This window comes from Anopheles maculipalpis, chromosome 3RL (genome assembly GCF_943734695.1).
Source record: "Anopheles maculipalpis chromosome 3RL, idAnoMacuDA_375_x, whole genome shotgun sequence".
Taxonomy (NCBI): Eukaryota; Metazoa; Arthropoda; class Insecta; order Diptera; family Culicidae; genus Anopheles; species Anopheles maculipalpis.
Window position 1 is genome coordinate 84,559,545 of NC_064872.1, and position 139,249 is coordinate 84,698,793.

Genomic DNA, 139,249 nt, shown 5'->3' on the forward strand with positions numbered 1-139,249 from the left:
AATTAAACTTTTTTTCTGTTCATTGATTGAAACAGTTTGTTTTCATTACTTCAGCTTACTTTTGTCAAATTATATCCATGTAGAAAAAAAAACTTTTAATAAAATCTATTACATTTATTTGCCTTCTTGCAGTGTGATTTGGAATCGTCTCGAAAGCGATTTCTCCAAGAGGCAAACCAATAAAAGTGCCAAACGGTAACGATTTATGGTCCACAGGCTAAGTCTTCCGGGTGTTTGTAGGTTCTTTCGTCGACACCTTTGTTCAAAATAACCATACCGGTCATTGACAGCGTGGCCCATTATGAAGCGGTGAATGTGTCCTTGGTCTGTAGTGTAAGCAGTCAAGGGTGGGATTATGGATAATTTATTTGATTTTCTACCGTGTATTGGGTGTTAGTCTAGGCACAGGGTGTTGGCAAGTATCAGCAATAAAAAAAACGACCAAAATAAACTATTGCAAATAAACATAAATAAATACAGTTGTCTTGAAACGGGTGGCCCATTAGAGGCGTTTTGATGTAATTTTTATTGTCTCACTCTGGGAGAAAAGCGGTATGAACTATTAAAAAAAACTTTGTAAAAGTAAAAGTAAAATAATTTGTGCATTTTGAACATCTGCATAGAAAAAGAGTATTTGTTTTGTATGGCGCCTAAAGTTAGGCATTCATGCAACTCGTTTAAGACAGTCATACGTTTGAAAAACGAAAATAAATCACAATGTATACAAAAACGTATTTTTCGAACCAAAAAAAAAAAATATAAATGTGTTCACATTGACTCTAGCCAAAATATTATAAAAACAATTCACGATTTCCCATTTCATTAACACAGTAGAAAAACTATTGACAAACACTGACGAATCTTACCGAAAAACGACATGAAAAAGTTGTGAGACATAAGGTTCAGTTCACCGCATCAGAAAGTTTTCTAGTTCGCTTGAAGTTCCGTGCCTTTTTTCTGAAATAAAAAGCAAAATATTTATGTTTTTTGACAATTTACTCGAAAAAAAAGAAACTGAAACTGTCTGAGATTTTTCGAAAAACTTTTTGCCATTCAACGTTTGATGCTACCGCAGTTTTCCGACCTAATGCAACGATGATGACGATGAACACATCCGCCCGAGAATTATGCCTGCACTCTGTTGAGCATTGGAGCAACATTCTTCATAACGTTCTACTGGGATTTACCATTTTCACTTTGACTTTTCGAGTTATAACCTCCAGCCACAGTTTTTCTACTCTATCTATTTGAACTCTTTCCGAAACATTCTTATTCATCGATGCGCACACACTACTGCTCCCTTATTCGCTACGAACGAGTGGCGTAAAGCTTGTCTCTCTCCCTCCCCCTCTGCTGCAGGTGGCGGAATTAAAAGCAGCTGTGACCGCTGCGGATCCGCTTTGCACCATAAGCAGTAAGTCTGCAACAGCGACCACTTTCCATCGAAGGGAGCACATGCTCGACTGGGGGCAAAAACTTTGTCAGCAAGTAAGAAGCGACATTCGATCGACATTTGCAAAAGATCGGATAGTCAGCTTGCGGCACGGAATGGTAGTTTTGAAACATTCGCATCCCAATGTGCCCACGGGACGGACGGGCTTAAACTTTCCAACTGGCACAACTTATGCTGTCGTGTTTGTTGGTGAATCGCTACTGGAAGGTTGTCTTGTTGCTTCGGGAAAGTATGTGTTTCTTGTTTGATTCACAACACAACTTACGGCACCATCTACATCAGCTACAAATGACGAATGCTTCAAGAGAAATGGCTACACACTGCAATGCCGAACACGAACTGTTGCTAGTAAAGTTTGTTCGCAAGAAACGCAATTCATCTCGCTGCTAAATAACGTTCACCAGTAATAGCGGTGGAGTTTGATGCAGACGATTTTTGCGGTCCATCTCGATGCACATAAATCGAAAGAAGCATGCGAGTTCTTTCGACTCGTTTACTGCAACACAGCGTGTGTGTGGCAAACTATGTTTTCTAATAGCATTATTTGTGCAAAATGTCGTCCCGTACTAAAGCTCTTTCAACGAACATCCCATTAAAAGTGGTACGCAGGAGCTCTCAACCTATTTTTTTGCGACCTAGCATGAGATCTCCAGATTTGAGAAGAGAAGAAAAGCCTTCGCGGAAGTTGCATTCAGATGTTAAACTTTAACGCTTTGCTGGTGAAATGTACCAGTACTTTTTCAACACCGGAAGCAGAGTTGCTAGTATACCACGCTTGGCTTACCGTTTGACAGGTGAAAAATGGTTTCTGTCACTGTGGAAGCGAGCGAAAAACAAGCGCGGGAAAAGTGACACGCGTGTGACATTAACGATGCAAAGGTGTGAAATGGAGTGGTTCTTGGAAAACCGGAGAGAAACAGAGCTGGTTTAAAGTTGATAATCGTTGGAAAAAAACTTTTTTTGATTTTTGAAAGTGTCATTTAAATGTTTAATAAAGTAATCTTTAATATGTATATTTTGTTGCTAAAAAAAGGGGTTCAAAAAAGATTAATGATAAATATTTCAAAGGTCAGTGCACGCTCTGTCGACGTGTGAACCACCCATTTCTCTAGCGATTCCCGGTGCAACTGGGATTTTTTCTTTATCGCCCAATAAATCTCTTGTCCGACCTTGGCCTTTCCATGGAATAATTGCTCCAATGCCACGCGCACAATATTGATAGTGGGCAATTAATTAGCCCGTCCGTACGCTTTGCTCACCGACTGGATTCACCCCGGAAGGCAACAGGCGCTTACAGGCGAAGGCGAATCTATAAATTTTCGGTAAAATTCCATCATTCGTAATCAAGCAATCGGTGCAAGGATACTCAAAGGAAGGTTTTTATTTATTTTTCCGATGAAAAATCTTCACCACATTTCCCACGCACCATTCTGCAAAAAGATGGGAAGAAAGTAGAACCGTTTCTAGGTACAGCAAGGTTTCACGATGGTCGCAAAAGCATTGCAGCAAAGAAATTGGCCCCATTTTTCATCCGACCAAAAAGGAGGCCAAATTAAACTGCCATTTATCATCATCTGTCGCTCGAACTGCCGGCATGCCCTTTCCCCCTTGGATCTTGAGGCACCTTCGAGTGTGAATGGAGCAAACAACAATCGGTGCAAAAATTAGCAGCTGCATTTCTACGGAAAGAGTAAACGTTTACAGGCTCGAGTTCCCAGATACCAGAGCTCGGCATGGGAAAAAGAAGCTGTCGAAGCTGTGGCGTTTTTATGTCTTTCTTTTTTTTTGCTTCTTCACATTTTTCGCGTGTGTTAATAGCACGGTCCTCGAAGGAAATCGAGAGCGAGCGAGGGTGTTAATGTTGATTTTTGTGCCATTTTTTTGGCCAGCTTGATCTGTATGTTATTGTTTCTATCTTTGTTTATTCTCCATTTCCATTGTACCGACCCAAGGAGGAGGACAAGCAATTGTTTACGAGCGATTTTTCATTTGTTTTTCGTGTTGTTTGGTTTAGTAAATTCGGTAAAACACATCACCGTTTGCGTGTTTGCCCTGATGTGCGCGAAAAACCAAAACCCGTCACACAACGAAGCAGAAGGTTTTATCTCTTGCATTAAAATCTTCCGACAAGGATCGCAAGCGCAAGTTTGGGGCCATTTTCACGGCCCGCTAACCCCGGGAAGGAAAACCTCAACTGTCACATTTTGTTGCTACAATGCTCAGAACAATACGTTTTTTGCTTGTGTAAATTAGCCCATGGTTTAGCTTGTCTCGCTTGCACCAGCTTTATCTTCAGTCTTCACTCTGTCTGCATTTCTACAGCACACAAGAGACGATAAAACATTCTTCATTGTGTACCGTGAGCAGAAGAGGACACGGCTAAGGATACAAACGGGCTTTGCTCGAAATTAAAACTTCATGGGTTTTGCATGGGGTGCAGCATTGGGTTCGGATGAGGGCAACCATGTTGCTGTGGTGTACCGGTTGCAATGCACGAAGGTTGGAATGTGTGGTGAGCAGGATGGGTTTGACCTTCCCCAAACCCAGCAGCAAAAACCCAACCCGAAACACGTGGGAGTTTCCGGTGAAAGCAGTATAAGCAGATGAAATACGAACCGCGTGTGTGTGCGCGTGGTTTTTTTTTTTGGGGATGCTGGGAGGCAATCTGAGGGAGGTTTTGAGATTGGAGCAGATTGTCCGGTGGTCGAATGTTTTGGCTGTATTTTGGCTAGCGCAAACAGGGACGTCTGATAGATACATGGTTGGTTTTGGCTTGCATATCACGAATTGTTTGGCAGAAAAGCTTGTTACTTGTTGTTTCGGGGTTTTCCGACGTAAAGAATAGCTTTGTTGTGCGTGGTAACGAATAATTCTGGTGTGTTATTATGAAGCTATTAGAGAATTTAATTGTTTAACGAAAAATTTAAAAAGCTAATTGATTTATCAAGAAGACTCTTCTAGATAAAGAAAAGTTAAATTAAAGGTATCAAAAATATCACGCCGTGCTGTTGATATTTTTTGTCATTGTGAAACATTCATTTTAATTTTATGTTTAGCTCATTAACTGCAAACTTCGCTTATTATTTCTTCGATGGCTTCACAATATTCATTTTTGTTTACGATATTTGGATTTGGGACTTATCTGCTCTCGTTGTATCAATTTAATCTTGTTTTGCTAGTCACCTTCTACTATGGATTTTTTTTTGTAGAATTGATGTTTGTAATCCTCTGTAATTTAATTTATGAATTGTTTAATGCCTTTTGCTCAGTGAATACTTGAATTTGACGAGGTTTAATATAGTGTCCCTGTCAGATATTTTGTTCTCCAGATTTTTATTTCTTTCACAAGAGTTTTTTAAAAATATTTTTCATCATTCATATGAGACATTTAATCCTCCATTTATTGAATTACAATTCCATTACAAACGAAAGTTTAACAGCCAGCTCGTACTGCTAACAATTCCTTCAAAAAAGGATTAAAAAGTTTCGCGCATACTTCAAAAAATACGGGCGCAAATCAAACTGGGCGCAACAATATTGCTACGGTGCACGTGGTAATTCCAACGCGAAGGTAATACCGTACCATGCAAAACCATTATCCATTTGTTTATTTCGTGGTTTTTACACCAATGTTTATCCACCCGCGTTACACGTACGGTCGTCTGTTGTCGTATGTTTCCTTCATTTTTTGTTGTTGTTTAGTAGACACCCGTCCTCGTGAAACTGAGCGCAACGAACGCACCATTTCCACGAAACAGAGGTCCATCATCCGATCCGGTCTGGTTCGTTGTATGATGGATTGTTTGTGATGTGCTGTTATTGCTTTTCCACCCGGAGGGATAAATATTCTTTCCTATGGGGCCAATTGAATGTGGCGGTGGAGCAGAGGGAGCTGCATGCAGAATGTTGCCGTCGGTGGTAAACTGGTTAAAAAACAAAACAACTGCCAAACGGTCAGGGCGGATGGAATGCGGCAAACAAGATGTGTATGCACATGCCTTCGATGTACGCGAGAGATTGTATAATTATCCTCAACAACAACCTGTCATGTTTTGAACCACCGCCGGGGTCTTTGGTGAAATGTTTTTTTACAGTACGAGCATCATCATCATTCTTGTACGATTGATGTACTGGAGGAAAAGTTATGATGGGTTGTGATGGTTCATTTTTTACTGTTAAGTATTTAAAAGGTTTTTTCGTTCCCTTCTCAGCAGGATATTTTTGTAGTTATTTTATTTTTGTCCATCATTATCTGGGCAAAAACACCTGATTCAAAGTTAATATCCTTTTCCTTTAGGTGTTCATTCACAACCTGAATTTTCTCGCACACGAACGATAAATTACTAATAGCTGCTGATGCTTTATTTTCCCCTTTTCCAGTTTTCCACCTGCACCGAAGTGAAATTGTTCTACAAATCTGGCCGACAATTTCTTAGCCGTGATGTCTCCCAGTGCGTACAACAGCTCTATCCACTCTTCTGCGACAGCTTTCCCAGCTAACGTACAAAGGTTATGGTGACGGACAGTGTTTGTGAAGCTACAAACAATTCAACGCACAAGAGAAAGGCAAGAAACTGAAGAAAAAAGCATTCCCCGTCTGTTGTGTCAGGTGTCAACCGGGCGAAAAAAAAAAATGGTCCGCCGGTCGGATTCCACGCGCGCTTGAGCTGCACAAGGAAAATTAATAGCATTATTTACCCATCGTCCCCGGAGGACGAAGCAGCAACACTGGTTTTAAAGCTTATGAAATTGTTAAGTAACGGGTAAGGGTAAGGATTCGTGATGGCGCATCATGGAAACGCGGCAGGTTAGTCGGAAAGGAAGGTGAATTTTCCAGTGCGAACAAGAAAGGTGAAAAGCTAAATAAGAAACACATCACCCCGTCAATGGTGCTCTAGGGCTAATCGATCGACAGGACGCGCCTGGACGACGGTGAAACAAGTACGGCACGGTGCAAAAACTGTTGTGACGGAACGGGCAAAGATTGTTCACGTTTCTGCACAATCAATACCCGGTCACGATGCTGACGGAATATTTAGGTTTTCTTGCAAATCTTTGCTCGCTCAATCGCCGTCTGGTGTACGGTGACGGTGGTCTGGTAGAGATATGAAAGTGTGTTCGTTTCGCGTATAAGCGTGATCAACTGTGTGGCCGGTGATTGAAATTTTAAATTATTCCTTTTTTTTATTTCCATTAATTTTCTGCTCTTCTTTCTCCAAAAGTAATCGCACGAATCCTGTCGTGAACGAATCCTGTGGTTGAAAATGTGAGTTTGGCAAGATGTGTGAGTGAGCAGGTGAGATCGTACCAACTGAGCGAGCGAAGTGTAAAGTGAATGGGAAGTGAGTTGAAGTGAGTGAAGATAGCTGTGTAGAATAGGAGTAAATAAACTGTGATTCGCTCTACCAAGGTAGGCTGTGCGGGAATTCGTTCAAGTGTGCGAAAAAGCATAAAATAAAAATGCAAACAGGAAGCTAGCTCAAGCAAAGTAAAGAATTTATACAACGAAAACAAAACGACAGCCGACCAGCGTTTGCTGCTGTGTTAGCTTCTTGCCTAGTGCAACGGGACGACGAAAAGCCTTCGCAGAACAACCGGAAGAAAGCAGTGTGGTCTTGTGAGTTTTCCCTGCTGGGAGATTCTTTCGCACCGTTACCCAATTCCACAGCACCTTCCGCATCTTCTCGGTTCGGTTTGGCCGCACCAGTACCTTACCAATGCTGCTGCGCCAGCAACGGACGCCATCGTACAGAGGAGAAACCTGATAGGGCGTCGTCGGACACTAAGATGCTCGCGCTTGCCGCTTTGCTAGCCGTACACGCAGGACTCGCTGGTAAGTAACAGCCTCGAGACATTGGGGATGAGAGTATGACCTTTAGCCAAGCGAAATGAGGGTACGGCACCCGTAACTGTTTGGTGTCGTTGTCGTCGATATAAAGGCGTTTGTCGTAAAGACGCTCTGCGTCTCGATACTCTGCGGGGTGCAATCACGCTGATAGATGGCAAACGGAACGGACATATGTAATGCGGTGCGGTATGGAACAAAAGAAAACAAAACACCCCCCCGGTTCCAATCCTTGTAGACACACAGCACTGGCAGTAAATGTGTAAATCGAGGCAAACAATGTTCATACGCATGGTAAAACAAAGCGTTGGCATCTTGTAAAAGCTTTTGCTTGTCCTCTCACGTTGCTTGTGCTACTGGCTCGGTAGGGCACAGCTTCTGCTGTGTCCACAGGATGTGTGTATGTGTTCGTATGTCCTGCAATGAGGACGACAGTGACCGCTTGGACTGCTTTGGGTTTCCCATCAATCTTCAGCAGCCATTAATTAGACACAGGCCGAGTGACAGTCGGGTGGGCAAAACTGTCCACATAGCTTCCATGATTGCGGGGCAAGAAGGTTTTGACCGTTGGGGGATGCTGGCTGTTTGTGATTGAAAACATCGTTCCACGAAGGAACGAATGAATCACACAGACAGAGGACACCCAATCGGACGCTTTTCACAGCAGTCCGAACCAAACTATGCCGGATAAAGCGGAAAAGGACATTTGATGGCTTTATGCCGACCGAATACGCCAAACCAAGCTCCCGGGACACTGAACCAGCCGAGGACCCTTATCAAAATCAGCCCTTTTTTTTGACAGATCAACCCGAAAAGAAGTGAGGCAAAGAAACGGCAAACCCATAAAACAAGTACTTTCCAGTATGTCGTGCTGTTAGGAGGTAGATTTAAGCGTTGCCAGGCATGGGCTTCAAATGTCACAATAATGACGGGTTTGTCAATGTCATGGTGTATAAATAGTGTATTGTGGTAATATTGCTAAGTGCTGCCGAAAGTAGAACACAACGACCGACCCTAATAGTGCGTGTGTGTATGTGGCTTTTGTTTGCTTAATCATCGGTCCACCCTCACCGGAAGGGGTTAGCTTTTGGATTACTGGTTGGGGATAACAATGCTTTTCATCACGTTGGAAAAGTGAGGTCTTGCGGAAGAGTGCTCTCCGTTTGAATAGCGTATCGGATTGTTAAATCTTTAAGCAGACGTGAAGTGTAGGAGAGAGGATTCGGCTGTAGTAGGTGCAGCCTGTCGGCATTGTCGATAATGGAGTTAATAGAAAGGATAGTGTAAACATTTATAATTTTATTACCACAAAACAATTAACATTAAAAATGTATGTTAATAGTGGTTTGTTGAAGATACACGATAAACAAATATGGTACAATCGTGTGGATAAAAGGTGTGAAACCTATACTGGTCATAAGTTCACTGGTCTGCTGCACTAGTTCACGATACCGTCTACGGGTGAGTCCTTTATTTGACTAATGCATCGACTTCATTACTCCATTGCTGTCGATGAGCGCGAGTGTTGGATCGAGTCCCCGTCTCAGGGGCGTTCCGGTGACCGAATTTCACGCGGCAGGATCGGTGATCAAATCCCTTCCGGATCGTTCCCCGGCAATGAGGATAGACTATCCAATTACGTGGTATCAGTAAGTCCAGTAAGCCATTAATTGGCCGGCAAGACCTACGATCAGGCTCTCAGAGGTGTGAAGCTGAGGCAAACTTTGACCTAAGAATTAGGAAAAATTTAGGACCGGTAACCTTCTTGTAATGGTTGTAATATCCTTAAGTTTTCCTGATTTTTAACAGAAATTCCAATACCTGTGAATGGGTTTACTTTCATATTTTTAGTTTAATTTTCCATAATGGCTTCAATAGCTTATACTGCCCGTTCTCTCTCCTTCCTTAAATTAAAAACAATATCCTATTTCTTTCAAAACTTTCCCTTTTCTGCAACAAAAGCCTCCGTTACATGCGTTCCTTTTGACATCGGTCTGAGTTGATCCTGCAACCCTTAGGTTAAAAGATTTTTGCTCCCCCAATTCTTCGGTTAAATCAGGCTACATCTACAACAGCAATCCGTATCACAGCATCCCAGATTCCGTGCTTTATCGATGCACAACGAGAAACTTGACATCATACTTTGACCGTGCTCGTCGTGTCATTTGTGCTGTTGGAAGGCGGGCTGAATGTGTTTGGTTGAAATTAATTATGCATTCCTGCAAAATGCTGCTTTTCTTCGAACCTTACCCTGCGTGCCTGGCCATGTTGGGATGGTTGCGAAAATTTCGAGCTTCCCGGCCCGATACATCCTTCGCTTCCTGTGTCACTCGTTCAACGGTAGCTCGGGAACCATGAATTCGTAGAAAAAACTCAACTTCTATATGGGCTGCCGTGAGCATAATTTCCAACACATCGTTGGCCTGGCCTGGCGACCGAGCATTGTGACCGAGTAAAGGGGGAAAAGAAACGGATCAAGGTCGAAGGCGTGCTTAAATTGCAAACTGCAAATGCATACACTAACGGTGTATGTAAAATGAACCTCCGAGATGTTGGAGGGTTCGGCCATCCGTTATGATGTTGGGATTTCTCCCTTCTTCACCTACAGACGCGAGCGTGTGGATGTGTTTTCCCTCTGCCCCGGGAGCTGAAGACAAAAGTTTTCCCATTATGCATTAATTTCTAAGCGCAACGTCTCCGGCGACCATTTTGTCGCTGTCTGGCGCAGCTTGGCGGGTCTGCTACGTGGAGGGTTCGGTTTGTTTGTTGAGATGGGATGGATGCAGGAGCACATACGTTGGCCATACCGCGCTTACCACGGGCTTGTCTCGTTCGTTAATCGACGAGTGGATGATTCGAGCGCTCTCTTTATTTGCACGGCTGAAGGTCGCTTGCGTGTGGTTTGACAACCGAGTAAGGGATGTGCTCGCGAACGTACAGCAACAGGACGACATTCGCCCATATTCAATTAATTACCGCCCGGTACGATGGCGTACCAACCGATGCGACATGATACAGCAGGCGAACAGGCACTCCGTGCACTTGCACTTATGAATTATGGCCGCGTGGTTGTACGAGCGTTAGTGGAGCAATATTTATTTGCAAAATTTATGAACACATCATCCGCAGTTTATCTTGCGAAGGGTTGGGAGCGAGTGGAAGGGAAGGAAGTAAGAAATTACAACATTCGCAAATGGATGGCCCGATGGCAGGATGGTAAGATAAGAGAGGCAGCGTTCCGGTTGCGCTCACCAGACCGGTGCGAATCATGGTTAGGTTGTTTGGTACATCTTAGTGTCTTCGTTGAGCTAGCTTGGGTTGAGTTTTGTACAAAGACGATGCAATGAATGTAAAGTTTTTGGGAGCAGACATTTTCTCGAGCTGATAGAAATGAATCGGTTTCGGAGCGTTTGAATGCAAATGAATGGTAGTGTGTTTTGTAAATTAATTATAACTTAGCAGAAAAGCTACCGATCTTAGCGTTTCATACATCTGACTGTTAGTTTTCATTACAGCTTTGTTGTTGGCAATAAAGTTGGATGTTAAGTCAACGAACAACCGATGCGAGAACCGTTTGTTTGGGAGATAAAAGCTTATTATTTTTCAAACGAATTTAATATCAGATTTTTAATATATTAGAACAACCACAATATCTTTTCTTTTTCAAGTTTATTTAATATCTAAAAAAAACCAGATTGATTGGTAAGTTATTTTTAAGGTCGTCACTGAACAAACAAAAAATGTAGTAATATGTGTGAACCATATTAGTTTTTTCTCTCAAAGCTTTAAAGGAGTAATGGGCTTTACACTTTAAACATCATTAACAAAACGCACACACACACACATGAAACTAAGTAAGATTCGACCGTGTCCTCCATAATGCGAACCTTCATTGGAATGGCCGTCAGAGGTGACAGTTCAATTCCCTGCACAATTAAGGACTAATCATCACCGACCCGTTGAACTACAACGCCCCTAGGCAGCAGACGGCAAATGTATATTGGATTCGTTAGTCTCATCGCCAGTGTTCGCCGACAGCTGGGAAAATTCAATTCATCCTTATCGAGTTCCGGTGTTGTGTGGCGTAAAACCCGCTGGAGTGTTTTGTGACCAGTGTGCAACGGTTTGCTGGAATGGTGGAAAGCTATTTTCAGCATCAATTATGTTTCAATAATTGGTGGAAAATTCTCACCAGCCAGTGCGCGCGTAATGGAAGCAGAGGGAGTGGTCGGCGAGCCTTTTCCCGAGTTCGCTACCATTCGAGCCCCTTTCGAGCTTGGTTTGAGGAATGGGGTCGCGAATGAGTATGCAAATCATGCTTCTCTCGCACGATGGAATAGTCAGACATCATGTGTGTGGGCTGGTTGCGACAGGCTAGTAATACGGTACCATTCCGCAAAGAACGTGCACGAAAGTCCCTCCGGTGGGAAAGCTGCTGATAGTGACGGAATTCATAACGTTTTCACAAGCCATCATCGAGATTTCTGCGACCATTTTCGCAGCTTCGCTTGCAGTAAAACCAGGGTAAGCTCAGTCAGCAGGAGTATAGATCCTGGTGGAATAGTGGAAAAAGCCTGTAAAGTAAGGTTGCGAAAAAGGTTCGCCGGCCCTGAGGCATGATTTTGAAGTGAAAAGCATTTCCTTTAGGTAATATAACTGTGGAAAGTTACTGAGTTGGAAACAAAAAAACTAGTAAGAAAAGTAAGCCTGTAACATCTTCCAGACCAGAGCTCCGGTGGCCAAAAGATCGATGGAAGAGCCTTCTCGATGAAAGAAAGCTCCTTCTACTTGTCGTTTCGTATACTTTTTTACTTGCCACACTCGCACACAGAGGGGAGAGGCTTTCAGTTTTTGTGATGAGAAGTTTTGTATACCTTTTCTTGTTAAGTTCCTTGTGCGAGTGTGTGCGACAATGTACATGCAATATCCATTTTCATTACACATGAACACACATGGATGGAAGGGAAAGAAACGAAAATTAACTACTCAACGTGCCTGTTGTGTCACCGAAATGAAAGGAAAACTTTAAGAGCTTTGGCGTGAGTGGTCGTTTTATGCCATTTGAGGAATAAAAGAAAACATGCATTAAAATGTTTAAATATTCAAAGCGGTTGATGCTCGAGAAAGACCAAGAGTGTTGAATACAATTACTTTACTAAAAAAATTTCTCTTTTGAGAATTTGAAACACAATTTTTCCCGAGAAATCGATCTGGTATTTTCATTTCCCTTTTTCCATGAAAGCTTCAAACAAAATTACAATTTTCTAGCTTTTATTTCTCTAAACGTTTCTTTCGATGGTCTAATTGGCAAAGATAAATGGTGATTCGAAATCAACTCAATCAGGCATCCTTCTTTCAGTCTGATTGCTCACCTGCTTTCCTTTAGCTTAAATGTTTTCCTGCTACCAGAGCACACCTGCACAATCAATGAAAACAAACACGATAAAACAAATCCTGTAACCTGCTTTCATTGACATTTCTTCCACCAGGGTTTCACTGCCAGATCATTGCCTCAAGAGCTGAAGTGTTTCCGACCTCGAAGGGGAGCATACAGGAAACTGTGTCATTTCATGAAAATTTAATTATCAAACCGTTGATTTATCTCTCGCAAGCTGTCTAGCTGTAAGAGGTGTGGTGAAACGCACTGAAGCAGCAGCTTGGGCACCAAACGTTGTCGCTTTGTTTCACCAAATACAGCCAATAAAACATCATTTAGGCCATTGGTTTGGCGTTTCCATTTGTCGACAAAAGGGCAAAAAAGCACGGTCACGAACCGAACAACCGAGGCAAGGATTCGGTTATTGGTAAAGTGTCTAGTCATGTAATGAATGGGAAGGCGATTATTGCATTAAAGGGCAAGGACCAGTTAGGCAAAGGGTTGCCGTGTAAAGAACGCAGTCAAAGAGCAAATTAGATACTTATTTTCTTTAGATACTCTTGATGACATTTTGGCGAAAAAAAGGCAATTTAGATTTGATTTTTTTTACTTCTAAATATTACAAAGAGATAATCACACTGGTTTACTAATTCAGCAAATAATAAATGCAAATTTCGTATTATCTTCCTCACTTATGTTAAACTTTCAGCCCTTCAACTCAGCCTCGCTTACAGTTGAAGGGAATTTGCAATTTCGACCAAACCTTTAAGCACAATCTCCCGCTTCTCTCGCTAGACGCCTTCCAGTGAAAAGTACAAAACGAAGTCGAAAAGCTTTCGACATAAATTACTCAACAAATCAGAACCTTTCGTTCAGCGAAGCAATGTTTTGCACTAAAGTAAGCAAAACGAAAACCCTCTACAAGCGTTAATGACAGCTCAAGTGACAGTGGTGCTCATTTTCGACTTCGTTTTACATTTACAAATCTACCCTTTTTTTGCAAGTGGCTGGTAGGAAAACAACAAAATTGGGTCAACGTGAGCAATTCCAAGGCTTATGGAATGGGGAAGAAATTCGTTGCAGAAAGTTCTACAAAACCCTGTCTAGTCTGACACCAGTCTTCGAGCTGGGGGAGGATGTTTCTTCAAGAAATTAATCTGACAACTTAGACATCCTTCAGGAATACGGCGTTTTTCTTCTTCATTCACGAAAGCGGTAATCTGGAAGGAAAAGAAAACAAACAACACAAAAGACCAAAAATAATAAACCAAGCATTAGATGGAGACAGAAAATGCTGCGAAACTGACACTTTTGTAATGCCGAATTTAGTGCTAAATCCGGCCAAGCACCAATCCGATCAAAAGGTTGTAGATTTTTTTCTTCTTTTGCTGCAAGCACAAAGCAAAGCAAGGAATGCGAATGAACGGAAATGCCCCCGAGCAGGCTTACCCGAGCAGGGTGTTTCGGGAAAGGAAGGACTAAATTAAGACACCAGCACGGTACGGTGGAACGGTGCTGAAATCGATGAGCAGCCACTCGAACGTGTCACCAATTAGACATTCCGGGTGCGTTCGGGCAAGGAGCTTACGGTCGCGTGTCGTTTTGCTTGCCTGCAATCCGGAAGCTTTGTCGAGCGTGTGCTTCTGCCCGTCATCTAATAAGGGCTGAAGGAGGCTGATTAATTATTTTATTTTATCACTCCACCAGACCGTATCACACCACCAGTCCCCATCGATTATGGTATAATTAGGATAATTGATGCGATTTTGATGCTTTACGGTTGTTCTTTGCTTTGTGGATTGTTCCACTCTCTGTTTTTTGGTGTTGTTCCGTATCGTCTTACATGTTGATGGTGTCGAAGAAGACATGTGATGAGCGAGTTACTGTGTTGTCTTGTGCTTTCCAGTCACGTTCACATTCAAGATGGGAAGATCCATGTCGCGCTCTCTACCACCGATCTTTATTATTGATTGGAAAGATGGAGTGAATGTTTTATTTCCTGGAGTGATGTGATGCTTATGGGCGGATGGCACGATAAAGTTGGATGGAATCGATGATGATGATGTAGTTGCATGATCCAGTCCCTGTTGATATAAAAGTGATTAAAACCTGTCCACAATGTGCTTCTCGCGTGTAATGGCTGAAGCATCCGGAGTGGATGTAAAACAAATTTAATTAAGTAGTTAATGTATGGAGCGAAATATTCCAGCTACTAAAGCAAGCAGCAAACAAGCCGTAGCAAACTTCATCTCCCAGTGAAACGTAATCCAATCATTTGCAGTCGAACGAACACTATATTCGACATTCTAATCATTTCCGTTCCGGGCATGTGGATGCGCCCGATATGTGTGTACACATCATGTACTTCACTGCAGAACTGCAGAATGATTAAGCAAACCAGGGGCCGGAAAGTTTGACAGCTAGCTGCTCGTCCATCGAGTTCTCCCTCCGGTGGCTATGGAAATGAGGCAGCATTCGTGCTATGCGCGAGTTTTAGAAGGAAGGATGTACATTAGCTCCCGGTTGAGTAGGAAGAATTCGAGCCGTGGTACGATAGCAGTTTCCCGGAACTGGCATTCTCGCTCGGCGCTCGTCACGGGTGAGGAGATTAATTTTTGATCCAACAGCATCAAAATACGTTCATAAATCTTTTATTACGCTGTCAAAATTAATACTTCTCGGAACGCTTCAAGGCGCGGTTTAGTGCGGAAGGATCTGCTTACTAGCTTCTGCTCGGTTTGCTAGTAAAGGAAGTGAAGCAGTTTCGTGTTTAGTGTTTTCTGTTTTGTTTAATGTGAAGTTCACTGTGAGCTGTGGGTTTCTAATTGAAGCTGTTCAGTTATCCATTATCATCTATCATCGGTGAAGCTTTGTTATTTTATTTCCTGGGGCATGACGTTAATTGCAAAAAAAAACCTTGCGTGATTTTAGCTCATCGTTCTCAATGCCAAAAATAGAATCATTTCTATTCGAGATCTATTTGATTTGTACATTTAACTTAAAAGCAAACCAATGCTAAACATCACGAGACGAAATCTACCCCCATAAAACTAATAATCCTAAATACACGTCATGCTAAACTCCATCAAAACCAGCCTCCGACAAACTGGCTACGGTCGAGCTGGTCGAGCCCGGCGATGGTTGTCGAACCGATGAAAGTTCGTGGAAAAAATAACTCAATAGTCCCCGGCCCGTACAAATGTTTTGCACCAAATAAAGGCAAACAACTGGTTGGCACAAAATCTAAAATGATTGATGTAAAGCACACAGCTTCCACAACTGCCTGCCACACTCTCGATGCACTGCCAGCAGTTCCTTTCCAGCGATACAGCATTGGCGCTGTTTTGCGAATTTGTGAAAAAAAATCTTACCAGCAGAAACCGCACTTTAACACCAATCGTACGTCCATCATCATCAACATCAATCGCAGCCATTATTTGCGTAATAAGGGGACTGAGGGAGAGAAAAAGAACAACTTGACTTGATTTTATTGATAATCGGTTAGATTTGATTTTGGTTGTCGGCTGCAAGTTTTGTTGGGAACGTAAAAGAACGAACAACAGTTTTCGTTTTACGAGGCAAAACAATTGATTTAGGATAATGTGCGTTTAAAAAATGATCTATTTTATCTTTAGAGAATCCCGCTGAAGGTAAGAAGTTAAATTTAGGTGAGCTTACTTCAACCGAATATTGTATGTAAATTGTTCTTCTTAAAGTACTCTCCCATTGTTGGTGGAGGTGAAACTTGAAAGGTGGCGGCTGGTGGTAGAAATTGTAGCCTTTACTTTGAAGGTTACTTCCCATCTGATAAGGCGAATGTGTTTTATGGTTACAAGAATGGCTACGAGCCGCTTCGCCGCTTTTCTTTCGTATCTCGTGCCAGCTCTTCTTGGGTTGAATGTTTTCGAGACATTTTCTACGAAAAGCGAGATTAGCATAACAAGATTGCTATTGCGGAACGGCACACAACTCCTCTGCCCGTGCAGGGAAATGTTCTTGCTCTCGTAAGGTTCTGTAAAGAGATAGCAAGCGAGCCAGAGGAACTTAGACCTACCCCTAAGTTACACGTTAAGCCTTGTTGGTCTTTTTCGCATTCACAATTTACTACGTTATCATCGTTTTTTTAGCCTCCCCAGAAGATAGCAGACACCTATCGGTCTATCTTCGCTTAAAGTACCAGATTTATGCGTTTCGATTATGGACCCAAGAGTTTGGCATTTCGGGCCTATCACAGGGCATATTTACTGGGTAGTTTAATTGCCCTCCTACATCACCTTTGAGCAAAATCTCCGCCCTCAATAAACGAGCTTTAATTAAAGCTTTACACCCACGATCGTCGAGACTTGCCAAGCTCCCAAGACGCTTTTAATGCTCGGCTCGGCTCAATGGTTTTCTCAAAACCACAGCCAAACCAACCGATACCATGTCATTAGGCCATTAGTTTTAACGTTTACGTGCGTGCGCCAGTTTTACGGCGCTAACAGTGCTATGATTCGTCCTGCAGCGCAGCACTAAGATTAATGTTCGACCAATATAAGCGCGTTCGCATTCGCACCGTGATCAGGTTGAAGGCGTTGTAAAATTGGATGGTGTGCTTGAAAGTGAGCTGGTTGTAAAATCAGGCCGTAGCCAAAATGTTACGATAGTGGTAATGCTACTGGCAATGTGCGAGGATAAATGTTAAGGATTTGTTGCGCTATAGTTTGTTGCGGAGGTTGATTTTTGAAAGTGACATAGAAGATTTGCTTGAGATGAACTTAGTTTAAAATTAGTCCTAGTGGACTTTTAGTCAGCGCTGTCCTGTCCCACTCTTATTTCATGACCAGAGATTCTTTGTTGTTCTTTATAACAAATAAAATTCATCTAAGCATAATCTGCTAGAAGTCTATGTAATGTGAGTACTAAGACTCGGATATCTTTAAGCCAAAAAGAAGAATTTCGTTACTACTCGCCAATATAATTTATAAGTGAAGTTTGTGAGTATAAAGGCTATCAATATCTGTTTGTTTCCTTCCTTTTAATGAGCTTCAAAACTCGCCAAAGAGTAAGAGTTTTAATATTGTCATTTATTTATTATAAATGTCACCGACAGGATAAGCGATATTTTCCATTTGTGCTTTAAGCTGAATACTACCCACTATTAATCAATCATTTATGATCCTGATATAAGAAGGTCATATGTGTGTATGTGAAGCTGATTAACACATCGATGTTTCACATTACGATGTTTGCCTTCCTGGCAGTTCCTTCCCCATGACGTCAAGCAATTCCCTTCCGCCACGAACCCCACCATACAGCGCGGTTTCACTGTACGCTGCATTTTTAATTAACGCTTGCCAACGTCCAACCATCATCACACGAGCTACATACTTATTAACGGGCCTCTCTTTGTCCATCTCTCTATTTTCGCAGGTTCAATACCTACCGCGCCGGAAAACATTACCGTCACCTTCCTAACGCCAACGTCGGTACGAGTCTCATGGCAAACCTCGATGGATCCGCACACGATGCCAGTGGACAAATACGATGTCACGTACAAACCGACCGACGCCAGGTAATCAGCAGATGAGTTGTCGCGTGTTGCTGAATGTGTTTTCGTTTCGTATTGGTCGTTGTAGACTGTTCGATGGTTCGTTTTGTTTGATCATGTCCGCTTGTTTCCATGCGTTCGACAGCTTTCCCTAGGTTCCTTTTGCGAAACCGCATGCACACAGGACACTATTGTGTGGGTTGCCACCTCACTCGGGCAATAGTGTCGCGGTACGTTCAGGAAAATGTCTATGTATGCTGCTTTCGTGCACTTGCGTCTCGCTTGCGGTATATTGTTTTGTTTTACATTTACTCACCTGCATTGACGAACCATGCATTGGGATTTAGAGTTTTTGAGTTATGATCGTGTTCATGGCTTGTTAATTTCGCTTTATTTGTAGTTCGTAGGTTTGCGTTGAATTTATTCATTTCTTCAAACCATTCGATCATAAATTGTTGTGATACCTTGAATGTGTGTGCTTTTGTGACATTATCGATCTCATTTTCAAAATTCGTTCATCAAACCTGCACGAAAGGTTTTTGATGCAATTTAAATTCAGTACCTAAATATATTCCAAGTACAATAGAAATAAATGTTCCCAACGATGGTATAATTTTTACCAGTTCAAATTTATCACAAAAAATCACATTCGAGGATAATCATTCTACTATCAATTAGAAATTTTTTTTCTATAATTCTTATCTTATTTAAATTGTAGTATTAACCAACATTCCTTGCAGGAAATCAGAAGTAATTTGTGGGGTGTTAAGAATTAATTGAACCATACGTTCATTGAGAAACAAAATGGCAAAATTTTATTCTTTGTTTTTTTTTTTACTTTACAGCTTTATTTCCATTTTTTCCCTCTACTGTTTCCTTTAAAAAGAAAGTGCAACGGTTTTATAATTTTTCCTTTATTTACTCTTTCGAAATCGTTGTTGCTTTGTTTTGGACAGGTTGTTTTTACATTAGCCTTTCTTTAAGGCAGAATGATTAAACCTCAACCGAATATTGTTTCCGTACAATCTTCATCTCCATCGCTCCGAGGATTCTGTTTCTTTGATGTTTGTTGCTGTGGCTGGCATTTCTGTTAACTCAAAAACAGTCAAACCTTTTTTTTTGTATTTTCTTTAGGAGTTCTCATGCACGGCTGAAGCCTTCCCTAGCCTTGGCTAGTCTTTCTGCCCTTGGCGCAAACCCTGTACGCCCACCAGTACCGGCACAACCTTTTCTGCCGCGTGGAACACATTTTTGCCAATCTTTTCCTGCAACGAGAGCAATGAAAATCAAGTGTACAATCTCCGCTGGTTGGAAAAACAAATGTCGAGTGAGTGGACTTTCACATTGGTCGGTTGGAAACCGATGACCAAACCAGCCGTTGCTTACCAATTTTTTGCCAAACTTTTTCAAACGACCCGCCTCGGTTTGTCCACCGAACAGTAGCAGGGTCGCCAGCAGGACGATGATAAACAACTTTGATAGATTCATTTTCGGGCTAGTTCAAACGATATTTGTTGTTTTCGCGGCTATCGGTAAGGCTCTCGCAGGCGGCTGTACACAGCTGTCAAGCGTTCCCTCGAGATGAAATCACTGTTGCTTGCGTTTGAAACACTTCGTACCGTTGAATGGTGTTTCGATGGAAACAGTGGCCGCTTTTATGGTGCGCCGTACGGCAGAAGGTTTGCTTTCTCCTTTGAACAGCGACTAGTCAGTTCATTTTGCCCGGATGTCCGGCGGGGATCTGCCATTGACTCGATGAGCTTAACCGATAACCGTTCCGGTGAAATGGTTCACGAACGCAATACACTTACTGGCCGTATTGAGCCGATGGGCACAGCAATAAGATCAGGGTACGATAAGTGTACGCAGTGAGCCGGTGCATGCCTCTAATCGATTTATGATACTCGCAGCTGGTGAGGGTTTTTTGTTCCATTTATCTGTGATTGCGATGGAGCTTATCATAGGTTGATTGTGTTGTTAGAGGACGTTTTTCGTTCTTTATCGCTTGTGAAGTGTGATTCGTCGAAGAAAGAACAATTAAAATCTGAGCGACGCGATTGACTGATTTCATTGAAAAAGTGATTGGAGAAGCTACGAAATCATCTTTCGAAGAGTAAGGATGCATTTTTTGTGCTGTACTTTTACTCGATGTTGCGCTCTACATATTTTTGTAGCCTAATAAAAGCTAGGGCCCTAAAAAATAGTTGATAGGAAGATTCATTTCTTATTTGGCTCTACAATATCAGGCTTCCCTTGACTTGATTATATTCGTAGCTGCATACGCAGCACAGCTAACGGAGAGGCGATTAGTAGAAAACAGGGGTCAGTATCGCATCGGCAGCAGGGCCGGATCAACACCAGATTTATTGGTGTTGATCCGGCTCCGGAGATTGTTTTCAAGTCAATTCAATGGGATGTCATACTGTGTTCCAAGGCTAAAAATTAGAGATCTGCTCTTTGTTGAGAGTGCATTTGATTCAAGATGTAAGGAGTTTAGTTTTTATTCTAAATGTACAAGCTCAGTGAATCGTCCATAAGAATTGTCCTCGGCAGAAGCCATTAAAACAAATTAAATTATTTGATCTGATAGTTTACATGTTTGGTAACACAATCAAATATAATTTGTTCATCTGCGTCAAGTATCAGATTGCACAATGTTTAACCAAACTTCACACACCGCCATACAGATTCAACGAGTGTAAATAAATACAAGCTTTTCAAATGATGGCTCCAACATATGACGCAGGTGTGGCGCAGACACACCTCATCAAAAGGATTCATCCTTCCAACGCATGCTGTTTACAACCGACAGCGAGCGGTTTGTTTGTGGCTGTCGATGGTTCCATCATAACAGATCTTCTACGTATGCGGCAGAATTTTACTTGTACGCCGTTGCTGTTTGTGGGTTACACTGTCATGGGTTAAATTATGCGGCACATAAATTATGTACGTTTCCTACTGTTTAGCGTACCGTTATGGTTGGGACAGTCGGTGCTGATGTCTGAACTCATCGAGATGAGAAGGCTTAAAAGCAAAAATAAACTTAAAATGACACGTGCCAAATGTAATAATTAAATGAAAACATGCCTTTGCGAATTTAAACGGCTCAAAGTATCATATCACCTTCGCTATCAATACAATCCATCCATCTTTTGATATTAGCGTCTATAGAACATTTTTCAAAACTGTAGCTTGAGCTGCTAAAAATTATGCCTTACGATGCAGAGTAACGTTCGAAAGTAAAGCAAAACATTGCCTTCATTTTTATCCCTTTCAATTCTATAATTGCCACGGTAAAATCATCCACGAACCAAATTCACTCGTTCACTGCGCTCATAAATGCTAATTATTATTGCGCTGCGCTCAGCTCACGCGCACCGAATGACCGCTCAGGGCACAGAAGTAGTAGAAGGTGCAACATTGCAATAACTTACAAAAAGCCAATGTAACGATAAATGACGACCACTCCACTAGTGATAAGAACTTTTTTATTCAAATCAACAGCATACCGCAGCACGCGCTTAGCACTCTAACCTCTTCACTTGTTCCCGTGAGTTTTCGGTTGAAACTGTTTATCGGCGAGCATCGCGTAAGCTCAGTCTCACGGGTAGTAAGCGCGTCCGGGTGAGGAGTGTCCTTAATTATAAAATCTCATTTCTATGCTCCGTTTTCTGCATTATGCACTCGGGTGACCTATTTGCAGTGGGGCTAATATTTTTTCTCCCATTATTGTTAGTGTTTACCATCTTCTTGTTCGGTGTTTTTTTGCGCTTTGTTTTAGTGAAGAGCATTCTTTTAAGTACGTTGCTTTACTTTTCATTCCATTTTCCAGTTTTTCTTCATCAACGCATTACATTCAAGAAAAGTGGCTGTAAGCCCATTAGATGTTAATCTTCTTTGAAGAAAGATTTCTTCATTTCGTATGCAATTTTCACCGTATTTTCAAGGTTGATTTTTAATGCTTTTGATTTCTTTTTTTGCATACAAAAAGAAGCATGATAAGGGATACATAAGAAAGCTACGTATGCGAAGGCCGATCCATATTTGCATATTTTGCTCTCACTGTTTTAAATTCAACGCGTACAACCGAATCGATCGGGCATTGGTTTTGAGCTACGCTTCGAAAAAGGGCGCCAAACATGCTGAATCAATTTGGTGTTGGGATGAATTTTACATCATGAAACAAATCGTTCGTACGCTAGCACCTTTTGTTTTGTGAACGTAAAATGCCTCGTAAACGCGTATAGACTAAGGGTCTTTGTTCGGGCATTTTACGCTAACTTTTACGAGCGCTACGTCAACTGAAATTGGAGCAACGAGCAAAAGCTCCCTGGTCGGTTGTAAATATTTGACATGCTCTCCCTTGAAGGAGTGGATAGAAACATACGTGGTGTGATCATGAAAGTTATTTTTATTTGGCACGCGTGTGGAAATGATCATACACAATCGAATGGTGATCAGATTTAGAGTAAATTTTACCACAAGTGTAGAATAACTAGCTTTCAAATTGTTTCGTGGTTCTTAAATATTTCAATGCGACTAATATTTCAAAACTGTGTAGCTGTCCATCACCCTTGTACCGAGAATTCTCTGTCGACCAAACACGAACAGAGTTCATGCCAGCGCTGACACATTAATAGTTTACAACAATTATGCAAATAGACGACATCAGACAACACCATGCTTTGGTGATTGGGCGGAAGGCGGGAACTTGACCAGAAACATGACCTTAATTGTACTTTGTAAAACAGGTTGATTTGTGAACAGATGGTAAAACATGCTCGATTGGGGTAGTGAACGGAACGGCCGGCCAGGCTTAGCAAATAGTGTCATTAAAAATCAATTAACATCCTGATTAAGTTTTCACATTTTCCTCTGTCCGTGCACTGGACTGGTAACGATCCCAACTTTACATTGCAGTTCTTCGTTCTACTATGAGAGAACTGTGAGAGAGACAGAAAAGAGAAGCTAAACTTTTGACGAGAGCAATGAACTAAGCAAAATGTTATAACCAAGCAAGTCTTTTTTTCTGTGTGCAAAGTACACAAATGGCGCTGAGCGGTGTGTAACATATGTGGCAGCATGGCAATGACATGCAAAAGCGCAAATATTGAACCAACGTTTGTCGGACATTTGAATTATTAATACAGCTGTGGACAGTTAAACCTAGTATCGAGCAGTGAATAAATGTGTTTGTAGCTTTTGCTGATGCAGATGCAAGGCAGAGTTGCTGTATGTTATACTTCTATACAAGGATTCACAAATTTTACTTATTTTTTCAAGGAAAGTGTGGACACGAAAAACTCAAAACTAGGCAGATGTTTAAGATCCAAAATTCTGCAAAAAATATTTTGCAAAATGGTGACCAATCGTTCCTTACACTTGCTTTGCATTATGTTCCAAATCTGATAAAAAGCGTAAAAAATTAACATTCTCTCAAAGTAGGTAAACAAAGCCCACTGTTCGATTGAAAACAACCAATTCCCCGGAAACAACCACACGGCGCTCTGATTCAATCAGTTCTCCAACCGTAACAAAACATCCTCGATCACAGCTTGTGGTCACATCATGATCGTTGCATATTCGCACGGTTGCAAAATCTAATAATCATAAATTGATAACAAAAAATAGTTTCATTGCACTGTACCGATGGAAGTGTTTTGCCAACATGCATGTGCACTGCATTTGCCCCAAAATGGCACGTTCCCTAGACGGTGATGTCTTCATGTGTACACCATTGCTCGAAATTTGTACGTGTTCATGACCAATTTTTTTTTCACTCTCTTTTCTCAAAATCTCTTCTTCACACAAACAGCTCGATGCAATTGCCGACTGCAGGGGACATCGTATTGGTGGTAATTGAATTTTGTTTTACCGTTGGGATCAAATTGCCATCGAGCAGTACGTCCCCGATGCACACAGGTGCATCAGCGCGATACGCAGTTGGTCCAAAAGTGCATGCAATTTTTTATGTTTTAGTGGCAGAGAGTGAGAAGTTGCACCGATCGATTGGGTAAATAGAGGAATGTTTCAGATGTGGTTAACATGGGACAGTTTGAATCAATGTTGGTTTATGGAATTTTTCCTGAAAAAAAAAGAAATTTTGAAGATTGATTGAACAGCTTCATACGATCGTGTGAAATATCAAGAATTGTAACATACTATATGTTTACTTTTATCGCTAGTTGAACGATAAGAAAAAGTAGTGAAATTGGTCAAGTGTACTGTATCAAATGAACCTAACATAGAAGTATTTAACCCATAAATTTTCCTTCATGCCATTAAAAATGAAGAAAAGCACAACATTGTTCCTGCCAAATTTGATCAAACGTTACTTCAATGGAAATTTATGTCTACCCCGTCACCCTTGAGGCCATTATCCTTCTCAGAATTTATAACATCTTTACCAAGAAGCAGATACCAAATATAAAATTGCTTCAAACGTTCCCACACAACGACCTACAACTACCGTACGCGAAGCAGATTCCTTACAAAACATTCGTGCTATTCAATTGCAGCGAGTGAAACTATTTCCCTGTCCGATTTTCTATTTAAAAGGCGTAGCAATTCGATTTCTTCTCGGCTTCACGCCTATACCAAGATGGCTGCCAGTCGCGAAGCAGTTGAGCATCCCGGTCGCAGCATATTCTAAGAATTTCTTGTAACATGCTAATGAAAATTCCGCGAATGGTACGACCGTACCACCATCTTCGCATCTTCATCCTCATTCGGTCGTCGAGAAGGATCCCCAGTCTCATTTCAGGTAATCAACGACATTCCAGTGTTCTGAATCGTTTCGGAAAATTGCTCCTGTCTTGGGTGAGGGCACATCAGCCCACAGGAGTGGAGCAGCAAGGATCGCTTCCACCATGGGTACAAACGGGTGATGGTTGAAATTAAATTACGGTTATTTGTGTGCTTTGTTTCTTGGTATGGATGATTTCATCATTGGCCTTGCTGAGTGTGGGTGTGCATTTGCTGTTATAATCCATCGGGATAGCAAGACGGCAAGAGTGTTGTGCTGAACGTTGATTTTGTTGATTGTGGGCTTTTTAAGGATTAAGAATGGTGGTGGTGGTGTACGTCACACATACGAATCTCAAGCTGTGTCCTGGGTACTTAAATTGATGGCCGGTTTTAGATGAACAGATCTCATGATCCGTATTTGGTTGGCATAGATGAGCGTGAGTCGCTTTGCTTCTTCAAACTGAGCTGAACGATTGTTGGTTTGGGGTAAGAACTTTCTTTTCTACTTACACATTTCTATATTCTCCAAATGTCCACACACCCAAGAAACCTATCAAGTCCGAGTAATCACACTTATTAACTTCCACAGCTAGTGCTTCCTGAACTATTTGCATTAAAACGTTCAACTTTCTCTTTCTCGGCCCTATGTTGCGATGCTCGAAATGTCCACATCGCGACTTCAATCTATCTTGTCCTATCACTGTCAATATAAACGCCCCTCCATCCCACAAAATGGACCGGCTAGGCGTTCCGTTACGTGCTACCCATCACGAAAACGCAACCAAATCTACATCTTCGTTATGCTAATGAAGCTACTAGCTCATTCGAAATGGCCCGTGGCACACTTGTGTCCGTTCGTCTTCTGTCCTTAGAAAGCCTACTGATGGATCTCTTCGCCGGTATTATCGGTGGGCGTAGTGTGACGCTGCTGCACAGGGAAGGATTTGTTTTATGGCACAAAATGCTGCCGGACTTCTTCAAACAATCTCTCTTTGAACCACGGTTTGATTGAGTGGAACCATTTTAAGCGCCCAGGTCTTTACTAATGTCGAGTCTAACGGTATGCTAGCTGGTGTTTTTAGTATCGAGTGGCCATTTTAAGTTCTTTTTTTGGGTTCTTTTTCAAGGTCATTGCTGACAACTGACCGAAATTTGGTAGTAGAAGCCACACGTTCAAACGATATTGGGCATAAGAAATATCGCTTATCGCTTCTAGAAGACACAAACTCTCCATTTTCTTTTTAGTGACAAACAACTCCGAAACAGTCGCAAAAAGGATAATTTAAGTTAATTCGTCTCCAAATAAGGTTGTCTGGTAAGCATTACGATGCGGACTCGCTTCACCATTAATCTCAATTACTTGGAAAACACAACGAAAAAAAAAACAAACCCTTTAGACGAAACTTTATCAAACGCGTGCCTTTAGTTATTGATCAACGATACGCCCGACCGTGTAGACGGTACTGTGAACACATCACTGAATTCACGTTTGCGCCGGTAAGAATGTGGTCTTGTACATATGTTTACCGACGGGAGATGGTCTTTTCTGGTGACCAGCTAGCCCGGTTGACGATGAAGAAAGGTCAACATTACGCAATAGAACGCGTACTGTTGTGGTATGCTAAATCGTAATAACATTTGACGGGCAGCTAGAGTGTTTGTTATGGTCAATGAATGACATAAACGGCCCAAGGTCACTTTCTTTCCGTGCGATGCTAAAATGTGTCATCGCGTAATGAAGAAAAAATTGCATAAAGCAAGGGAAAATTTATATTTTACCCTTAAAAAAGAAGCTTTATTTTTGTGAAATGTCAATCATTTTGAAATCCTAGAAGCAAAAAAAATCCAGTTCGTCATATTATCTCGTCGGGTCGCTCAAACGTCGAATCGATGCGTTATCATCCGTCGGCTGTAATCCTCCTGCTTGTCAACTTTCGTAAGCGTCGATAATGTAAGCGATAAATTTATTGCCTTATCCGACCTGCAGGCAATAAATAGGAAATCCTACATCATCCTCACCGACTGGAGCACGGTAATATTGGGCAGGTTTGGTGACTTTTTTGCTGCTGGCTGCCTACCTTCTTTATTGCAAAAGCTTTTTTGCTTTAGACTGGTTGGCCGCATATAATAACGCAAAAAGAAATGTGTATATCCTCCTACCAAGGCTGTTCTGTAAGGCGGATCCTTTGTATCCATGCCACTATGGTCACTAATCTATTCTAGCCCAAAAGATGATGGACATGATGATGGTGACACAATGGCCATCATCATCTTGTGCTATTCTAGATCTATCTTCCGTCAGAAAATGGAAGGAAATCTGCTAAAAAAAAGGCAATAGAAATCGAGTAGCGGTAGACATGAACGCGTAACCATTCGTACCACTTTTCAGTTCCAGACAGAAAACGCGAGAGAATGCTTTAAAAGAACAGTGACATGTGTACGTTTACTTCCAAAATTATGAAAACTGTAGCAGTGGTATGTCAAATAACATGGTAATGGTAGCAGATCGCTCGACGCAATTTGAGTGTCTCGTTGGGGCGGAGTCAGTTTGATTTCGAGGAAAATCATTTTTTTCAGTTCGAAAGCCAACATGTCACTGCATAATGATGCCCGGCAGACACGAGGGACCTAAAAGAGAAACAAAACCCGATCCCACTTGAGCATGTACTCCGATTTTTATCTACTCCTGTTACAATATTCCACTTGCGCTCGGTTAAAGAATTTTCAACTTGTACATATTTTTGGAAACTTTGAAAACAGAAAGGCTTTAGATACACAATCTAAAGATAGGCAGCGTACAAAGTCGCACCCGAAAACCGATCGAGTGGAACACTTTTTCGGAATCCAATTAGCTCGAAAATTGACACCGACAGCACAGTGTAACCCTTCTTTCAAGCGAGATTCGCCGTGTTAGAAGTGTAGCTTTAACAAAACAAAAGGAAAGCTCGATCGATTTCTGAAACAGTGCAGCACTTCTGTTAACTTTAACATTCCGCACCGGGAGGCCGTTTTTGCTTCAGGCTGGGACTTTTTTTTTTGGTGAGTAAAGTGAAAGTTTTGATTGGATTAAATTTTCGTCACACCAGCAACGCATCTTAACCAGTGGAACCTATTGAAGTGTGTAATGTAGTTAGTAAATGAGCTTCAAGGTGGAACGTAATTTTAGTGTCACTTTGACTAGGGAGGCGACAATTTGTACTCTGAATCGATTTTTAAGGATGTACAATAAACATAATGGAACGTTTGAGTCACACTGTGGAAGTTTTCAAATGGATAATAGTACGTTGAAGGCACGTTGTGGAATTTCATAATTTGCATGATGGAAGAACCATCATTTCAGATTGGTCATTATTTCAGAATTAAAATCATTTCTGATTTTAATTTTTTAACAAAAATTTAAAAATAATTTCTTATAATAATTCCACAATCCTTTGACTTAAAAACAATTGCTCGAATTGCTATGACTCATCTGCGATTGAAAAACTAATCCACAAAGACTATATAAACGGATGGTCTTATTTGTTTGCCTATAACTGTGTTTGCTCTGGAACTAATAAAAAAAATCATTAAATGATTCAACAAAATATTTAACAACAATTCATAACCTTGCCTTAAATCATTAAATGGAAAATGTCTGTGAAAATTGACTGATAAAGCAACAAAATTGATAACTTGCTTTAATCTTCCCATCAAACCAGACTACGATGACAGTACGGACAGACATCTTCCAACCAACTAGCAACAGTGCTAACAAGATCATTACATCCTTTCTCACTTCACCCATTCACCATGCGGGTTCAGTGGCCCTTGTACCGCAGCAAGACTCCAGACCACACACCTTTGAGCCACCTTTTTTCTTTCTTTTTCGGACAGTAAATTGTGCTTTGTACCGTTGTGTTCGAATTTTGTCTTCACTATGAACGTTCTCGCCAATTCTCTTCCGGGTGCGGTGTGTTCTGTTTTATGTTAGATTTTCCCTTGGCCCACATTTCACCCTCCCCCCCCCCCCCTTCAAACCGTATGGATTGATTCGCTAAGAAAACCATGGCAAACATCGACGTATCGACGGTGAGAGCATGGCATGGGTGGCAAAAAGACGCAGTAAAAGCAAAACCTCACTCCATCCAAACCATGACCCAAACCGATCGTTTGGAGAGGAAACTTAATATGCTTACATAAAAACTGTTGCCTGCGTTGGTGTCTTTTTTCCCCCGGTTTGGAGGAGGACCATTACTCTGGTTGTGTCCTTTTCGGCCTATTAATGCCATAGCAAAAAAAGAAAAACGTAGACACAAACCACAACAAGAACGAACCAGCTGTGTTGGGGGGGGGGGGGGGGGGGGTGGGGTGGGAAACCGTCGTGTCATTTCCATCGGTTATGTCTAGCGTTTTGGTGGTAAGACTAGACCACCATTTGGTGTGTATTTCCCAGCGGGGGCGAGAGACAGTCTACTGTACTGTCAACCTTTCGTCAGCCAGTCCCCACTCTTGGTTTCAGGGCCAGAAAAAAAAAACACGAGTCCAGTGTCCACCGAGCCCGAAGCGACCGGAGCCCGTAAACGGAAGAGACATGCAAACGCAATAATGACAGTAAAGTGACAGGACAAAGACAAAGAAGCTTATCAGCATGCTAAGCACCACGTGGCCGACACGAGCCAAAAATTGTTGCGTATGTTAAGTTTCTGCTCCTCCTCACGAATGACTCTCCCTGCGTAGTTCCCAGTAGGATATCTTCCTGCGTAGTAACGAACCTTCGGCTACCATTTCTTCAAACGTTTACAAACTTCTGGAGCACAAGGAAGGTACGTCAAATCGTGTCCGGAAATGAGATCGCCTTACGGTTCGCTTTACGTTTTCACCATCACGTCGGATCGTGTCATATCAAGTGAAACGTTTTGATAGCACTCTCGCGGCCTTCATTTGCTTCAGCAGACACACACACATATATAAACACGCACGGTACAGTAGAGGGTGTAATTATAAGCGCAAAGGATCGTTTTACACACGCCTCTGTGTTAGGAAGCGCTTCTGAACGCACGATACAATCAGGGTCTTGGAAAGCGTTTGTCATTGATTGTTTAAGCGCTCGAATTTCTTGCCCCAACAATCGATGCATACTAATGGGTAACGGGGGGTTGGGTTGAGTGAACGGTGCAGAGGGATATCCATATTTTCAGACCCGAGAAGTATCAATTTCCGTGGCAGTCCTCCGAGTATGACAAATTGCAAACCATTTTAGTATGACGTTAATGTGCCACACGTGGATTATGGAAATGTATGACGTATCGATGTGTGTCTAGCTAGGCTTCCCCCTGATATTGGGTTTTAAACAAATGCTGCACTGAAAATGATGGCTGAGAAAAAGGATATGGGGTTGATATTGATCTAGTGTTTTGTTGCTATCACGATGGCATAAATGTCATGGTCATATTTAATGCACAAATATCAAAATATGGATAATGCTTGATAGCTTTAATAGCGAAGAGCTATATTATAGCAAGCAAAGGGAGGATGTTTAGACGGTTTGTTTTCCTGTAAGGATAATGAGCGTTTAATTTATTTAAGTTTGAGCTTATTTATTCACCATTGATTGTATACTGGAGAAGATGGATAATCTTCGCAAAGTTAATAAAGCTTTAGTATTCTTTTATTTACCTTTTTACTAAAAATAAAACGAAATTAATTTGAAAATTACAATCGTACGAATACGACGAATGAACTGTAGAATGATTTTTTTTTTCATTTTTACCGATATTCAAAAAATATTCACTCATAACTATTTATTCTCCTTACTTATTTCCTCACCAGAAGCTTCACATAATATATCTCAACTCAACTCAATTGTGACTTTTTTCAACTCTGTTTCATTGATTGCTGCTTCAACAGTAATAACTTTTTATTGTTGCTTTCCATAATATTTATCGCCTTTTGCCACAGGAATCAACCACAGCACGGTACAGTGGGTCGATTATGTATCGATCGCCTGCCTTTTAATGCGAATGCACATCAATCGATCGATTGCCGTACGGGCAGTGAAATCAAGAATTGGCGATCGTAATCTACCAACCGGCACTGTGTGTTTCATCGTATTGGTACGTGATAAATTGAACGTAACTTTTAATCCGCCGTAGAACAGAACAGGCAGGAAGTTTCTGATGCCATGGCGGCATGAGGTTCATGTAATTTCTCTACACACACATACACCCGCAATCATTCTATAGGGAAAAGGAACGCATGTATACGTGCTCGGATCGGTGGACGATCCGCTTAAGACCGGTTCTGGTACAGCGGAAAAAAAAACAGGACCGCTACAACGTAACTAGTATTGGGCGCGACGATTCATATTCTGCTTCCTTCCATATCATTTCCATCCCTGCACTGCTGGTTGCCCACTGGTGGTCAACCGGTCCAATCGTCCCGCTATTGTGCTGGCATGAAACGGGAAAAGCGATTGCACTGCAAAACGCGCGCTGAACCGGCCTCAAGGGGTGGGAGTGCTGCCCCGGAGTCTCCGGGTTCTCCATCCCTTCCAGTCGTTGCGTTCGATCGAGCTATTTTTGTTCCTTTGGACGACTCGTTCGCCACCTACGCTTACCCTGTAGCGTAACCACCACCTGTGTCCCCCTCCAGCCCTGATGCAATTCCAACACAAATGTGCTCTCTTTCACTTTCCGCTTTGTTCACTCGATTGTGAGTGCGCTTCTGTTACCTCTTCGGGGGTTGAAGTGTGCTGAAGAGGCTTTCGAGGGATAGTTGAGGGTGCACCCATTCGCTTTGGAGACCTGAGTAATGTCGTGCCGACACACACAAACACATCGCTACCGGGCGCTAGTGACGGGAATGTGGTCGAGTGATAGAATTTATGTAAGCGCGCGCGAGAGACGTACCATACTTCTTGGTGGACGGAAATCAGTTCTCGTCCTGTCGCTAACCGTTCCGGGCGCGCTAACGGCACTGCTGCTGCTGTTTAACAACGCTAGTCGCTGTGTGTGGACTAGTGGTACCGTGTGATGTGTCGTTGTTAAATCAAATTAATTTGCAGATCGCTGTACGTTCGGGGCGTTGGTGCAAAATTTGCGCCCAATTTGCGACCCTCGAGGTGATGAAGTGATATCCGTGTAGCGTGGTGTATCCGTGGAATCCGTTTCCCGTACGTCCATTGTACGTGTTCGTAGCGTGTCGTGAAAAAGGGTCCGGAAAAGGAGCAACACAACACACACAAAAAAAAAACACGGGGTAAATAAATTGTGCCAGCTTTACCGGGTAGTGCCGATGCCTGGACACAAGCTAACCGTGTTTTGTCGAATTTTTAATGTCCACTGTCAGGCGGAAGTGTTGTTTGAATTTTCGTGTAAAGTATCTTGTGCTATGAAATTTGCCTTGCTCATTAAACTAGAAAGCTTGTGACCCGTGCCGTGCTGCGTTACGTAATGTTACAAATCATTCGTGCCATGAAGCCGTTTCAAGACTAGTTTATTAAGTTTGCGTGCATTTTTCTGATGTAAAAGGTCACCTCTTTTGTTTTCTTTGAAGGGTGGCGAGAACTGGGTGAATATTTAAGTTTATTGGGAAGGTTTTATTTCATACAAAACATCACCATTTTTGTGGGTAGAGAGATACGAGAGACCGTGTTACGTTAAAGCAGCACACAAACACTAAGAACGTTGGTAGATACGAACGAGGCCAACAGAAATTATATGAAAAACTCTGGAGCTAAAAACAAAACTCTTCCTTTGAAAGCGTTACCAATTTTACATGGCGGCATGGGGACGATGGCCACCGTACAAAACCCCACGACCCACAGAGCACAGTCACGAAAGCATACGAGTAAAGCACGAGAGCTGGTTTAATTATTCAAACGCCAAACCCCTTGGCCAAGTGATTCCCAGCTCGTTTTGTCGTTGTGATCCTCGCTCCAAGATACTCCGCCGAAGTATCGTTCCATGGATGAGCAAGCGGTTCAGCTTTTGGAAGGACGAACGTTACTCTGGCACGTGCTGTCAGAGTGTTGCAGCATATCTGGTGCTGTGCTTTCAAGTTCATATGCAGGAGATGTTCACTAATTCTTGACCTACCGTTACTGGCCGAGAGAGAGAGAGAGAGAGAGTCGTGCGCTTGTGTTTTCGGATGGATCATCGGGTATTCCCCGTACGACGATTGTATCCGGAATGCCATAATGTATGTGCATACATTCATCCTGATGGCATCCTTCCTTTCCTTTAATCAAGGGGTTTTTGTATCAGCAAGAATCTCACTAGTGAGTCAACTATGACAGTTTCAGTGTTGAGTGAAACTGTAACAACTCACGATACACTTTAAGTGTTATTATTTACTTCCTCGTGCCAACAAATGTCAAACGTGTGACATGTTTTACAAACACTCCAGCAAATACAGATGATTGAGTATGGAAAGTATATGATTTTATCAACCATTCATCAACTCCCAAAAAAAAAAAAACGAGCTCCTTACCCTTGAAGGTGTGTTACCTTCATAATTTCTGCAAATGAAACAGAACAGATTATCTCATGTTAGTAGGAAAAATGCTTTCGCTAAGATTTATCGTCACTACTCCTCGTGGAGTTTTGTTTCGCTTTTTTGGGACAACTTGATCCTGCTTTTGGTACTATTTCCCCGTATGGCTACTGACATTTGCGGAAAATTACCATCGAAATTTGCATAACTTCCACATAAATCTTGTGCCACTCCACTCGGAAGAATGGTATCTTTTCAATTATGGCCGTGTTAGCACTCGGTCCACGGAATGAAGCTGCCGTGGTGGGTGTGGTAGAAAGCGTAATTTAATATTCATCGCACTCGTCGGATTCCAATTCTAGATATAATCGGCTCTTAGTTAAAGCTTTGTGCGATGGTTTCGTTTCACTTGTAGGAGTTGTATTTGAAATTTCTAACACACACTCAAACACACAATAGATGCTTGTAGGGTGTACGATCGATCACCTTGCTGTAGGACATCTGTTGTGTGGATAAGCATCAAACGATGGTGAACATTTATGCGGTGCATACCGTTTGCTGCACCGGTAGAATGAAGTTTAATTACCTGCAAGCAATGCAAAAGTTTTGTGAAATAGAAGAATAGGCAAAAATTGTGTTGTGGTTTTACAGTAACATCCGTTATTTACTCTACATAGAAAATAAAAAAAAGGTTAAAGCTGCTAATTTAAATCACACTGACACTAGAGGTAATAATAAGGTTTATGAGAGCAGATTAGCTTTTCTAAGTACAATGGTATATTTCTAGGAAAAGAACCCCTACCACCATATCAGATTAGCCCGACAGCAGCAGCTCTATTGATTCATGTGCGCTTTAATGCATTCAAAAATGCACTCTTTATCCATACCATGGTACCCACACACGCACGCACCCTCAACTCCAAACACAGGCACGGTTTGCCTGTTTTGACAGCTTCAAATTGAATTTAAAATCATAAATTCAACCATCGTCCGGGTGTTGGTTGTACAATTACGGGGCAGACAATTTGACATGCTAATACCCCGCGTACCAGAGAAATAACCACCCAAAAAATCGATAGCGTGAACTGGTATTAGTGGTAAGCCAATTTGGGCATTTGTTGCTATTCCTGAGGATGAGTTGTAGTTAAAGTTTTGAGGCCGGGCGGATTGCATAGTTTGCACCGCAAACACTGTCAATCAGGACGATTGCATTGAAGTGCATTGTTGCAGTTGAGTGTTGCAACTGATTGCAGTACAATGGAAATATCAGAACACTCGATCGTACCGCGGTGGAAATCCATAAGAGGCGTACTTTAACATGTGACAGATGGCGGTAAATGTGGATCTGTAATAGTTTGCTATCAATCATGCTGTATTTTATGAGGCTTATTTAGACATGTTTGATATTATATTTGAGCAAGAGAATGTACTTGAGGAAGTAAACGGAATACATAATGGGATTTTTGTAGATAATGGGAGAAATTTCCTTGATGACGCGTCGTGGAAACTATCCTGATGTTTTTATTTATTAACCATTTTAAGGTTTTTTTTATAAAATGTTAATTTTATATAAATTTCAAATACTAAATCTTTCCTTTTCACCGTATTTTCTCATGTGTATCATTTATCCTCTTGATTCAATGTCTTTTACAACAATTCGACCTTAATTTCAACATTGTATTCTGCAATCAACCGTTCAACCGTACCAACACTCACCAATATTTTCCCAATATTGCATTTATTAACATGTTTCATTTACTAGCATATAGAACGCGGTGTGTTTTTGTGTCTGTGTGTGGAAGAGTGCCTCATTCATCAGTTCCAGCACGCTGGAACCGGATGCTCCAAAACGAGTCTCCAAGCAACAGTCATCCACCGTTAGGGATACAAAAAAAAAAAACGCAAAATCAAAAATGCATGCATCGTATTACAACACATCCTACATGAGCGCTAGTTTGTTTTTAATTTCTTTACTTTCAAACGTTGTTGCTGTGTGCAGTAAACGTATCTCTGTTTCTTCATATATACGCTCCGTTGTTTACACATCGTGTATTTTTACATTTCGTATGTTTTTTTTTTGTGCTCAATTTCCATTTTTCAATTTTGTAACATTATTTCGTATCTTCGGTATGAAAGCTTGTGCTTGTGGCAGCATCCCGGCGGTCGCTGCTGTTTTGCCGACTAGTGGCCGTTTGCCTGCGTTACATCGTTACAGTATTCTGCGTAACCTGGTTGACAAAACAAGATAATTGATGCATTTCAAGTTACAGGGTTGTCGTAGTGGTGGCCGGTAACCGGGACGCGGTGACGCTCGGCGGACTGACACCGGACACACAGTACCAGCTGACGGTGGCCGCCGTCTGGAACGGGAAGAAGTATCGCAGCCGACCGATCGTATTCAGAACGCTGGGTAGGTAGCGGTGGCTGTGGCCTGCGGGATGCACCGGAATTGACACGTTTTCAGATCGCCAATCTTAATTAGTGACTTGTTTTTTCCTGCTCTTTCGTTCTCGCTTTGTGTTTTTCAGAGCCTCCAAGGACGTCGTACCAGCAGGACTCCGGTTCGCTGGTAGGTAGTAGTGGTCCACCGAACTCACCGCATGCCGACACAGCACCCTCGCTCAGCGGCATCGGGATCTTTAACGACGAGTTCGGCAATATCTCAGTTAACTCCACGTCCCGCGAACTTCCAACGGTAAGCGAACGGGGGACGGACGCCCTCAAATTCCGGAGTAAAGAACTTGCCCAAGGCTAACGATATCCAACCTCTTATTCTCTTTCTATCTATTCCCTTGCTTTGGCAAAAAAAAACTGCCAGATCCGTGGTGTAGAAATCGGTATTGTAGTGTTAGTGTTAATAGTCTGGGCTGGTGCTATAGCTTTATTTTTTAATCGATGGGGTAAGATACGAATGTTGCTTCCATATCAACCGGACTACAAGCAGGAACAGCTGAAAGTTCCTGGCACTGGTGTCTGTGCCAATGGTACCTGCAACGGACAACATTCCCATCAGGTAGGACCGTCCAGCTCTCTATTTTACTGTGCGTCTATATATTTACATATATATGTGTGTGTATGTTCGATTTTCGTTTTCTTTCTTATAATCAACTTCTCGTCACCGAGAACTGATGAGGTTACTTGGTCATAGTATGTACCAAGTGGCGAGCGTAGTAAATTGTGACAGCGGATATATATATGTGTGTTTTGTTTGTTTTACTTCTTCCGATTACTCTTTCCACCGTGGCTTTCCGGGATCGATGACCTTTTCCCTATTGAGTGTCTCTTGTAACAAGATTGACACCATTTTCCAATATCGTTTATCTCTTTCATTACTATCCAATCTCTCTCTCTCTCTCCCTCTTTGTCTCTTTCTATCTCTCTCTACTCGTCTGTCTATTATGATTGAATCCTTCAATCCATTAGTGTGTCTTTCGATCCCTGTTCTACAGTTAGTTCCATTTAGTCAACCTCCCTATTCAAACATACTGATTTAAAACAAACACTACCGGAAGGGTCCTACGCCTTTCTGCACACATTGCAACACACATTTCGGTCAGAAGCTACTTTTTATCTACTCTGCTCTACTTGATTGGTGTGAATGAGCCTTTACGTCTCTTTGTATCTCTCTCTCTTTTACTTTCTCTCTCGCTCTCTTTGCCTGATTACTTAATTTCGACTCCCTGTCACTCTCTTAGTCTGTTTCACGATCGCTGAATCTCACTCGCACAGTATGTGCCTTTCTTTGTGTCTTATTCTCTCTCGCTCTCTCGCTGTCTCTCTCTCTTTCTCTTTGTCTCGCTCTGTTTTACTCCAATGTCAAACTTCCTCTAGCCGTGTGATGGTTCTGTTTTTTGCACTAGTGATTTTTTCTTACTAACTCCTAGTCCTCCTTGTTCTAGTCTCTTGTGCTGCTGATTCCCTTTCTCTCCAGCCATTCTTCCCACGAGCAACTTTAGCGTAAGCGTTTATTGGTTTTGTTATCTTGGTGTGTCATGTTTTGTGTTTGTTTTTGGTTCCTTTTTTCCCTTAGTGTTCTCTAAAGCACACACCACAAGCTGTGGGGTTTTGATTTAGTTTTTTGGAATTTTTCCTCTGTTTTCTGTTTGTCTCATCTGACATCAATGTGTCATTTTATTTTTTTATTTTTGAAGGATTGCTTAAAGTGCCAGTTGCTCGTCTAGTTAAGCAGTATCGTTTTCTGCTCTAAATCCTACATGGACACTATTTTAAGGCGTTTTCTATACTTTGGAAATAGACGTCTATCATTCTGTGCTTTTAAAATTTTGTTTTCATGAAAATGTTAAAAGAAAGATTGCAAAAAGTAGTCAGTAATAGAACTTTTTTCTAGTTTGTTTAACAAATTAATTGGAAAAGGGAGAAGAAATTTGAAGTTTTTCGAGCTAAAGGTTTTTAGTCACAAATAAATTGTTCACGTAAGGGCAGGAACTGTTCGAGCATAAAATATCCTGCCATTGAGAAAATATGTCATAAAAAATGTTATTTCCATTAGCGTAACCGCTTTTTCAATATCGTTGATCGGTATGACAAACAATAAACATTCAAAATAAATACTTAAAGATAATTATAAGTTTGATTAAACGATTAAATTTATCAGTTTACTTTTTATCAATAAATATGAAAAACACCTTTCTACCTTGAAAAAACAATGAATACAATGCAAGCAAACGCAACGTATCGCAAAAATATACATACCCTCCTATCAGATTTACCCTTCTCCTTTCTCTTTCTTCTTTCTTCCAATCACCCTCGCCCATCGCTGCAACTTCAACTCGAAACGAAACAACCAAAAACAAACCGCAGGATTCCGAACCTGGACTGGAACGTTTCACCATGTTGCACTTTCAAGTAAAGCGATTCCTTTCTGCTACCAATACTACTAGTACTACCACCACTTCCACTATAATATTGCCTCTACCTGCCTCTGTTTGCCGTCTTTGTTTTATGATTGGCTTTGTACCACCGTTACCTCACGGCTGAGTTGACTCCTTTGGTTGATTCGCTCGTTGGAAAACGACGAATCTAATCGGCAACTGATCACACTGTATACCACCTCCCTATTACGTACTCACCAACGTATGGTTGTGTTTTGTTTCGTTTGCCACTCACCCTCTTTAATGTTCTTTTCTTTCCTTTTTTTAGTTTGTCTCGTTTGAGGTTGCGTTATTTTTACCTTCTCTGCACCTTGGTATCAATTTTTGAGAATAATTCTATCTTTTAAAGCAAAACATTCCCGAGTAATTCTATTTCTTTATGCCAACTCTAACTACACTACTCTTGGTTCGTAGGTTGATGGTTCCTGATACAAATTTTCGATTCATTCGCTTTTCCACATCAATTCCACATCGTTTTCCATCACTTTTGAAATATTTGCTCACTTTGAACTTTTGAACTTTTCACGAAAAAAAAAAAGACTGAGCTTAATAAACAACTATTAACACCTGTTGAGTCGTGTTCTCGCTATTGATCGCCTTTATTTTATGCAACTCCATTAGTAATATCTGACAGTTACTATAGAAAATATAACATTTAATTTAATGTTATCAGTCTCAATTGGAAAATAAAATTTATAAACAAAAATTAGACCAAAAAAATTTAACAAAACAAAGCGATAAAGCAAAATCACGCATATCAATGGAGGCGCCTGGTGTTCTACGTTTTTCTAGTAATGCATCGTGTTATGTTGCATACATTTACTCAACTTTAAGTTTCACTTTTACACTTCACATTTCGCTTGTAGGTAGCAACACTTTCAAGTGACTACTGTAACCAACCATTTCTTCTTTACGAGCCAGCCATTTGGAAGCAATAACCTGTGTCTATGCTTTACTTTATAGACTCTGCGGCGTTGGATGTACATTGGTTGTATGGGGAAGCTTAAAGAACACACGAGTGTATGTAATATTTCTTACAATTTAATTCTACATAATTTTTTTAAAACATTAGCTTAGCGTTAACTTTTTACCTTACGCATTCTTCGTTTCTTTGGGGATGTAAAGATTGGTGCGAAGTGAACGAGAGTTTTGCTGTATTTTATACTTCCATTCTATGTTTTTGGGTTGTAAATATTTTGTAAACAAAATACTTCTTTGCTGGAGGGCACATGATGTATCTCTGTAATTAAACTTAACAAATATCGAATAGGAAAGACAAAAACATCACGAGCAAAACTGAAACTCTCTTAAAACTCTTTCGGTTATAATCTTCTTATCGACCAACCAACCCCGTTGTTTGTTTGGAGCAAATTCTTGACTGTCGAGCAATGCCACAAAACTCTTGCTTCCCAACTTCCACAACCACAACTCTCGAGCATATAAACGTGAAGAACAAAACATAGGAAACTTCAAATAACCGTTCTTTCTCACATCGCGCGCATCATGCACTTCGGCAAAAGTTCGATTTTGGTTAAAAGTGAACCAACTTCCATCGAAGTTCCGGCCGATTCAAAGCTAGCTAGCACGCGATTGCGTTCCATCCGGTGACTAAGTTCCGTTGTGGAGCACTTTAACCGAAGAATGTTCATCGCGATAAGTATTCTTTTTCTGTGTTCCGATTTTTCCTTCCCGGTCGTATGTTTCGGCTGCTTTGGTTGAAAAGCAAATCCCTACCGACCGATCTCCGGAACCTGTGTATTTGCATCAGTTTCACGTTTCCTTTGTAAGATGGACGAAGGTTCGTTCTGCAGGAAGCGATTTACCAAAAGCGTCGAATAGCCAAAGAAAACAACCTCTTTTTTCCCTTGCATGCACTGGTATCATAACTTAGCATAAGCAGTTGCCTTTGCGGTTCAATGTCAGACTTCGTTCGATCTTGTCTTCTTACAAAAACTTTGCATCGGGGAATGCTTAGCACAGCCACCGGTGATGGCGTACCGGGGTTTTGTCGGTTTTCGGTGGATTTCATCTCTTAACACGCTCCCACGACCACTCCCACCATGAGCCGTTTGGGTCGGCTAAAGCATAAATCGATTTCTCATATTGGACGCATTGGAGGAACGGATGCTGCGTTGTGGCTAGACGAACGAGTAAGGTTACGCGCCGTATTAATGCGCGAAGAAGGCGAGAAAATCCGATCGGATTGTGTGGCAACGATAGCATAAACACACCCACACACTGACTACAATCGGTACCGAGCAGAATATACCGAAACAAAATCCGTAAAAAAAGGCGCAATAATTCCAAACGTGCAAACACAAGTCCCATACTCAAAGTCTATTTGCCTGTAGCGATTTATCACGTGATTAAGCGATCCTTAAATGCTTTATCATTGCACAGCAGCCACCAAGCCAGCATGCAGCATCAAAAATGTGTGTGTATCGAGCCCCGGGCGTTTTCGGTCGGACGCCTTATCGAGTCTAGGAAAATAAATGATTTTCCTTCTTTATCCCCATGAAATGTCAATTTTATTGAACTTGATACTTTGGTGGTTCGTCTCGCCTGAAATAGTTTTCGTATGAATTATATCTTTTGCCTCATATATCTCCAATCACACAAACGCACCGAGAAACACACCGATAAGCCCCCGGATCCGAAGAGAAGAGAAACTTTTTGCAGAGTAACCACCTTCGGCGGACTGCAAAACTCTGTTTATCGCTCATAATTGAGGTGATTTGTCTTTGGTCGTTACGGTCCAGGACCATTCGATCGGTTGCGGAATGCGAAAAGAGTATTTCTGTGACGACAAATGTATGTGTTTGCATGTGCGTTGGTTCAGCTATGGTGGTTCCTTCGTTATGCCGTCATGCCGTCATGCCGTTTAAGAAAATGTCAAAGATGGATGATAAAGTTGATCCAATTATGGTGATTATGTGCAAGATATTGCGATCGGCAAAGTTTTTCTGATTGCATGAAACGTGCTGCTGGATGTGCAGAGTCTTTTAATGTTGGAAAAACATCCAGAAGCTGAAAATAATTGAGTGAATTTTTATTTAGGATGCATTTTTTTATTCTACATGTAAGTTAACATTAATGAAGATGCACAATCAATCACCTACAAAAACAAAAACATACTAAAAATCAACGCATAAAAGACAAAACTCAACTGCAATAAAAATTCTCATTAATGAACATGCGAAACTCATCGCATAATCTGTTTTCAGTTTTGCTCTATAAGGATATGATTCCAATTTACGGATCGACAAGAAACGAATTTTCAAGATCAACTTAACACACGCACGTGATTGATGCTGACCATTCATCAGAAAATCACAACATTTCACCTGGTTCTCGTTATTCTACGACCGACAATTGAATGTTGAGCTTCGACAACAAAATAAAGCCCCTTCGCCCTATTATATACACGCTAGGGTCCGTTGCCATCAACAGGGAAATACCATTTGGTATGAATGCTAACGATCGGCATAATCGAATTCAAATTCGAGCAAAATTATTTAAATTGCTCACTGACGAAGTGCGGCCTTCCGATCAATTCTTTGTCGCAGCTAGCATCCACGGTGTCGAAGCATACCCTCGCACACACATAAATGTGCGCACACACGCCCGATGGAAGGATACAAAAATCAATGTTCCAATTGCTTATTTCATAGCGGTGACCGAAGCCCCAAATGCTGCTTCTTACATCAACGAAGGCACCACGTCATTGCGACAAGCGTCCGGCAAAGCACTAAATTATTCAGGGCCTCATCGGTTCGGCTGATCCAAACCACGGTTTCGTTGAACCAGCCCGCCATTTACGCTGGTTACGTCTGCTTCTTGGTGATGTTTAGCTGAAACTTTTAAAAAAATATAAAACTCTCTTTCTCACACACACAGTCTTTGGTGTCCTTGGCGTCGAACGTTTCCTTATGGATTCCACTCCCATCCCATCCGTCATGGCCCGACTCACATGTGTTCCAGGTGGATGTTTGATGGCTTGTGAGGAAAATGTTTCTCCTTTCGAGCGGAAATGAAGTGCAAACGACCATATCGGAGAATCGATTTTGTTTCGGCCGCAAAAGGTGAAGTTGATGTTTAGTAAAGACGTGTCAGAAAATATACACTTCCAAGTGATTTTTGGAAGTGGTTTTTTGGGAAGAGCTCCCTCCATAACCGGACACCTTGTGGGTTGAATTTTAAACGTGACGAATTCGATAACTTCGATCCTCATAATCGTGCACCTCATCAACAGATGCAATACGGTTATCATGCTGATAATGATAATGATGATGATGATGAAACTCCACGGGAAGCTTGAAAACGGTGCTCGTTCGTTGTGACACACCCGCTGGTTTGTTTTAACCTTTCCATTGCGTTGTGGTGGATTTTATCGTAATCCACAACATTTACCACTGAATCAAGCATAGTTGTCGTCAGTCACCAGGGTGCTCCTGTGGATGGGCGAATGTTTTCCCGTATAAAGATCTCTATGACTTTGACTATGACAGCGTTTGCTCTTGCTGAGGATTCGATCTGTAACAGATATGTGTGATGATTATCATATTTTAAGAAGTTTCGATGGTTTCAATTTATATATTTTTCCGATCGAGATTCGATTTTAAACTCGAAAATGTACACCCTCGGAAGTGGAGTCAATCTTGAGGCCAGGTAAACCCGGATGTGCTCTGTGAAGTCCGGCCCCTTTACCGCTGATGCTACAGAATTTTCTCTCAGTCCTATTACGTTTCAAGTCTTTATCACCTAGATCATCAATATCTATAAATCAGACACTTTCGATTATCGTGATTTAGCTACAGTTGTCACGAATATATTGACGAATAATGATATAATGAAAGTAATTTGTTAGTAAATTCGATGTAGCAGGACACAAAACCTTGCCCAGGATGTTTTAAATCCTTGATAAGACACAAAATTGCTCTATGTAGTTTAAATTTTGCCTATCACTATGAAAAAAGTCAATCACCACTGCACTCTAATTGAAAAGGAAATGTTGGCATTGTTCATCTCATTGGAAGCTGGTGCAAATGCACATCCTCTTACAATCCATAACTCTCAATGCGTTGACATAAAGCGTTCAACATTCTGATCAATCAGTCAAACTGTTTTACTTCGGTTTAAAACATTTTCTTACCAAGACACTGTTCTCTTTCCCACATAGCACACAAAGACACAAAGAGCTTCCACACAGAACGACACAACCAGACACAATTTCACTTCCGCATCCGATTTAGTTCTGCAAACCCAAGAAAATCCGTGGCACAAATTTATGACCTCAATAAGGAGATGAAAGTAAAACGGAACCGGAAACACTTCATACTGATCGGTGTGAGTGTTATATTTTTCTTCGTAAGAACCTTTTTCAAACACACTCAAAAAAACACAGACAACGTAAACTGCAGGATATCTACACTATCGGTACTCGGCAGCAAGCCATTTGATAGCTCTGAAAGTGCAAAAAAACAAAAATCTACTTTCCGAATGAATTTGCCCGACATTGTTTCGCTGGCCCAACGGGAGGATATCTACGACGAGCAGGGTGTCAATGATGTCGTTTATTTCTTTCGGCACGTGCTACGATGAAACGGAATCGCGTTCAACTGTGGCTCCTTAGCTTCTTTGGATTGGTCCTAACACCGTGAGCACTTGGCTCCGTAAATCTTTTCCTCGTTAAAGAAAAACTTCAAACGATCGGTGCACGGGAAGCAAACTTCCCAGAAGGACGACCGGACCGACCGGCAATGTTGTGTCTTTCCGTTTGATTTCAGCTGTTTCAGCATGCAGTTGTTAGTGTGAGCTTCGGATAGCAATGGGAATAAATTAAAAATAAACAAAATCACTCCAGCAGCTTGTGGTGCCTGCGGGAACGGAAGACCGTACGACACTGTTGTCCTCTATCTCTGCTCAAATAGCGGAAATCTTACACGGAGGATGGTAACAACATTGAAGCATCCAAGATGGTGATGGTCATGGTGCTAAGATTGAATTAATAGTAATCAGTTTTATTGCTTCATGAATAGTAAATGGCGTGCTGGAAGGCGATCGTGTTTTGGATGGCGCGTAGTAAAGAATGAGGTTAAATAGTAGTTCATCATCGTAACGTTCGTTTGCGGATTATTGTCTTTAGGAAGCGTTGAGCAGCAGCTGCGCAACGACACAATGTTGATGATAATGCAACTTTCTGCGAATCTTTAGCTTCATTTCATTTGATTGTCTTTGCCCCTGCCTGTATGCAATCGGCTAAAAACCACTCCATCGCAGCTTAACCGTGTTAAAACCACCATTTCAGAACCATTGTTCAGCAAAATGCTTTCCACGAGGGTATCAATTTCATCCCGGTAAAGTGCAACTGCATCCCTAACGAGGAACGATAAAATTACCATTTTTCTACCGATATCCTCAGGCAGAGCGAAAATAATTTCGCCAGACCGAATTCCCCTTCTGCCAGACCAAATCCTTTTGTCGAAACATCCGATCGGTATCCTTCCTTGAGCGCTTGTTCAGAAAATCAAGGTTAGTCTATATGACTCGTGAACCCGTATCTGCTTTCCACCTTCTACCAAGCCAATGGGGATAACAGGCTTTGAGGCACGTAGCAACCGAATACCTTGACTTAGACCTTGTGTTCTTTTGGGTTGGGGTACAAGCTGCGGTGAAAAGCATTGTATTCCCGTTGCACTTTTCACGTTGCACAGTTTGAATAAAATAGCTTGTTAAAGAATGGCATTGCCCCGAGGGCAATGCTGGTGCAAGGTCACAATATAGACCGGGTGCGACTCTGCCGCATTGTGCAGCGGGAAAGGTTAAGAATATATCCAGCCACGGTGCTATTCGATGCTGCATTTGTTCGTGCAACTAGCTCGTAACATGACATTATCCATGTGAGTGTATGTTGCAAATTATCAGCAAAATAAAGCAAAGGAAATTGGCTTTTTCTCCTCCCAAGTCTGGTATTCCCATGGCTTTTAAGGTGTTCTTGGGTGGTTTTCGTTTTTGCTTTGGGGGACTTTTTGCCATTATCGTCCGAAGAACAACAAAAAAATCATAAACTCTTTTGAAGCAACGAAGCGAAAAGCTCGCCTATGAAACACATAAACTGCAGCCGTGCGATAAGTATCGCCAAATTACCGGTGGCCATAAATTCACGTTGCACAATTTTCACACTCATTTAAATAACTGTTCTTGGTAAAGCACAAACACAAAAAAAAAATCTATTCACATAAGGTAAACGATGTGAAAAAGGACGTTTTTCGATGATAAGTAAAGAAAACTGAATAAAAAAGGAATAGAAATGCACCAACACCACCGGTTCAAAGACGCTTGACAGCAAATTCAGCCAAAGGTGCAGACTTGGATACGGCCATCGGAAGTGAAACTATATTTTTCGCCCTCGTCTAGCATATGTTCGTTTCCTCGAGAGTTCTCTTTGTTCTGGCGACAAACGCCGAGTGAGCAACCTTCAGTGACACTTGGCCCAAATGGGATTCGCTTTTATGCTCTTCACCCTGTTGCCAATGGTTTGGTGTGTGGCCTTTTAGAATTGCATTTGATTTCCATTCGTTGCAGCAAAGGGCATGTATCCTTTGGTGATGGGAAGCTAGTGCGCAATGGAGAATTGGGGTGTCCAGTGCAATGATGGAACAACATAAAACATTTGTTATTTTAAGCGAAAAAACACAATGCACGGGTGTTTATGATTTGTTGGCTTATCTGTGTTTGGTTAACATAGGAACAGCACCGTGTTTCAAACGGTGTGAATGTGCTGAAAGCTGTGCTAATGTGGTGTGAAAAGCGCTTGTTTATTTATTGTTTCAACAGCCAGTAAAACTATCCACGGTGGTGTTTGTAGTATGTACACGAGGGACACGGAGCACAGCGGACGATGCATTCGTGTGTTTTACTGCATTAATGCAAAAACGAGCAACTTTTTTACGTGGCTTCTTACAATTAGCGTTTACCAGGGTGGTTAAACCCGTTGGTTTATTGGGCGCAATATGTTGATAGTTAGTGTTGATGTGAGTTTGGTTGAGCGAATGAAATATTAGACAGCATTGCAGGTGCGGCTGTGTAGAACGCCGTGTATGCTTAATGAATTTACCTTCTCATTAAATAATGAGATAACTTTGAGCGACATAAGAATAGTCTTTAATGCTTTATTTTTTTTATTTAGATTCAAAAACAAATTAAAAATCTTCGTTGCACTGTTTGGAAAATCAGATACATGAACATGATGAAGCTTTCCAATAATAAATCAATGATAATAAGCAAACAGTGTCTGTTTATTTGGATGCAGACTTACAGAAATCATTGAAAATACATTTTTTGTTGAATATTACTCAGGAAAAGTCGTAAAAGTTTTCTTTCCTTTCGACGTACATCTTTATCCTCCCTGTCAACGCCCTCAAGATGTTGAGCCGCTTTCAAGAGGGGATTGTAATGCTGAAGCGATTGGTCAAATCAATTGGCCATTGTTAAATACGGAACAATTGAATGTTGTTTCAGGACGTGTACGTTAGGCCATTTTCGTGCACGAAAGTGTGCGTAAAAATCGCTTTTCTCTACGTGATGCCTTGACTGACTTGCTCCAATGGTGTGTCGGCAGCCGGAAGCTGTACGGCATACCGGGCATCCATTTTATTGGCATCGTAAAAGTTTTGCACTTTTATGATCCTATTTATTGGTTTATTTTATATCAACCGGCATAAACAATTTCGATCAGAAAACAAGTTGTCCCTAGTTAAACATTTCCGATGAACAGACGGTGGTGGTTCACACTTGATCCATGCAATACCGTACTGTAGGCCATACTTGTGCGTTTCTTTTGCTAGTTGTTTTATGGAAAAATAGATGGAAAAAATCTTAATTGTCTGTTTTGGTTTTCTAATTTAATCTTGAGTACCAGTAAACATTTTGGCTGAGTGAATGTTGGCTAACAAAAATTTGTGTGATAGCCAGCTCGTTCTATGAAATAATTTAGAATTTTTGACACTGAACGATAGTTCCCCGTTTCATTACAATCATTATACATTGCAAACGCGGTATATTGAATTCTATGAATCGACATGTTGAAACTTGACCAATATATGACCAGAGGCCCACCTGTTCTTGTAATATGTCCTTTTCTTAGAAACAATATGTTCACCGTTCTCCAGCAACTGTTAGTAAATAAACGACCTTTATCTTCTCCGTGGAACAACCATCTTTACCTTCGGGGTGAATGGTTTTTGATGTTCACTTCCAGCTACAATAAGGCCCAATCTTCATTTTGGGCTTGAGTTCAACAGTACTCTATGTTGCAATAGTTACAGGGCATGAATGTGAAACATGAAATTTTGCGAAGTAATATTGCAGCGCCTTGTTTCATTCAATCACTCAAACTTCCACAATATAAGACAAGCTTTCTAAGCGATTTCCGATTTTTAAAAGCTGTTGGAATTGCCCAAGAATCTGGCTACAGTATGTAAGATTTTCCTGTTTAAGATCTTTCAACTATTATAAAAATTGTGATGTTTGTATCTTTTCTAAAATGTGATTAGGCAGTTTTCTAGAAGCTTTGTACCATTTGTGTGATTACTATTTCCAATTGTTACTAAATTTAATCTTCCAACAATTTTGCCCAGCAATTCTTCACGGTGTCTTCATAGAAACGTAGCCCACCTTTTTGCGATTAACTGCTAATTGACCGAGCAAAGAGCTGTCTGTTTTCGACTCGTGCACTGTAAATGGAAACTCTATGGGTGTAAAGTTGCTCTCGTTACCAGTTCTCTGCCAACACCTTCCTCACCGTCGCACAATTGATACCCACACCTGTGTCCACTCAAAACACCATTCCATACACAAAAACGCATTCGGATCCACGTGCGACTTCCACAGGACATTTTTGCACTTCCACCTACCATTTTCATTCGAGGCACCGAGAGATAAGAGAGAGAGAGAGAGAAGAGAGAGAGGGAGAGAGAAAGGAAAGGAGAGATAGAGGGAGAGAGAGAGGGAGGGAGAGAGGAGCATTTAAAATGTCTTACACGTACTTTGAGATGCAAGATGGTGTGTCTATGAGGGAAGAACGGGGAGAGAAGGAGAGAGAGAATGGATCGAAAAAATACAAATGGCCTGTTTTGTGTTACCCGTGCGTTGTTGTTACAGTGCATACCACGCTGCGACAGCTGCAGTCTGCTGGACCGCTGCTTCCAGTGTCCACTGTCCCGGCACTCGGAGTCGCGCGAGTGTGGCTGTCAGTTCGCGCTGCTGCATCGGGCGGACACGGACAGCTAGCATCCGGGTGCGGATACGGCCGCCCAAGTACCGACGTCAGCGTCGGCCATCACGGCCATGACGACGGCGGATGCGGCCGCATCCGAGCCCCTGAACGCCCAGCCACACCATTCCCATCCCCATCTGGCCGTGGCGCGTCACATCGAGCCCTCGCACCCGGCGTCGTCGAACGAGCGGCGCCATTCGATGGTGCCGCACGGTACGCTGCACCACGCCCACATCAGCAGCCGCCAGCCGCTGCTCGGTACGAATCCACCGCCGGCCACGGTGGCTAACCACAGACACGTACATCCGTTGCTGCAGCGCCACCGCTCCGAGGATCGCCCCCTGCTGCGGCACGCACATCCGCATCGGCAGGGTTCGTCCGGGTGCCAGCGTCACCTGACCAAGCCGCTGCTGCAGCGCCCCCTGCTCGCCCACGCGCACTCCGTACAGCAGCCGACGGTGTCGACTCCACACCACCACGCACCGCATCATCACCATTCGCATCCGCGCCTAAGCCAAAAGCATCGCCAGAAGCTGTTCTCGCGCAGCAAACAGTACACCTCGGTGTGTAGCGGTGGCAGCAACAGTACGAACTGTGCCGGGGACAGCGGAACGCGCAGCCGCTCCTCCCGCGAGCACGCCGACGACGATGTTGAAGCCTGCGTAAGTGTTCCACACAACCTGTCACATCCGCCCGCGTAGCTCAAAAGGATCGGCGCATTGATGCCTTTCCCGACGCATTCCCCAATGCTCACAACTTTCACACAACGCGACATTCTAGTCATAAGAAATACACAAACCCACACAAACGCGCGCTCACATGCAAAAACACACGCATACACACACACACAAACACACACCAAATTATCGGTCGCCATTGAGCATTGTAAGTAGCCGAGCACCAGCTGTCAAACTGACAACTGAGAAGCGTCCAAGCAAACGACACAAACGCTTTCGCTGTAAGTGTCAAAAACTGGCGTCACCACTGCAGCGTAACCATGTACAGGATGCACCAATGGAGCGTTATGCACTAATCGATCAGTCAATGTGTCCGTCCATTTTGTCCGTACACTGTGTGGTTGGGGGTGAGGTTAGGTTATTCACGAACTAAACACTCATGCGTGTGTCGCTTCTGTCTGGATATCGTACCGTTCACATGTGCCGGGTGTGTATGTGTGTGTGTGTGTGTTAGTGTGCGCGTATTTGTGTTTTTTCGCACAAAGTAACCAAACAAACAGACAAAACACATACAAACCGTTTCACTCATGCCAGACACAGACACTCAAAACACACACATGCAGTAGAGACCACCGACTAGACACCCTTAGTAGACTCGTGTCCGTGTAGTGAACCTGTGTGATATGTGATGCTGCCGAACCTTATCCACCTAAGCTCCAACACCGCCATTTTCTATGTGGATGTAGTCGTACTCCGGTGTGCCGGTTGATTCATCGCTTCAGATGCAGTCCCAACTGGTCCTTTTGTTTCCATGCCGTTCACCCGTCAGATCTCGTGATGGTTTGCCCTGTTGTCGATTGTACCTTTCATCCAGTAGATTTGTGTATGTGTTTGTATGTAAGCTCTGTGTTTACTGATACTCTGTAAGATGACAAGCAAATATTAGTACCGGCTTCCATATATGCTATTATTCAGTACGTACGTTCAGCTCTCTCTCGCTCTCCCTCCTTCTCTCTCCATCTCTCTCTCTCTCTCTTTCTCTCTCACACACACCCACATATATTTCCTTCGTATATTACTTTCTCTTGCTCTCTTTCTCTTCCTATATGAATAGCTCTATCGTTGTTCGTGTTTTTTGCTGTCACACTCCTCTTTCATTTAGTACTGTGTGTCATCTAACTACATTCTGTATATAAAATCATTACGGACTCCACGATAGTTTGAAACCATGTACAGTTCTTAGACCAATTGTAATACCTTTTGAAGTTTGTACAGCGTCGTACGCTTACTCTATATAGTAGATGTAGATGAGATGAAATCAACATAATTTTAGTAGCAAATGTTGGAAAATAACATTTTAACGAAAATGATACTATATGCTTTTACAGTACTGAATGTTTTACTTTAATGCACATTATCATATATTTTCAGCATAAGAACACATCTGTGACAGCAAAACCGAGCACAGCTCGTTACTCGATGAGATAGCAATAGCACGAAAAAAGAATGAATATACACTAGCCTAGCCCTTCTATTCTACTTTTAGAAGCATTTTTGTAAACGTCATCTGGATCTGTATCTTACAATCAATGTCTCTACTGTCAGCTAAGTGGATAAGGTTCATAGAGGCATCACGCTGGGTTCACTACCCTACTAGTGACTGCTACTTACCCTCATCTGATTTCTGACCAATAATATTTTTCTGGACCCCATGTTTTTGTTTTTCTTTCTCTCTACAGTAACTCTTGCCACAACCGTGACCTAGTCATCGGCTAGGTGCTACTAGTTCCATTTCCGTAGAGTAGTGTACCATTTGTTTCTTCAATATCCAAAGCCTTCTTTTCGCGCACAACAAGGGCAGTCACTGACTGCGTGGCTGCGAGAAACAATGCGTCTCCTGCCCGGGCACCTGCCAACCAAAAACGCAGTCAGTTTAATTGCTCCAAATCAATAGGAGATCCTGTTGCACTGTTTACAAATAAACTTTGTCATTCCCAAACAAATAGGCTATTGGGTGAAATTATTTCTCCTGGTGATAGCTAACTTTTGCTGGCGGAAGCCAAGTATGTGAAAGTAGCTAGGCTATATTAAAGCTGAACCTTTTCACCGAGTCCTAGCTGCTCAATGTCAAGCGGTATCACTTGAAGTCTGTGTGCTAAAACAAATAAAAGATTCATTCCGACCTTGGCTTTATCATGCATTGTACGGATAGTTTATGATTATATGCCTTGGACATGTCACGTGTTCCACCGTTTCACCGCTGATGATTCCCAGCAACTCAACGAACGCTTATACACACACACAAAAGAACTCCAAACCAAAAACCGAACCTTCTCTTATCGTAACCTTGGTAGAGGGAGCCGCTCAACATTAATGACTTCCAGAAGCAGTGACCTCTCCGGGAGCTCGGCTTGCCCCATTACAGCGGTAGCCTAATGGAAGGACGGTTCGTTTAACCTTAACCTTTCACCGACGTTTACATACCGCACACGTGCGTTCGATTCTAAGCGTGAGGCCGCAGGTAAAAGCGTTCACTCGTTTTTACGGTTACTCTTCCGTGCGGCTGTCTATCGGCCGTAGCAAAGCACTTCCAAAACCCCAAACCGTAAGGGATAGCCGAAAATTGACCGCATTAATCGGTGGCCCGTACGCCGCTAGTTAAGATCACGCCCGACTGTTGACCGTTTGCTGAGTGATTTCGATCAAGTTTTGCACGCAATTTTGCCATTTCGCTCGTTTGCTTTACGGCCGTTTAAGGCGAGGCTGATGAATTGTTTCCGATCTGATTGTGAGGGGGGAAATGTGATAAGAGTCGAGCAGTGTGGTATGTTTGCGTGGCTCAAGATAAATAGGCCGATGATGGAATGTTTTGCAGTATTCAGTGCATTCCCCATTATTGGTCAGATTGCCCTTAATAGCGAAAGTCAAGCATGTGACAGCTCATTTAAGGGATGGTTGGCAATGGCTAACGAGGTATTGTGGTTAGTATTAGTAGTAGGTAGGATTAATCTAAATTTGTCTATAATGATATTTTTAGGCCATTTTACCTTGGTTTGTGATAAATAGTGCAATAATAATATTGTTTCTATGAAATCAATATTGTAGTTTAAACTCTTAATTTTAAGATAGTAGTTTTGGCTTCCTAGCTTTGTAGTAAAGCGTCTAAAAATCTATGAATCATTTCATATTTTATTGATTATGAGCTATTTATAATAGAGTATGCTAAACTGATTTTATTGGATGATTTTTGACCAAGGAACCAGTTTTTATATGAACCGATAGATCATATAATCCTTGAAAATATTGTGTATATTGCTAGTCAATGTATCCTGTACAATAATTAACAGTAAAGTATTAATTTAATTTCTAAGTCACTACAGGAAAGCCTGATTCTTCAATGAACAGTTTAAGGTAGTCACCCAGTATTTCATAAGCATCATACCATGGAGACGCCTGGTATTTCATACACGTGCTATAAACAAGTTTTAAAAAAACATCTTTAAAATATCTCATGGTTTACCTGGGTAAATTTCGCTTATGAAAATGGTTCAAATTTACCCACGTATTTGAAGCTAAATTTCCTAACCAGCAACACCTACAAGATCTAATCAAAACAAACACCAGCTCCCCAGTTACCTGGCAGTAAAAAACCGATCCACCTGCAAGCGTGATGCAAAGGCAAGAAGGAATTATTTACAATCAACCTTTATTTGACCGTTCCGTTACGGCCCATTTGTCGTAAACAATCCAGCCCAGAACCGTATCGACAGCGTTCAGGATGAGCTGTTCGCCGTAACGGTGCCGTGTATGTGCATGCATGTGTGAAAGTTTTCTTTTTGTTTTACCATCTACTCACCAATCAGCACATCGAATCCTTGATTCGCAAACGGAATGGTGGTTTGGTTTGGTTATCATAAATGTCTGCCATTTGTGGCCAACATCAGCTGTGGTCACGGCAGGCTCATCAACACTGTGGTGTCGGGTGTCCATTTTCGAATACATTCCCCCCCGCCAGTCAACTAGTGGAACATCATAATCAGCACAACACACACGCACACGCACACAGCAGATACGAGTTTGGCAAATCGTCGATTGGCGCCTGTTGGATGGACTGCATGTTCGCAAGCTGTCTATTCTGACCACATCGAAACACACTGGGCTCATCTGCTGAGGTGTTGCTTTCGTACTGTTTGCAAAAGCACATAAACACCGGAACGGTATGAACTAGCAAGACAAGCTAATTATTTGCACGCTTCCATTGGCTGTGTACTTTGTGAGCTTTGGTGCAATGTGCCACGTGCCACCATGGATGGGTCGGATTAATGGGAAAACTTTTGTGCAGAGCAATGGTTTTTACCCTCCTCGCGCAATGGTTGATAATTAGTGACCGCAACATTTGGCGCCATTGCTGGTTGAGTTAGTTAGCAGTTGAGAGTAGAAGAGGATAGAAGAAATATTTCTTTTCACTTGCAGAGGAACGAAAAATTTGGCGAGCATAAAATATTATTTTTTTAAAAGAACTTCAAGGGATGATTTCATTTCACGAAAGCTCATTAGAGGTAAAAACAAGTAAGTGGAAAATTTTCAATTCGTGATACTCTGTATTGCTTCTACACTATAGCATAACCAGATGTCCCAATTAGCCGCTGTACCCGAAGCAACTCGTTACTGCCAATTTTGAGTGGTGATAATTAACTATCCTTTATACCCCTAGTTAGTATCTTCACTGAATCGAACGTGCAACATATTGCACATTGCCATCGAAACTCATCTGTCTAACTGACCTCGAGCTAATAAAGGACTGGCAAACCCCGTAGGGATGCATCCGGATTGCAATAACGCATCTGCATCGGGTTTGTTGTCGATGGTGCATGGTCTGGTCTGTTCATTGTTATATTTTTATAACACCCATAATTACCCCGACCCCATCTCCGCCAGTTGATCCTAATTAACGTCCATAATGAACGTCTTCTGATAGACAGCAGAAGCCAATCAGACGTCGAATTACGTACGGAGTCGTATGGTTTTTATTTCTCTCCATTGTGTGAACGTACACAAGACACTGTTACGCGTTTTCCATTGCATGAGTGTTGGAAAATAGAAACACGAACGACCAACGACAGTAGCTGGTACGCATCACCACTAGCATTCTTCTTCAGAGGCAATATAAGCTCAACAGACTGAAAGAGAGAAAGAGAGAGAGAGCCTGTCCGGAACACATCGATTTTTCCTTCACCATTCGGAACTGGGAATGCTTGGAATGGAAATTACTGGGAATCAATCGGATATCCTTCGATCAGCATGACATCAGAATTTGTCATTACGAGCAGAGGACCCACGCAGACAGCTCCTAACGTTCCCATGTATGTTGAAGCTGGTCGTAAAAGCGGACACCGAGCGGATGGTAAGGAAGCAGAAATAAAACTGATCGATTTTCCATAACTTCTCACTATTGTACGGTAATAAGCGACGCTTGGTGGAGAAGGTTTGTGGCAAGAAATCGTGCAAAAGCACAACGCTGAACGAGTGCCCTTCCTGCAGGATTGTACAACGAAACAAAAACATTGTTTATGTGCTGACGGGTGGAAAGTATTGATCCCATACTGGGCGCATTAATTTCAACGACCGAGGAGTGCTCTCCCACGGTGATGTGGCCTGAATGAAAACTGAAGCAATTCAAGGACAGTTTTCTGGTAGCAGGAAAAAAAACTCACTCCTCACTACCTCACTACCTACCGACAGCTTTAACGGAGTCAATAATATCATCCCTTGCATTGTGTATCTAAGTTGTGGTCCGTTTTTTCTATTCTTAGAACTGAATTACATGAATGTGTACAAGGAAATGGACAGAAATAGTGCATTCGTTTGTTTGGACGCTGCTTGGTGAAGCAGCAGTTTTGTTGTTTCAAGTCAATCTTCGTTTAACCCAGTTTTCAACCGACATAAAGCAAGCGTAACGAAATTAAGCCTTAACGCATCATCGTCGGTAGTCGCAACGAACCACCGATCAGTTTCATCAATCTTGACCACGTTATGCGCCAAGAAAGATGGTTAATATGTTTACCTCATAAATCACATACCAACGATCGAATTATACACATCAGGGTAGAGTTAGGATAGATTGAGCCGTCTTAACAAACCGTCATGTGCATCGTACAATCATGAAGACGCCTGGTGCTTCACTGCACTGCTGGATGGAGACGCCCGGTATTTTATAAGCGTACTATCATGAAGACGCCTGTTACGCTGTACACTGTGCGATATGGTAGTTCGTGGTGCATTTCGAAATGCAAACCCACTTTAATGCGCCACCGTTGAAATAGTACACTAAAGCCACAAGATTCAAACTATGCATATAATCTTGCAAGAGACGCTTCACGTGGAAGCAATTATCGTTTGCACAAACCGGAAGCCCTTTACAAACACACACACACACAGTTTGCTTGCAAACAAACACTCACACATCGCACACGCCTTGAATGAAAGCAAACCAGATTGCAGCCAGAAGTAGGATATAAAATTGACGTACTATCGGGTGTTAATTCAGCCCAGTCATAGTGGTACGCTCGTACGCTCGGCTACCATCGATCTATTGTTCGCTTTTTTGTGTCGATATCTTGAACCTACCAGCGCACCGGTAATGGATGCACTCATACGAAACCGAAATGTGCACTCACGCTGAAGACGATTCGGCCGTCTGTATGGCTGCACCGTCGGCTGGTACACAAAGCCGGGTAAACTGGCTCGTATCATGAATCATCGCCCAGACTAACTGACTGACTGCGGAAAAGATCCTCTCCTCTCCCTCCCCTGACCATTACCCATTCGATACCGGGACCGGCAGCAGTGTGCCAGGTGAGCGTCGTAAAAATAAATAATGAAGTGTTTAGAAATAGCTCGGCTTAAAATTATTAATGGCCATGGAACGGGTCTGCTTGTTGCTGGAAAGCAACTCGTTCGAAAGTGGACTAAGGCAGTGAGTGGCGTGTGTTTTTGTAAAATAGTTTAGCACTGCAGTGTTTTTTACTGCAATTCTTACACTTTTTCTATTGCAGATCTATCTCAGCTTATCTGAATTTTAAAGCAAATGACGATACAAACCACTGCTTTGGGGGATCTTTTTTGTACAGCGCAAAAATATGATTTCATTGTGTCTGTGTGTACGCTGTACGGTTGAGTGTAAACTTTTTTACACAACGATTCCATTTGTATCCGTCTACAGGCAGAGCAAAAATCATCCTCCATAAATTTAAATTATTCACCGAAAATTGCTTCAGGCGGTGCAATAAAATAAGTATATCGGGCTTTTGCTAGCAACCAAGAGATAGCCACTGCTGCATGGAAACAGTTTTCAGTAAATTGTAAACCGTAATGTTGTTGAATTTTTCCTCCTCTTGACATATTAAATGGCTCACTCTGCGTGCGCAATAAAATGTTGCAAATAATTTGCTTTCATCATTCACCAGCTTCAACGAGCCGCCGAACAAGCATATAATTCATTTCCCATCTGGTTGATAGCCGCCCAACATTATCTATGAAACACTCCTCCTAACTTATTAAGTTGCCTCTCATCAAGGTGCCCCATTGTGACAGGGTGGCGCCTTTTTTTACTCGGCTCGGCTTTTTGTACCAAACATCATTTACAAGCGTTCGTGATTTAGTTAAGTAATTGTATCATTTTGTCCATTTCGTGTCCGATACATCCGCTCACGCAAACTTCACGCTCACGTGTGTGTGTGTTTCTTCACAAACCCCTGAGCCGCTTTTGCTGAGCGCAAAATGAAACAAAAAATTCCCACAAAACATCCGCTCCCTCTCTCATACATCGTGACCGAGATGGATAGCACATTGGAAGGGTTTTGGCCGTGCCAAATGAATTGCACCATGGACCGTGAGCAAGTAAGCAAACATGAAACAACTATTAGCGTCATAGAACCATGATTTTTGTATTTAATAATTTCATTTCGCTTCCGTTCTTTTCGTTTAAAAAATGTACTTCATTTTTAAGCCACACTTAAGCAGCTTAAACGCAAACATTTCTTGCTTCCCATGTGTAAAGGGGGGCTATTGTCACTGTTTTTTGAAAAGTCTTTTTTGTTGTTTCAAACTACGAACAAAATGAATATCATCACAACACGCCGCTACTGCCGCACATGCAATGCTGCCTGGAGCTTTAACGGTTCGAAGTTTGTTCCCAAACCAGCTGGAAATGAAAACTATTTTATGCTTTAAAAAAAGGAAAAAAAGGAGTTTTACTGCACTCAAAACTAAACGAACGGCTCTTCTCTGTGCACGCTCGCAATCTCGCAGCACGTAATCGTATGTAGGGTACGGTGCACCAGCGCTACACATTGCCTTGGAAGGATTCTCGTGGAAATGAAATTCGTCCATGCTCAAGGGTAATTTTCAAATAAAACATAGCAAAACAAAACATTTGCACCAGCTCGAATACGTTCACAGGAAAACTTTATTTCACCTGCAATTACTTCTGTACGGCTTCGGGAGGGCTTTAGCTACATGCACCAGCTGACAGTGCCAATTTCAGTAAAAATGGAAAAAGTTAATAAAGACACCGGACACCGGTTGGTAAGCTCCGAATTTTGCTACCGATGTGTATGATGGTTCAGAGAGAAATAAATCTAATCGTTTATTGATTGGCCAATTCCATCGGTCAAAACTTGCTGCACATCATGTCAACAATGTTAAACCATTCCATTCCCAACCGTACAGCACCAGTGCACCACAAAACTTATTTCGATCAGCAAAATGAATTCATTGTCCTGCAGCTCGAGCTGTCCGTTGTATCCTTTTCGACCCGGTTTATGTATGACCCGGTATCAAGTGGTCGTCAGCATGATGGCAGTTGTGTTACCGAACCATCAGCTAACGAAAATTGGTGCTTGCGCTTGAGATGAAGAAACGTGCCAATTGCATGGCTGACCGATATGCTCTTTCGGTGTCGAAGCCTCCATTTTCAAATCCTGTTAGTTGATGGAGACTGCACACACAACATTGACGGGGCCGAGCAGTAAATCGAAACATTCCATGATGGGAAGCTATTTCTTTGCTCAAAATTGATGAACGAGCTTTCGAAACGTTCGCAAAAGTTGAGTTTTATTTTATCGATGCTGTACCACTCAAACTCAATTGCAGATTATTGGCAATCATGGATTATTGAAGAGTGTATCTTGAGCAAAAAAATATTTCGATTTATTAAGCGCTAACTATTCCAGGTTGTACATAATACGAACTGAGCTACATGCTTTACTTAGTAATAATTGTTATTAAATATCATAAAAATAGAGGTAGAACGAAGAAAATAGTGCTCCAGCTTAATTTTACTACCGATGGTTGCAACAATTTTTTTTCTGGGTAAAACTTGTAAATTTTGTACAAATTAAAATAAAATAATATCGCTATAGACTTATTTTAAATTAGATCGTATAAATCTACCACTATATTTACGGAACATTATTCCCAAGCTTTAATGCATTAATATTAGTTTTTCCAACTTCACCAAACGCTTTTAAAATATTCTCTACTATTTCATTTACTTAACACACAAGTAACTGCATGAAATCCCATTAGAATCAACCACTAGCAGAGCCTAGCAAACTTTGCTATTTATACCGATATTTATTTATAAAACTTAAAGCACATAAATGCATTAATGCTAGCTTAAAGTGAGACATATAAGCACAAAAGAAGATAAATGGAAAGTTAAAACTTCCTTCCGATCGTCATTAGGTGCAAATGCTTCTTTTTTTCTTCCTTTTATCTATTATTTACCTTGAAAATATTAAACTTAAAGCGCGTAAATATAAAGCAGCGTACAAGGAAAATAACTTTAACTGAACGAGATCATATGCTCTCCGCTCGAAACCGTTCGCGCACTCCAGCTTTTCCACTCACGCGTAGTGCACTTTCCACACCGCTATCGCAAGCAAAAAAGCTGCAAGAAGATGCAAGAGAACCATTATAATTAAGCTCATTCACTCGATGCACGAACTTTTAACCTCGTTTGTGTGTGCGCGCGCCATTGTGACGGGAAAAGACAAGCGCGCTATAAAGTCTTCTCTACCGTGCCGCTAGAAACATTGTCTCACCAGACTTTCCATGGCCTTCAGGCTTTCAGAACGTTCGATTGTTGCTTGGCGATAATTCAGCGCAAAACTCTGTACCACCCACCGTAGAGTTTCTTTCCTCCGTAGCTTAGTGTAAAGCCCCAATTCACCACCTCTGTTTGCTTTCTTTCACGACTTTCCGACCCAGGTTGATCTAGTTTGGCTTGTGTTTCTTCCTTCATCCATCGTCTAACTATTGTATCGATTCCCTTTTCTAGTTGCTTCCCTATGGCACCTTTTATGCGTTACCCGACCAGAAATGAAGTTGTAGCAGCCTAATTGTTTCCCCTTCTGTTTTCTTGCCACCTACCTGTAACTTTTGTCAATTATTTTCCACCCTTAAAGTAGATAAAACCCCCCACACACTTTCCTTCTTCATTTAGGCGAATCACGATGGCTTTTATTGGTTTGCTTTGTTGGCTCGTTTGGGCCAAAAACCGAAAGGAGTTACTAACCTCTTCCTCTGGCCTGTCAGCTAGTGACGACTTGTTTTCCCGCTATTCGGCTTTCAATCTTTTCACTGATACAATTTGACACATTCGCTCAAGTGTTGACCTTCACTCTTATCTGCTTTCATGCTGAGATTCACTCTCTTTCGCTGTACACTCTTTATCTCTACTCTACTGTCTCTTTCTCTTGTTTTCCCCTATCTCTTTGGCTTTCATTCTCTTCTGCTCTGTCTGTCTGTCTGTCTGTTTGTTCGTCCTTTCTTCTATCTTTGTTTAAATCTCACTAAACATCTCACAAACACACACATAAAAACACATTCACAAGAAAACAGTCTTTGTTCTAAGTCTGATTTTGACTGAGTGTTTCTACTTTCTATGATTTGGAAGAAGAAAAAAGAACAAACTTTCTCTCTTGCTCTCTCTCTCTCTCAATCTTTCTCTCATGCATTCTGATTACGTTAAGTGACTTAAACTAATCTCGTTTCTGATCGATTCTCTCCCCAAAACCTCGATCTTAAATCACCAATTCCACATTGAACGGGATGATCGTCCCACAATGTTCAACACTTCCGGGGGCACATTGACTTCTTTGATCGGTACCACCATCACCACCACCACCACCACCAAATCACCATCAATAACCACCACCATCACCACCAATATTTCACCAAACATCACCACCTGTCACGAAAAAAAAACCCCGCCTCCGTTCCCGTTCTCGTCCATTTTGGGGGACACGCGCTCGGCAGCCTTACCATCCGTGGCCGGAGGAGCCTTCGTCGGTGATCTCGGAACGTTGCACACGGGCCCGTATCAACTCGGCCATCTTCGTGTCGTCCGAGGGCAAAGGGTTCGATTCGATCGAGTTCATCCGACGGTACGGCTCCCAGAGTGTCCTCTGTCGAAAGGCGAAGAGTGCCGAGAACGTGTCGGCCTCCGAGCGACAGGTGAGTTTTGCTAAGTGTTTCTGTTCTAGTTGTTGTTCTACTATTCTTTTCCACCGCCTGTCACCCTCACCAACCCCATCTGATCGGTCGGCTTTCCCTTCTCACCGCCCCCTCTTGTGTGTTCAGTGTGAGTGTTCATTTGTTTGGTTTTGATGTATTTCTTTGTGTGTGTGTGTTTTTTTTTGACATTTGTTTTCTCTTATAAGGGGCTGGCTCCGTTCTACTAACAGGCGAACACACGAACGTGTCTTAACGCTTGTGTTTATCACGCTTCCCCATTTGTTGTTCAATGTTGGTTTCATAAAATACATATCGTGTGAGTGTGTTGATGCTTCTCGCATTCGCGTTTCGTGTTGTTTTCACATTCGTACCGTAAAGAGTCACTTGATGTCCTTGTCACTGTCTGTTTGATGTCCCCAAATGTTCCGCAATGTGCACCAAGCGAACACTTCAACCACAACTCAATTGAATACCATTTATTGAAGGTGACGTTGCACCTTTTTTGTACCCATTAAAACATGCACAAACACACACATACACGACAGCAACACTTCCATTCATTCCAAGGCTTCCCCCAAGGGATCCAATGTTGTGTCCTTCGTGTTGTCACATCCAAACATTCGAAAATGTCACATGCACGAATATGTCAAATTTACTGTTACGATCCGGTTTCCAATGTTTACACCAAATTTATACATTTCATACCAAGTTGTTGTTGGTCATTAAAAATTATTTGTATGTTGTTTTGTTCACCTTGATGTATAAAATGCTAACTGTTATTTTTATCATCTTACCATTGCAAAAATTGTCATTAAAAACAAAATAAAAAATGCTAAGCTTTAAATGCTGTAGATACGAAAGCTAAGAGGAATGCCATACAGTTGCAAGATATCGTCGATCATTGGAGGACACGTAGCAAATTTTGGGAGGTCACCACTTTAACTTTTAAGTGGTCTAGATTTGCTATTATTGGCACAATTGATCTTTATTTATTCAACGATCATTCGAACAAAACGTTGTCGATAAATAGTCACTTTTAATCGTGATTGTCTAGGTAAATTTTAAAATTTCTATTTGGTCTTTCAATGATAAACGGTTTATCTTCTATCTTGTTCGGTTTATCTAGGCACCAAAATTCAGTCTTCGAAATTTATTTAAAGAATTAATTATTGTACTTATTGTAAATTATAATGTTTGCTATAGCTGTACAGCTGCCTGTCGTCGAATGTCCCTAAGAACGCTCTCAACCAAAATTCGTAGCGTATGTTAAAGCCCCAATCCAATGTATTTAAGTCTTCAGAAACCCTCAACAAAATGCTGGGTTCAAGCAATGATGCCTTCCATTAGTAGAATTGCACTGATGAATATTAGGGGAACACCTTTCACCTTCCTCCCAACATAATCGTTTGCACCGTTCCGAAGCGTAGAGCTCCAGTTTAGAGTGTTAAAAGGCGGAACACTATTTGCACGGGATTCAAACCGCTTCAATACACTCACAATTATGCTAGTGACGGGTAATGGAGTTCCTTCTTGAACGATAGGTTCACACAGCCGTAGTGTTATTTCACCAAATTGTCCCCAAAAACCCCCGTTGTCGCTATTGTTCACCCCGCTGTAGAATCGATCCTGAGTGTTTTCCTTTTTCGTGTGTGTGTGTGTGAGCAATTTCGTGTTTTGTGTATTTGATTCCATGTGTTTTTGAGTGTTTTAGATGTATTTTCTATCTCTCCACCCTAAAAACTACCCCTCCAACCACAATCGTAACACCCGGGATCATATTCACACACTCTCCAGTTAGGCAGTTTGAAGCCGATGCTGTCAATACCACTGTGGGTGGTTTTTACATCGATAAATACACATTTCTCCCTCTCGCTTTTCACAACCTACCGAATACCCGTTTCACACCGAATAGTATATCAAATGACTTTTCAATCCCACTAACTGCGTGTCCGTTTGCATCTTCACAGCGCCGATTCTCCGAGTACCCGGAGTGGGAGACGGAGGACAGTACGACGGGCAACGGTACGTCCGCACACTCAGCCAGCAACACGAGGCGGAAAAAATCGCTCCGCCAGGACTCGATCGAGCTGGTAGAATGTCACAAAGAACCGGTGGCGGTGACGGTACCGGTCCCGGTCCCGGTGCCGACCGTTACACCCGGTGCCGTACCCGCAGTCGCCGGGACAACGGCCACCCTCGTCACGGTGGGAGTTCCGGTTGCGATCGGTAGTAAACCGGTTGTGTCCGGTGCCGTAACCGCTGCCACCAGTGTCGCCTCGGCAGGGATCGTCAAGCCGACACCGAAGCTGTCCAATCTGCCGACACTCTCGGTGTCCGGACCGTCGCCACCGCACGAGGAAGAATTCCTGTAATGTATTCCCGTTCTACATTTACCATTTACCCTGCCAACAAATGCTTTTGCCCATAGCCCATACACTGTACACTGTTGTGCTCATCCCTGTATAGAACAGATAAACTCCCGTTTGATCCATCATCCCAGCAGTGCGCTGTGTTGTAGCATTACGAAAACACCAATTCAAATGTCTAAACACTAACCGACCACTCACACGTCGTAGTCGTTCCTTGAGTTTAAGCCGGAGCTTCATCGCTATCTGCTGCTTTTTTTTTGCCCCGCACTGCTGTACATTTTGGCGGCCGGCCGAATGTGAAGAGATTCTTGACAAACTGTAGAAATGTTTCATACTGAACGCATTAGTGGTAAAGCAGCTTTCAAGACGATTGAAGTGATCAACTTGCGGAGGATGAAGGAGCAAGAAATTATGTAGAGAAAGATAGTATCCCTTAACGGAGCGGATCACTTCAAAAAATGTCTGTACATAGTAGTGAACGTGCTATTTCATAGCGTAGTTTCCTAATAGATGTTGCATCTTCTTTAAAAAGGCTTAGCAATTGAAGTAAAGAAAGCATTAAAAACACATTTAAAATCGTATAACAATTGTGTTTTAGCGTTCAATTACTAAGTAAATCATTGTAGAAAAATTGATCAATTCATTCTATTTGGTTACTACTGAAGATTGTATAGATTTAGGCATTACCATTATAAAGCCTGATGCATTATGAAGCCTGACTAAGAAAAATACCGCCCAAAGTATAACATTTTCTACCGATTTGCGCCACACTTGTTTTTTTTTTTCTATAAAATTTTACCTAGTAATTGTAACGCTTTACAGCCATAGAAAGTATATGTTGACTGAATATGGTTCACTGTTTGGATAATATCCTTTGTTAATGTTTGTTTCCCTTCCTGTTGTTACATTTGTATGAAAGCTTTTCGAATGGCATAAATAGGCTAGGGAAGAGCTACCAGCGCTGGTAAACTAAACGAAATAACATGTATGCTTTTTTATATTCATATACAAAACAAAAACAGAACTGTATTGGTTCAGCTACTAGTCTAAAAATCTTTTAATTGCTGTAAAAAAAAAACGAAACTCTGTCAAAATACAACTAAAATCTGGAGAAAACAATGGGAAAAAGAAAAGAATGATATAGAAACAAAAAGTCATTTGTTTGACTGAAGAAAGCTAAAAGAATCCAATTCTACTGTTCACTACCCACCACGATAAAACGCGTGCAAGATCATTCTTTAATCAAACACTTTCAATTGAACTTGACCTTTAACACCACTTTTGTTCGGGTACGATAAAGTGCTGCCATTTTCCAAATGCCTAACGACACACCGGAGAGCTATTAGTTACACTTTTTCGCTTGGAGCTACGAACAAATTCGACACCTTCAAAATAAAGTCCGGTGACAAGACGCATTCGCCGGATTTCGATACAATTTGATCGTTCCCTTATGATATTTCGTCGTCTAGAGCGAGAAGTGGTAAACAATGCCGATAACTGTATCGCCTACAAGCAAGATGATTCGATTGACTGGATCCGGTATCCGATGAGCGTCATTCCTACTATGTTTCTTTGTACCATGCCTCTATCATGTTCCGATTCGGGCGAAGCAAAAACCAAATGTCCAAAACCGTAAAAAGAAAACACTACACAACTGACCGCAACAACCCCTCCCCCGAAATGGGTCCACTTCGAATTGACCATCCGAATGATGAGATAGGTTTGCTTTTGGGGTTTTATTTTCTTTCCAGTGCTTTATTTGTCGACTAAGGACGACTTATGTTTTATCCGAGGCCGACCGGGGTCACTGATGAAGCCGCTCGTTTCATCGCATCCACCACAAATGGGGTGAGGGAGAGAGAGAGAGAGAGTTCTCTTTGGACCCTCGTTGCTCTTGAGCTTGGACTTTCAGAGTTATGGTTTCATTTCGACTGTTTCTTCATTTCGGCATCATCTATTAGCCATCAAATCTCGTCCACCAGTTCCACTTCACACTAGCGTTCGCTCAACAAGGTTTTATGTTGTGCCTAGGTCTACCGCACTTGTCACAATCTTTTCTCGTCATCCGGACTTTTCGGTCATCCGTGCCATTTCGGTTTCTTCAATGTCAATGTGTTTGAGGTTTCGATTAATGTTGTTCCGCAGCACGGGGAAGATGTAAGAACTGGATCCACTTTCCTGGAATCGTTGCAAAGCAAATACCACCACAACGTTCACTTGACCCGAAAGACTCCACCCGGGATAATCAAACGAGCCGAAAGGTTTTCACTTTTCCATTTCCAAACAAGCAGTCACCGTAAAAACAACACTGACGAATTCGTAACGAATCGATCGGGCAGTGGTTCTATTTTGTGGTTTACTGTATTCGCTTTTCGCTTTCTCCTGCTTCCCCCCCCCCCCCCCCCCCCCTCGGAGTGTCCTCAAGTGTCCTCCCATACTTCATCTTATCGTCGTTGTTTTCCGATATGCATCCAAATCATCAAATTGTCAACCCGTCCAACCCGACTGCCCGGTAAGATTAACCCACCCGTAACCGACGATCCACACAGTTTGATCTTTGCTGCTAACCTTCAGAAATTCAATTATGCAAATCACGAAACGAAAATATGTAAACTATATCCTTCGCTTCGTAAAACTAAGGCCCGTGCACAAGGGGTTGTTGGCCATCTGTTCGTCGTTCGTGTTAGGGTGGGTTTTGTATGCTTTTCTTTTCATCCTTTCTTAGGACGAACGGATTTCGTGCTACATTTGGCCGGATTACACAGGGCTTTGCTCGATGAAGTGGCACGATTGTGGATTATCATGTGCGCCCGGTTGGTTGTGGCTTGCTTTTTCTCTCTTAAAGGAAAGCTTTAAACTTCTAAGCCAAATGTCTCATTTGAAGGGTAAACTAAAATTCCCCTTTTGGGAGCTTTAGGAAGTCCCGGTGAGGGAAAATGTGTTCGTGTGAATGGTTTTGAATTGAAAGTTAAAGACAATATTCAACTTGGAAATGGAACGTTTTAAATTGACATTCAGGAATAACAATTTTCAACCGGAGTTTCTAGGCTCTAGAAATTTGTGGGGTGTTAAACACTACTCGTAAAATCGACACGTTTAAAAAAAGGGTCAATTTTTCAACCTTAAATCCTAAAAAAGTGTTTCCCTTAAATACGCATCTAAACATCATCTATATCTGTAATGGAATGTGCTATAAGGGAAATCAAAACTCTCTTAAAGCTGTGATGTAAAAAACCACAAAATTCATTTCTATTTATGTACCAAAACCTAATGAAACGTATCAAATAATTAAATTCTGCTCATTAGCATCCCTACCCTGTAACATGGTTAGCGTTAATCCGCTGGACATGTGGTACCACATAATCAAATAAACCGCACAAACACGCATTTAAATTTCATTTCGTGTAAATGTGTGATCGGTTGATTAATTGTGCAAAAAAAAAAACAAAACAATTATTCAAGGTTACAACATACGAAAAACAGTAGAAAATTGTCTCTCGAGGACGATGTGATGAGCATTCGACCCATCCTCATAAACTGAAACTAAACTGCTGACAGTATCTGCTAAGTAAATTCAGCCTTTCAATGCAGTAACTTTCTTTTTCTATCCACTCAGTAAATGTTTTGTCTAAAGAGACAAAGACAAACCTTGTCTCAAGACAATCGGTTTTTTTAACCCACTTTTGTGCTTCATCACTTGAAGGATAATTTCGTGTATGTGTGCGTGTGTGTGTACATATTGGTTACAAAATGCTTTGCTGCAGCTTAATGCAATAAATCCTTCCTCATTTCCTGCTCCCAAAGGCCACTGGTGCCGGATGGTACCGGTCTAGTTGCGCCCGGTACTTTTCCAAGTGTGCACTTACCAAGAACGCTGCACATCCGGTTTGAGACTAAAAGCAAATTCTACCGCTCGGAGATCCGTATGGGAAAACATGTCACGCGACGGAAATTACTGCATCCGCTTCGACAACACGGAAAAGGTAAAGCAATTTTCACCCCGTGTGGGAAGGAGACAATGGGCAGTAGTTTATCCAGTTTATCCCATTCGCTCCCGTGACATGCTGACATGGCACCCGATAAGAATGGCAAACCGATGCCATGTCGGAACCATCGGGATAGGGATAGGGAGAGGCAAAATCGAATATAAAGAATCTTCCAGCCCTCGGTGTACTGCTACTGCTAGCCGGTGAATATAAATCCAACCTACTCACGACGACGCTAACACTCAGCGCTACTCGAGTGCCACTTGACGGAATGGCAATTCCTTTAGCGCTCGGGACCGCTCGCTTCTCGTACTTGACCGGATTTCGATTACAGCATTATTATCCGGTCGCGGCACAAGCTTTCCACAAGCGATCGTGAAATGCTTCGCAAATATTTCCCATTTCCTGGCACAACCTCGGCAAACCGTACAGAAAATCAGGACACACTAAGTGCATCCGTTTCGTGTGCTGCTACTGCTGTTGCTTTTTGGTTCCGAACTCAACAATGCTTTCCTGCACCTGTGTGTGTGTGTGTGTACGTTCTGAGAGTATAATTTGTGCTTTAAGAAACTAAAGATACAGGAAGTTCCTTCCTTCACGCAACGACCAGAAACAGCAAACATACAAAACCCAAACCAAAAACCAAAGATCCATTGTCAGCTTATGTTGGGTGGTCGGGTGTTGATCGAGCCCGGCTAATGGGACGCGCTGAATTTGCAGCAATTCGAGAACGTAACCTGAAACAGCACACTATTATTGGGGTTCTTTCTCGTGAAAAAAGGAAACCCACTCAGTGCGGGTTTCGTGCTAGCTGGAAGGCCCAGCTTCTCGATTAAATTAGAAAAAGCGGTCTCGCATAAGCAAGTACACCACCACCATTTGCCATTTGCATCATTAGTGTGGCCAATTGTGATAAGCTTCTTGGTTAAAGGCGCTTGTTTTGGTTGTGCTATTCTCGCGACAAAAAACTCACACAAACTAGCACCAACAAGAAGTGGGCCAGTAAGCGTGTTTAAGAAATTAGAATCGGCTACAATCGCCCATTCCGGGAGCCCCTTTTTGTGTGCTGCTGTGTGACGTGATTGTCGATCATTACCTCGTCTTTTTAATGCAAATATTCCTATTCTGGGTGGGTTTTTCGGTACTTTAAGGCTAAGGCCAGGGACTGTTAACTGGAACTGAGAAATCTGGCAATCGTGGGGCGTCTTAATGATGGTGAAAATTGTCGGTAAATAAACTTCTGAAAGGGATGCGTGTGGAAAGAGAAAAAGAAACAAAGAGTTTCTGAATGAACACATTTTGTTTTTCTTTCCTGAATTGTTGAAGAATTCTCACTGGTAGACTTCAGACATATTTAAATTGCACTCATTTTAACTAAACGGAGTGTAAATACAGACTCCCAGAAGTGAGCTTAAGTCAACAATGGACCATGAACAAACAAACCAAACCGTGTTGTGGGCTCGATGTCAATTAAGTACACAACAACGGTTACATCCGTTCGGATGTAAAAGCTTCTACTTAAACAAGCTCTTTACTGTGCATTGCTGCACTCAACCGAACCCGTTCGAACGATTAGCTTCAAGCCTTACCCTACAAGATAATCCTCTTCAGCAAGAAATCGATTGTGAACGCATGGCAGCACGGCAATGTGCATCTTCGCTTCCGATAAACGATCCACATTGAAAGGATCCAATACTACCACAGCCACCATTAACAGGTCATGTTTAAAGAAGCTATCGATCGTAAGCACTCTCGCAACACTGAACGTTCGTCACAGTAATGTGGTTTTGGGCCTAATTAGCACAACCCACACCATCACCAACACACCGCACAGTGTAAAGCTCGCTAAAGCTCGTCACCTTTTACACCTTTAACCACCGCACAGAACCGATGATGCCGTGAGAGTTTCCAGCCATCCCAAGAAGGATTACGGTGGCTCTGGCTGACCGGCGAAGATGCAATACAATGCAATAGCATTGGAAGCGTCAGCGTAACCGGTTGCGCCGGCCACATTCTACGCAAAGTGTCTCGCCCATTCCCGCCAAAGCCAATTACTCGTAATCCTCTTACGGATGATGGTTGCGGAACGCTTTGGCTGCTCTGACATCAACGATCAACTGTTCCGGGAGCTGCTGTGCTTCCTGTGTCAGCAAATGCAGCACCGGATTGCATACCTACCAGGGGGACCTCAACCAAGCAAATAAACCCGTCCCCGTTAGACTAGATTTCACGCTAGCTAGAGTGTACAGTGAGCGTAGTAGTGTGCTAGAGTGTGTTAGAGTAAATACAAAATACATTCGAAAGGATCAAAATAAAATCTCGATTGTAACAAACATTTGCAATCCATTCACCGAGAGCTGATGATTGGAAATTCCTTTCCCCGTTCTGCGTAGGCTGTGTTGCTTCTGTTTTTGTATTCCTTTTATTGTATTACCTTAATTCATTATTCTTTTAATATTTTTTCTGTTATTCATATCATTAACGCTCATCTCCTCGTTATGTATAAAAGTTAACAAACTGTACTCCCTCAGCCAAAACAAACACAACACCAAAATCATGCTATTAATTAAGCGTTGCCGACACATGCGAAAACCACAGAAAAACTAATCATAACTTTTTTCTTCTTGCTTTCTTTCTCTTTTCTTTCCATTCTCTCTTTCTCTCTCTCTTTTTCTCTCTCTCTCTCTTCTCTCTCTCTTTACATTGCATTCTTTTTAACGTGCACACAAAAACACAAACTAAAAATTGAACGATTATGGCTTCGATTGGAATGGAAATAGATTATAAAAATGATAGTTGAAAAACGAATAAGTTGATAGTAGTGACATCAGTTTATCGATGCGAATTTATTTTTAAGAAGATAAGATTTCAAAAGGTGTAGTGGAAAAAGAAAAAACCAAACAAACCGGCGAATAGATTTGAGTGTAATATTGAGAGGTTACGAAAGTAGAAAAAAGAAAGATCATAGGGAAAAAAATAGATACTTAGCATGAGCGTAACGCAACTCACTGTGTTTCTACGCTGTGGCTTTTGTGTAGAATGGTTTGATAGATTATTTTTCCCTTTTTAATAAACAAAACAAACCCAAGTTATGATAGTCAAGAGTAGGGCAGTAAAGTGGAAAAGTGAAAGGAAAAAAACAAACAAACGACCAATATCGAAACAAATATCTCTATAATGTAGCTAAAGTATTTCTTAGACAAATAGGATCAACAGTGGCACTAGTGGCATGCCACGATGGCCGCCCCTTTGGCCAAAGCAAAACACCCACATTTAAATGGTTCCAGCTCCTATATAGCTCACCGGTGACGACCAGCTTTTGAAAGCTTCCAAGCTATGTGATGCGTTTCCAATTGGTTTCCTTGACAACCTCAACCGAATGAGCTTTAATGTGATCGTTATGTGTACTAACAACTCCTAGCACTTGACCAGTGGTGGCTGTAGCACCCATCGCCAACGTCACAACGACCAGAGTGTATGTGTACTCATCATTCATCAACATTCTTCTTTCGTGACGTTGCTTTAACAGTAGACAAGGAAACAAAGCATTATCTTGAGGGTTTTTTTTTCTCTCTAATGAACCATCCGTGTGCCATCCGTAGTGGCCACAAATTCACGCCAAAAAGCCTCAAATTAAAGTATACGTTTACTTATACTTTTTGTTCTTATTTTAAATTCCAAAACAATTTTCTCATACCAATCGAATTTAATGTCAAAATAAAACATTCAAACTGAACTGAGCATCAGTAGGGGAAAAAACTAGTTAAAGAAGTTTACGTACCAGGAACTAGTTTTCGCAGTAAATAGACCAAAAACAAAAAACACGAGCGCGAAAGCGTGTGCGTGAGATGTGTGAATATAATATAGTTTAAGTGACGAGCAATTTTATAAGTGTTTCAATGTTTTTGGTGCAATTTTCACGCACGGAAACGATTGTGCATACCAGCAGCTAATGGAAAGTGTGTTCCTGTATCTACTCCCGCACTCCGAAGCGAGTGGAGTCGAATGCAGAGAGGCATATTTTAACTACTAAGCGAACAATTATCTAGAACCAGAGCGGAAATTCCTTTATCGATCTACGTACTGTGCCGTGCCCGATTGTGTCGCGTGTTCGAGTTGCAAAAACCTAATGTTACTGAGAAGGATACATTTATTTGAATAATAAAAATGTTTGCCAATATACTGTGTGCATCAGTGCTTAGTTTACTTACAACGTACAGCATGAGAATGGGGCGGAAGAAACGTGTCTTCTTAGTTTGAATTTTTAAAACAACCAATGCATCATACATAAGAAGCGAAGCAATTTTCTCACCATGCTCATGGCATGCTTTTTTCGCATTCTTTCATACCCTTTCAAGTGCTTTTTCGAAAAGATAAATTACACTTTAAAAGATGGTGATTGTCTGCTACTTACTGCTATGAACACTGTGAAGAATCTGGGCAAAATCTCATAAAATTGTATGCTGCCACGAATTTCCCACTCCGAGCACGGGGTCCTGATGATAAATCATGTGAAATGCCACCAGCCATGTCCCCTGATGCAAGCAATCATTGATTCGAATGTACAATGTATTGCTCTGGAGTGTATCGTTAGGGTATAAATTGTCTCGCACTACGATGATTTGGTTTTGAGTGAGAATCCTTGGTGGGAAAAAAAGGGTGTCTCACACTTAACCACTTGTTCAATCGGTTGAGGAACATCCGTTTTTGTTCCTCTAATAAATTGTCCGAAAGAAAATCTCCTTCTTTTCGCTACCAGCGCAGCCACGTAGTGGCATATACTCAAACGAAATATTCAACGATAATGCTGGCTTCCCTGGAATGCGAAAGCAACATCCTCATAAACTGGTTCAGCTCTTAACGTTCCGTGTGCTCCGTATCGTACAACCGGTCCAGAAATGACCGATTTGCAACAATCTAGCGCAAGCTGAATGGCTTAAAAGGAACCAAAAAAATACTGAAGAGGATCACGCACACACACACAAACACGTACCAAATTTTACAACCATTTACATGCTTCATGAACTTTCTCGCAATCATCCGACGAGCCACCGCGACGGGCAAGCATCCTTTCCGCAACGACTTAATGGTGGCTCATTTGCCATCGCGAACGAAACCCATCTCCCCGTAGACTTTAAGCTCCCGCTTCGGATGGATGGATGGATTATCTTCTACCACCATTTCGACCGGGCCAACACTGCACGGCACTGCACTAAATCATGTGCCAGCGGAAGAGTTTTTATGAGGTACTGGAAAAGCAAACAGCAGCATAAAACAAAGTAGCAACAAAAGAGAAAAATGCTCCAAAGCGATAAGAAAAGTTTTTCGCAGCTTAGCGTCGTGAACCAGTTGACCGTGATTTGCATACATTCTCAACGCGGGTCGCCCTTCACGGATTGATCGGTGGTCGCTGTGATGGTCGTGACACAACACTCACAAACAACGCATCCAAATTGTTACACCAAGCTATCTCCGGGTGGGAAACAAACTCGTCGAAAAGCGATAACGATTGAAGTTTTTTGTTTTGTTTTTTTCGGTGGCACTTGATGAGGGAATGTTTTTGATGGACCACTTCTGAAAGCTGACATTTGCAACTCTGAGAACTGAACGAAACGAAAGAAAAGCGCGGGGCAATGATAAACTTACCCTGGAAAACCTCGGGAAAAGCGAATGTTAAGAAGGTCATTTATTTTAATGTGTACAAATCGCATAGAAAGCGTAGCCGCGTTTTGGCACGACCATTCAAGCTATCAAATAATAAATAATAGTAGCGACAAACGAGGTCATTAATTTTCATAGGACAGCTTATCCTTCTTTCTGGTTTAGTTTACAAAATACAATACAGTAATACAAAAATCAATTCGTTTTCAAACATTTAAGCCTTTTAGCAAATAGATAATGAATTGTTATTATCGTTTTCGTTAAGATTTTAGAACACTTTTCAAAGTACCTCTATCAAAAAGTTTATAGAAATACATATACTAACACAAACTGACCAAACCAAGACCGAAATAATTTTTTAAAAAAGCAAAATATCTCGCGTGTAAATTGCTTGCGCTACAGCTCTTCAGGATAATTAAATTCATGCTACATTCAGCTGGCCTACATTCAGGCGCATAACTTCCTATTACTTTAGCCACTCGTTCCTTAGTTGCGAATAGTATCCCTTCTTTATAAGCTGCCTTGCTTGTCTAGCTCGTTATTGTTTTCCCTGCTCTAGCAGCTATTCCGGAACTTACAAAAGTGTCAAAACATTCCGCATGTCATCGTGTACCTTTCCCGTCAATCATGCAAGGTCCCTCGACGACAGACGAACAAACAGCCTAGTGCTGACGTTTCGCTTTGACCTGTAAAGCTTTACATCATGCCATTTTCCATTTCCGTTTCATGTTCTGTATTACGCTTTGGTAGAGAGTGCTGTAACCATTTGCTTTTAGTTTAGCAGAGCAACAAAACAACAACAACAAAAAAACCCTCCAAACGACTAGCAACTGTTGAGGGTTTTTTTTTATTTGGACATTCAAACCACACTTCAAACACCTTTCCGCATACAATGCTGCCATATCATCGCTGACTGATTTGGAAAATGCCTAGTGTAATTGAATTAATTTTCCATTTCTCCCCTGGCAATCTTTTGGTGGTGGTGGTTTGGTTTCTTCCCTACGTTCTACGTTCACCAAAAAATGGTTCTCATCAGTAAACACCTGGAAAAGAGCTCAACGCTCCCGGACGTCGATAGCACAAGTTCCGGGTGTGAACAGGTGGAGAAGGAGCGCTATTAAAAACCTTCGGCAGCAACAGTTTACGGAACCTCGTGAGAGAGTTACCATTGCCAAGCCAAAAAGAGACAGTGTGTGTATTGGTGTGTGTGTGTGTGTGTAATGGAACTTATTTCAATTTAAATGTTTAAGAAAACTAACAACTCAAAGACAGGACTCTGACCCAAAAGAGAGAATCCCAAGTTCAGGAGTAAAACGGGGTCGAAACTTTAAGCTGTTACAAATGAAGCAGCAAACTACGAAAGGAGAAACCTCTTTAGCGTGATGTTCCCTTTTTTACCTCACCAGACCATTCAGCACGACGATGACGATGGTTTAATTTCTAGTGTAAATATTTAGCTAGACGCAGACGGATACGGGACGATTTTCCATCAGATGACTTTCGGCATCGATCTACTGGCTGGGTGTGTTGTCCTTCCGAGGAGAATCCTCTCGGGAATTGAATTAATAGCGACGGAAAGAAAGGTTGGTTATAATTAGCAAACGCAAACGAAACTACCAAAACGCGATCACTGTTTGGTGAACGATGGCGGATCCCCTTTCCGTAGAAATCAGCTAATCTTTCGTCTGCGTCGGGAAGGAACATGAGCAAAGGTGTGAAAAGGATACACCAATCAGTGTATGAAGTGGTACCCGAAAGCTTCGTGAATAATACAGATCGGGATGCGTCTTTTAAATTTATTCTTTTTGACGGTTGAGGCGCCAATTAGTGGCTTAATTGTGTAACTGATTGCAGACGGAAATAAATGGGGTGCTAATTGGAAGAAAACGCGCAATTTAGGCAAATTAAAATCGGATCTGGAAAGTGGCGGACACATTCAACTTTTATTTGCTCGAATGGTGGTGGCTTGCTATTTCTTGCTTTCATTTACTTAGTTTACTCGGAGCAGGATGATTTAGAAAGACTCGATACAGATCAAAATCGGACATAGAAAGTGTAATATAAAAGCATTAAACAAAAAGAAAATGAAAATTTGTTTATAATTTCTGGGATTATGGTTTAACAGACAATAACGTTTCCAAATTCTTTCCCAAGTTTCCTTCAAATCAATGCGTTTTACCGTGGCTGGTAGTATTTAATTTTAAACGCTCACACAAAGCAAGCCATGAGAGTGTGATGCTCTTTTGAAAAATCTGACAGTTACTACCAACAACCGGCTACTTGATTGTCAATTTACTACAACGAGCACCAAACATCCAAAATAACCATCCCGAAAGTTCCTTCTCCCGGCACGGATATATTTATCAAACAGACGTTCTTTAGTATATTAAACTGATTGTACTAAAGTAAAGTACTTAGTACAACAAAATAGACATACGTTAGTAGCATTTTACAACTAAAGAGAAAAAAAAGAAACGAAACTCATTACCCAAAGAATACCTAGTGTAATAAGATAACAAACATTGATACATTTGTACATGACACGGGACCACTTTGTGTCTTGTTTTCGGAAAATCCCTCCATTAAACCATTGACGGAATCGAACGTTCGGAATGATAAGCGTTAGACGGGCGTTGTATTGCATACTGGATACATTGAATGAATAGTTTTATTTTCTAAATTATAACGCTCAAAGAAGTATAAGAATGAAAAATTAACAAAAAACCGCGCTAAAACCAACTAAGAAGCGGCTCATATTTAATAGCAACTAGTCCCGATGTGTGTAACGGATTCAATGTCTGACTAGCAGTATAAAGTATGTGGATGGTGTATAACAAATGATTATAGAAGCCATTTCAAGTCAGCATAATAAATGAGATGGACTTAACTTTCGAACGACTTTTACGAAACAGTTAAAACCATGTATAAGATGTTGTATATAAAACACGTAAACTGTTCATTGAATGTCCATGAGATAACACCTAGCATTAGTATTTGGGATATCGGTGGCAAAAGAAAATTTCTTACTAATGTTAGCATCATACCTAAATCAGACACAACACACCGGAGATGTCATACCACAATCCCAGACGATATTCTAAGAAATGAACTAAGCAACTAAGCCTTAACGCTACTCTCCTGCGAGTGTATTCCTTGTTAGATTGTGTGTAGGAACAGAGTTTATCCGATGGCAAATGTAACGCATGACGCTCATCCTTTTGAGGAACAGAAAATCCTTTAACGAACGAACACCAGTTACATCAGCAAGATCGTACAAAATTATCAAATCGTTGTCCCGTTTTAAACACTTCTTCTGTACAAAGCTCACACAAAACATATCTCTACTATTCCAATACTATTCTACCTATGCTCCTCTTTTAAATCTTCTATCGTTGTCTAAAGCTATCTCACCTGAACACGATTAATAAACTACTCTATTGCTGCTGTGTTACTAATCCCACTTCAAAACAACTAACAACAACAAAACAACAGATAAACTGTCACTTTTCTACTAAGCACCTTTGCTCACTTGTCTACTAAAAACCTCTATAGTCTATCGTTGTTGTTTCCCTTGTGTCCTGTACACCCTACCTCGGCTTTCGCACTTCATACTGCATTCAACCTTTAGCCTCACACAACCAAGCCGAGTATAACTCATTGTGAAAACTGTCAAAACATCGAGGACCATTACTGTGAAACAATTTCGTACTGTAGAACAAACAAAAAAAACAACAATTCACTTCATAACCTTACTTCATTGTGATTCACGTTTTATGATACACATTAGGGAAAACCGAAACCAACAAAAAAAATTAACAGAAAACAAGAAAAATGAAAGGATCGTAATACAACATTTAGCAAGTAGAGTTTTACATGCAAAACCTCCCGATTGCCTAAGATTTGTACGCCTACTTCTATGTAACCAAGCAGTTACGTCAAAGCTGGAATGGTTCTGCAAAATAGAGAACGAGAGAAGGACCTTCCGTTAGGGCCTGTCTAAACTGTACAACACCACTTTTGCATGGCACACTTTTATGTAAACCCAACTACTCAAAACTACTCAGCACTGTCCACTACGGTGGTTAGGCGTACCGAGCGAACGGAATACCCGCCAGTAAGCAGAAAAATAAAACCAGAGCAAATAACAGATAGTATTTTAAAACAATCGTTTGTACACTGCGTTTCAAAGTTGAGAAAAAAACCTTATAATTATGATGAATTATCATAGCAAAGATGGTAAGTATTTCAAACACATTTTGCAATAACTGCATCTTAACAGGAACCAGCTTAAAAGAGTAATGAAAGTATAGCAAACGGGAACGGTGAAGATGATTTTTTGTGCCATTTCAACGCCTAATTGCTTGCAATTTAATTTTGTTAAGGTTCATCAACTGATATATTTTTTATTTATTTGAAGAGGCTTTGTACAACACCTGATGCTTCCATAAGTAACAGGTTGGTTGATAAGTCTCCGGTCTGACACATAGAATGCGCCGCTAGTATTAAATGCATATTATTTTTATATAGCACCAACCTTCAAATGATTCGTGTCAAAATTTGACGTCTGTATGTCAATTAGTTTGTGAGACAGAGCGTCTTTTGTCAAGCAACTTTTGGTTGCTTGACGAACGAAAAAAGAACGAAGAAGAAAAAAGTGTTGTTCCACCAAGACAACGCACCGTGCCACAAGTCATTGAGAACGATGGCAAAAATTCATGAATTGGGCTTCGAATTGCTTCCCCACCCACCGTATTCTCCAGATCTGGCCCCCAGCGACTTTTTCTTGTTCTCAGACCTCAAAAGGATGCTCGCAGGGAAAAAATTTGGCTGCAATGAAGAGGTGGTCGCCAAAACTGAGGCCTATTTTGAGGCAAAACCGAAGGAGTACTACCAAAATGGTATCAAAAAATTGGAAGGTCATTATAATCGTTGTATCGCTCTTGAACTATGTTAAATAATAAAAACGAATTTTGACAAAAAAAATGTGTTTTTCTTTGTTAGACCGGGGACTTATCAGCCAACCTGTTATTTTCACAAACCCCATAACTTTTTTCTGACCACCATGTACACCATAAGAAGTGAAATTCATTTTGTCCGTCGCATATATTCATGCGTGTATTTTATACCGATTTCTTGAAAATCTCATGTATTTCATCTAGAGTTGATTCTCGCAGTATACTAAAGCTTCAAATATTTAAATGTACCGCATGCAATGAATCTGCTCTATCAAGTTAAAAATGTTCTCCCCTTTAAATTTGAACACTCAGCACCTTGGAACAGTAAATAAAGCAACGCTACGGAAAAAAGTGTTTCACATTCTTTTAATGTTCCGCCTGTGTATAAAACTTTGTTTGCGAGCGACCACAAACTGTCACGTCTGCCGTACGTGTCCATTTTACGAACCACCAAAACGTAATCGACACTTTCGTGAACTTTCAAAACGTGGAAAAGCTTCATGCACGTAAATCGTGCCGTTTAGGGAAGAGAGGTCGTTTTTCTTTCCACTCTTGCGTTAAGCCATAAATACCTTTAAAGAGAGAGCTCTTGTGGGCCTGTTGAAGAATACTATCAACCAAATGCGGTTGATATTGGTGCGATATTTCACAACTAATTCCTGTGAGACTAGCAGGCATAATTTCTTCCTCCCATGGAGATGGATTAATTACAGTCATCCGTCCCAAAAATATTCATCGATCGCCATTACAATCCCATACTCAGGGTACCGGGATAAGATAATAAGGGATGGAAATGGTTAAGGTTACTTTATCACCGCCAACACCAACTATCCTTTATTCTTTTGGTCGTGGTCTGCTGTTCGCTAATGGAAACAATCGGGGACGGCAATAAAAGCAGCTCCGTATCTAGATCTGTTGCCTGGGGCCAGCCTTCATTCCCATCGGATCGAATCAACGGTGGATGGGTGGGACTCGTTCGTTTGTTCGTTCCTAATTAATTTCTAATAATCCCCACATGGCGCCATAGGCATCAGCAACAGCAAAGACACACACACACACACACACACACACACACACAAAACAGACTAAAAGAGATCTCACGCTTTCAGCCACGCTTTGTTTACTCTGCGGTCGATGATGTATGGAGCCCTAATTTGATGATCTGATCGCGATCCTTCCCTACTGATTACCATGCTGTGATCTATATTGATGTTTTGACGTTGTGGCATTGTGGATGGATGGAATTAGTACAACCGTGACCACCGTCCAAAGCACAGGAAGCTTTAGCTGGCTTCAACAGACAAGTGGGACAAGCTCTAGTTAAGAAAATAATCCAAACTTTAGCCCCTTCTAGCCGCAAGTTGTATCCAGTTTCTTTTCTGGAAAATTGCTGTTGCTGCTAATACTTTTTCTACCTTTCGCCTTTCGTCTGCCGCTTTCCATTCACACTCCCACTCCACAGTCCACCATCGCAATGGTAGAAATGGCCGGGAAAACCTTCACCGCGAAGAAGGTAACTTTTAATCAAAAGTTATTCGCCGTGCTAGACGTTCCCGGCCTACAGTATGTGTTTGATCAGCGGAAACATCCACTTGAAAGGTAAATGGTAGTTGGATTGGAACGGCCACCTTAACTACCCTTAACACGCAGGTTTCCCTCGTCCTCTCCTTGACATCCCCTAACCCCATTCACCCAGAGATGACGAATGAAAAGGATTACCGGTCCCTTTTTTTTTTTTGGGTCCCTCTTTTTTGTCTTCCTTCAGGCTGTTTTGGGTGCTCGTTATCCTGGCGGCGATCCGCGGCATGCTGTTTCTGGGCCAGTATCAGTACGCCCGGTACAGTGCCAACCCGACCGCCATGCAGATGGACAAAAACTACCGCGACTGGATCGGCATTATGCCGGGCTTAACGTTCTGCTTTCACGACCGGATCGACTGGAAGCGGGCGCACGAGTATCTGGAGCGGTAAGATAATAATTAAGATTACCACCCTGAGCGTAAGGTAGATAGGTGCGGCAGGACTCGCAGCTCCACGTGAAACCACCATATTCCTCCAGTGGAGAGATATTTTTAGATATGGTTTTTTTTTCCTATTTCTCATCCTGTCCTTCTCACGAAGGCTGGCAAATTATTCACAAACTAACCAGCGGACTGGTGGGCGTGTTCTTAGGCTCTACTCTGCTGTATTCTTGTTTGGGTGGTGGTGTTGGTATAAGCGAAAAAAACGAACGTTACACGCAACATTGACCACTTTGCAAAATGTACAATCACAGCATACTTAGGGTTTTGCTGTGTAGGAACGAAAAAAGTTCAACATGACCATTTTCGCCCACCAACAGTGTGGGGATGAAAATTGCGCTTGGAAATGGTTTGGCTTGTTTGGTTCGTAATCGTTTTCTAATCAAAGCATACCCGCGGAGCAGTGTTCTGCAGTTAGTTCAATGATAATGTGCAAATATTTATGCTGGTCTCATTATGTGATACGCCGATAAAATCCGTACCATTTTGAACTCTGTTGAACGATCTTAATGGATCTGATTTGTAGTGAATGGGTTTTTTTTATCTATATGAATATGTAATTAAATTAGCGTATGTATCAAGTTATTTTTAAGTACAAGCTGTTGCTTCATGCCTTTGTCCGTATCATAATTTTTTTATTTTATTTGCTGTAGTCAATTCATTACTATATCTGTTACAGCATCCCTTCAAATAATTTCTCATTCATGCGCCTAAATGTATGCAATAAAAATTCAAATCTTTGAAATTGCGTACATCAACCGTGTGTTTCAAAAACGAAATACTATGCTACATGGAATAGCGTTATAATTTATATATTTTGGTTATTTTTCTATAATAAAACACACCTTGTTTATCGATAAGCTTGTTCTACATGGTTATAAACATGTTTCAAACTTAATTGAATCCCAGCTAATAGTGACAAAGTATCAGTTGTCATACAATCAACAGCCTTTTTCACTACTCAAGCACACCACTCGGGGAAACAATCGTAAACCAACCCTTCACAATCGGCCAATGCTTCTCCGGACCTCCCAAATTCCCATTCATTTGCCATCCGGTGTTCTAGTGGTTTGTGGCTTTTTTTCTTCCCGCTTCCATCAATGTACCCGCGAACGTTCTGGAACGATGCCAAATCTCAGCTTGGCTAAACTCCATTTACAATGCTGCTTGACATCAAACGCAGACGGTTTCTTCTCTTTGGCGTGTCTAATTATGACTTGCTACCGCTACCTACCTCAGGGACTTTGGTATGACGTGGAGGAAAAGAAAACGGGGATAATAAAGCTGGCAAGGTGTTTCGCTCGCTTGCCAGCGCAATATTCGGCACCATTCTAAAGCAGCATCCATTTTAGCATTCATCTTACCGCGCAGGAAGCCACACGGGAGAGCTTAACGCCGAACGAGACCGCCGGGACCAACCGTTACCTTGCCGAGTTTGTCCAAACGCTTGTCGATGCGACCGCTACCGAGCTGGGCAATCTGTCGCGCTTTCTCAACGATAGCAGGCTGGCCAGCGACGTCAATGTGCTCGAGCTAATCAGCACGGTAGGCTGCAAAACTTCCCCCATCCCATCCCGTGGACTTTCTCACCAAAAAAAAAAAAAAAACGACGCATTCTCTTTCCCACCAGGTACACCCGAATCACGATATCGCGATCAACAGCTTCCAGCCGGGACACGGAGGATTGCTGCAGGTGCATCAGATTGTCACCGAACGAGGTATCTGCTACGCACTGAATGCACCGCTTGCCTTTCTGCAGCATGCCAACCGGACGGGGTAAGTGTGGTCTTAGCTTAGAATTAGAGCAGCGTGACTGCTTAATAATTTAATAATTGCTCATAAAGATTGTCGCTATCTGTGGGGCTGTCAGGCTCTGCTTTTTGCTACGTAAGCACCTCTGTTGCGACGTGTTGAATGTGCACATTTCAATTATGTGACGCAAACTGTCTGCAAAGCTCATCGTTGTGGCTTTAATGACATAATTAAAAACCCCTTTTGGGCATAGGAGAGTGAGAGAGAGCGCGCAATATGAGTAACAGTTGTCATTCTGGGGAATATAAAATGAATGGCATAATTTGTAGTTTATGCCTGTCATTTATTGCTATGACGAAGTATTCAAAATACAATTTAATTCTAGAATTAAAGTCATATAAACGAGGTGCGACTCATGATGTGCGTTTTGCCTAACTATAGGCTTCAAAGCACCATACTAAGCCTCTTAAAATTTTTGTTTAACGAAACATCAGCATTTAACGGGACCATACTTGCGTTTAAGCTCATGAATCTATAACATACTTCAAATATTCCCTTTGCTCTAAGTCAACACATTTTTTTGACGTAGTTTAATAACTCGCAAGAATAAATTGAAGGGTTTCCAACCTCATTTCGTAGTCATCCAAACCCCACTTGTGCGCATTTAGGGAAGCTATTCTCCTTCCTCCCTTCCTTCCCCCAACCTCACTTTGTGATGTACACAATACAACTTTGTTCTTTTCTCTGTATTGGTGCGTGTGAAATATGTTGATATGGAAAAGGTTGTTCCATCTCAAGTAAGCCATCATGATGGAGAAATACCCCTTTGTGAAAGGGAGAATATCAGTCCAACCGGGGAGGGTGGGATGTTAAACAATGTCGTTCCCCATTCCATTTCGCTCCGGCGGTGGTGACGGTGTAACAAGATATATTTTACCTTTTGTCCTTTCCTGACCTAAGGCAACGGCTGGCTTCCGAGAAGGACGTGCCTGGTCGGGCTCCTATATCATGCGAATTTAGCAAACATCACTGCTACATGAAGCTGGACATGTATCGGTCAACGGTATCGGTAAGTTTGCCATGTGTTCTCCTCATGGTGGAAGGTTACATACAGAATGTTTACGCCGTCCTTTGCAGTACGCCATACACTCACCGTACGAGGTGGCCACCAGTGATCAGCTGTTCACGCACGTAGAGGAGTCTGATGAGCTGGTTGCCGTGTACAATGTGCTAGAGACGGTGTAAGACTCATCGCAAGACCCCACTCATAACTTATCGTCTAATCAGATTTAAAACCCATCTCTTTTGTTTCTTCAGCGCGAACGAACGTCTCAAGGATCTGACAGTGCGCCAGCGTAATTGTTTCTTTTACGATGAAGTCTACGAGGGATTACCGGTAGGTTTTCACTCTCTAGTTTTTTGTTTTTTGCGCCACACCAGTAATATAATGAGAGCCAATTCGTCGGTTGAATTGTTTTAGTTCTACAGCCACAACCTGTGCCTCATGAGCTGTCGGGCCAAGCGTGCACTGGCAGTGTGTCGGTGTCGGCCCCACTTTTATCCGTTCGCCGGTCAGTATGTGCTTTGGTGGAGAAATTTTTAATCAAAACACATTTAACGAGCATACCGTTGTTTGCAGAGGGACCAGCGTGCACTGTACTGGGATTGCATTGCCTGCAGCAGCATCCCGACTGGTACACGGCAGACGTGAATTGCAAATGCTTGCAATCGTGCACGGACGTGGGCTTTTACGTAGCATCACTTAGCAAAACGCAGTGGTAGGTCAAGCCAGTCCGGACTGTGTGGTATGTGCGTAACAAGTCCTTCCTACTTCCGCAAACAGGACGGCCGAAGGGGGCATTCCGTTTACGCACAAAGCGTCCTTACGATGGGAAATTCTACAGCCCAAGACGAGACTCCGGAGAGTGCTTATATTCAGCTACGAAGATTTGCTCGGTAAACATTACTCTTTAGATAGCAACAACAGGAATGGTGACCCATTACAGATATTCACATGATTTACGATGGTTTGACTAATGGAAAATGTAACCACATTTTCTCTCTCTTTGCTCTCTTTCAGTTTCGTTTGGTGGTGCGGTGGCACTGTTTTTGGGAAAGAATGGTTTTTACGTCTCGAAAGTTGTAGAATTTTTAGTTATTGAAATCAGCGTTTGGTTTCAGCGCAAGTTTTGTAAGCGTAAAACTTTAAAGAAAATCCGTCAAGTTCCTCAATTAGTTCCATCAAAGTAAAAAATCGATAATTTGATTCTTTTTACTCTTTATAAATAGAAGTAATATAACAATATTGCTGTAACTTAAAAACTAAATTAGGAACACATGTTTGCTGCAAAATAACCGACTGTCAACTGTGGTAATATCGATTTGAATTTTAAAACAGCCACAGCTCATCGGTGATGAAAGTCTATATACTGTGGGAAGCATGCAAAACTGTCCGAACTTATTGGGAACAAATTTTGCTCTTATGGTCTTATTTAAATTAGTAGCATGATTCTTCTACCAAATAAAACGCAGCATAATAACATTAATAAATGATCTAACCAACAAATTAACTACAAAATTTGTAAAATATTCCTGTAATGAGCTGTCAATGTATTGACAGGTTCGCCTCTCACTGTGCACTCATTACGATGTAAACAAACTTGTAAACATCGGTTGAGTAACATCGTTCTGTTTTGCTTTTCGCACCATGAATCGCGCTAAAAAAGTGTCCTTTTTCCTTACCGACACCGGTCGGCAGGTAGTATTTTACGGTGCAACAACCGTGGCATTGGGAATATTCGCTGGCCATTACTTTCCACACTCGATATGCATCTCTTACTACAAGGAATTTGTGCAAGCGTACAAGTAAGTCTACGGTACCCGGCGTTTCCCCGTTTTTGTGTGCTTTCTCACCTGCTTTCATTCTCTTTCAGAAATGGACAAGAAAGAAAACTTTCCGAAAAGCTAGAGCAACGTTACAAGCGTGCATTGGATCTGCTAGATTTGACAGAGTTTGAGAAAAAGTTTGCCTCCCCGTTCGTCGTGTACGGATTCGATGTGTTTAACGCGGGTTCGTTCAAAACACGGTACGGAGCGTACGTCGGTATACCGTCGAACTACGAGTACGATAGTGCGGCGGAAATTGATCGCGCGGATATCAAGATACGTAATCAACCGATCGACTGGAACACAGAGCCGGGGAAATTGCTCGAGGATGCGCTGGTGCTGAGCGAGGACGAGCAGGTGTTTGGAATTACGCGTGAACTACTCACCATGAAGACGTACAAAACGCTCATACAATCCATCATTCCAACCGTCTCGTGGATGTTTACGTACAGCTTAGCATCCCAGCTAAATGAGCGTTGTAACTTTTACGCACGGCCCCGATCGTTACGACTGATGCTGTACACGATCTGTGGCCTATTTGGATTTGGCATTTATTCGTTCTCGACCGATATGACCGAAATTTATTACGAGACGCATGTCGACAAGCAGATGGCAACGCTCGGTCCGGATGTGATTGATGCTGGTGCAAGGTTTTATGATAAGGTGTTGAAGAAAAATGTTGCCATCCGTAAGCTAACGGGGGAAGATTACTATACGGCCAAGGGTAATGTGAACTATTTGATCCGACAAAAGGCAGCGCCGTTGACGTTGCGGAAAGAATTTTTCCAAACAGGATACAAGGATTATGTTGGCACGGAACAAACGAGTTAAAGATGCGAAACGGATGATATACCAAATAATGTTGTTTAGCTTGAAATAAACGAATTAGCACAGAACTAATGCTGGGTGGTGTATTAGGAGGCGAAATAAAACTAAGCTACAAGCAGTATATTGTCTCTGTACTTCTCTTGACGCCATACGGTTAGCATCGGAAACGAAATTACACAAAAAACTGTATTCTTTTCATTATAAACGTGACGATATGCAAACATTGTCATCCACTTGTGAATTCAAGAGTTACCCTCGACGAGAAATGTGAGCCAAAACACATTAGTCTGTTCTAGTCTTTCCTCAGCATTGACTCATCGTTTGAATGATATAAAAAATCCCCGGATTGATATGTGTATTGAGTATTATGTAATTAAAAAAACATATCTTTCATTCAAAATCGATTATTAAATTAAATTATTTTATAATTATTTCAATCTAAAAAATTAAGATCATCAAACACATTTTTCATTTTAGTAAATGATGAGATATAATTCGTCATCAAACTTTATGATGCACTTCACACGATTAAACAGCTTTTTACACCAATTTACATTCAAGTGTCGTGCTGCAAACGCTAATCCACGCTCGCCGAACACGTGTAGCAAATTTGCATACACTACTTATGTACTTAAAAACCCACCCACCCATCACCGAAACCACTTCAAACCAGAACCACTCTGCAGCATTCCTCAACAAACCTACTTCCGCCCGCCGAAAGCTCAACCACAACAGTGTTCGCCCAGTTTTTGAATGAATACAATCCAGCGGCCACGTGGTCGCACCATAATAATAACAACAATCACCCTTTGGAATGTTTCTCCGACACGCTGCGTCATGTTGCCCGATATCCGTCGCTGCAAGAAGCGGAAGAGAAGGAAAGAAAAATCCCTCTCCCCCTACCTTCACCCCACCCACCCACAAGCCCACTAACGAAAATTCACCGCTTGGCTAGTGGTGCCGCCGATCCAACCAACCAACCGCCAGTAGCAATAAACGCCAGACACATTATCTTGGGAACGGTACGTTCTGCCTCGCTCTCTCACTCGCGCGGGGGTTTTGCGCCCCTCCGGAGGTTCAGCTCGGCAGCCACCGGATCGAGTTTGTGGTCCGCAGTTTAGAATGAGCCACCGTACCGAACGGATCGTTTAAGTACGGACCAGACGGTAACTCGAGGTGACAGGATATACCGAAAGCGGGAAAAGTGCATTCAGCTGCTCCAACGGACGAATCGAGGACACGCCGGACGCCACAGACCAAAACAAAACGAAAAGGAAATCACAAACGCAACGAAGGTGAACTGCTAGTGAGTAGAGGCACTTCATAGTGACGAACATTTTTTTTTTTTTTCGTGTGGATCAACTTTGGCGGTTGAGTTTGTGGCAGCACAGTTGGACAGCACCTTCACGCCTTCATGCGCCCGGCCAGCGACCCGGGAAGTGTATTCTAGTGAGCGTTTGTGTATGTGAACTACATTCTCCAAACGAAGAACAGTACCATATTCGGTTGAATGAATCCTCGCAAAAGACCTACGAGAAGTTTGAGGTGGCTGGAAGGGAAGGGAAGGGGGTGATCCGCATGGCGAGAAAAAGCGGAACACTCCGGCAACCGGAAAATGGAAAGTTGTTTGAAAACAATTGTCTAGCCAGATGTTTTGTAACGGTTCTGGACAAAGTGGTTGAGAGGAATCGTTGAAACGAGCGGGAAGTTTCTGATCACTCTACAGTGAGATCACCCATAACGATCAGAACCCTTGATGGGGTCGATACTAATTACCCATGTACCCGTGCACTTCATCATTGATGAGCTAAACGGCTTCACGCTATCTGATCATGTGCAACGCGATTCATGGCGCGATCACTCCGAGAACTTCGCGACAGAGACAACAATGCTGGGGACCAACCCACCCACCAAGCAATAGCATCAGTTATCTGTGTTTGCTTTGTAAGATCACCTTGATATCTGGATGCTCTGGTGAAGTACTCGCCCGTTACCAAACACGCTACGAGTGCTAGTAGACCCTGGAAGCCTGCTAAACTCTCCCCTCCGGTAAGATCACATTGTCGTGTAGGGGCAGCCAATCGGAATAAATAATTAGTCACGACTAGTTGTTTTTTTTTCCTCTCATGTTCCCTACTTAGGGAATCAATATCGGCACCCGGGAGTCGGGTGTCGGGAGTGCGCGAAATACCGGATTTCTGCTTCTAATTCTCCATTCATTCGTGATGCAACGAGGTGCAAAAGACAATTGACGCTGTGCTGTTCGGAATGTACTGAGTCATCTGGGCAGCTTTTTAGTGAATTAAACATCCTATTTCCTTTCAAGACTGCTATGTACACGGAAGGGAAACAAGCCTCTGCGCTCTTTATGGCCCCCTCTCCGGTATGTTATCGATATGGTGTTTGAGATACAGAAAGCAGTGACACACACAATAACGGTTAATTAGTGTCATTAAATTACAACCCGCAAGATAGGAGCAGATTGTCGATGGTAGATGATCGATCAGTTCTATCGCAATCAAACAACCGACACGGATCAGATCCCGATGCTCTCTCTATCCTAATAAACTCCTACGCCCTTTTTTGCGTGTGTGTGCACTGCGTACTACAAGCTATTTTTGCGCTACATTTTTGCGATAAGACTAGCGGCGTGTCATAAACCATTCAGGCCATATTCCGCCATGAGATGTTCCCGAGCGACCGGTCGACAGGTGTAGTAATATTGGCGACGAAAGTACACCCACCCAAAGGGGTTTTTTCTCCTCGGAACGTCAGGGCTGATGTTCGACCGTGACGCTTGATTTCCTGTGCCAACGATTGATGTGCTTAAGAAGGGCAGGAGGGATAGGCGGCGTTAAACTTCGGCGCAATAGCACTGAGGGTTGTAAGATGTGTCATGCCATCAGAATGATATCTGATTCGTTCTAAGACGAATTTCACAACCTTGACCGTGCGTGTGAGAAGCGTCCATTTTTGTTGTGTTTATGCTTCAATTCCATAACCCGCCCGTACCAAACCACAACAACTTCACCATGCACAGGATGTAACATAATGGGTTAAATAAATACACGAATCCAAGGTAGTTGGGAGGCTTTGAGTGAAGCATGCGCGCCCTCTTCATCCTTCCTCCCCGAAGCGTGTACCAGCTCCAGCTCTTGATTTGTATCAAAAAAAAACCTCACGATCTCAAAAAAGCGTCTAAGCTTTCATTCTCTTTTAGACTTGCGCCTGTCCGAACGGGCATCGGCAGCGCTACATTCGATCGTTAACGGAGGGCTCCCCAAACTACACTACAGTAAGAAGAATGAGAGAAGAAGAAATCCCCAACTACCCCAACTTCAAGAAGCCCCGTTGAACAAAACAAAAGCACAACAAAAATAAAAGGGGGATGAGAGAACTTGATGAGACCACTTTTACCCTCGATCGACCCTCGAAAGATCATTAGACGAGATTCGGGGGTTGCTTCGAGGGCTTTGGATGGTTTTGGGAGCAGCCCCAGTACCTTTTGTGGTTATTTTTATTCCTTTTTTTATTATTGCATTCTGCCCAGGAATGTGGTTTCTTGGGAGGATGGGGAGTGGGGGTGAATCTTTTTTTTTTCTTCTCCAACTCCCCAAAACTCTATAGGGACAACAGCTTCGCATGCCCATAACAACAGCTTCGGTGCACAGGTTATTTAAAACCTGTTTCGTGGAGCACATGTACCGTGTGGGGAAAAAATGGAGGCCAAGATTGATGCATTGATTGGTGGTTTGAGTTCTTGGAGTAAAGGTAACTCTGCCAGGGTGAGGCCCTTTTTTACTCTCCAGAGGAAACATTTCAGCACTCCCATCAAGGACAGAAACAACCACAGGTTGCAAAGATTGCAAGGAGTCAGTGTACCGTCTAATGCTGTACTACCTTGTTGCTTGGACGCTTATCTGCCCTAGAGACACACTCGGACAAAGCCCCATAGTGTGGGTGTATACTGTTCCCGTTTATCTAAATGAGCCACTAAAAGGCTAATATACCGATGCGAGAAGGGAGGTCCACTCTCGTGTCTGCAAAGAGCAGACCAACCTTGCTCCCAATAAGATCCGGGCAGAATTCACACGGGTTCGTTACTATGCTATTAGGCAACGTGCAACACACCCATACACGTAGTCACGGCACAGGCGACAGAAGGAGATTTATAACAACCAAACGTTCCCTTCCCGATTCCATTTCAGTCACAAACCAACCAACCAACCATGAAGATGCAGTGGACGTCCGTGTGGGGCTTCGTGCGCCGCAATCTGCTGACCACCCTGACAATACTCGGTGTGGTCGTGGGAATAGCGCTTGGAATGGGCTTGCGTGCCGTACCGGACGAGGGAGACAGTTGGTCCCAGCGGGACGTTTCCTACATCAATTACGTTGGTGATCTGTTCCTGAGGACGCTGAAAGCTCTTATTCTTCCGCTGATCGTATCGTCACTGATTGCTGCCGTAGGATCGCTGGATCTTTCACTCTCGAAAAAGATTGGTGGCCGAGCAGTTCTGTACTACCTTGCGACCACTGTCCTCGCAGTAATACTGGGCATTGTGCTCGTTGTGACGATAAAGCCCGGATCGGATCGTGAAGGTGGAGAAGTTGAATCGGACGCTATACAGTCGCGTAATGTCACCACCGTCGATACGTTGCTCGATCTGGTGCGCAACATGTTCCCGCCAAATCTCGTGCAGGCCTGCACACAACAGTACCAAACGGTTCTCAAACCACCAGCATCGAATCCAGCCGAAAGCGATATCTACCGATGGACGATTACCGGCGTGTACGCGGACGGTATGAACATTCTCGGACTGGTGGTAGCGTCGATCGTGTTCGGTGTGGCGCTCGGCGCAACCAAGCGCGAGAATGCACTGGTGCTCCAATTTTTCCAACAACTGTCCCACATCGTGATGAAGGTCACCGGTTGGGTGATTTGGTACGCATGAGCTTTGAATCTTCGATCGTGGCCCGGTACTAATTACGATCGCTTTTCGTTATCCCCCCCTTTTCTTTTTCGTTCGATTGCAGGCTGTCGCCGGTCGGTGTGACCTTTTTGATTGCGGCTAAAATTTTGGAAATTGAAGACCTTGGCGATGTGTTCGGTAAGCTTGGACTATACTTTGCGGTCGTTGCTGGTGGTATTCTGTTCCACGGGTTCGTCGTGCTGTCGCTGCTGTTCTTTTTGTTCACGCGCAAAAATCCGCTCCGATTTATTGCCAACATGGGACAGGCACTTGCCACCGCGTTCGGTACCTCGTCCAGCTCAGCCACGCTGCCCGTTACGATGCAGTGTTTGGAGGAGAAGAATCATATTGATCCAAGGGTGTCGCGGTTTGTGCTACCGATCGGTGCCACGATCAATATGGACGGTACGGCACTGTATGAAGCGGTGGCTGCCATTTTCATCGCTCAGCTGCGTGGTAAGTAGCCAAGAGGGCTTCGAGGGAGATACGGTATGTAATTTGGAATTTTTGCATTACAGGACTATCGCTCTCCTTCGGTAATGTGTTGGCGATCAGTATAACGGCCACGGCAGCTAGTATTGGAGCTGCAGGAATTCCTCAGGCTGGCCTTGTGACGCTCGTTATGGTGCTGGACACCGTGGGTCTACCGGCCGAAGACGTTTCCCTCATCATTGCTGTCGATTGGCTTCTGTAAGTAGCTTTGTGGCGTGTGCGTCTCTCTACACATCATTCCTAACATTGTTTCTATCTGTGGTATCTTAGCGATCGCTTCCGAACACTAGTCAACGTGCTCGGTGACAGTTTTGGTGCGGCCATCGTGTACCACTACAGCAAGGCAGAATTGCAAAACACGAAAAACGCAGAGTCAGGACTCACAGCTACGACGCAACTGCACCCAGATACGGACCCTGAGCTGGCATTTCACACCGACACGATACTAGCCAACGGAGATGAGCGCATTATCGACAAGAACAGTCGATTGTAGGTGCACTGGCTGCTTCCATTCCGGGAGGAGAGATTTTTTTCTCTTGGTGCTATTAATACGTTGCTACTTTACGAAGCATTTCCACAATTGCGGATGTACCGCAATTTTATGGCGAAGGACGTACAGTCGTCTAGCAGTGTCGGCAAAATTGAACGTCAAACCTCCGTGTCACTTATCTGATCTGTATCCGTACAAATTTATTACCGGCTTGACTGAGGTGACACACTTGTTTATTTGGCGTGTTTTTTTTTTTGTTAACACAACTTTTATACAAACTGATAGCTGATAAGATAGATGAATAAGGCAATTAGACGCGCGTTTATCATTACGGCAAAACGTATAGTGCGACCCGATATCGTTACCATTACACGCGGAGCTCAATAGACCGGTTGTAAAAGCTTTCGGTTTAAAAACAACTAAATTTCTATCGGTGATAATCAACGGTCTTGGTAGGGATTAGTTTCTGCACCGCTAACAGTTCCACCACCTCTATCTATCCGATAAGATAGATAACACCCAGGTGGGAGCGTGCGTTGCTAGCTGTGCGAGCCATCGTTGTGGCCCTTATTTATGTAAGTGCTAAATCTATAAAAAATAATACCTTAAATACACTGGAACATATTAAGTGACTATCCAATATCTTTTGTACTCTCGCAACGCCAACATCAGCAGATGACAACCGTCGATATCGAGTGTAACGGGCTTTCTACTTTAAAAGTATCCTTTTTTGAATTTTAAATGGCATTAAAGTGTAATCACGTTTCACACACAGAGTTATTAGCACGCAATGCTGAATGAAACTGATGAAAAGCTAATGAGATGAGTTCGGGCTAGAAAAAGACGTCACCACACTAAGTAGAGGTTGATCCATTTGCATGACCACTTGCACCATAGGAAGTTGAGGAACTGTTGCCGTTAGCTGTCTGACCTTGAGAAATGGCCGTTTCGAACTGTATCAGTATCACGAGATATGTTGTAAGAGCACCAACCATCTGCAAACAAACAGAATATTTGGAGTTATTGTGCTTCAAAAAGTTGACTCATGAATGGAAATATTGCGAAGTAGTTCAGAGGTTTTTTTTTCAATTCTTACTACTACCAAGCAATGTTGAGCTTTGACTTGATCCTGAGATGTTCAAAATGATCCTTGAGATTTGAGATTTGAATTCTCGATAAAAATCGAGAATTTCTGTTAGATTTTTTTTTTATAAATCCACAAGGAATTGTTTCGTTTCCGTTCGCCATAAATCATCAATTACTTCAGAGATCCTGAGATATCCCTGCTGTCAGCAATTTTTTACTTTTAATCATTGATGATCGCATTCATAAGCTAGCTCACTGGTACCTCAACAACTTTAGACATGAAATAAAATTTCTCGCTCAATTGATTGAAATAAAATGAATTCCTACAAACTCTCTAATTAAAAAATAATATCCTACATATCCTACAGTGCAGCATTCAGAAATATCATCGCCGTGTGGGAAGCTATAGTTCGAGATCCAACGATGAACCCCAAGCCTCAAACACACATTGTTCACGCTTCACCTACCGTGCTAATGAGCGTCATTTCCAGATTGATAACACCGCAAGCCGTCAGAGGTCCTTGTACGTGTAGCAGTTGGCTGGAAAATTTTGCTAACTGCACCCAACAGAGCAGCATTAAAAATAGCCCCAGTTGGCAAAGCAGGTTGGTCATACGCGCAAACTCACCGCATTATTCAGCGCACTGTCCCGAACGGTCGGATCGAACCGGTACAGCATCGGCCCGGTACGGTCCCGTTCGCGCTGCACCAGATGGCAAGGGTAAAGGATGAGCAGTACCTTGGCAGCGTGCAGTACGATCCACAGCACGGTGTACACCAGCAGATACGTATCGATCGTGGTCCAACTCCGTACCGTTGTTGCTTGATAGATGGCAAAAAACTGCAAACTGAGCACCACAAACGAAGCAGTTGTCGTGGACACGATCAGCACGCCAAAGCAACCGTTCACCTGCTCCATGAGTGCGCTTAGCTGCAGGTGTGTACGGCGCAGGATATCGATTAGCTGTGCGTAATCGTACAACGCACCGGACGGAAGGACAATCTCACCGGCAAGCCGACGAACGTATCGCTTGTCCTGGGCGTGAAGATGGCGCGTGTACGATTGCAGCAGCCGATTCATGTCGTAGTAGAAGAAAAACACTACGTAGAGAACGTACGCGTACTGCACCAATCCCAGCACGTTGATCACGTTCGACAGTGTATAGATCGCCGAGCTACGCACAAAGCTCCAGAACATTAGCTCATTGTACAGGAAGTCGACCATCAGTACGCCGGCGAAGAACAGCATCACACACGCGACCAACCGGTTGAAGATCGTTTCGATGCGATGAAAGTCAACCGTGCCGCCGCACAACGATACATCGATCGCGACCGCCAACAGTTGGGCGGAAAAGCGATCGTAGCAGCGGCGCTGATAATGGCAGCCGAACAGTATCATCATCACCACACCGTTCTCCATGATGTACTCGCTGATGTAGAGCATGCGCGTCATAAACGGCATTTGGTAGTCGAATGCCATGTGCTGCAAGATAGTGGCCACCATTACCACGGTCATCAGGAAGAGCGAGTACATCACATTACATGCCCGGACGAACCATAAGGTAAAGCAGCTGAGTGGTTTGCTGTCGCACGTAAAAAGCGTTACTTCCCAAGGAACTGTGCCGAACAGTTGGCAGACCCGTAGCAACCGGTGGGTGGACTGTTGGAATTCGTTCCGAAACAACTGCTTGTTGGAAAGCAGCTCAAGCACCATACTGGCTGCTGGTTGCTAACCAGAGATACTTGCTAGCGTAGCTGGTGCAACGATGCAACTGGTCGCATTTTTTCGAATCCTCGTTGGCGCGCTTGGTTCGATAGGCATCGCGTGACGAATAGGGACATCGTGAAGCGTCACGTTTTAATCATGTAAAGCTCTGAGTGGTTTTAGCTAAATATTCCAACCAATCCATGTCCTGTGGGTGCAATAAATAATTATACTAAGAGTAGCGCAGTAAGTGCCAATCGCAACGCTCGTCACAGTACTACTGTTTGCATTTCGACTGTATCCCTGATGGGCTTATCCGCAAGTACCGTGCACACACTTCCTTAATTTGAACCTTCGAGGCAGAGTCAAACTGGATCAAAATCACCAAATAGGTGGTAAGTGAGGCAACGATCTAGAGCAAACGGAGAGGGTGGCAAAACATAATTTATTTACACCGGGCTGGTAATTTTACGCTTCAAGAAAAATTCCACACATACCTTGCTAATGAGTGTTAAGTCGAGCGTTATCAGTCCGCATGCCCTGTAGTGGCCTTTACCGTGCAGCAGCTGGCCAGCGAACAGCATCAACTGCAAGGGAAGTGATGGGAATGCGAGAAACATTGAACACACGTGTTAACCTTCCCCGAAAATTCTTACCGCATCATGTGTGGAGCCTTTCGATTCCTGGTGACTAGCGAAGCGATACAGCACGGTTCCGGTACGGTCCCGCTCGCGTTGTCCTTGATGTATGGGGTAGAGGATGAGAAGGACTTTTGCACTGTGCACTCCTATCCTCAGCAAGGTGTATGTTAGCTTAAAACTATCGTTTGAATGCCAGGCGCGTTCGCTCGTTGTTGAGGTAACCTTGTATAGGTTGAACAGCTGCAGTGTCAGCACCACAAACGAAGACAGCACGGTGCAGACAATAAGCGGCCCAAAGCAACCGTTCACCTGCACGATCAGATTGTCCAGCTTGAGATGCACTTTTCTAATTGTTTCCAACAAATGTGCCTTATTCGGAGCCTTCTTACGACTAGCATCCCTGTACTTTGTCAGTAGTTTGTTAATTGCTCGAAAATAGCAACAGACAATCAAATGCATCGTGACGAACTGATGTAGGGCAAACACGTGGATCGTGTTTGGAAGTGTGTAGATCAACGTACGACAGCATAATTTACAGGAAATGTCACCATTAAACAGAAAGTCTAACATCACTAAACCAAAAAAATACAGCAAGCTGCCTACCATCAGCCTTTGAATAAAGGTTTCCACCCGGTGAAAGTTGATCGTAGCTCCACAAATGTACAATCTATCACCTGTGGCCAGCAGCTCATTGCCGAAAGTAGGGTAAAACGAACGCAACCTCCAACATCCACCTATCACCAGCAGAACAATAACGTTAACAACCACATCCTCCGCCAGATACAAGGTTCGGATGGCAAAGAAATTGGAGGACACCGGTCCGGTCTGATGCATCAGCGTGCCTGCACATACTGCAGCAATGATCGACGCAGAATACAATAGGTTTGCTGCTAGAATCAACTTGCGAAATCGGCACATTGGTGCAGAAACTGGTTCGGATTCAAATGGCTCTATGTCCCAAGGAACTATTGCTAACACTCGTCCTACTGCTAGCAGATTGTGAAACGTTTGTTTGAGGTTCCGCTGCAGGAACGGTTGATTGGTCGGTGGTTCGGATGCCATAGGTTCTGGTAACGCCACATTACAGCCACACAGACTGAACTGAGACAAACTGTTGGGCGTTTAAGTTTTGCACCGAGTTACATCGCGTGATTCAACCTGATTTATATCCATAAAATATTGATGAAGTTAATCGTGTTAGCTCTATCTCATAGATTGCCGTGTGATTCGAATGACCACGGTTGAGAACAAGGCACCATAAGCGTTTATTCAATAGTGCAGCAGCAGATGTAAGACTTTACCACTGAGGTTCAGATGCAACGTAATGAATTAGCTAGTATTGCCATTTAGTCTTAGATCTCTACAAGAAAATTGCCTAAGTCGTTGAGGACATTCAAAGTGCAACAGCAAGGCCTGACAGACGACAACGCCCTTAAAAGTTGCTCTTTTGGTATCCTATTATGTAGGACTGTGTCTATAGAAATGCCTCAAATTGTCCTAGTCAGGAGAAAAATTGTATAACACTTTATAGAAGGAAAAATCTAAAATATTGTTCCAATTTCGTGAACAAGGACACGACCCAGCTCCAATTATCGTATCATACCACCTTCTTTTTTTAACTGTTGATCCGAATAGCCGAAATCATCGTATCATGTTTACGTATGACATTAGCATTCAACTTTACGACCACTTCTTACGGTCAAGTTCAACCGTCATGACCTTGTTTGAAGGTCTTTATCCCATCGGCGAGAGCAAAAGCTACGAAACAATAAAAAAAAAAAAATTTCTTCAAATTATTTTTTGTCTTGCTATTTTATTTCTTATCTCCTTAGCCACAATGAAGTCTGCACGGGAAGATCCAACCATTAAACCAATCATAAAGACATTTCAACGATGAATCTTCCATTCATCCGATCCCTTATTGATTTTCGGGTGGTGTTTCTTTGCTATAAAATGAGAAACACATCATCAAGATTAAAAAAAGAATACGCTTTAGCTCGCCCCATACTGGCGGTATGGACAACAGTGCGCAAACATCAGCGCGAGATGAGATATTATTATTTTTCTTCCAACGGATCCAACGTTGACGCACGATGTTTTATCAGCCTTCGCATTAGCATATCCACTTTACATCAGCAACCGAAAAAAAAACACAGCTGCGCTAATGCTGGCTGGCACCGTGCAGGAACTCTACTAGTGAGAAATGGAGTTCTCGTAGGTGCTTAGTTTTTATAACAGAAAACCTAACACCTTCAAAAACGAAACCTTTCCAGTGCTTCAGGATCGACCTGTCGTCGTTGGGGAATCGATTCTGGCGCTTGTGTAAATCTTCCATTCGATTTAATGGGTCGTTAAATGAATAAAACAATTCAAGATCGTATTAACGGTTGAATTCAACAAAAAAGAGGAACGGTGAGCGACGATGAAAATAAAACCAAACAAGGAATTTATGGCAATAAGCTGGGACCTTAAGTCAAGGCTGTCAAAAAATACATTTTCTCTTGTTTTTTCAGCATATTCTGTACCTTCGCGAAACGGTGCTATACCGTCTCGGATACAGAATGATTGCATGAGGCCCTCCGATAGAGGTCCTTCGGGGGAATCTCTTCGGTCGATGACGCATCTCGAGCCTTAAAGATGTTTTTAACAAGCGCCGTCAGCTGTTCGTTTTGAAAAGATTTTCACATGGACTACAAGGGTTCTCCGTTTAGACGGATGCTCAGACCCCTGAATTTAAGATTTACAACTATTGCAGTATGTCCAGCATTAGAAGGAAGATTAGTTGGAAGAAGCTGGAGTCTCTAGAAGTAAGAAGATATTTTAAAATGCAAAGCGGTTATACGTGGCCATACCTACTTCAGACCAACTAATAATGCTGTGATATTTGGCTAAGGATGTGATCTTTATGAAAATACAATAAATTATTGAGGGTATCGCTAAAATACAAGACATTTGCATGCAACGTCTTTAAAACCAGACTAATTGTACGAGCCAATCGAGTGATTTACAACTCACAGTGAACTTTCTCATTACAATGAATGTACTTAATTCCTTTTTTTTTTTTTTGTTGGTGCAGCAATATACTTTATTTTACTTAGTTTTGTTGCAGTTTTTTTTTGTTTTGCTTCATACGCCTCGTGTCCTCGTTTTCCTTTCGCTTTCCGATCTGCTGCTTTTGCTTCAAGTAACTTGCAAATTCATAAACGCTACGCTACAACACTTGCTCAACGCCTATTTTTTGTCAGTCAAGAAAACTAAACACGTGTTTCACGCCAAAAACAAACCAAAATCGCGATACATCGACAACATATTCTGTCCATATTTCTTCCATACCCTCACTGCATCCACACTTTACTTTGCTTTAACACCAATCCTTGGATGATTTAATTATTTAATGCTTTTTTAAAGCTCAATTCCACTAAAACGAAAAGAAATACATCGTGTACGTGTACGCACTACCCAAACACACTCATGCGACACAACTAATAAAATATTCCTCTCATACTAGTGAGAAAAGGGGGGGGTGTTTGTGTGTGCGCGCTTTTGGTTTTAGGGTTTTGTTCGTTTCTTATGCTGCTAGTCTGGCCTGGGTTGTAAGATGGGGTTCGATATTCGATAGTGTTGTAATAGGCGGATATTACTATCTTCTATCGGGTGCTTCCTAATGTTCGGTTTGTATTTTAACGTAACATTCACTGCTTGCCATTATTCTGCAACCTTTTTTGTAACGCTTGAGCTTATCGTCTAGCATCCAGTCCACTGTTGAGGCTCTGTTGCCAGTGTTGTGTGTGTATTAAATATTTGATCATGTGATAAACAAACGATTAACAAATGAAAGACATTCCTCTGCTAAATAGGTACACTCAGGCGCAAACATACACATACAAACACATATGCCATCAGCGACATTATCATACGGTGACCTTAGAGTTAGGTTTTAAGGTTCATCCCGGACACCGGACTTGGTGATGACTTGGTTAATAATCCCTTGCAGCAGCTCTCAGCAGGGATGGGGTGTTTTTGTTTTCGCTTTACTAATTGCAATCTAATTTCGTTTTCGATTTCGTTTGATAGTTTTATTACCGATTCGGAAAGGCTAACCATTAAACCGGGCACGCACGCACGCACGCACGCACGTGCTCCGGCGGCTCGAATCACTGTGTTCGCTCGTTACTGGCGAGGGTTCGTTCAAAGGTCCTGGGAGTGGATGCTTCGTACTATTTACTTTCGTTCTTTGCCAGCTTTTATTCTCTCACTTGCTTTGTGTCACTCCTCACAATCCCGTGTTGATGCTAAAACTAATCCTTCTGCTGCTGCTACTACTATTACTGCTTACTATTTACGTCTACTAGTACTAGTGGTCGTTTTGTTTACCCCCATCGTTCTCCTTACTTTTCCGATTAGCCCCCTTTCCCCCCCGTCATCCCTATAAGGGTGGAAATCTCTAAAAGCTGAATCCCGTTCTTAATATAACAATTTTTCACTAATAGTTTTCTAATAGTCTAGCCAGTGCGCTGAAAGCTACCGGCCGCGACCCGTTAGTTGGTTTCAAACTTCAAGTTTAACAAACGCTTTCCACTACATTTCTCCTCTCCCCAGAACGGCGAGATAATTTTAAAGAGAGAAGAAATCCTACTTTAACTATTTGCGAATCGAAACGACTGTTCAGTAAGTAGGGAGAGGGGGAGAAAGAACAGTTTGCCTATGCATGGGGAGGCGCATTTGTTGTTGTTTTCTTCAGAGGAACAAGAAAGGAAGGAAAGGATGGCAAAAAGCGCGGGAAAAACGTGCCGGGAAAGCCGCGCTAATTGAAGACACGATCGCCGGCCCATCATTTAATCGAAATCTGCGCATAACCGACGAGCGATTTCTCGTCCAACTGCTCACCAGGCGCACACCCGGACCGCAGCTGAAACGTGACCGTTTTGAGCGCACCCCGGTTGTCGATGAGCTTCTGCAAGTTTGCCGACATGATCACCACGTCCAGCTCGTCCAGCAGACCCGCTCCGACCAGTTCCGCCGCAATATCCTCAGACGAATCTTTTCCAGTTACGAACTCGAACTGGATGTCGTTTAGTTCGCGGTTTGCGTTACGCATTCGCAACACCAGATTGACCGGTACCATCGTGTCCGACCCGATCGACATCGCACCGAGCGCGGCAGATGCTTCGATCGTTTTCGGATCGCTGGACTGTGTCGAGCCGGTCACGGTAACACCCGACCGTTCGGACGTGTCCTCCGTTTCGGAGGATGACGAATCCATCCGCTCGAGCCGATTCATTGGCCGTTCTTCCGTTTCCGAATCGTCCGATTCGTTCTTGGCATTGTCTTCCTCCTCCGACGACCATACCCACTCACCGGTCATCGAACGGTGCAGTCGGCCGGATGCACCGGCCTGCCGTTTGGCAGCCTTGTGCACACGCGTCTCCATCGAGGGACCGGTTGCGAGCAGCGTTTGCGTCAGGTACTTCCGATCTTTCGCTTTCTTAAAGAACGGATGCTTTAACAGTTCGCTGGCAGTGGGACGCTTCGAAGGTTCCTTCTGCAGACATTCACCGATCAACTTTCGGAACGTTTTGCCGTACGCTTTGTACTGGTCCTTCTCGTCCGCACCGGTATCGATCGTGGGCGGATCGTTCTGTAACGTCAGCATCAGCACCTTCATTGGCGGATACTTGTGGTACGGTGCCGTTCCGGTTGCCATCTCGATTGCCGTAATGCCGAACGACCAGATGTCGGCCTTGAAATCGTACCCATGGTCCTGCTCCATCACCTCCGGTGCCATCCAGCACGGTGTGCCAACGAACGTGTGCCGTACCTTCTGCCGGGACAGATCGCCACCGGTCGCGAGCCACGCACTCACGCCGAAATCTGCAATCTGCACCGTACCGTCATCGCCCAGCAGTATGTTGCCAGCCTTAATGTCCCGATGTATTTGGCCATTGCTGTGGAAATACTCCAGCCCCTTGAGCACCTCCTTCAGAACGGTCGCGATCGTCGACTCGTCGAACACGCCGTGCCGGCAGTTGACCGTGCGCATCCGGTGCTTGATAATGTCGAGCAGGCTGCCCCCCTCGAGCAGCCGCAGAATCAACCACAGCTCCTCCTTCACCACGAAGCTCGTGTGGTACGTGACGACGTTCTCGTGATTGCAGCTGCTCATCGCCTGTATCTCCTTCAGCAGCTCGTCCATCGACGTGTTCCACTTCTCCAGATTGATGCGCTTGATGGCGCACTTCTCCTTGCGCGGTATGCAGTACGCATTGTGGACGACGGCCGTCGCACCGACACCGATCACGTCGTTCAGCTCGTAATCGTCACGACTGTTCGGCCACGGCGTGATGGGCTGCGGTGCCGGGGCCAGGTTTGCCGAGGATGCGGACGTTGACGGACTCGCTGCGGTTGCGACGGACGTGACCGCGGCTGCCATCGCACCTAGCGCACTGCTGCTCGGTCCGCCTCCAACGCTACCACTGCCACCACTTCCACCACTACCGGTCGTTGCTGTCGTGGACATCTAGCGTAGCAGCGGGTGCAACCGAGAGATATTAATGTGAAATGTCACACCGACCGGGTGGGGAACGTTCTCGTGCAACCTTTGGAGACGTACGATCCGATACGCGACGGTTGGCGGACGGATAACGGTAAGATGGATGCAGGTGCAAGGTGCACACTCACTCACTCACTCACACACGCCTGCTCGCTCACTCACGGTCGTCGTGAATGAAAAATGCAATGCCTTTAGATAGCGGTTGCCCGTATATTCGCTGCGGCTGGTACGGAGTGCAAACACAGCTCGCACACACTTACACACACGTGAGTGAGATTTATTTAGATATATCGGCCCTTCGTTTCGTCCGCGCGGGCGCCACCGTCTGGCAGCCGTCTGGTGCTTTTCTTTATGACTTTAATGTTGACCACACGGCCAAATATCACAGCCCGTTCCGTGCGCTTGTGTGTTGGTGTTTGATTTTTGATGGTGGTGCCGCAGCTGCCACCGGAACGGCCAAATACCGTCACTCGGTGTGTTACGTGTGATGTGTAAATTTTCCAGCCAAATGCCGCAGACCCAGCTTCTCCACTACACGGTGCGCGCGCGCCCGTCTGTGTGAATGTGGGTTTCTGTGTGTGTGACGAGTATGTGTGTTTTGAACGTTTTCAACGCACAAGGTAACAACCGAACGGCCTTCTCACTGCATTCGGTGGTACCTCAACTCCCCTAGCGGATGTACCAACTCTAGGAGCTGGTTGCGCGATATGATAAGAAAACGAATTTCTCGTGATATGGTGGCCTATCGGCTGATGCTGCTGATACCTTCGCACCGAACGGAACACCACGAACAACAACAACACACACACACACACACTTTGCTTGCACAGTCAACACACTCAGCGTTGATGAGTCATGATATTTTTCGGCAGATTACAGCAACCGTGTACGGATTGCCTGATTTTTCTTCACCGTATTCACGTACTTTTCACGGCTACCCGTGCCTGCTGCGACCTTTCTCTATTGACACTATTGGTGCAGCGAACCGAACGGAACGACGATCCAACGTCAACAGAAGGACCACACACACAGGATGCACACAGTCCACGATAGAGAGAGAGAGGGCCTCACACACTCCCGAGCAGCGTTGCGTAGCGTCCGCGGACGATCGAACGATTGATACTACACGGATGCGGATGGAAAGAAACCCACCGTCACAATATTGCGCACCGATTGAGCGGATTCTGCTGGAGTAGAACGGTTTTCGGGGGGACACCCGCGATCCCGGTACGTGGTTCGATTCGCAGTGGTTTTGAAGTGTGCCGTGTTGGAGTGATGGACACGTTCGCTCCCACACGGATTCGTTTGTCCGTTTCTAGCCGTGAGGGCTGAGCTAATCCGCTCCGGCCAGAGAATCTCAAAACAACCGTTGAAAAATTATCGTTTTTCAAAGAAGGAAGAGAAAGTGAGGGCAATTTGGTTGGTCTGTAGCAAAACTAATGCCTTTTGTTGTGTTTTCAGTGATGTCCCTTTAAACCGCTTTATAGTAGGCTATATATTTACAGAAAAAAGAAACGCAAAACTGTGGCGTAACTTTTGCGCCAACCTCAAAACGGATTGATTCGCCAAGACAATGCTTTCCGTTTATAGCATCGAGTTGTATACATCACTGCTAATCAAAACAGCTGATCAGCTGGGACGACTACTTTCGGAAGGGCTGTTCTTTTATCGAGTGGTAATTATTTACATTGTAATAGGTTTATTGGGTGATTTAAAGTTTGAAATTAGAAAATGCTCATAAAACTAGCAAAGAGAATGTCTTCGATCAATGCGCATCTCAATCCCAATCTCTAAACTCAACGCTTTAGCCTTGTGTTCTGTTTTGTATGAAGAATGGCATTGTTGGTGTTATTGTTTTGCGTTGTTTTGACCTGCTTACGATTAATCGTATCTACACTAAAAGAGCCGCAAAAAGTGAGTTTGTAAAATATCTGTGTTTTTTCTGCTTTATTAGCTTGCTGGTGCATCTGGATAGTGATCTTTCTTTAAATACAATCACTGGAATCAATAAACCGGAAGCTATAACAATATGAGTTTGCATGTTTGCCCCATTACAAACAACTCTGGCTGTTGGTGGCCGTAGAAATTGGGACGCGTCGTGCTGTTTTGAAATGGTAGCTAGAGGTGTGAATTTTTCATCTTAAGACTACTTTTGTACACTGGTCGTTGTAGTAAGGCGTATGGTTCACGTTATCAAATGTATCCAATATAAGGGCGATGATTCCGATTATACGCCAATAGGGCCAATGAGCTGGGAAGGTCAACCAATGCCAAAACTAGCTCTAATCATCACTCGAACGCTGCCAGTGAACTTGGGCTGGTAGAATCAATTTATTTTCAGCAATTAAGAAGGCTTTCCCTTTAAGTTGTGGATACAAAAAAAGTGCTGAAACATTCACTTTTCGCTTTGCTTTTTGCAGGATCACACAAAGCAGCCACCGAGTCTGAAACTGTTTTGTATCCCCACCTGAATGGCCTTTCGACATTTGCAATTCGTAGCTTCAAGATGAGCAGTCAAAACAGTGGTATCACTGCCAGCCAGCATTCCAACGTCGTCTGCATGGCACGCTCGCAGGAGATCGATCTAACGGCACGCTTTTCTAAGCAAATGGCGCAGCTTTGCATGTCACCGGACTACTCGGATGTAATGTTCATCGTGGAGAAGCAACGTATACCGGCGCATCGTGTCATACTAGCCGCTCGAAGCGAATACTTCCGTGCGCTGCTGTACGGTGGGATGCAGGAAACGAAGCAGGACGAAATCACACTTCACATCCCACTGACTGCGTTTAAATCGTTGCTGAAGTACATCTACTCCGGCAGCATGTCGCTGGTGAATATGAAGGAAGAGCATTTGCTGGATACCCTGGGGCTAGCGAATCAGTACGGATTTGCCGATTTGGAGATGGCCATATCGGATTATCTGCGGCAGGTGCTTTCGCTTAGCAATGTTTGCGCTATTTTAGATGCAGCCCGATTGTTTGCATTGGACGGATTGACCAGCGTGTGCTACACGTTTATGGATCGGAATGCGGCGGAAATTTTGCAGCACGAATCATTTCGCAACTTGTCACTGGATTCGCTAAGTAGTTTGCTGATGAGGGATTCGCTGTTTGCAAGAGAGGTGGAAATATTTCAAGCTGTGTTCGATTGGTGCCGAAGCAATGCGGACAGCGTGGAAAATGTGGATGTAGTGGTTGAAAAGGTCCGATTTGCGCTGATGTCTCTGGAGGAGCTTTTGACCGTGGTACGTCCGTCCGGCATACTCGATCCGGAACGTTTATTGGATGCGATTGCGGAGAAGGTGTCCTCCAAGCAACTACCCTACCGTGGCGCACTGTGTAAGTTATTGTCGTTTTTTTTTATTATTGAGCATGATAGAGAAAAGCTAATTCTATCTGCTGTTCCACAGTTCCGGAAGAAAATGTTGCAACACAGCAGTTTAATTCGTGCACAATTCACGGTGAATTACGGTCCGCCCTGCTGGACGGTGACACCGTATCGTACGATATGGAGAAAGGCTACACGCGGCACTCGATTGGCGAAAAGGGCGATGGTGGTGGAATAATTGTTGAGCTGGGTAAATTGTTCATAATCAACCACATTAAGGTGCTGCTTTGGGATCGAGACACCCGTTCGTACAGCTACTACATCGAGGTATCGGTCAACCAGCGAACCTGGGAGCGGGTCGTGGACCACACGAAGTACTACTGTCGTTCTTGGCAGTACCTGTACTTCCCAGCTCAAGCCGTCCGTTTTATACGACTCGTCGGTACGCACAACACGATGAACAATGTGTTCCACGTCGTTGCCCTGGAAGCCATGTACACCGAGACGACCACACCGGTAGTGGACGGTATACAGCAACCGACATTCAACGTCGCCACGGTCGAACGTAGTGCAACCGTGGTGGAAGGTATAAGCCGAACTCGCAACGTGCTGCTAAATGGTGAGGTGAAAAATTACGACTGGGATTCGGGCTACACTTGCCATCACATCGGCACGGGCGTGATACTGATACAGCTGGGCCAACCGTACTGGATCGATTCGATGCGACTGCTGCTGTGGGACTGTGACAATCGATCTTACAGCTTCTACATCGAGGTGTCGGTAGATATGAAAGATTGGGAAATGGTGGTAGACAAACAGTCGGATCATCTCAAGTCCTGGCAACACTTTTCCTTCCAACCGAGGGTGGTCGTTTACATACGCATCGTTGGGACGCACAACACGGCAAACGGAATATTCCATCTCGTACACTTCGAGTGTCCATCACAGGATCCGGAATATTTAAGCTGCGAACGAAGCGTTTCCGCATCGGTCAATGAATTGCCGTCGCCTGGCACTGAACAACTAGATACGCAAGAAGCTTCACCAACCGACTGAACCAATGCAGGGTCGCCTGGCCTGAATTTCGTACTTAGCTTTGCGAGGTCGCCCAGCGGATAGGAATCTCTACCACAGCGAGGGAAACAAATTAAGCACACCGAGGAGAAAACGTCCTCCGTACTGATTATATACTTATTGGCTGATAAATTATTACAAAAACGTGTAGAAATCTGTAACTCTGTGATCTATCCGGACGCTCACAGTCCAACAATACTCCAGTGGGACGTGAATGTGTTTTATTTAGCTATTTACCTGATGTATTACAAAATTATATTAACTGTGAGAAAAAAAGGCGCAAATAAAAGCACATAACTGGTATGTAATTAATTTGAATCGATTTTTCGCTCATGAAATAAAAAAAACGGATCTTACGATTAGTCATGAGGTGTCGTGAGTTTAAAGTGGCAAACAAAACAAATAGTGGCGTGTTTTATCTTATCAGACAATTCTGCCGTCCTCCATCGGTAATCATTAGCTTGTTGGTTGTGGTACGAGTGTGGAGCGCGTTGTGCCAGTTTTTTACAATGAAGCTTCTCAGTTGGTTGATTGTTGTTTGTGCTACATTTGCCGTAAGTGTGCCGTCTTTTGTGTCATGTTTAGTACAATATTCAAAGTATTTCCTTTATCCATGTTCCAATAGCCATCGTTGGGCAGTTTCGTTGAGTGTGATCTTGATCTGGAAGATCCCGCAATTATCAGCCGACTGCCAGAACAGTGCCAGAATGTGGATGATGCTACCAAATCGTTAATGATCGAAGAATCGGCAAGCTTTAAATTGTTCCATCAGAAGCTGCTAGAGTATGAAGCTTCCCAGGTTCCGGCCAGTGAAGATGCGGTGCACATGGATATGGATTTCCGTAACGAACTGTACGCAGCTGGTGATCTGCACGAGTGTCTAAGCTTAAACGATACGCTTAACCAGTACTTACGGTGCGTGATGGACAAGCGGAACAAAATGTTGGAAATAGTTGAACAAGCTGGCTCTTTATGATGATCGAATTCTCGATCAACCTTTGGAGTTATAGATACTGTCCAGCGCCGTAACTGCTCCGTTGTGTTTGTTAAGCTTGGCGGAATCGAACTGTATCAGTATGATCATGAACGAGAGCAGTGCGACAAAGATCTGTAACATGTTGTGTTTTAGGGAAACTGGCAGTATTTTCGACCAACATTTCGTCCAACATACCGAGGATAGTGAAGATAGTTCTAGCTTGAGAATCCCACAAGCTGTAGGTACGATCTTCTTCTGGCCCAGCGTTAGCATTCTGAGGCGAGTCAATTGCTGTAATACGAAATATTAAAACAAATATAAGGGGAAAACGAAATGAACCAGTGTTTTGAACATACCTGATCTTCTACCAACACCGAAGACTCGTTCTGAGGGGAAATCTCGAAGAGAATTGTACCGAAACGTGTTTGCTAAGGATCATTTAGTTTTAATGCTATAAGTGTTGTATAGTTTTTGAGAAAAACACACACTACATATTGAAAACCTTACCTCCTGCTTGATCCTTTCGCTAGGACACAGCACCATCAACAGCATGCATAATTGTAGCAAAATCCAAAGAACGTTGTAAGCCATATAGATAATATTCGAATCATTTGCCTGCACGTACTGGTAGATTTCCAGCAGCTGTAAACTAGTTACATTTATACTGCCGAAAACATTAGTTACTATCAGCAGTGCGTATGAACGGGTGATGAGTCGAACACAATCATCAAGCTGAAGGTAAAGATGCTTCGTCTGTTCTAGGTTTACATTACCCGAACCAAGCATTAGGTTAATTTTCTTCTGCAACTTGTATATCAGTACAGCACCAGCATAGTATTGGGCAAGAGACATAATCGCAAACATGTTCGGCAACAGATAGGCCCCCAGCGAGAACAGAGTGCCATAAAAACTTCCAAAATGCAGATAATCGAACAACAATCCCATGCTGAACATCGTGATGAAAAATGTACAGATCCAGAGCAGCTGCACTCGAAGAAAGACTAATATTCCGGTCCATTCTTTGCACGGTATCGCCACAGCAACGATGTAGATTTTTTCCATAAATTGCTTAAAACGTTGTGCTTCCGTGTAGCCACGGCTCATCGCTAGCATGCTGATGAAAATGCACAGGACCGCTTCGTTTACGTATAGCACGCCGGTGAAGAAAGGCATTGGCACCTCTATAAGCTGTGCAACCGCTTGGTAACCACAGATTGCTATCCATGCAAGAGCACCCGCCGACACCAGGAATCGGGCCTGCTTGAAGTAAAACATTGGTTGTGTGTCCTGGCACGGTGCAATGAAGAGCAGTTGCGCACAGCGTAGATGCGTTTTAAAGGATTGATATAAATGCACGTGCACACAATGCTGCACCTCTCTGTAGTCGGTGGTCATGGTGCTTCGAGTCACAAAACCTGTATGAAAGTCTGAGTTGCTGGACAGTTGTAGATGGTATGGCGTGGTTTGTATGCGAGTAATAATTTATAACTCCATAATGCACGAAACGCTTCCAACTCTTTTGAATATTTTTACTTAAATAAGCATCCGACTGCTTGCAATTAATTCAACATGGTCACGCAAGGCACTAAAGCTCTATGGGAACAAATATTGGATTGCTGGTTGAAACATTTATACAATTATAAATTTGATAATTGTCACTCCCAAGTAATGGCTAAGTGAAAAGCTTTTTAAAATTATTCAGATAATTGTTTTTTGTATTTATCTTATTTCTTTTTACAATAAGCTTGCTGTTTCATTAGTCCCAATGGCTCCAACACTACTTCGAGCTTTAAATTTATTCCCACAGACAGTTCCAACGGCATTGAACGAACGAGCTTTTGCTAGAGCTTTAACGGTTTTTATTTTCAAATATCTTAAGTGGCGCTCAGTCGTTAATTTTTCAATTTTGGACTCCTTATGTTCGAGTTGAGGGGCTTGATAAGCTAAAGCTGTAACGCCTAGGTGATCACCCAGGGGGTTGTTTCTCGCAGCAGTACGAGCAGGGGTCTCTTGAGACAACAGTCGACAAACCATTCGTGTTGGGCTTCAGCTAGGCATGGCCCTCAGTTCGCTTGTAGGAAGATCCGCCTCTCATACATCCAACATTATTTTTAACAAAATATATTTGGTATACGGCTTAATCGAGGACATTCAATAGGTGTTTTTGACCTGAAGATGTGAGCTTACCAGGAAAAAAATCACCAAGACATGCCTCTGTATTCCTAAGCAATACATAACTGATCCTTAATCATCAACATAACTCTTTGTTCAAAAAAATAAGCCTTGTTTGTACGCTTGTTTTACCCAGATAGAACCTTGACGTAACAATATTCAGGTCAGCTGAGTTGCATTGTTTTTATCAATATACTGCTTAGCTTAATCTTGAACTGTTTTCTACTGACGTTGGCTTACAAGTACGTTACGATCGTCTGCTAATGTACCACTTGACATATTGTTTTCCTTGGCTCGGTTCTGAAGTGTCTTGATATTGACCAGACAGGACTTAATTGCTACCGACCATTACGGTTACGATTACCTCAGACAGAGTGTGTGATGTTTACCGAACGAGAACAAATGCGTTGCTCTTCTTTTAGTACACTTTTCACCACAAAGATTAGAAAAACCAAAAGTGAATTTATCAATCACTAGTTATACGCTGAGTGCGACGATTAGTTTCGAGTGTTGCAGTAAAGTTTTCTTTTGTCACCTCGATAGTGACACCATAAACTTGATCCATTTAAAACACGAATAGGTAGTGGTATCTTGACGGATCGTTTCCTGAAGTTATCCTAAAGGATAATCCACTCTACAACATAATCTAATGAGTCAGCTACTCGACAAAGCTAGTGGAGTATATAAGCAAACGTTCGTACCTTCGAAGTATCAAACAGAACTCACAGTTCAATACACAGGGACAGCTCTTATTAGCACAGTTAGCCTTTCGATTGCTGGTTCTTATTAGCAAACATCATCATGCTGCCTAAGGTTGTTCTTGTTTTTGCGTCCATTATCCTGGTGGCTAGTGGAGCGAAAGTGCCACGGCTAGTGCTAGATGATACGTACGTCAACCGAGTGGTTGGTGGTGAAGTAGCTAAGAATGGATCGGCCCCATACCAGGTGTCGCTGCAGGTATCCGGTTGGGGTCATAATTGTGGTGGATCGCTGTTGAACGATCGGTGGGTCCTAACGGCAGCTCACTGTCTAGTCGGGTATGTATTTCCGTTGCGCTGGATGAAGATGAGAAGAACTGTTCTGAACTAGTGAGACATTTGTGCTTGTGTAGAAACAATCCCAGCGATTTGGTAGTGCTTGTCGGTACAAACAGTCTGAAGGAGGGAGGCGAGCGACTGAAGGTGGATAAACTGCTGTACCACAGCCGCTACAACCGTCCTCAGTTCCACAACGATGTAGGACTGGTGCGCCTGGAGCAACCGGTAAAGTTTTCGGACACTGTGAAAAGCATCGAATACTCGGAGAAGGAGGTTCCAGTCAATGCTACTGTCCGTTTGACGGGCTGGGGTCGTACTAGTGTCAACGGACCTGTGCCTACACTGTTGCAGAGCCTAAATGTCGTCACACTGTCCAACGAAGACTGCAAGAAAAAGATGGGCAATCCTGCCAATGTCGATGTTGGACATGTTTGTACTCTGACCAAAGCCGGTGAAGGTGCATGCAATGTAAGAATGATCGCTCGATCCATGTTACATGGGAAGGTGTTAATAATTCGATTTCTTACAGGGCGACTCCGGTGGTCCTCTGGTGTACGAAGGAAAGCTTGTAGGAGTTGTGAACTTCGGCGTACCATGCGGCCTTGGATATCCGGATGGGTTCGCACGGGTGTCATACTATCATGACTGGGTACGCACTACTATGGCCAACAATAAATAGGAACATGGATTAGACTACTTCCTGTCACTACAGCTATGAGAATGATGAATAAAATGTATATTTTCTGAATAAATTGGGTTGTATATTTTTTGCAGTGGAAGTATATTTCCGTTGGTAAAACCTTTTCAACGGCATCCAGGCTCAGTTTACTCCTGGAGTGTTTGGCTCTGAATGCTCCTCTAATACTGGTAGTATTTTGCTTGAAAAATTTTCCAGCAAAGGCTTTCGAGACCGTGCTGCCATTTATGACTCCTGCAAGGTGGCATCAAGATGAAGCTTCCAAAGAATATCCGGGTGTTTGCCGAGGAGGCAAGTCTTAGTGCGTTATATTTGAAATCAAATTCGTTAAAATTGAGTGGTTTTTATTGATGAAAATCGTTCGATGTAAGTAAATCACATAGCGATATTTGAAAAGTCTTACGGAAACATGAGATCATTGTTTTTGATCATTTTAATAGAGGTACTTCAAGAATAAAGACGAGAGTAAAAACTCAAAGCCCCTATAAATAAACAAAAAAGAGACACTTCAAGCAGCTCTCGATATATGACCCGCCACGTTAGTTATCATGACACACGTTGTGGATCATTTGATGTAGACCGAATCATTATCGGTGAAATGCTTTCAGTTGAAATGCTACTGTTTTCCTACCCAAGCCTTGCCTCAGACAGCCATTAGAGGCATTATTGTGATACTTGTTTGCTTTACATCTATGACAGACGACAAGACAAGAGTCTCAAACGTGAGGCTGGGTTTTTACACTCAGAAACCTAAGTTGGGCGCCGAAGTGTAGAAGCTGGTAAGTAGGTTAGTGAGCTTCACTCGAGGATTTTTGTAAAGGAGAAGATAATATTCTATCGGTCGTACTTACAACTTCAATGATTAATTTGAAGTGCATCTTACATAGTTTAAGCGATGAACCGATTGCTCCGACTACATACTTTACAAAAGGTGCTTTGTGTTTATTCCATTGCTGTTAAGAAAAAGATGCATGCATATAACACACTTCTAGCAGTATTTTGATGGCCTGTCCACTTCAGGGATAATCTAATCACTCGGATAACCTAGTAAAACTACTCGAAAAAGATAGTAACAGAAGGGACGCACTATAAAAGCATTTCTGTTTAACAAGGAGCGCACCAAACGTAGCGACAATAGCTATTCATTTCCTTTCAGGTGGCCATCGATAAGCATCATGCTTTTAAGGGTTGTCGCTGTTGCATCTATTCTTCTGGTGGCTAGTGGAGCGAAGTTGCCACGGCTAGTGCTAGATGATACGTACGTCAACCGAGTCGTTGGTGGAGAAGTAGCTAAGAATGGATCGGCCCCATACCAGGTGTCGCTGCAGGTACCGGCCTGGGGTCATAATTGTGGTGGATCGTTGTTGAACGATCGGTGGGTGCTAACGGCAGCTCACTGTCTAGTCGGGTATGTGTTGTGTTGTCAATACGTCAGTCGTTAAGTGTATCTAGGAACTAGTGACTAGTGAGAAGTTAATTTTCATGCAGGATGAATCCCAACGACTTGCTGGTACTCGTCGGCACCAACAGCCTGAAGGAAGGAGGCGAGCTATTGAAGGTGGACAAGCTGCTGTACCACAGCCGCTACAATCTTCCACTGTTCTACAACGACATTGGTCTGGTACGTCTTGCACAACCGGTAAAGTTTTCGGATACTGTGAAAAGCATCGAATACTCGGAGAAGGAAGTTCCGGCTAATGTGACAGTACGACTGACGGGCTGGGGTAATACTGGCGATGGGGGAACTCCTACCTTACTGCAGAGTCTTAACGTTGTCACACTGTCGAATGAGGATTGTAACGCGCTGGGTGGAAGTCCTGATTATGCTGATGTGGGACACCTTTGTACACTGACCAAAACAGGCGAGGGTGCATGCAATGTAAGTGTGTTCGGTCGTTCCATGTTACATGGGAAGGTGTTAATAATTCGATTTCTTACAGGGCGACTCTGGTGGTCCTCTGGTGTACGAGGGAAAGCTGGTAGGAGTTGTAAACTTCGGTGTACCATGCGCTCTTGGATATCCGGATGGATTTGCACGGGTTTCATACTATCATGAATGGGTTCGCACAACTATGGCTAACAATTCGTAGCTTGAATTGTAATTCTATGATCGTTGCCGAAACGGAGTGATTTTTGTAAAATAAAATACAACACATTATATGGCAATTTATTTGATTAGTTTTTTTTATATTCACTGGAGGTCGGTTGGTTGTTGTCGGATTAAGAAAAAACGGCTCAGGGGAATGGTAACGGTTTACCTCATGCATTGAATTTTATGCTATCAATAAATCAAGACTAGGTTGAAGAGAATTTTTCACCCGTACGGTACTGCTATCATATTTCGTGAATATATGTATTATTATCACACAGATAGTGCAATATTTTTAACTCGAATGTTTCTTAAAAATAATGCACGCCCTTGGTGATAGAGCCCTTGGCTTAGATAAGGGCTTAGTTCCAAGAAGTATGTATGGATAAATAATCTTTGATAGTTGGAGATACAAAAAAAGCGATTACGAAGAAAATGTGCATTAATAAGTTTAAATCAGTTTAAGTCAATCAATAATTTATTGTAGCTTTAAACATTTTAAACAGCATAATAGTTTATTTTTTTTTCATCCATTACCCGCTAGCTTAACGCAGAAACATAGCAGCTGTTAAATAATGCACTGTACACGTTACTATCGATAACGAATCAAATCCATATCAGAATATCCTTTCTTATCTTCACGCGTCTATGGATCTTGGCAACCGCAACGTTGTTGCTTTAGTCGTTTCTTACTTTCCACGCAGTAAACACGCACCAAACATGTCCGAATTAGTGAGCTATCGTTCAGGTATGCTACCAGCAAAGGTAGAAGTACCTAACGACGAGGATCTTAATGGCGACGATAACGATTTTAGCAGCATAGTGGAGTCGGAACACGGTGAACACAACAACTATCCATGCGCGAGATCAAACGCCGGCTATACCAGCTTAATGGTGTATCAGGAGAGTGTGAAGTATCGTTTCGTGTTTTCAAGTTATGTTTTGGTATGACAAAAGTTTAAACAAATGTATCTTTTCTTCAGAAACCGTATCCTGCCCAAGAGAAACATGGTCAAGAAAGTATTCAAATCCAAAGACAGGACAGTGGTAAGAGTAGTGACTCTATTCTGAGTAAAGTTGATCATAAAGTGTGCTAATTCGTTCTTGGTGTTATGCATGTTTAGATATAACAGACCTAAAAGAACCAACCAACAAACAAGTAAATAATTTTGTAAAAAGTTATAACTAAAAGAGAGTCAGCATTATACAGCATTCTCCTTATTGTTCGTAGCTTAACGCAGAGCTGAGCAGCTTTGTGCAAAAGAAATCATTCGCCCAAAACATGATGGACATTGCGCTGCTGTCTGCTAACACAAATCAGCTACGATACGTGATAGATCTGGGCGACAAGCATCCGTACTATATGACCAGCTTGCTGCTAATTATAGTAAGTTTGGTGATGCAAATTGTTGTCGGATTGTCGATGGTTTATTTAAACAGGTAAGTACAACAAACGCACTATACCTTTATGTATATTATTAAGTGTGAGTTTACCTCTTCACATTTAGGTATAACATGAAGAACAAGAGGGAAATGAAAGCGGCTTCCCACATGAATAACCTGTCAGTAGCGGGTGTGTTCTTGGTAACACTGGTGAACGTGTTTATTTCCACTTTTAACGGTGCAGGAGTTGGACCAATGTCTACACAAGATCAAGCCAGTGTGCCACAGAATGCATCTACTTTAACCACGCAACAAGCTCCATTCGTGGAGCAGGAAAATCCATGATACTACTGGACGTAACGTAGTTATAATATCCAAGCTTGGATCGACATTTAAGACACCAAAGTCCGTTGCTGTGCAACAGAAGAAGTTTTATTTAGCTCACGATTAGAAAATGAGCCATGATTGTGAGACACCTGCCATGTTAATCATTCCTTCGAATATTTACTTTTTTATTTATGCCAGGCCTATCTTATCTACTCGAATTTTAAACCTTATGGAAATAATTTCTAGAACTAATATTACATAAAGTGAATAGAAATAGTTATGAACTGTTGACCAAACCCGGTTACATGTAAGTGTAGCTACCAAGAGGATTGCGAGATTAGTAGAATGCAGTCAACATACGGTAAGGAATTGAAAATGTTTCGATAAGAAATCCATTTCTTAAACGGCAAACCCTTTATATATCGATGTATCTGTTGCATGCAGATAAGAGCGCACAAAGCCACGAGAACGCAGTCGTAATCTTTACCCGACGCCGATCTTTAATCCAATGGGTAAATAAAACGTTATCAAGAAAATCAAAGCTACACAACATGCATAAAATTGGAACATTTGTTATTCTTCAAAACTTTTATTCAAATGAAGTGTGAATTAAACCATTACTTTCAAACCTAATATTAAGTAAGTCAATACAAAAGGTAACGTCTGTTAAATGGGTCTGATTTGGAGGTTATTCAAACACTGCGAACTGGTAGCAGTATGGAGAGAATTCTTCTGATAATTTTCCTCGCTTGAGTTTTACTATTTTGTGGTTCATGCGGCTAGTAAAATTCCTAAGATAAGGCTCTTTGGGCAGTGCTACTTGAACTACAAGCCTCCATCTTTATCTGTTTACCTCTTACAACAATGAACACCGGATAATCCCGTGGCCAGCCCTAATAAATCCCATACAGTTGGATTTATTATCAATAACATGCGATCAATGAACGAATAACATGCGACCTTTAAATAAGCTTTCAACATATCTTTGATCGTAAAAATCTACTGTACTGTGTGTAGTGCACCCTTGAGGTGTCTTAATGATAGTGGCGGTGATATAAAAGCGAAGCTTCGAACGAGACGAATTCTCATACAGATCGGATAGTTCGACCAGCAAGTTATTTTTATCCCTCTCGCGTGTACTATCAGAAAATTATCATGCTACAAAAACTAGCTGTTTTTGTAGCGTACGTTTTTCTGGTGGTTAGTGGAGCGAAGTTGCCACGACTATTACTAGATGACACGTACGTCAACCGAGTCGTTGGTGGTGAAGTAGCTAAGAATGGATCGGCCCCATACCAGGTGTCACTACAGGCTGCAGGCTATGGTCATAATTGTGGTGGATCGCTGTTGAACGACCGATGGGTGCTAACGGCAGCTCACTGTCTAGTCGGGTAAGTTCACACAAACACCATAATCAATTAAGTTATTGAGAATTTTCTCACATGATCCACCTGATTGTTGTAGTTACGAGCCGAGAAATATGGATGTCCTTGTCGGCACAAACAGTCTAACCGAGGGTGGCACGCTACTTAAGGTGGATAAGTTTTTCCTACACAACTATACAAGTCCTGAATTCAATAACGACATTGCTCTGATGCGCTTGGAGAAACCGGTACAATTTTCTGAACTTGTGCAAAGCATTGCTTATTCGGCAAAAGTTGTGCCAGTCAATGCCACCGTACGATTGACGGGTTGGGGACGTACTAGTGCCAACGGACCAGTGCCTACGCTGCTGCAAAGTTTGAATGTCGTCACACTGTCTAATGAGGACTGCAAGGCAAAGAGTCTTTTCCCGGAGCATGTCGATGTGGGACACCTTTACACCATGACTAAAACCGGCGAAGGAGCTTGCAACGTATGTAATGGATGTTGACAAAGTTTTATTTATTGTACTAATGACATGAAGTTATTCAATTCAGGGAGACTCAGGCGGACCATTGGTATACGCAGGAGAGCTGGTGGGAGTGGTGAACTTTGGTGTTCCTTGTGCCCTCGGATATCCGGATGGTTTCGCACGGGTATCGTACTATCATAACTGGATTCGAACAACTATGGCCAACAACTCTTAATTGAATTGATAGCATTATAAAAAAAACTCTATATTTGAGGTAATATTAGAAAAAAGTTGTAAAATATATAAAATAAAGTAATGAATAATGGAGCATTGAAATGTCTGCCAAATTTCATTTCAAACGAATATTTTCTCAAGGGATGATAGTAAATTCGTATTCAGCATGGAAAGCATCATAGCTTTGCATACCTCTGGGCGCTTATGTTTATTCACCACGCTCTCAGCATTTCTTGAGAAAAGCTGTGAATAGGATTGAATTGCCAAAGTATATGAAACAATTGCAACTTAATTAATGAAGATAGGAACGCTTCAATGTCACAGTCATACGAATGGGGACATGCATTTATGTTTTTATGATTAGTTTAAGTTTTATTTCTATAAGTCTGCTATAGCGATGCAAATCGTTGCAGAACAATTCTTGTTTGGAATCCTACTTCCACTAAGCTTGTGTTCATTTTATACGACTCGACCAAATGAATGATAAGACGTCAATGACGACAGCCTCATACATGAACAACCTGTGCGTGCTAAATGTTTTCGCGGACATGTTCATCTTCACAGCTCCAAAGTCTACCCCAGACAAGAAGATCAATTGTATGCTAAGTAAGTAATAAGGAAACGACCGGACATACCATCAAAAATAAGCTGTTACTATGCAACACCTTGAAGTTTATCATCTCATGTATACTGGACTTGGTCTTAGTAGCCTTGTAATGTAGTATTCCTTACTGCTGAAAAAGATTTGATCGAAAATATAAACTGAACTCTAACGACAGCTAAAAAGTTTCGGCTCTATTTATAAAATTTTAGTATTTGTGAATAATAAAAATGAACTGCTCTTGTGCCTCAGAACGTTGCCCTCACCTGCAATACCTTCGAACGCTGCTTGAAAACAGCCAGAAGGAACAGATTCCGTACGCTAGCCGGCAGACATCAACGTCCGAAAATGCCACCGTCTGGCAGCGTTGGAAACCGTGCGTAATGCAGACGATCAAACTGTCCGGATGTGTGATCGAGACGGTGATGTTGCTCTGGGTGGTCATCACGCGCATTTGCCTGAAGATGTGGCTTCGTCTACTGGATGCAAATCGGTAAGGTTTTGAAGATATACCACCTTCAACTCATCTGCCTTCAACTTTTGTCGTTGAGCTAACGTTGTCGTTCCTTGAAATAGTTCCGCTCTTGTGCTGTTCCTGATGTTCTCCGTTTCGTTGATCTGTTCGATACTGAGTGGCGTACACGCCACAGTGTCAAGGTAAGGGAAGGAACCTCGGAAACTTTGCACCGATGCAGCAAGAATTTGGACCCCGAAAAAACAAAACATCCAAAGATGACCCTCCATCGCGTGGTGCGGAAGTGAAGGCTCGAGCTTCCGAAGAATAAGTCGTTTGGATTTAAATTGCCAGATTGAAGCCACTTAATTGGTGCACGGTGCGGTACGCTTTACAATAGCCGGGATTTAGTGAAACAATGTGCGTGATCAGCTCTAGCGATCTTTCTCATTTCCATCGTTGTGACTCTCGTCGCTGAGATGCGCACATCGGAGAACTCATCGGAATATTGCCAACATTTTGTACAAACGCGTTGTGGACCGATTTTCCACATCGATTGGCACAGAAACGCTGTGGCAGTGTACGGTGTTGTTCCCATGAAAAATCGGTTTAACCATGGTCTGTCATTCAATTAAACAGAAATCAATGGAGAAAACAAATGTTACAAAATTATCCACTGAGTAGTTGGAACGGAACAAAAAGAAAAAAAAAACGATCGAAGATGGACTCTTTTCCTAAAGGCGCTGCTACTGACTGGCGTCAGGGACGTGTTAATTAATATTTTCCGGCCCACGTCTTGTACCCCCACACGCGGGTGGTCGGTAATAAGCGGAACCCTAATTTCAAGTCACCCACCGGGTGTTCTTGACTAGAATCTTCCGTGCGGCATGTTGTACTGATTCGTTTTGAAGGCTTCCAGTTTGTCTTTCTCTCGATCAGAAGAGTATTAAATTACAGTAGTTGGATCTAGTTGAAAACTAAAAAAAAAGGTAAATTACGTAAATGTTATAAAAATTGGAAATAATTTTTGAAGCAACATAATCATCAAAAGAATTTGTTGTTCGCTGATACGGAAGTTGAAGAATAATCCAATGATTTTACGAATTGAAAATAGAATGCGTCTCCACTCAAACGAGTGTCCCAAAAGAGTTTTGTGTAAAGCATCATAACCCACCAACCAAACTATTCATCAGAACATGAAAAAAAAAATAAAGAGCTTGGTGGATTTACCACCGTTCATTCCGGACAGCTCAACTACGACGTCAACACTGTTGGATATTGGATTGATACGATTGCATTTATCACAACATTGTACTCGGTATGTCTAGTGCAATATAATAAAAGGCGCATATCTCTCCCCAAAGTCCACCTCAATCGTTCACCATCACTCTTCATAAAATGCTTTCAACGGTCAGTTCGAAACAGATTTAAAACTGCTGCTAGCCGGTGGAAAGATGTGAAGCTATAGATTAGAAATTTTCTCACCGTACGTTAGCTGTCCTAGCTGGACTGATGATTCGCGTTAAATTGCATCCACTGCTAGAGTGAAGATAGAATGATTTCCCGATTTAGAATTATTATCTTTTTTTGTTGTTGTTTCGAATTATTTTCCAGTCCCCTTTGGCAAACGGCTGGCGCCTCAGTAAAGTCAAAGCACCCGAAGAAGGTGTTACAAAAAAAAAACACCATCGTGTGCTAGCTTTATGTTCTCGGACGTCCGCGATCGAGCTATGATCGCGTTATGAGTAAGGGTTGTGATCATGTCCATCGCGCTTCCACCGGCCGAGAAGTGCCTGAGAACGACCTCGAACTGAACCAGCACGACCAGCTGATGATGATGGTCTTTTGTCCAATCTCTGCGATCACATTCTCCAATCTGCGAACACATCTTAAAATCATCTTGGCTCGCTAATTGATTCATCAACGAGCTGATAAACTTTGAGCTAGTTTTCGCTGCACAGTATGTTCAACAAGCAAGCCAAACAATTGCTTCACAAAAAGCTTCCAACGAATGGGAGGAAAGATTTTTTTAGCCGATTGCACCATCGATTTGTGTGGGGTCAGCGGCCAATGTGATGCGCGTATTGGAATGATGGATGTCGTATCGATTTGTCAACGTGCAGTTGAAAGCGCGGCCAAGTGACAGTCGTAGGTCACACCTTCACGCCCGCCAGTCAGTCAGGTTTCAATGTCAGCATGTTGTGATCATGACACGAGAGAGAGAGAGAGGGTGAAAAAAAGAAGGAATCAACCGAAAGGAAAATGGCTAAGAGCGTTTTGTAATGTAATGTGTGTATGTGTGGGCGATGGGTGGAAAATTTATACACCATAAGGAGCTGGAGGGGTGAACCTTGGAGGAAATGCTGAGGAAAGGGATTACAATCGCGAGAGGATCGAAGCGTCAGGAAGCAAAAGAAAACCAAGCGTATCGTGTAGGAGTGTCAATTGCACAAAAAAGGATGCAGATCAAAGGAACGAGCGTGTGCCGGCGGTCAGAAAAGTGATTGTTTGCGCTGTGGCAATGAAGTTTTTCCCTTGGTCATTTGGTGAGTCCACCCACCTTTTCCTGCGAGGGCGACACAATGCGGATCGAGAGTAGCATTTTCTTTTGCCCTATCCTTTTATTCGGAAAACCACACTGAGCTTATTTTCATAATTCATGAGACAGTTTCGCCAGAAGAAAATGCTGTTAGTTAATCACTTCATCAGCATTTGGTTGCATTTTTGTCGCATCTGATGCTGGAATGATGCTTTTTTCGTTCGTTAAGGTGCCATTCGAGCGCGTCAAGGTGTGAAGCAAGTATCTTAAGATATTTTAAGATGAAGAATTAAGGCCACAATATTAATTTGTTACTGAATTAATGAGGAAATTTGCAAAGGTTGTCTCTTGAAAAGGAGGTTGAATTGCGTTACTTAAAACCGTCTATTAACTACCTTTATTTGTAATGGTTACTCAACTTTTTTGATCTTCCTAGAATTTTCATACATGAAACAATATTTCAACCGAGCAACAAAAGGTTTTGTTTTGCAAAGAATGAATGCGAATTAATTTTGCTGCACTGTCCCCTTGCGACGAGACGAATGCATTAAACAAATTGCAATTAGTTCACTAGATTTCATTCAATCATCAGCTTTATGGTTGTCTGTCCTGTAAATGCAACATTAAACTGAACGTGTCTTAAACATTTTCCAAAACCGCACTTGCTTGATGGCTAATTTGTTTCCACTGCACGTGCAGTAATTTGTTCGAAACATTTTTACGCGCGCGCTGTTGTACATTCGCCATCCGAAAATATGAGCATTCCTGGCCCAAGTTTCATTCATCGTTTGATTCAGCCATCATTTCCGCCCTTCATTTTCCAATGGCACGAAGCACAGTGAGAGCGAGGGAGAGGAAGAGAAACACCTAAACCAAGACAACGAAAGCAACACTACGGAGTGAGTCCCACCTTAAACTAGCTGCCGATTAGCGTTCGCGTGCTGTGGATACCACCCTCATCATCACCATCATCATCATCATGATCTACGCCCGCTGGAGGTTTTCTTTACACGGCACCACCACCTAGCACAACAGTTGTTTGCCGGCGATGAGCGAGTGAGGTTCGTTGTGTTCAAGATTTCCCGCCCAAACGCAACAGCAAGAACGAACGACTTGTGCGCTAGCGACGGCGACGAACCTTACGACGAGTTGCACTGGTGCGGTTTGGTGGAAAATTCGCCTGCCATTACTAGCCCAGTTTCGGATGCAGTAGAAGCGGTCGAAGTGAACTGTGTGTTGTGTAATAGTAGCTGACCAGCGAAACGCGAACCGGGTGTGCAGTGAAATAAAACGCGAACGGGTGTGAATAAATTACGTCCAGCTGGAGAAGTCCACACTGGTCGTGTATCATTCGGCGAACCGCTACGGTGAAGGACGTCAATGAAAAGTGAAAAGCAGATTCCTTACGGTACGTGGTCAACGATCGGATCGTGTATGTGTGTATGTGCATTTGTTTGACGATTGATTTATTCGTTCGCGGTTAGCTGGAGGAAAAGAAATGCAAACGATCATTAGAACTAGAGCTAGCGAGTGCTTTCGTACGGAACATATTGATTGAACAAAACTGTTTGCATCTTGGTGGATTACGAGTGTGCAAGAGTGTTTAGAGATTGTGGTTAACGGAATCAGAAAAAAAAGCAACATTAATCCAGAATAAATTGAACCTCACCGGGAGAGTGTTCGAGATCGTTTAGTTAAACAAAGAAAACCACACCAAAGGCACCATCATTCTAGCTGTGGCGGGAAAACGTACACCCAAACACGTGGTGAAAAAAAAAAACGGTGAAAAATGTTCTAGCGGTGTTCAGTGAGCTTTCGTTACGCTTACGGGAGCGCTCCACGATCGTTGTTTCTTCTGGCGGTCGGTTTAGACGGGTGGTGTGCATTTGGTTGAAGGTGCGATGCCGTTGCTGATGAGCGGTTACCATACGACAACGGCACGGGGACAGCACGACCGTTGCTGATGACGATTTAAAAGACAATAATTTCCTTTCCGTGGTTCAACCGCGCAACAAAGACACACCTCTCTAGCAGTTGGAGGCAATTTGTAGAACGGTTTTGCGTTAGGTTCGTTTGATTTGGTTGTGAGGAATTCTTTGGGCGAACACTTTGAAGACTTTCAACGGATTACGCACGGTACGCAACGGGCTGGTGAAAAATCGAAGCCACATAATGTCTCAATCCGGCAGGTAAGAGGATCTATTAACGGGTGGGAAGGCTAATATACTACTAATGTTTGGTTGTGAAAATCATACACATTAGCGGAATTTGGATAACTTTCTAGGATGTGTTAGTTTGAGTTTGGAATGCTTTTATTCTGTTGAATGGGAAGAATAAATTTTTAAGTCTTTCGTCTTAGAATTGGTAATTGTATATTTGGAAGCCATTGTATGACAATTTATTTATAATTAATTATGACGGTCCAGTGCCGTATTGTTGTTGTATGACAATTAAAATACCCAAAATTTATGTAAAAAGGCTGTAAAACTTGACAGTTGCGTATTCTAGCTTCACATCCACGCTCGTGGCGGAAGAAGCGCACCAGAACATAACGCACACAGGATACAGTTTTAATTGCCCGTCGGCTCAAACAGCGCTAGGTAGCAGAACCAGCAGTGTGTCGTCGCTAGCGCCGTTCTAAGGTAGATCATTACCCATCCGATGTCTCGCATTTGGTACGCATTAGAACCCAAACATTCGAATTATGCTAACAGTACATTTAACGTTGAACACACCGGGCCTGTGTACCACACAGCCAAAACGCTGCTACTTCGTAAGTCGCCCCAAACAGCTGTTTACAGCCGCCTTGGATCGCTATTTGGTTCGCTCATCTTTCTGTGCTAGGTTCGAATTTCTGCAGTACCAAATTAATTGGTAAAGCGCTGATAGAATCGATCGATCGAGAGCTACGAACTGAGAGCCGAACGAATCTTCGCGTCTCGTTTATGCTTAGGTGGGAAGCGAATCTGGTGATGTACTTATCTGAAGTAATGTGGCATTAAATCAGGCATCTAGAACGAAGAACTGGCGCTTTTTGGAGGTCCGAAAATGTGAGCTTCTGGTGTTTGCGTACCGTTTAGTACGTTGCGAAGTATATTAATAACATTAGGATGAGTCATATAATTACAATCAGTCGCGATACCGCTACACCTTAGAATGGTTTAGAACAATAACCTTTTCTTAGTTAGGGACCATGTGTAGGATCAATTTTTCTCAAAATGCTCCTAAAAGTGTTTTTTCTAACTAAAATGTATATATATATATATAGCACACATAGTAGAATAGTAAAAGAAGAGGGAAATTTCTTTGGCGAAGATGATTAGAATTATGTCTCAAATAGAATTTCAAGTTGAATAAGAAAAATATTTCTTAAGAAAAAAGTACAAAATACGAAAAGACGCAATTTGAAGCTTCCGTCACTGGCCGTTGGCCTTAGGGTCTCATTTCAATCTCTTTCTCTCGATCTACCAGCGCTTCTTCCACTCATTTAACACCAACCAGATGACGTTGTTCCTTCTCCATCGGTGCAAAAAAAGGCTAAACTCCCTCATCGAAACCGCAACGGTTGCAACGGAAATGAATTGGAAACCGGCGCGCGGTAATTGAAAAAAGGCGAAACATAAAGAACTTGTGCGCTTCTGCCGCCCATCTCGGGGAGAATCTTTTGATTTACCCTTTTTTTTTTATACGCCGGTTTGTGTTTCTGTGTGTATGCTTGTTGCACGATTAAGACACTGGATGGCGTGGTTGAGGGCGAATTAGATTAAACCCTTTTTACAGAACGACCGACGGTGACTAATAAGCTTAATAAGGTCTTATACCGGGAGGTCCTCAGTGTAATAAGCGTACGTGGATGTAATAAACGGTGAAAACCAATCCTGACACTTCCGACACATCAAGGCGGCTTCCGAGCTACTGTGGAGGATGATTCTATTTTATTTCCGTGCCTAATTACGTTGTGCTTGTGATTGTACAGTAAAAACAATTAAGATGGGAGTGATTTAGACCCGCAACATGTTGTAATAGAAAATAGAATAAGACTTGTAAGGCCTTGGACTTACACAGCAAACAGCGATAAGGTATGATCTTTAGTTCGCAATTGAAAGGAATGTGCAAAATTTCATTTAGGAAACTTGCCATAACATTCTTTGAGAAGTTTGAGATGTTTATTTTCATATCTGTTATTTACGGGTTCTGGTTCCTTTTCACGAACAGGCTTTCGAGTGGACGCAGTAGAAAATTCGATTTTAAATGAAATTTCTCTTCTTTCTTCTTCTTGGTTTAACATCCTTCGAGATCACGCCGGCCATTGAATAGCTTACTAGACTCTCTGATACTACGTAGTTAGATAGTAAGTCCTCACTACAAATCACCAGATAGGATTCACTGGTCCTGCCGTGTGAAGAATGGAGCCACTGAAACCTGGACCAACGAGCCGCTCCTAATACATGCCTTTAACAAGTCTCAAATAATAATTTTATACTTCTCAAGAGGGCTCGGCATGCCATTTCTGACTTCCTTGACTTAAATTATCCTTAGCTGTATGTTTAGTCCTGTTTACGGGCAGACAACCCGGATAGAATTTTATACCCAATCCTGTCGTTCAAAGGCAGTCTCACTACAGGTCTCACAACAGGCGAGTCTCACTACAGGAAGCGGTGCGGATGAGATTTTATTCCAGTTCTGCCGTGTTGTGTAGACCGAAGCTTAAGATAACTTAAGAAAAATCTCGAAAAAGCGAGCAACGAAAATAATTTTAATAGTCGACATACAATTGAATTTATCCTTTTTTATGCTACATTAAAACTTGAATATCGTTAAATGGAAAATAGAGCTTCCTAAACGAAAAACAATCACAACAAAACAGCGCATATCCGGCTTCACAGGCCAAAGATGATCGTTGAACCGACACGTAGAACTTGCCGAGCAAACAACCAAGATGGATATCTTTATTTTCGCGCGAAAACTATCTCACGACCCTCGGTTGTGCTCGGATCATTTAACGTCATTTCTAACACCTCTAGCAAGAATGCAAATTCCGTAAACCTAAAAAAACATGATTTTGACTGATCAAATCGAGAAGGGCGAAGTTGCGAAATCATTTGCCCGGGAGGCATGTTTTGCTTGGAAAACGCTCGCTGATAAGAAAGGGAGTGACCTACATCGCGGATCTTGTGACTATATTTTTATAGCGCTTCCCAACTAGCGAAAGAGTTGAGTTGGCTGTATGGCTGAGGTAATGCTTTGTAAAAGAACGGGAGATTATAATTCCCTGGTTGGAAACAAAAGCACAGCCTAGCGCAGCCGATTCTGGCGATAGTTGTGCGGCATGCCGGAACTGTTCGTGTCGTAATTTGTTCTGTTTTACGATTACGGATGCGGTGGTGTAACGAAACGGTATGTCGTTGCTATGTGTCCTCGCCACGGCGTGAATTATGGTTCTGGTGCGAAAACGACCAACTGCGACGGAAGCAGGTCAAACCGCCTAACCGCGCCCGATTGGAAAATTGTCATGGAAAGCTTACGAGTAGGGCGGGGGAGGGGACAGATAATCAAGGCTGGCGCAAAGAACGTGCACGAGCACTCGGTACCAACCAACCAAACCATCAATTTGTGCAACGGTGTGTGAGCGAGGAGGTTTCCGATTTTCCGATCCGATGCAGAGCGCCCGGTAGAATTGCAGCTATCCCGTTGCGTTTTCCGTCGGCCGTTTGGTACGTGTCGCTCTAAGTTCTGATGATTGATAGCACATTTCGTGGTAGTCGATCGAATTTGGCGAGAGCACTTTTTACACCGGCAGCAGCACATCGGCACATCAATCAACTGCAGCATCCGCATTTTCTCCGCCATTTTTTCCAATGAATAATTACCCTTCCTGTGCCATTTTGCACGGCTCCAATTGCTTGTCGAAGAAGGAGAAGCGCTTAGAGTGGCGCGGTTTCCAAAGGGGAGGAAATTGTGGAGGGACATAAAAATCTTGGATAATATCCGCCCAATAAACCCTGAGCCACATAACTTCCAGCCCGGTAGAGCTGGTTGGGTCATAGCTATGTGTTCAGATGTGCATGCTAACGGAGAACTCAATGGATTAATGCAATTCTGTCCTACCTAGTTGTAGGCGAGAGTCCAAGGGTGGAGAGACTAGTGTGAGGGTTGACCCGATGCGCTCGGTTACCTGATCTTGTTCACACAAATCCGTGCGTATACGGCTTATCGCGGTTTGATCGCGGAGCAGTAAGCTTACTGTCGTAAAAGCAACTGCTTCGCGTAGGTTAAACGGGCATCAGATGAGGATTTTCATTCCTTCTTCTGCGGGAGATCAGCTCCGGGTGGAATGAATAGCAAGCGCCAGGCAGCAGTGGCACCGGCAGCAGTAGGAAAAAGAGTTCAATGCGATCTAATATGCCAAATATTTCTCATTGTTTCAGGTTACATCATCTCGGCTGGTGTGCTTTCATCATTGTGGCGGCACAGGTGAGTTATTAGTTCATGTCGAACCGGCCAAGAAATGGTTGGTTACTGGCTATTGGCCCCGAGATACTTTGCCCATCCACCAACGCATCCAGCCGTAGCGATCCGTGTGCTATGTCTCTAGCGGTCGTGTGCTGGAGATGAAAGATGGATCAGTGAGGAAAAATTTAAACCAAAGACTTCCTTTCGAGCTACATTCCAAACACGTGCTTTGATACAATTATGGAATGAGAGTTTATTTGTGTTTACAATTAGATTAGAAAAAAAAATCGCTAGTTTTGTTACAAATGTTTTTTTTTAATGAAAATTCTGTAAATAACCCTTTATTGAATAATACACATCTTGGAGCAGCTTGTAGTCTAGCATAAGTTGCATATGCGTTGTGATAAAAGCTAGCTTATCATTTATTTTCAGCTTTATATTTTATAACTTTTCAAGTGTTTGTTTTGTATAGGGCATTGAAGCTATTTTGCATTTGATCCAACACATCAAAACAGAACTCTTGCAGTAAGGCCTTATAATATTAAAGAATTTTTCGGATTACTTTTATATTTTACAATGTAATCTTGAGAAATTGATGGATATCGTTTGAAATATTTATTTTTTTTATATACTATACTTAACCGTTGAGTTGAGTATCCTTTTTGATTTCTGATTTGTCTGAGAATCAATTATTGGACTAGAAATATGTCCAACCTTAGACACCTGACAATTTTCCAATGATTATAGTTAATGTTTTAATTTTGGTATCGAGCCTTACGATCTGCATAACATGAGTTCCTTATGCTAATGATTCTTGGAGTTTAATTTTGAGATATCTTAAAAGCGAGTCCAATTTGCAGCTCAATCTTATTTTGCTCAGACCATGAAAGGATGCATTTAATCAATTCAACTTTATTAACCTTCTTTTAGACACTCTGCATCCTACAACTAACACAAGGCGTTGCCAGTATCACGACTGTGTCTCCAGTTAGTTTTCAACCGAACAACAATACAAACACGGCGAGTACCAATGGCCTACCCTCCACAGCACCCACAGGCACGTTGGCCACAGGAACAAACCATGCTCGGGACTCATCCACCCTGCATCCATCCTCCACCGCTGCACCGAAAGTACAACGCAAGCGGGGTAGCATTAGCGGGGGCAAGGTAAGCAACCCGCATTTACGTCAGACCACAGATCCACATGACTAAAGGCGACAAATTTGATTTTTTGCAGAAGAATGTCGTCGTACAGCCGCCAACACCGCTGGACAATGCGAACAATTCGCGCGAGGCACTCTCCCACGAGGGCAGCGAACCGGTAAGTCCGCAAGCTCGGTTTGGTCGGTCGTCTTTGCAACCGGTACTTTCCCGGGCTTTCCGTGGTTCATGGTGGCATGGCTGGCGGCATAATCTGTGTCACTGCGTCACGGCCAAGGTGCCACACGGATTATCGGATTAAAAGCCACACCGCGTCACCACGAAGGTGCGCACCCGTTGAGTGACTGCCATATCGTCATCCTTTAATGTACGGCACCGTGTATTCGTTCAAGTTTTCTGGGCCAACCATGAACAGGGTGGAAAAATGCATAGCATCGCATAACGGCTTTCGGGTGGTTCCGAAAGCGAGAGTATATAATTGATACTCTTCCAGCGACCGGGTCATTCCCGTCCATTAATCAGGGCAGATCGCGAACCAACCTATCAACAACAACAAAAAAGCAAGCCACCCACAGCAGGACGATCGGTGAGCTAACAGATGTGTGGCTGCGAGACACGCCGCTTGCATAACACTCCACAGGCCACAGCCGATTCGTGCACCAATGCAATAAAAGTGTGCTGAGGTGCATAAGACTTCGTATACAAAAAGACACAGCCCACCCCCACCCGAGCCTATCGAGTGCATATTTTAGTTCCGGTCGGGTGATTTAGTGTGTTTTACTAAACGCAGACGCGCGTCTTCGTGTGCTGCGCGTATGGCCAAGACGGTATAACACCTTCCCGAGAATTGGTGTACGGTGAGACTGAGAAAAGGGGTTTTATGTTCTGTTTTGTGTTAAACGCACAAAGTGGTTTTCTTTTGTTGTGGCGTGTACTTACAACGAATCAATGGGCATCGAAAATAATGCCCGGAGAGTACTTTTCTTTTAACTTGGCAACACATTTAGCTTGTAAAATTAGAATTTTTGTAATTTTTTTTTATACATTTTAGTAAAGACCTCGAGATCGAAGATGGTTTCGAGTTCTTTTTTAGAGGCGCTGTTCATTGTATGGGTGAAAGATTTTCTAGACTGTAACCGATCAGCTCTTGAGCACAGACCAACAAAATTTTTCCTCAAGTGTTGAATTCTTGAGCTCGTGTACTGAACGTGACTTGGTTTGACTTACGAATTTTGTTATCTCATCTAAAGAAGGTTTTCTGATTATAAGTCTTAATATTTTTCTAACATGGCCCTTTGCAAATTCCAACGCTTTTTTACTAATGGATCTTCAGTTTCAAATCTCCAACGTAATAATGCTCCCATTCACGAACTTCAGTTTCTAGTGCATTACCAGATACTCATCTGCGACGCCTTACATTGTAAGGTGCTGATAGTTTCCGTTCAGTTGCATAGCGTGAATCTGTAAAAGCTCTAACGGGAATTATGCAACGGGAATCAACCTTCGAACGCGTCATTTTATTTTGTCATCCTGGGCGAACGACACCTCTTTGTTACGGCAAGACTTGACACACAAATGCATCTTCCAGGAACGGCATTTAAGGTGTGAGAAGTTTTTATACCATTTAAAAAAGCGCGTAACATTTTTTTTAAATTTAATTGAAGATTAAGACAGGAACATTTTGTTCCTCATACTTTCTATGCAAATATTTACGGAAGTAGGGACAATTAATCTTGTATGGCTGGGTTGTTCCAGTGGCAACAAGAACTGTTTGCAAAGATGGGCAATAAATCTGTCCAAAGCACACCGCCTTGAATGCATGGCCATCGCGAGCTAATGAGTTTAACCAAGCACCAAACTACACTCCACAGGAAACCATCCACATTTCCGTGCCGGAAGCCACCTGTGCGCCTGCATGAGAAAATGCGTCAACCTTTGCACTTACAGTCTGCTCAGCCGGCTTAGTATTCAAACACTGTTCAGCGAAAAGAAACAGAACGATGGTAGAACATTTCCCACTCTCCTCCTTGCCATACGCGTGTCATTCGTCGTGAAATCGGAGGTGTTAAACCGAGGCTTGGTGTGATCTTTCAACGACGTGCTCAATACAACTTCCACCCCAAAGTTCCACGGGCTGTTCATGTTTGGTGATGAGCCCGGCCCAGAACAAAACACAAGGGATTTTACCGTGCGGTGAACTATTGGCAAAAAAACAAACAAAAGACTGCTCATCGAGGAGAGGGCAGGTGCTCGGATACATTCCATTCATTCACCCATACACCGGCTACCACCATCGTCTTAATTAACCAGGTCCGAACCCCGTCAGGTGAGCGTGAACGCATGCTCAAGATGCCTCGGCGTCGGCGACCTCGTACTGCTCGCATCCGAAATGAAGGTTTCGGTGCTATTCTGATTGGAAAGATAAATTTTGTGGCCAAGAAAAATTGGCCAACGGCAGGCAGGGTATGCGGTATGCTAGCCGCCCGTGTGGCGCAAAGGCGAAACACTAAAAAGAGTTTACTTTCGGTTTCGAAGTTCCTCATGCGTGGTAGGCTTCACGCGAGTGCAACGCATGTGTGTATGTGCGCGTGCGCGCGAATGTTTCATTTTTCACTTGTGCCTTTTAATGCTGACACAAGCATGACACAAGATTCGCGAATTTAGACGACAACTGTCTCAACGTGTTGGCAAAGATGCAAGACTCATCCGGTGCATCGATACAAGGTGAAGCGACAGACCACCGCCATTTCGCACTGGAAAAATCGATTCCATCCACTTTTTGTGCTGTCCAGCGCTCCGTGTACCTTGTCCTAAAGCTGGCTTACTTGTCAGAAAAGTGCCATCAATTTCACGCCCTACCGAGCGAACCATTGCGCGAACCTTTACCTCTGCAGGTTCCAACCGTTCAAGGTCCGGTGCCACTGAAAAAAAAGTGCTACCATGCTAGCTGGTCGGTTAGTCTGCGATGGATTGGAAAACTGTTCCATAGCCGAACCTGTCGCAACTTCCTTCCCCCCATAGCAAGGAACTTTCGACAGGGCTCCGCCAAATGGCGTGTCCGTGGGCACCGAAAGTTAGTCACGGATGTGCATCAAACCAAAAAACTAAATATCCCCACACACAAGCGACATTAATTGAACGTTATTAGTGGTGGCAATTCGAGCCGGGAAGGTTAGCCGGGCTGATAGTGATCTCGATTGCCACGCGACCTGTCGTTTAGCTAATGACAGTTGGTGGCACCACTTTGATGCGTGGTGAAGAAGAAGGCTTTTATTTCTATTGCTGTGTTTGTACGTCGCAGGTCGTCTACGTTTCGGATACGTCCGGTTACATACCGCTCACCGCACTGCAATCGTCCCATCCACGATTACCACCGCCTCCGGTGTATGGTGGAGACATCGATGCAGCCTGGCGTCCGGATCCCTGGGACAGGGATTACAATCGGCGCTATCGGTTCAACAATACTCGTGTCCAGCGTAAGTATTGACCGGTGACATTTTGAGGCAGTGATAAGTGGTAATGGTATGCTAAAATTGGGCTTCTTTCTTTCTCAAGATATCGAAGCTGAATGTCAGGATGATTACATGAAAATACGCATCGGGTTCAATGGGTCCTTCAATGGGCTTCTTTACTCCTCTGGTAAGTTATAGTAATGTGCGTTTTATTAGTCAATTAAATGCATGCATTACAATCATTTAACATGTATTAAAAGTTAAAAGCCAGTAGTCACTGTTGCAATAACATGAAAATAATATTAATCCGGAACATAAGGACAACCCTTCCAGATGGAATTGAAGTACATGTTTTAGTAAAAATATGCAGAAGTTGTATCGACTCATTCTCCAGCAACTAGGCTGAAACTAAGCGCTGAGATCCGGCAGGCATCCAACATTGTTGAATATTGATCTGTTCTTAAGATGCATACTATACATTTCGACGATGTTTAAGATTTGTTGAGGATCACCATTTAACCGAGAAAGATAGAGAATTACTACAACAAATATCAACGATTAATATATTGAAATTGTCTAGTCAAGTCTAATTAAGGTGTTCATAGAGATTTAGAGTCTACTGACTGGCTTTTGGTGTTTTTAATAAAACTGACCACCCTTACTCCTGTAGGTTACGCGTACGATCCGGACTGTATGTACATCAATGGTTCCGGTCGCGACTACTACGAGTTCTTCATCCAGCTGAACCGTTGCGGTACGCTGGGAAAGAATGCGATCGGTGAGGATAGTCGCAAGAATCCAACGGTACGTGTAAAATCCATCATATCGCACTTGCATTCGCCCCATCTAACGACACTCTGTCCCTGTTTCGTTCCCCTTATTCTCGCACCGTGTGCAGAAAAACTTCATGTGGAACACGGTGACGGTGCAGTACAATCCACTGATCGAGGAAGAGTTCGACGAGCACTTTAAGGTGACTTGCGAATATGGGTACGATTTCTGGAAAACGGTGACATTTCCATTTCTCGACGTCGAGTAAGTTGCATTTTTGCTTTATTTGATATGGTGGGAGTTCGCACCTGTTTGCCTTCAACATGTTCATTTGGTTCATTCTAATTTCTGCTGCATCTTCCAACTGTAGAGTCGCAACGGGAAATCCGGTAGTGTTCACGCTCAGCCCTCCGGAATGTTACATGGAGATACGGAACGGTTACGGAACGAATGGTGCTCGTGTAACGGGTCCGGTACGTGTTGGCGATCCGTTAACTCTTATCATTTACATGCGCAGCAAGTACGATGGGTTTGACATCGTGGTAAACGATTGTTTCGCACACAACGGGGCCAACAAAAGGATTCAGCTGATCGACGAGTATGGGTATGTGGTATAGAAAAGATTCTAGTGTGTTGTCTTATGATGTTTTGGGACAAAAACAAATGTATTCTTTTCTTACGATCAATAGGTGTCCGGTTGATGATAAGCTGATTTCGCGATTCCGCGGTAGCTGGTCCGATACGGGCGTGTTCGAGACGCAGGTGTACGCCTACATGAAAACGTTCCGGTTCACGGGCTCACCAGCACTGTACATTGAGTGTGATGTTCGCATGTGTCACGGACGATGTCCGGTAGGTTGCAGCATGACACATCGGGTTGCCGCTCTAGACAGCTTGTTCATCTCCCCCAATATTTCATATCTTCCTTTCGCACAGAGTCAACCTTGCCACTGGAGAAATCTGAAAGGCGTCACGAAACGTGAGGCCGTTCAACCGCAGGTCAACACCACACTGTCGGACAACATTAGCCTCTTCCAAGCGCTCCGAGTGTTACAGGAGGAAGATGAAGAGGCACGCACGAAAAAGGAATCGATCACCTCTGCTAGTACGTACTTTGCTAGATTTTGGATTAAGCTAAGTACACAAATAATGAACCATTTTTTTTTTTCTACCTATACCTATCCAGAACCTCAAGACATGTCGGAAACGTGCATGAAAACTTCCGTCCTGTCTGCCCTGCTCGCCACGTGCTGCGTGATGCTTTGTGTGCTCGGTGGTTCTTTGCTAGCAGCATGCGCCAAGCTACGATATCGCAAGAAAGATGCTGCCTTCTTCGACAACTACGTAGGCCATAAGGCACAGCTGGATTGAGCTGCCAACGTCAGACTACACTGGGGCACAGTTTTGGTTTTTTTCTCTTGTTGCTCTCGAGCTTAGCTTAAATGATCAATCGTTCAAACACATAATAATCAGCAAATAGCAACATGCAAACAATTAGTCTTAAGCAGTTGATAAGAGACCGTTGTTTCCCCGGGTAAGGGCTACAGTACTTCAATAAAATTGATAGTCGGATGTAAGTGAGCAGGCGGCAGGTTCGGTACACGGTTTACCGCAATACTCTCCATAGCCGTATTAACTCCGCCGTCTGGAGTTAAGGATAAACGTTAATAGCTACTTCATTTGATCATATTTCATCGAGTGTAAATAAGCATCATGGATCCCAGCGCCGTAATTCCATTTCATCGCTAATCTCGTTAAGCATCCCGTGTCCAACCTTTATCGTCCAACCAGCAACCCCGCTAGTAGTAATCGTACAACACTATCGTTGATGAAACTTCACTGTAAGACATTGCTGATTAGTTGATAAGCCGCCGCTGTACTGCTGTATTGATAGTGTTTATGTGAATAATGATAATTTGTAAATAAATAAAACCAATCAAGCACATCCAGGCGTACGACACTTAATAAATGAATGAAACAATGTCCATCTGAGGATCGTGATTGGCGGCAACTTTTTTCACCGGTACAGACTGTTTGGTCTGCTTTTTACCACCACTTCGATCTCGTGCGAGTACATTGCGTCGCCAGAAGTAACCCACCGGATACTGGGACACACTGTCGTACCGTGACACGTACGGGCGCACTAGGACTTTTCGATTAGCAGTGACTCTTTTCACTTTCCGCTTGGACTGGTACAGCGTGAAAGGTTTAATCGTGAAGTAGTATACGAGCTCTACGATGCTGAGCACCGAACCACCCATACACAGTCCGAAAATGCCACCAAACGTAGCCACCAGCGAGTCCCACGTCATGTACGCGTCTCGCTTGTACTTTACACAGTAAATGTCCTTAAAGTGTACGTTGAGCGTGGCGTACATGGAAACATTTCGTCCTCCACTGGAAGAAAGGGTAAAATCAGATGTAAAATGGGTAGTCATGGCAGCAGATACTACTTACTAGTTGGAGGACATGAATTTTTTCGATTTCCGTTGACTCGCGATCGTCTGGACATTATAGTTCTGCAGCAGGGAAATTGACATGTATTAGTGGAACCGAATCTTGGGTTTGTTAGCGAATTGAAATTACCAGAATAGAGCAGGGTGGCTTGCACTCACAATCCATTCCAAATTCTACATCATGAAGATCCGTGTCCAAGGTATCGTCGGAGCGCAAGCTGTAAAAGTATCCTTAGGAAAGGAAATAGAAGAGGATCATTAACACTAAAACTACAAGTGATCATCGATGTCCGTTACCTACTTCGAAAGTAGTGCAGACATGAAACATGTTTTAAGGCGCACATATCTTGTTCTCGTCCTTCTGCAATATCTGGAATCATAGATAGTACATTTAACAGTAAATTCTTATTCAATCATTTGTAAACCACTTAACATACGTAGATCTGCATAGTAAAACGGGACACAGTTGCACAGGCGCAGTATCGTCCGTAGGCGACACTCTGCCATACAACCGTTCAGATTAAACTTTTCCTTCGACTGCGCGTTACTCTCCTCGGGCAGGAAACATTTGCGCATATTCGCAGACACTTGACTCATCGTGCTGCTGCTTTCGATGGGAATCGGTATCACGGACATTATCACATCCCAGCCAGGCTGTGCCACATGCTCAAAGTCCGCATCGGACGGGAAGTCACCGGAATCGTGTATGTAAACCTCAGCTCCGTAGTATGATTTGGTTGGGGCCATGTACGTATCCGGTTCCACATCGATCAGGATGGACAGACCTACGTGACGACCGGCACCTGACAATCGTTTCGGTCGGTGCGGTACTTGTGTGCTGGTTTCGTTAAGCTGCGCTAGCAACGGTTGCATCGTCCTGTCCACATTGAACGAGCAGCAGAACCCGTTGTCGGTTCGTGTGCGGCGTATAATCTTCGGACAGGGTACCTCCGAACCGAGCCAATAGCAAACCTTGATCAGCTCTTCACAGGGTTGACTTAGCTCGAGCAACAGTCTGTCTGGGTTCCATCCCATTTTGCCCAGGGCGTACTCCAGCTCGATGTAGGTTGTGTTCACATCTTCAAAGTTGACCAGACTTGCCTGGGCCACTAGCAGCCCTGTTGCGTTCGCTTCACTCATTCCATACTCTTGCACTCTAGAACGAAGCATCCATTTGTAAGATTATGGCTGACAGTGGAAACGAAGCAAACGATTCTTACAACCGATTGATGATACCCTTAGCCTTCCGGTTGTCTATCTTGTTGATGTTGCACACAGTCACCGCGGGAAAGGGTATATTCCAGATCGGGTACGTCATCGTTTCGATCGTGGTGATCGTTGGTGTAGTGCGGAAACGCATCCACGCAATCAAGCCCATGATCATCGTAAATCCAATCGATACCATACAAACTATCAGCCAGATCATACGCAACATTGCACCATTATGCTCTGGTGATGAATCATCGGTTCGTTCACCACCATAAACGTATCTTAAGCCATGCAGGCTTGTATTTTCACAAAAATTCCGCACCACAGAACGGAACGTACCCCACACGGTTCTGTACACTTGTTTTAGGTTCATGTTTTCTTCCTTCTGTTTCACAAATAGCCTAACACCTGACTCGCTTAATCAAATGAAAGGCTCATTTATAGGATGTGCTTTTCTCACTCTGTGCGATACAATTGGAAAAAGGAAGCGTTATTTGTTGATGAGCACAATGCATTACTAATGCAATTCAGCACCATTAACGATGACGTGCCGATACGTAATGTGCATTTCCGGATTGCCAATCCTTACCTCAATGCATGTCAGAATAACGGAATAAATGATGAAAAACGAAAACATCCCACCTAACGTGGAAGGTGTGTCCTTTCATTCTCTCTAAGGCGGGAGACATATTCGTTCTGCTCTTGAACTTCAGTTAGTATATTAGCTTTATAGGAGATAGATTTGGATAGGGCAACTCTACCGACAAAATGGGTATAATAAATGAATTAGTTTATTTGGGCGAGAATTGGAATACAAAAAGGTTGTGAGTGAAAACCTTTCACGCGTTACAATTCGTTTGACACCCGAACAACACATCACATTTCGGCTAAGTAGCTGCACAATGAAGGGTGAATATTTTATCATCGAAAAACGTGCGTATATAATGCCTCGTGCAGCACGTAACGACCAAGTTTCTGTCTGGTTGTGGTAGCCGAAAAAATGGTTCATTCCTTATCGGTTGTAAGCGCCCTGAAGCTAGCGTCCATGACGATTGTACAGACATTTTGGATATTTTGTGAAAATTCTTCCCTGCACGGAATTCGCTACATTGGACGGAACAAGGCGAATAAGGGAAATATCCTGTTGCGCTGTGTCTGGAGTGTGATAGCGATGGTGAGCTTGGGATTCACGCTTCTATTGGCCAACTCTGCATGGGATCAGTTCCGAAGCAACCCAACGCTAACTACCATCGAGACGACTTCGTACCCGGTGTCGCTGATTGCCTTTCCATCGGTAACGCTGTGCAATATCAACAAAATACATTTGGGCAAAGCAATGGAGCTGGGACGGAAGTTGTAAGTGAAGAAGAACGATGATGCATATCGGAATTTATTTTATTTTTTTAAATGCTTTAACAGAATGAACCAAGGAATACACACCAATGACACGATCGATCTTCTTTACACGCTACCCCGTTTAAACGATTATCGACCGATCGATAAGCGAATCATTTCAATTGAAAAGCTCCTAAACTCCAAAGGATACGACACAGAACGCATTGCGTATGAAGTGGCTCCACCCTGCGAGACGATGATGGTACACTGCTTCTGGTTAATGCAACCGGTGCAGTGTAGTAACTTGTTTCGCCGGACGAAGATCTTTGCCGGTTACTGCTGTTCCTTCAATGCGGACAAGTTTTTGGAGCCTGTATTTACACGATCGCAAAATGTTACTCCACTCGAGAGTCTCTACGTGACGGGAATCGGAAAGGGCGAAGGACTTTCGGTGATAATGGACATTGGCGAGAGTAACTACATGGCATCGAATCGATTTTCGTACGGCATCGAGGTGTTTGTCCATCGTTCGTTCGATTTTCCGGACTATTCGGATTATACGGCCATTGTACAGCGTGGCACCGAGACGGATGTGTCCGTTTTGCCTACGATCGTTACGGCCAGCCCCTTGTTGAGAGATATTCCACTCGAGAGGCGTGGATGTGCGTTCGATGATGAGGGCAACAGCACGACAAGTGTCCCGTACACGTACAGCAATTGTATGAACGAGTGTGAATTGCGTTTCATTGCCAGCGTGTGTCGTTGCATTCCGTTGTATAAGCAAACGTATGAGCTACAGGAGCTGTTGCAGGTTCCCATATGTGGGTTTCAAGATCTTGTGTGTTTGCTGGATTTGAAAGGTTGGTTTAAGGTGTTATTACTTTCGTTGCGATTTGATAAAGATAAATTATTTACAGAACGAGTCAGCTTTACTTCGGAACTAGTAGCGAATAAGATCGAATCTAAACGAAAGACCATTATATGTCACTGCTATCCTGGCTGCACTATCGAGGTAAGACCAAGTGTTTGTTGCTGTCGAATGAAACTATATGCAGCTCCATTTATTGTCTCTTAATGTTATAGAAAAATCAAGTGCAGACCATCACAAATACTATTTCTAGTCCAAAGCAAGATTTCTACGTGTATGTACCTTTAGGAAATGTTGCCCAACCGAGTAGTGAAATGCATCTGTTTTCTCTCCCTGCAGTCCAGAGGTTAACTTTTCCGCATACGGTGTGCTGCACGTACACTTCCGCTCGACCAACTGTCTCAAATACAGACGTGAACCATTCGTCACCTGGCAAACACTGGTAGCCACCTTCGGGGGCATCCTTGGGCTTTGCTTTGGCGGTTCTATACTGAGCATAATCGAAGCGGTGTTTCTTTTCGGTGTGATTCCTTTTACGGTGTTTAATGCGCTGAAGAGCAAGAGCAAGGCACATCCTTCCCCTACAGTTAATACGATCTCGTACATAGACTATCCTGGACACCAGCCTTTGGGATATTTTAGACGAAAGGAAGTGATGGCCCGAGCCATCCAGAATGGGGACACGCTGTGGAGAATGGAGAAAAGGATGCATCCGGAAGCACGCCACTGGAAGCAACACTATATCGATGAACTAAAAATAATGCCTTAATTGTTGATGAAAGTAATGTGCAAGATATCTCAGTGCAAGTTAAAACCTGTGGCTTGAGAATAATGTTGCAACACATGCGTAACTGTTTAAGTTGTAAACTTATGGTACAAACGATACGAAACAAATTAATAAGAATTCCACATAAAACATTAATTTTAGTATGAAATCAAAGATAAACTAATTACAAAACTAACGATCTAACACAATAATATTAAATTTTTCCAAGCGTTTGTTTGACTGAACCTGAAATACGCCTGGTGGTATGCAATTGGCATCACATCTTGCATACGCTAGCGGGAAAAACGAATCGCAGCAGCAAGCCTGCACTGCTGGGCTGCAGTGTGTACGACTTCGGTCAAAAATACGTCACGACCGACCAAAAGATGACAGCCGACGCACAGTGACAGACGCCAAAAAACGGGAACTGTCAATAAATAACTTCACCGTCAATAGTTCATAACTTTAATTGTACACCCCATTTTTTTATCAGCTGTGATTGTTGTGGAGTCCACCATCCATCCACGCGGTAGTTTTAACCACTTCCCGCATTTTCCGGCAGTGGAAACGCCGTCGGTGCGTTGGTGCGTCTCTAGTGTTGTGTGTAAATGGTGTGTTCTTCCGTGTGCCGTGTGCGCGTGTGATGTGAAAATTAGGCTTGCCCCTCGGTAGAAAGTCAACCACACAGGTAGGGTGTTCCCCCCACGAGTGCGCTGTTTCGACGCATCGCAATGTGTGCGACCTATAAAAATGTTTCGTCCGTAAAGTAAAGCGGCAAAAATGCGTTCCGCCAGGTGAAAACTAAAAAAAGGTTTGGACCTTCCCGATGATGTGCTGTACAGTGGTTG

General features: G+C 42.9%; 18 protein-coding genes across 20 annotated transcripts; 13 read left to right on the forward strand and 5 right to left on the reverse strand.

Annotated features, from left to right (window-relative positions):
• The first annotated feature begins 7,141 nt into the window (after nt 1–7,141).
• LOC126562224 (uncharacterized) lies at nt 7,142–73,944 on the forward strand. 3 transcript variants are annotated; one of them, XM_050218669.1, is made up of 8 exons: nt 7,142–7,286; nt 18,088–18,229; nt 35,689–35,834; nt 35,953–36,119; nt 36,243–36,437; nt 60,592–60,789; nt 62,757–63,157; nt 73,842–73,944. In XM_050218669.1, exons 1-8 carry the CDS (start codon nt 7,241–7,243, stop codon nt 73,924–73,926), a joined length of 1,380 nt encoding a protein of 459 aa, XP_050074626.1. In that variant the 5' UTR covers nt 7,142–7,240; the 3' UTR covers nt 73,927–73,944. The 3 variants fall into 3 exon arrangements, with proteins under 3 accessions (XP_050074626.1, XP_050074627.1, XP_050074628.1); XM_050218670.1 differs by having other exon boundaries at nt 35,695–35,834; XM_050218671.1 differs by lacking the exons at nt 7,142–7,286; nt 18,088–18,229; nt 35,689–35,834; nt 35,953–36,119; nt 36,243–36,437 and adding an exon at nt 48,528–49,254.
• A 5,299-nt stretch (nt 73,945–79,243) lies between these two features.
• On the forward strand, nt 79,244–83,782 carry LOC126561098 (uncharacterized). The gene is made up of 11 exons (XM_050217044.1): nt 79,244–79,359; nt 79,526–79,726; nt 81,133–81,325; nt 81,411–81,556; nt 82,493–82,601; nt 82,670–82,773; nt 82,850–82,928; nt 83,013–83,103; nt 83,172–83,310; nt 83,376–83,488; nt 83,613–83,782. The coding sequence occupies exons 1-11, from the start codon at nt 79,244–79,246 to the stop codon at nt 83,780–83,782; spliced, it is 1,461 nt and encodes a 486-aa protein (XP_050073001.1).
• Nucleotides 83,783–84,169: 387 nt separating this feature from the next.
• Nucleotides 84,170–85,249, forward strand: LOC126562654 (transmembrane protein 177). Its single transcript, XM_050219215.1, has 2 exons — nt 84,170–84,397; nt 84,466–85,249. Exons 1-2 carry the CDS (start codon nt 84,240–84,242, stop codon nt 85,247–85,249), a joined length of 942 nt encoding a protein of 313 aa, XP_050075172.1. The 5' UTR covers nt 84,170–84,239.
• A 1,257-nt stretch (nt 85,250–86,506) lies between these two features.
• On the forward strand, nt 86,507–91,204 carry LOC126562101 (excitatory amino acid transporter 3-like). The gene is made up of 5 exons (XM_050218520.1): nt 86,507–86,552; nt 89,455–90,191; nt 90,284–90,675; nt 90,738–90,909; nt 90,982–91,204. Exons 2-5 carry the CDS (start codon nt 89,476–89,478, stop codon nt 91,202–91,204), a joined length of 1,503 nt encoding a protein of 500 aa, XP_050074477.1. The 5' UTR covers nt 86,507–86,552; nt 89,455–89,475.
• An 851-nt stretch (nt 91,205–92,055) lies between these two features.
• LOC126561099 (putative gustatory receptor 59e) lies at nt 92,056–94,129 on the reverse strand. The gene is given in 4 exon segments (XM_050217045.1): nt 92,056–92,196; nt 92,755–92,844; nt 92,916–94,010; nt 94,013–94,129. Coding segments are annotated over 4 exon segments (1,443 nt in total).
• A 140-nt stretch (nt 94,130–94,269) lies between these two features.
• LOC126561100 (putative gustatory receptor 28b) lies at nt 94,270–99,013 on the reverse strand. Its single transcript, XM_050217046.1, has 5 exons — nt 98,970–99,013; nt 95,610–95,744; nt 94,649–94,979; nt 94,490–94,579; nt 94,270–94,404 (listed from the first exon to the last, which is right to left on the reverse strand). Exons 1-5 carry the CDS (start codon nt 99,011–99,013, stop codon nt 94,270–94,272), a joined length of 735 nt encoding a protein of 244 aa, XP_050073003.1.
• A 443-nt stretch (nt 99,014–99,456) lies between these two features.
• On the reverse strand, nt 99,457–101,207 carry LOC126561956 (serine/threonine-protein kinase OSR1). Its single transcript, XM_050218348.1, has one exon. The coding sequence runs from the start codon at nt 101,148–101,150 to the stop codon at nt 99,465–99,467; it is 1,686 nt and encodes a 561-aa protein (XP_050074305.1). The 5' UTR covers nt 101,151–101,207; the 3' UTR covers nt 99,457–99,464.
• A 2,480-nt stretch (nt 101,208–103,687) lies between these two features.
• On the forward strand, nt 103,688–105,569 carry LOC126561101 (BTB/POZ domain-containing protein 9). Its single transcript, XM_050217047.1, has 2 exons — nt 103,688–104,524; nt 104,596–105,569. The coding sequence occupies exons 1-2, from the start codon at nt 103,690–103,692 to the stop codon at nt 105,567–105,569; spliced, it is 1,809 nt and encodes a 602-aa protein (XP_050073004.1). The 5' UTR covers nt 103,688–103,689.
• A 527-nt stretch (nt 105,570–106,096) lies between these two features.
• On the forward strand, nt 106,097–106,563 carry LOC126561102 (uncharacterized). Its single transcript, XM_050217048.1, has 2 exons — nt 106,097–106,141; nt 106,213–106,563. Exons 1-2 carry the CDS (start codon nt 106,097–106,099, stop codon nt 106,561–106,563), a joined length of 396 nt encoding a protein of 131 aa, XP_050073005.1.
• A 15-nt stretch (nt 106,564–106,578) lies between these two features.
• Nucleotides 106,579–107,517, reverse strand: LOC126561104 (putative gustatory receptor 59f). Its single transcript, XM_050217049.1, has 4 exons — nt 107,071–107,517; nt 106,920–106,949; nt 106,759–106,854; nt 106,579–106,695 (listed from the first exon to the last, which is right to left on the reverse strand). The coding sequence occupies exons 1-4, from the start codon at nt 107,515–107,517 to the stop codon at nt 106,579–106,581; spliced, it is 690 nt and encodes a 229-aa protein (XP_050073006.1).
• Nucleotides 107,518–109,521: 2,004 nt separating this feature from the next.
• LOC126562825 (chymotrypsin-2) lies at nt 109,522–110,465 on the forward strand. Its single transcript, XM_050219412.1, has 3 exons — nt 109,522–109,772; nt 109,847–110,240; nt 110,302–110,465. Exons 1-3 carry the CDS (start codon nt 109,537–109,539, stop codon nt 110,449–110,451), a joined length of 780 nt encoding a protein of 259 aa, XP_050075369.1. The 5' UTR covers nt 109,522–109,536; the 3' UTR covers nt 110,452–110,465.
• Nucleotides 110,466–111,644: 1,179 nt separating this feature from the next.
• Nucleotides 111,645–112,559, forward strand: LOC126563687 (chymotrypsin-1). Its single transcript, XM_050220331.1, has 3 exons — nt 111,645–111,877; nt 111,958–112,348; nt 112,410–112,559. Exons 1-3 carry the CDS (start codon nt 111,645–111,647, stop codon nt 112,557–112,559), a joined length of 774 nt encoding a protein of 257 aa, XP_050076288.1.
• A 719-nt stretch (nt 112,560–113,278) lies between these two features.
• LOC126561105 (ninjurin-B-like) lies at nt 113,279–114,286 on the forward strand. Its single transcript, XM_050217050.1, has 5 exons — nt 113,279–113,467; nt 113,542–113,605; nt 113,683–113,717; nt 113,790–113,998; nt 114,067–114,286. Exons 1-5 carry the CDS (start codon nt 113,279–113,281, stop codon nt 114,284–114,286), a joined length of 717 nt encoding a protein of 238 aa, XP_050073007.1.
• Nucleotides 114,287–115,423: 1,137 nt separating this feature from the next.
• LOC126561106 (chymotrypsin-2-like) lies at nt 115,424–116,337 on the forward strand. The gene is made up of 3 exons (XM_050217051.1): nt 115,424–115,659; nt 115,733–116,123; nt 116,188–116,337. The coding sequence occupies exons 1-3, from the start codon at nt 115,424–115,426 to the stop codon at nt 116,335–116,337; spliced, it is 777 nt and encodes a 258-aa protein (XP_050073008.1).
• An 830-nt stretch (nt 116,338–117,167) lies between these two features.
• LOC126563365 (uncharacterized) lies at nt 117,168–117,598 on the forward strand. Its single transcript, XM_050220001.1, has 2 exons — nt 117,168–117,430; nt 117,514–117,598. Exons 1-2 carry the CDS (start codon nt 117,168–117,170, stop codon nt 117,596–117,598), a joined length of 348 nt encoding a protein of 115 aa, XP_050075958.1.
• A 4,482-nt stretch (nt 117,599–122,080) lies between these two features.
• Nucleotides 122,081–133,143, forward strand: LOC126563615 (uncharacterized). The gene is made up of 12 exons (XM_050220259.1): nt 122,081–122,119; nt 126,359–126,404; nt 127,314–127,550; nt 127,621–127,704; nt 130,846–131,020; nt 131,100–131,183; nt 131,667–131,800; nt 131,895–132,031; nt 132,138–132,371; nt 132,457–132,619; nt 132,704–132,872; nt 132,954–133,143. The coding sequence occupies exons 1-12, from the start codon at nt 122,103–122,105 to the stop codon at nt 133,136–133,138; spliced, it is 1,665 nt and encodes a 554-aa protein (XP_050076216.1). The 5' UTR covers nt 122,081–122,102; the 3' UTR covers nt 133,139–133,143.
• A 585-nt stretch (nt 133,144–133,728) lies between these two features.
• LOC126561107 (pickpocket protein 11-like) lies at nt 133,729–135,607 on the reverse strand. Its single transcript, XM_050217053.1, has 6 exons — nt 135,444–135,607; nt 134,661–135,379; nt 134,525–134,593; nt 134,354–134,454; nt 134,225–134,286; nt 133,729–134,164 (listed from the first exon to the last, which is right to left on the reverse strand). The coding sequence occupies exons 1-6, from the start codon at nt 135,605–135,607 to the stop codon at nt 133,729–133,731; spliced, it is 1,551 nt and encodes a 516-aa protein (XP_050073010.1).
• An 870-nt stretch (nt 135,608–136,477) lies between these two features.
• LOC126562015 (sodium channel protein Nach-like) lies at nt 136,478–138,404 on the forward strand. The gene is made up of 5 exons (XM_050218425.1): nt 136,478–136,788; nt 136,852–137,627; nt 137,685–137,779; nt 137,851–137,909; nt 137,975–138,404. The coding sequence occupies exons 1-5, from the start codon at nt 136,478–136,480 to the stop codon at nt 138,402–138,404; spliced, it is 1,671 nt and encodes a 556-aa protein (XP_050074382.1).
• The last annotated feature ends 845 nt before the right edge of the window (nt 138,405–139,249 follow it).

Bases quoted from the DNA above. Each gene is read 5' to 3' on its own strand.
- LOC126562224 (XM_050218669.1), top strand. From the start codon at position 7,241: ATGCTCGCGCTTGCCGCTTTGCTAGCCGTACACGCAGGACTCGCTG. The intron at 36,120-36,242 runs GTAAGCGAACGG...AAAAACTGCCAG, and splicing joins CGTCCCGCGAACTTCCAACG to ATCCGTGGTGTAGAAATCGG. The intron at 63,158-73,841 runs GTAATGTATTCC...GGTTCTCATCAG, and splicing joins CCGCACGAGGAAGAATTCCT to TAAACACCTGGAAAAGAGCT.
- LOC126561098 (XM_050217044.1), top strand. From the start codon at position 79,244: ATGGCCGGGAAAACCTTCACCGCGAAGAAGGTAACTTTTAATCAAAAG. The intron at 82,602-82,669 runs GTAAGTTTGCCA...CGTCCTTTGCAG, and splicing joins TGTATCGGTCAACGGTATCG to TACGCCATACACTCACCGTA. The intron at 82,929-83,012 runs GTAGGTTTTCAC...GAATTGTTTTAG, and splicing joins AAGTCTACGAGGGATTACCG to TTCTACAGCCACAACCTGTG.
- LOC126562654 (XM_050219215.1), top strand. From the start codon at position 84,240: ATGAATCGCGCTAAAAAAGTGTCCTTTTTCCTTACCGACACCGGTCGG. The intron at 84,398-84,465 runs GTAAGTCTACGG...ATTCTCTTTCAG, and splicing joins GAATTTGTGCAAGCGTACAA to AAATGGACAAGAAAGAAAAC.
- LOC126562101 (XM_050218520.1), top strand. From the start codon at position 89,476: ATGAAGATGCAGTGGACGTCCGTGTGGGGCTTCGTGCGCCGCAATCTG. The intron at 90,192-90,283 runs GTACGCATGAGC...GTTCGATTGCAG, and splicing joins GTCACCGGTTGGGTGATTTG to GCTGTCGCCGGTCGGTGTGA. The intron at 90,676-90,737 runs GTAAGTAGCCAA...TTTGCATTACAG, and splicing joins TTTCATCGCTCAGCTGCGTG to GACTATCGCTCTCCTTCGGT.
- LOC126561100 (XM_050217046.1), bottom strand. From the start codon at position 99,013: ATGGGGGTAAACAAAACGACCACTAGTACTAGTAGACGTAAATA. The intron at 94,580-94,648 runs GTAAGAATTTTC...CTTCCCTTGCAG, and splicing joins AAGGCTCCACACATGATGCG to TTGATGCTGTTCGCTGGCCA. The intron at 94,405-94,489 runs GTATGTGTGGAA...CGTTTGCTCTAG, and splicing joins ACTTAACACTCATTAGCAAG to ATCGTTGCCTCACTTACCAC.
- LOC126561956 (XM_050218348.1), bottom strand. From the start codon at position 101,150: ATGTCCACGACAGCAACGACCGGTAGTGGTGGAAGTGGTGGCAGTGGT.
- LOC126561101 (XM_050217047.1), top strand. From the start codon at position 103,690: ATGAGCAGTCAAAACAGTGGTATCACTGCCAGCCAGCATTCCAACGTC. The intron at 104,525-104,595 runs GTAAGTTATTGT...GCTGTTCCACAG, and splicing joins ACCCTACCGTGGCGCACTGT to TTCCGGAAGAAAATGTTGCA.
- LOC126561102 (XM_050217048.1), top strand. From the start codon at position 106,097: ATGAAGCTTCTCAGTTGGTTGATTGTTGTTTGTGCTACATTTGCC. The intron at 106,142-106,212 runs GTAAGTGTGCCG...ATGTTCCAATAG, and splicing joins TTGTTTGTGCTACATTTGCC to CCATCGTTGGGCAGTTTCGT.
- LOC126561104 (XM_050217049.1), bottom strand. From the start codon at position 107,517: ATGTTCAGCATGGGATTGTTGTTCGATTATCTGCATTTTGGAAGTTTT. The intron at 106,855-106,919 runs GTATGTTCAAAA...TTCGTATTACAG, and splicing joins CGGTGTTGGTAGAAGATCAG to CAATTGACTCGCCTCAGAAT. The intron at 106,696-106,758 runs GTATGTTGGACG...AACATGTTACAG, and splicing joins AACTATCTTCACTATCCTCG to ATCTTTGTCGCACTGCTCTC.
- LOC126562825 (XM_050219412.1), top strand. From the start codon at position 109,537: ATGCTGCCTAAGGTTGTTCTTGTTTTTGCGTCCATTATCCTGGTGGCT. The intron at 109,773-109,846 runs GTATGTATTTCC...GTGCTTGTGTAG, and splicing joins GCAGCTCACTGTCTAGTCGG to AAACAATCCCAGCGATTTGG. The intron at 110,241-110,301 runs GTAAGAATGATC...GATTTCTTACAG, and splicing joins CCGGTGAAGGTGCATGCAAT to GGCGACTCCGGTGGTCCTCT.
- LOC126563687 (XM_050220331.1), top strand. From the start codon at position 111,645: ATGCTTTTAAGGGTTGTCGCTGTTGCATCTATTCTTCTGGTGGCTAGT. The intron at 111,878-111,957 runs GTATGTGTTGTG...ATTTTCATGCAG, and splicing joins GCAGCTCACTGTCTAGTCGG to GATGAATCCCAACGACTTGC. The intron at 112,349-112,409 runs GTAAGTGTGTTC...GATTTCTTACAG, and splicing joins CAGGCGAGGGTGCATGCAAT to GGCGACTCTGGTGGTCCTCT.
- LOC126561105 (XM_050217050.1), top strand. From the start codon at position 113,279: ATGTCCGAATTAGTGAGCTATCGTTCAGGTATGCTACCAGCAAAGGTA. The intron at 113,718-113,789 runs GTAAATAATTTT...TATTGTTCGTAG, and splicing joins AAGAACCAACCAACAAACAA to CTTAACGCAGAGCTGAGCAG. The intron at 113,999-114,066 runs GTAAGTACAACA...CTTCACATTTAG, and splicing joins TCGATGGTTTATTTAAACAG to GTATAACATGAAGAACAAGA.
- LOC126561106 (XM_050217051.1), top strand. From the start codon at position 115,424: ATGCTACAAAAACTAGCTGTTTTTGTAGCGTACGTTTTTCTGGTGGTT. The intron at 115,660-115,732 runs GTAAGTTCACAC...TGATTGTTGTAG, and splicing joins GCAGCTCACTGTCTAGTCGG to TTACGAGCCGAGAAATATGG. The intron at 116,124-116,187 runs GTATGTAATGGA...TATTCAATTCAG, and splicing joins CCGGCGAAGGAGCTTGCAAC to GGAGACTCAGGCGGACCATT.
- LOC126563365 (XM_050220001.1), top strand. From the start codon at position 117,168: ATGAACTGCTCTTGTGCCTCAGAACGTTGCCCTCACCTGCAATACCTT. The intron at 117,431-117,513 runs GTAAGGTTTTGA...TCCTTGAAATAG, and splicing joins CGTCTACTGGATGCAAATCG to TTCCGCTCTTGTGCTGTTCC.
- LOC126563615 (XM_050220259.1), top strand. The intron at 132,372-132,456 runs GTATGTGGTATA...TACGATCAATAG, and splicing joins CAGCTGATCGACGAGTATGG to GTGTCCGGTTGATGATAAGC. The intron at 132,873-132,953 runs GTACGTACTTTG...ATACCTATCCAG, and splicing joins GGAATCGATCACCTCTGCTA to AACCTCAAGACATGTCGGAA.
- LOC126561107 (XM_050217053.1), bottom strand. From the start codon at position 135,607: ATGATCATGGGCTTGATTGCGTGGATGCGTTTCCGCACTACACCAACG. The intron at 134,287-134,353 runs GTAATTTCAATT...TCCCTGCTGCAG, and splicing joins AGCCACCCTGCTCTATTCTG to AACTATAATGTCCAGACGAT. The intron at 134,165-134,224 runs GTAAGTAGTATC...CCTTTCTTCCAG, and splicing joins AAATTCATGTCCTCCAACTA to TGGAGGACGAAATGTTTCCA.
- LOC126562015 (XM_050218425.1), top strand. From the start codon at position 136,478: ATGACGATTGTACAGACATTTTGGATATTTTGTGAAAATTCTTCCCTG. The intron at 136,789-136,851 runs GTAAGTGAAGAA...ATGCTTTAACAG, and splicing joins ATGGAGCTGGGACGGAAGTT to AATGAACCAAGGAATACACA. The intron at 137,780-137,850 runs GTAAGACCAAGT...TTAATGTTATAG, and splicing joins ATCCTGGCTGCACTATCGAG to AAAAATCAAGTGCAGACCAT.